This window comes from Melanerpes formicivorus, unplaced genomic scaffold (genome assembly GCF_026170545.1).
Source record: "Melanerpes formicivorus ecotype bairdi unplaced genomic scaffold, bMelFor1.0.p_v2 SCAF_161, whole genome shotgun sequence".
Taxonomy (NCBI): Eukaryota; Metazoa; Chordata; class Aves; order Piciformes; family Picidae; genus Melanerpes; species Melanerpes formicivorus.
Window position 1 is genome coordinate 296,649 of NW_027142513.1, and position 140,935 is coordinate 437,583.

The 140,935-nt window shown below is 39.1% G+C and overlaps 1 protein-coding gene across 2 annotated transcripts; it reads right to left on the bottom strand.

The window, feature by feature from the left end:
* Positions 1 to 23,804: 23,804 nt before the first annotated feature.
* On the bottom strand, positions 23,805 to 105,248 carry PRDM6 (PR/SET domain 6). Of its 2 annotated transcripts, XR_010991216.1 has the most exons (9): positions 105,031 to 105,248; positions 103,838 to 104,356; positions 94,411 to 94,718; positions 50,686 to 50,813; positions 46,857 to 46,981; positions 43,430 to 43,772; positions 34,670 to 34,846; positions 26,019 to 27,606; positions 23,805 to 25,391 (listed from the first exon to the last, which is right to left on the bottom strand). XR_010991216.1 is itself a non-coding variant. In XM_068168954.1 (8 exons), exons 2-8 carry the CDS (start codon positions 104,346 to 104,348, stop codon positions 27,492 to 27,494), a joined length of 1,707 nt encoding a protein of 568 aa, XP_068025055.1. In that variant the 5' UTR covers positions 104,349 to 104,356; positions 105,031 to 105,248; the 3' UTR covers positions 23,805 to 27,491. The 2 variants fall into 2 exon arrangements, 1 of the variants encoding a protein (XP_068025055.1); XM_068168954.1 differs by having other exon boundaries at positions 23,805 to 27,606.
* Positions 105,249 to 140,935: the final 35,687 nt, after the last annotated feature.

Below are 140,935 nucleotides of genomic sequence, written 5' to 3' on the forward strand. Positions count from 1 at the left end.
AAGGGTCAAATCTTGATGCAGCCAGCAAGAGGCAGAAAATCTTTGTAAACCCATTTGCAAATAATTTTTTCTATGCACTTCCATAAACCTTCTGGGCTCTGTAATTTACCATTGGCTTTGAGCTCCAGCCTTTTACTGGGGATGTGTCTTGGCTTGGTCTCATGCTTCCAACACTGGAAGCCAAGTTTTGAAAATTAAACTGTTGGGTTGACTATGGATTAGATACACTCTTGATCCAACTACAACAGTTCTTGAATCTGTTTGTTCTGATTCACAGTGAAAACAGTCTTTTTGCAGTCTTTTTGCAGTTTTTCCTCTTTTCCTATCAGAAAAAGAAATAAAATCAGTTACTTCAAGCAGCTTTGCTTTATCATGAATTTTGGAGCCCTTATGGACATATGTGGCTCTGACTTTTTTAACACTGATATTTCCAGAGCTTTGAGTTTATTCTCCTCCCTCATCCCCAGTCAGTCTCATGGCAAATGCGTATTCAGGTGAACAGAGTAAAAGGTGATGGATAAAATCGAGACTGCACAATGGTCATAAAGAAATAGGAATGCACGCAACAAAAGTAATAGATACATATTTTAGGTTTTTCTTAAAAGAGATAATGATGGAAAGAGTGAGAAGCAATGACTGCCTTCTGTATTTGTAGGAAGTTATCCCTCCTAATCAAGGCAGCAAAAAGCGTGACACAGATTATTTTTATTTAAAATGTGTGATTTATTTGTCATCAGCAAGAGAATCCAGTGAGATGGTGTTTTAGTTTAGGTTATTTTTGGTTTGATTCACAGAAATATTCACACAATTTTGTTGTACTTTATCTGGACCTCATGAGACACCTCCTTGTGTTCTGTCATTGTCATACAACGACACGTGTTTTTCATTTCTTCTTTCTCTCAGCTGATAGGCCTCTATTTTGTTCAGCCCTCAAGGCTGATGAGTGTACTGGTACCAAATTCAGCAAATCGGACTTCCTGTGCCCCTAAAATAAAATGTAGACAACAGTCAAATAATGAAATATTTGCCACCTGTGTCATGGGGTAAGAGTATTTTTAGTCAAATAAAAGATATATGTATGTACAAAAAATGTATATGAATTTCTAGTTTTTTTACTGGCTTGTGTTACTCCTTTCATTTTTGCCTGTCTAATAATACAACAGTGTTAGTTTAAAGCTAACTTAGGAAAATATGTAACATCAGGGACTCATAACTTTTTATACTTCTGGGAACTTGCTGGGGCATTCAAAGTGTTCCCACAGTTAGGTGGACAAAGTGTCTGCTGGTGAGACATCACATGGCAACTTTGAGATGCCTATCACTCATCATGGTGGTTTTCTATTTTTTCCTAACAATTCATTATATCTCTTGGGAAAGTTACCATACCTTAGAAAGCTGTTGGGGTGGTGGAATGAGGTTGTTTGGTCTGGTAAAAGGAAACTTAAAAATTTGACCACTGTCTCCACTTAAAACACCAAAGACATTCTGCACAGGTTTCCATAGTCAATCATCCTCATCAGTCAGACAGGTGCTGCTCTGGTTTGCCCTCATTTAAATCAGGATGTGTTTGCAATTCTCAGCTTCCATTGGAAAGTGTCTGTGTAGAATCAATGGAAGTCAGTAGGTAAACTTAAATATTTGCAGAGGCTACATCTATTGAGTCATTCAGGCAGCTTTTGATGGTAGGTGTCACAATGACAGGAATGCATCTCTGGAAAAAAATGGATGAAAGTATGTTCATAAACATACGCACCCTCCTCATACAATCCTTCTCCATTCTGGTTATAGAATCATAGAACTGTCATAGTTGGAAGGGATGTCAAAGATCATCTAATTCCAACCCCTCTGCCATTGGCAGGGACACCTCACACTAAATCAGATTGCTCAGAGCCACATCCAGCCTGGCCTTAAAAACCTTCAGGGATGAGGCTTCTACCACCTCCCTGGGCAACCTGTTCCAGCATCTCACCACCCCCATGCTGAAGAATTTCTTCCTAACATCAAATCTGAATCTAACCATTTCTAGTTTTGCTCCATTCCCCCTAGTCCTATCATTACCTGACACCTTAAAAAGTCCCTCACCAGCTTTCTTGTAGGCCCTATTACAATATTGGAAGGCCACAATTAGGTCTCCTCAGAGCCTTCTCTTCTCCAGACTGAATAGCCACAACTCTCTCAGTCTGTCTCCATAGGAGAAGTGCTCCAGCCCTCTACTCACCCTCATAGCCCTTCTCTGGACACGTTCCAGCATGTCCAGCTCCTTTTCATAAAAGAGGCTTCAGAGGGCTGCTGGCTACCCTTCTCCTGGTGCAGCCCAGGATATGATTTGCTTTCTGGGCGGCAAGTGCTGGTTGACAGAAACTCTGCTCCTGCACGAGCATACAAGGACAGAAACTCATGTGCAATGAGAATGACACTGAAGCTAAAACTTAACTTCCTGATATGAATAAAAGTAATGGTACTCTTTCAATACAGTAAAAACATGTAGAGTTACATGCCAGATTGTGCGAGGTCACATTGCAATGTGTCAGCTGTAATGATTTTTAAGGAGCCTGTGTTCTTGAGTAATAGCAGTTGGAGAAATGCACTTATCTGAAGAATGAGACCATTACAGGTTTTTGTAAATTAAACCTTAGCAAAAGAGCAGTTCCTTGATATCTGTTTTCCACTTCACTGTGACTAGGACACACACATGGGGCTAGATCCTGCTCAGCTCACACAAGTAGTCCACTCAAGTCAGTGCTGACATAACTGACACTGTGTAAATGTAGAAGATAGGTTGAGTGGAGTCACTCAACCTGTGCAGGAGAGTGCATAGGTGCAGGAGAGTTTGCTGTTTTCTGCAAACAAATATTGGTAGAGGTGTGCCTGTACACATGTAAGAGGAGAGACAATTTTGGGGATGGATCCTGCCAACCACTTTTTTTTTTTTTTTTTTGCTATATCAGCTCAAACTGTACATGGTTATGTCAAAGTGAGCTGATGGGACATGATGTAAAGCTATCCACAGTGCAGAAAGCAGATACCACCTTTTGGAGTTTTATTACTTCTCCTACACTCACAGAAAACACATACCATTAATGGGCACCCTTGTGGCTCACAGTTGCCTGGGGGTGGTCACCAAAAAGCCTTTCAGGTTGCTTCTGAGATTGCTAGAATTATTTACCCCTTTAACTCCTCACTGCTGGTTGTTGAGACCAGTGAAACAAAGCTTCCATCCAGCAGGGCTTCTTGCTACAGGTGTGCATGAAACCAGCTCAGTTTCTTCAATTTGGGGGAGTACAGGAGCCTGCTGAGCATAGCTACTTTGCAAAACCCCTTTCCATAAGAGCTACAAGAAGAAGAGGTAGGCAGCTTCTGGGAGATAGTGCAGCAGCATCTGACCTAACCTCCTGCAGCCAAGAGGCTGCAGAAGGACCTGGAGATTCCTCAGCAGGGCACCTAACACCCTCACCACAGCATGTGGGGCTGCCTTTAGTGACTACCCAGCTGGCCTGCCCATAGGCTAGCAAACAACATAGGGATCTGTGAAGTGTTTCTTAAAGATTCTATTAAATACTATTATCCACAGGAAGCCTTAGAAAAATCTAACACGGCATTCACTTCTGAGATATAATAAATGTAAGGTCTTTTTTTAAAAATAATTTTAATGCGATCATTTGTTGGGCCTTAGGGTAAAATTACATTTCACAGCTCCCTTGTTCCCATGCTATGTTAAAAAAGAGATTGATGTCTGAAATTTCAACTGTATTTGTCTTACAAATTTGTCCAGCTCCCTGGAGAATAATTGTCTCATATCATTTGAAGGCTGGTAATTCCTTTGAAATGACCTCTGTGTTATAATTACAGCAAGAGTACTAGCATGAAGCTAGGCAAAGTGAAAGTTAATGTTCTTGGTTTCTAGCTTTGTTATTTTTATTAAACTGTCCCCCTTTAAAAGAAATACCTGGAGATATGGACTCCTACTCAAGAAGGCTTTTTGCAGATAACATAAAATGTCTTTTTTCCTGCAGAACACTCACATGCATTAACAATTATCTGAAGGTTACAATGTGTTCTGAAGTCATTGTGCCTTTCTGGAACATATTAGCAGAATTGGAGCTTTTAACATGTAATTTGTCCCAGGATTATTTATTTTATTCCACTTCAAATGTTTTGATTTTTTTCTGAATATATATTCAGTCATGTCTTCTGTAGTTTTTGTCATGATGCTGGTTTGAACTAAGAATAAACTAAATATACGTTCTCCTTAGGAACAAAAAATCCTGTGGAACTGGGAACAAATCTAGAGAAAATAGTGAACAGATCCAAAGGCACGGAAAATTAGATGTGCACTTGCAGAAGTAACGAAACAGGCAATGTAATTTCATGTACCACTTTGTCCTATTTGTGCTAGTCTCTGAGGACCACTGGAAACTGCTTCCCAGACCTCAATGCTGGGGCTGCATGAGGGGGTACAGAAAAAAAACTCTCCTTGCAGCCACGGCTGCACTCTCACTGCCATGCAGGCATGGGGATGTAGAATTACTGTTGCCATTATAACGATTTACATGATCAAATCCTGTCTGCCTCAGCAAAGTAATAAATACCTCAGAATATACATTATAAGGCCTATTCTTTTCTTGATTTACAGGGTCAATTACCTATACTAACCTCTATTAATGTTGGTGGGAATTTATTTTATAAATCTTCAGCACATTCAGAAAGGACATGGGAGTTAATCTGGCATGATTCTTCTCTCTAGGGGCACAACCAGCATCTTACTTTCTTCAGCTCTACTTCTTATGCATATATTTTGGGTGATACTGGCAGGTAAAAACACAGTTTAGTGAATCATATGGGGCTGCATGGTTCATTTAAAATGTAAGCACAGACTCTGCCTAATACATTTACTGCATTAGTTCTAAAATGGGAACATTTATCAATTGCTACAATAGTAGCTGGTATATTATTGGTATTTTTTTAGCCTCTACCCACTATGAAACTGTGATATCTTATGGTGGACATTCCTTATTTATTAGTGGATAGGTTTTAATACACAATACAGTCATAGACCAGCCCAGTTACAAAACTGTCAGCACTCTAAACATTGGAGCTCTAAAACATTAGACTTGCACAGCATTAAATGATGCAACTGTTTAATAAAAGCTAGAAATAAATAATATCCCATTTTTCCTTGGACTTGCTTGAACTATGTACTTCTTCAGTGTCCTTGATCATTTTCTTTTGTCCAACGAGCAAAAATTCAGAATTGAGACTTCTGAAGTTTGGTAATGAATCTTTAGGGTTAGCCCACATGATCTGATGCTTGTAGGCAGCAAGAAAGCCTTGATTGAGGTTTCAGCATCTGAGTTCATATCTTCTTTTTTTTTTTCCCCCTGGATATTTTCTGATGATCCTAGAGGATTATTCTTAGTTTCCAGGATAAAACCATATAAATTTACATTTTGGGGGTGCTTTAAAGCATATGTGGCTTTTTGCAACTTAGGATAGAAGGGGCTCAAACGTGTGTCCTAAATGACTCAGAACATTCAGAAATGCATAGGCACAAAGTCACTAAAAATAAAGCTTCCCAGAGTCCTTTCAGTCAAATGATTGGATATATTTGTAAAGCAGTCTTGCATGGAGGCAGTCTGGTGACAGAATTAGAGGAAAATGAGAAACTTTGTTGAAGCATAATGAGAATTAATGTTTTGGCTGTTGCACTTGATGGATATGTTGGAAAAATAGTTAAAGTGCTTGCTGTGTTAATGTCAGCTGACATAACAATTGTTTCCAGAGGACCAGACTTCTGAATCCTCATATAAAGCACTGGGGAACTTGAACAACACAAAAGAATGTAAGTTTTGGAGGGAAGGGGGGTCAGGGGAAGGAAAGAAAAACATTATATAAGTTTAGCTACTTCCAGCTCATTTTTCCCCATAAATAATGAATGTAAGGGTGTCTCAGCAACAACCCAAGCCAAATCTGAAGAGGGCTTCAAGTCTTGAGTGTAGGAACCATTCTGCACACTATCAAGCCACAGTGAAAGGGTCTTTAATCCATGCCTGTAAGTACTATGTTGAAATGAAAACTGGTTTATAGGATGAAAGGTAATAAAGACCTTGGGGGAAAAAAAAAAAAAAAAAAAAAAAAAAAAAAAAAAGTATCTCTTCACTAGTTGAGGATTACTGCTTTCAGTGAGCTCAGAGGAGCCAAAAACAGTGCAAAGAGGCTGGTGCTGTGCATGCACAGCAGGGAGGAAGAAATGCAGCCCTGACCTTTTTCTGCAGCATGAGCCCACCACTCCATGGAGGACAGAGAAAAGGCAAGTAGTGTCCCTCAGCCGTTGCAGCCTCAGGGACAAACACCCGCTATTTTCAGTCTTCATCTATTCTAGAGTGTGCTTCAGCACCCTAGCATCAGCACCAGCCGTGCCCCAGGGCCCCTGAGGGCTCCCAGAAATCTCACACAGAAATCTTTGTAATCTCCTTTCTGTTAGGAAATATGTCTTTTCTTTCTTCCTTTTTTTTTTTTTTTTTTTTCTCCCTAAGTACATCATATAGTTCAAGATGCTACAGAACAAATTTATTTGGTCTGGATTGACTGGTGTTTGAGCTGGCAACAGCCCACAGAGGTCCTCTGCTATAGTTATCATGTTGCATGCATTCATTAACCTCCCTATATTTAAAAAATGGGCAGAATATGTGTAACCTTACCATTTTTTCACAAGCACAAAGTCCACACATTTTGCTGAAGCCACAAAGGAGCCTTCTGGATCTGTTTGTATACCGTGGTTGTAGGGGGATCTAAAACACAGGTTTTGTGCAAAGAGGAGCTTTGTAGCTCTTGCATCAACTCCAGCATACAGCTCTTGTGATCCAGCACAGCTGAGAAGGGAGTTTTGATGGGATGACCCTTGGTTCCCACCCTCGACTTGGGCTGTGATGTGCAAGATTGTTCTTCCAGTTTATTGCAGTGGCCCCTTGAGGCAGCTGTGAATCACTGTGAAATAGAAAATGTCCTTACTGAATGTTGTTTGAAAGGCCTGACCTAGTGAGGGCAAGTCTTTCATTACAGACTTAAAGTTTATGCTGCAAAGCTTTCCTGGTCTTTAGACATGGGAACTCTGTAGATTGCTACACTCCCAGAGTGCATTTTACATGCATATGATGGCCTTCTATCCATTTTAAAGTAGCCAGATTCATTCCTGAAATTGCCTAAATTGCCACAACCTGTATCTCACAAAATATTGGTTCTGATTAACCCCAACTCCATTGTTTTGATCATGGAAAGTGTTAACCATTCCTAAGCCCCGTTGCAGACTTCAGAGAGGTTCACCTGCCCTGTCTCTCTCATATCCATCTTTCTTCACATGGGAAATGTGAGAAAAACACGAGTCTGTTTCCTTGCATAGGAAACTTCTGGAAGAACAAACTCTAAGGTAGCCTTTCAGTGATTCCAATTACCAAAAGTGGAAGATCATTCCTGTTTGGCAAAGGTCCTGCTGAATGTCATGCTGTTTGCCTGTTTTCTACACTGTTTGGTACAGGTTGAACAAGAAAGGCACAGCCATGCTCCTACCCCATGATCCCTCTTTCAGAAGAATGGCAGTGGCTGTGATGTTGTTAGATTCTGAAGCTGTGAGTTCCCCAGGCTACCATCAGAGACTCTCCTGAGGCAGAAGTTCAGGAACAATTTAGAAATTATAGAACAGATCATAGAGCTATCATAAAGCTTTCATCAGTCAATAAAACAGGCTTTTCGTTTCATAAAAAATTACTCAAACTTTTCTGTCTTATAAAAAGAATATTGATGCTGGAACCCTGAAAACTTTGTCTGAACTTTTATTCTCTCTGCTTCTCTTTTAATTTCCTGTTTTTCTTTTCTTTGTATGTGGTGAATGCTTTCATGATTCGCTTGTGGGTGAGGTGCCTCAAATAACACCTCCATGTTTCGATCTCCAATTTCCACCAGCAGGTCACCAGCAGCTGTGACATCTTAGAAGTGGTAAGAGGGATGTCTTCATTGGGCATATTTCCTCCAAAGGAGAGGGAAAATATGACATTAATTGTGGAGAAAAAATGCACTTCAAACTAATCTAGAAAGTAGTGCTGGAATGAAAATATCCTTTCTGTGAAGTCTTGCACAAGGTGCTTATGTCAGGCTCCAGCCAACATATAGCACAAGTGCCATAATTTCCCATTTCAATTATTTTCTCCTTCCAAAATGGGACCTAGAAGCTGATTGCCACTGTGCCCTGCCTTGTGTTGTGCTACAGCCTGTAGAAGTACTGTTGAGGCTGGAGCACCAGGACCATGCACAGGGTGTATACATTGTGATTCTTTTATTCCATGAAGGCATCATTCAGGAAATATTTAGATATATTTTCCCAATGTCTGTAAAGTCTAGGCTTGTTGTGATTTAAATCTTTTTTTGTAGGTAGAAATCAGTGTTTATATCTGGCAGTTGGGTGTCTGCTATGAATGGCTGACAGTAAAAGATTAATATGAGAAATAATTACAGAAAAGAATTGCAGATATTTTCCTCAGAGTGGTGCTGCACAGCCAAGACAGAGAGCATCTCATGTGATTTGATTACTATTACGCATTTTGCAACAGCTGACACACGGATATTTCATGCACAAATGCTGCTCAAAATTTTGCTCACATAAATATTTTGGGACTAACTATCAAGAAGCTATCTGGAGAAATCAGTATTTGTCCATGAACAAAACAAACCAACCAATCAAACAAATGAACAAACAAACCCCAACAACACAACAACAACCAACAAATTCATCACGTGACTTATTCACAGCTAATAATTTGGCCCACTCCATCTCTATCTTTGCACAGGCAATACTGTGCAGCAGCTGACAGCTGTGGATGTGATGACAGCCAGGAAAACAGCTCTCTGCAGCATTGTCCTCTTCCCATGACTCAAACATTTACGACTTTATAGTAAAGGATTACAAATTATTGCTGGGCAGTTGATTGAAAGTTGCTGTACCTGTTTTCAAAACGTTGTAAGTAAAAATTGATGTGATTTTGAAAATGGAAAACTGTTGTATGAAACTCTTTAGCACCAAGAGAGCTTCCTGGACTATGGCCATAAGCTGCATTTGTTCAAGTCAATTTTGCATTAATCAGTGTGCCTTGAAGATTACGTCCTATGTTTTTTTATTTAGTGGGTCATATATTTTAAAAAATGCCTTTAAGTGTTTTGATGAAACATTAAAAATCCACTGTAATGCCTAGGTGGCTGACAGTGTTAATATATAGCAGGTACATTTGGCTTTGCAGTTTATATAATCTAGTGGAGAAGCTTTATTATTTATTTTTTAATTTTATCACCAAAGATCCATAATATCTGAAAATCAAATTTATGGTACTTGCCTCCCATACCTTCAAAAATATTAATGAATGTTTTCCAGTCACTCAGCCACAAAATCTAACTTCTTAAATAAAGTTTTCAACTAGAAATTATATACATGATCTGCTTTCCTTTTTGCTTCACCAGGAGAGCCTGCAAATTTGCTGAGGCAGTATTTTGTTACCTACATGGCACATAGTAAAAGTGTGCTCTAACATTTAGTGAAAATTAAAAAGTCAGATTGCAACAGATTCCATTTTTCTATGTTTACAGGTCTGATACTTTCTCTGCCCTTTCTAAGCATTTTTGGTCATGAAATACAGGCAGATTTTTTACAACAACAAGATTTTCACCAAACTTTCTAGTTTTTGTGAAGAAATCTTGCTGTTACAGGTAGTCGTGCTGCCAGCATCAGCACATTGCAGTCTCATCTCCACTGACGGGCACACAAGTAAGTACACATGGGAATAAATGTTTCAGGGTTCAATCATCCACTTCAAAGTTAAGCACATGTAGGCAAGGACACATCCTTTTGAATATACAAAACCAAAGCACAAAAGTCAAAGCAATGTTCATTGCCACTTTGGCCAGAAAATATTTCCTGGCACCTCACGTTGGCACCGGCTGGCAATGCATCATAACAACTCTTCTATGCCCTGGCTATGGAAGGAAAAGCTCCTTCCCTCACCCCAATCCAGAAAACAAGTAAATTTTCAGTCCCAGGTAACAAGATACAGGGGTATTAATGGACATCTGGAAAGGGCATTGGAGGTGGCATCTCTCTTAGAATGGCAGAGCTGTGTAAGCAGATGAGAGAGGGAAAAGAAAAGCAGAATTGGAAAAGATGCCTACTTCAATAACCACTTACCAGGAGTCCAGATGGCTGGGGTTTTTTGAGGCTCATTTTAAAAAGTTTTGTTTTAAAACACCAACATTTTCTCAGGCAAAAGACCAGCTCCAGGTCCTACAGTGAGAGCTGCCTTGTTCATGTCCCAGAATTGCCTGTCTCCCGAACTGAGCTCCTGCAGAGAGGAAGCCTTCTCCTGTGGTGAGGCCACTGTGGCAGGAAGAAAGGATGGCTGTAGGAATTCACACATGCCTGAGGTCAGGAAGGAGGGAACCAAGCTGTGAATATGAACATTCTCCAAAGGTATATCCACAGCTCAATGCACAGGACCTGCTTCAACTCAGTCTAGGTTTTAGGCACAATTTTTGTTTCATTGGTAGTCTATCCAAATTAATTTGTCCATTTTTAGTACTTTTGCCCAGTGGGCCTCATCTCACAGCTTTTAGTCTTTATTCAGGCTATATGCCCATTGACCTCAGTAAGAGCTGTGCCAGGATAAAGATTGAATGAGGACTGAAGGATTCAGGCTGAATATCTTGAATATTACTTAGATATGATTTCTTATATAAAAATCTCCATTTTTTAAAAATAAAACTGTAGGGAAGTAGGAAGATGGTAATGGCTTTCCTGACATGATTAAAAATAATCCCTTCTCAAATATACCTCTAAGATATCAGACATGAAATTAACCTTTTGAAAGAAATGCCGTCTACCTAACAAGCTGGGAGTGGTTAATGGGTAAACAAGTTCTGGTGGCAGTGAGGTTATGGGAGTACACAGAAATTATTTAGTACTTTCCTCCAACTATGAGCAGGCCCACACAAACACCGGACTGTTGCAAATGTATATATGAAGGGAATGATGACTCCAATTATTACATTTAGTGGGATTCTGTGTGTTTTGCTGGGCTGCTAACCTACTGCAACAGTATAAAAATGCACTTGGGTGCATTTTTAAATTACAGAGGAAATATGAGAGGAACCTTTTAAAGATTTTGTATATGCAGTCAAGTCCACCCTTAGTTTAAGTCTCCATGTCCATACTTCCACTGAGATTGAGTCATGCCCTGGAACTGGAGCAGACATGTTCACCAGCTATTGTACCATGGAAGTCCTACAGCAGGTTTTAAAAATCTATTCTTTAGCCATATTTGAGTTACTTTAATTTGCATTTTCATACAGTTTCACATCGCTTCCTATGTACAGCAGCTGTTAGAGGCTTTTGTGAGCCCAGTCATCCTTTGTTGAAAGCAGAACCTCTGCAGAGCCTCTGTAGAGCCTCTTCTGGGATGGGACGGGAGAAAAGGAGAGCTGCAGACAGGAGCTTTGAAGATACCCAATGTCAGAGCTGTAGTTCTAATAAGCTTGAGATCCTTTATCTTGGCCAGCTCTGAAGCTGAAACTGGTGGAGTTTTCTTGGCCCTCCATCCAGGTCTGACCTATTCTCTGAGAGTATGTGGATATTCCTGGATTTTTAGAATATACTGCACAGACCACAGATCAGAGAAATTACAGATGGCAAAAACCTTACCACATTTAGTCTGTCTGTCTGTAAAGGATTGTTCCCTGGAGACTGGTTTTGTAGTATTCATAACACAATCTAGAACTATTGAAAAGGGGAAAGTTTGCCCAGAGAAGTCTGCCATTTATGGCAAGTGGTTTGTTTGAGAGCTTTTTAGTTATTGTTGATGTTTATTTTGACTGTGTGAAACAGACAAGAATTTAGACAGCCCGCCAGCACTTCTCTCTATACCTAGGCTTAAGAAAAGATGTCTGTGATAGCCTGTAACAGATCTGAAGCAGCTCTAATCACCATCTAAGAAAATTTTCATATGAGGTGAAAATTAAAAGCTAGTATATGACATGTGAATAATGTAACACAATGGTCACAGAGTGCAAATTTAGTATTGCTACTGCAGTAGCACTTCCTAGATCATCAAAATATGGGCACATGTAAACCATCTCCAAAACAGAACTCGGGCAATCATTTGGCAGCAGCAGTTCAGATAGCATAATGTGAAAAAAAAACATGCTGAAAACACCCTCCAAAGTTTCCACAGCTTTCTTGCTTCTTAATTACTCAGGCACCAAGGAATGCAGTGGCATTTCAGGTTGACTTCCATAGTGCTTGCCCAGAAAAGGTTGCTGTAGGTAGAGGAAATCCCTTAAGGAACCTGGTTGTAGTGGGTGCTGTCTCTCTGATTTTCTCTGCTGTGTGGATTTTGCAGGCTCAGTCCTCTGAATTGTTCCTGCCAAATAGGTGGTTACAAAACACCTTTCCCGTTTTCTAGGTAAAAACTTTTTAAAAAATTAGAAAACTAATGTCTATATTTCTCATAATCATCATTCCAAAGGATAACATAATGTTTTACAGTTTGCATGAGCCTCGTGTTGTAGCTGTTTTTATAACAGGTCTGATTCTGCTTCATTAATTGGCTTCTTCTGACATAATGCTTTCACTCATCAAAGTTACCTGTTCTTAGCTGTCCTGAAAGAAAATCCAAATTGTGAGTAGTACTTAATACTTCTTTCTGCACCACATCTGGCATTGCTTAAGGTTATGCACAGCCTCTTAGCAGAGACATTTTCCTTTCTGCAGCACAAAATGAAACATACTGATCATAATTTGTTTCCACTCCTTTTTATATTTTTTTTTTTTTTAACTCAAAACTTGGAAGAAACTATTCCAAAAATTATTTTCCTCTATTTTTTTATAGTTGCTGGAACAAACAAATATATGCTAGAAGTAACTGTGAGTGAAGGCAAAAGGATATGTTTCATTGTGGTTTAGCCAAAGGCATGCTTTCTTTTATGAAAATCCTCCAGTAATCTCAAAATATTGGATAGAGATATCACAGCTAAGGCACAAAATATAAATCCAAGCACCCCTCAGAGTGGTGCAGCATTATGAACAAATATAATGCTACTATTGGGGTTATCAGATGATTTTCTGGAGCATGCACATAGCTTTCAATAAGGTGAACTAAAGGCCCTAAGTCAGGCAATGTCATGTTACTGACAAATGAGCACAGCTGCATAATGCTGAGAACATAAAAAAGCTCAATGAAGTCTGTGGAAATTATTTGGTTCCCAAAAGTGGGCCTGCAAGGGAAAACTAAGAGATGACAAAAGTTCCTTCTGTCCTATAACTCTTGATAACTGCTGGACTCCTGACTTGCTTTTCAGTTTTCCCCTATTTTCCATAATTTTATTTAAGCTACAATAGATTTAAGGATCTCATTAGATTCTGTGGCAGAGCAGGCATCCAGGTGATTGAAAATAAAATAAAAAGAGTTTAATTATTAAAGTACTGGTCTTATGTTACTTTCCATTTGGAATTTGTTTTTCTTAATATCCTTTGTCCTCTGGCATTGTAGGGTTAAAAATAACAAGACTCTTTCAGTGATAAGCCTCAGCCTACCCTGGGGGACTTGGTAACACTACCCAGTTCCCAGGTCAGGTGTCTGCAGCAGTGACTCATCTGATCCTGAGGTGAGCTGTGGTCCAGGCATTTTGACCCTTTTGTCCCTTCATCCTTCTCCTTTAGGTTTTCCATCTCTGTACTCTCCATCCACATCTCTAGTCCAGATGAAGAAGAGACCTGAAAGTGTGTCATGTGCCATGCAGGGTACCTACCCCTGTCAGAGCCTGAAAAACTGTTTTAATCTCTACAAAGTAAATAAAGGCTTTAAAGTAGGTTTACAATTATTTTCTTCCATCATCTTAGATTAAACAGAATTTCCCTAAGAGTACACCTTTCTCGCTCTTTCCACATATGGAAGAGCTTTCTTCCAGCACACTGCCTACACTTTTCAATTGTGTTCTCAGTTTTTCCCCACTTCTATTTCTTAATCTGTTTCCTATTTCTTATTTTTTCCATTTCTGAAACAATCACTTTTCTTGCATCAGATTCACACCATCACCAGCTTTCTTTCCTCTCTTTGCTGCCTTGTTTAGTTCTGTGAGTGGATACCTAGATGGACTTTGAGATTAGGAAAGAGTGACTGACAGTCTTTCACATTGCAGATGGTGCTTGAATGTTCTTTGTGCTATTGGGGCAGCAAATAAGACTAAGCAAAAGAAACAGCAAAATACTGCAAGAATGGGAATTGTATCTTCTGAATTAATTCCTTTGCTTTGGTCTTCCTTAGTGAATGTGAGCCTTAATAATCTCATTGGGGAGTGGTGCTACTAGAGAACAGCTTTCCCGGGAAGGACAAATAACACTGTTGGGCTAATAGTATTCATTGGCCTCATGGCTGGTGATTTTCCGTTTCTAAAAACATCCAAGACTTGAACACTTTGATTGCCGGTTGGGTCCAGTAAAGGAAATGGCAAACATTTCTACTGTGATTTTCATGGAGAGTAATTTCTTAATGTTTTTAAGTGGAGATGAAAAAGAAATATAAACAGAGAATAAGACCCACATATCTTTACAAACTACCCTCAAGAAATGACAGGTAGCAGCATCTGATACAGAGGGTGTGTGCTTTCCTTTCCACAGAAAAACTGCATTTCCTCAACATACTTTTCATGGACATAAGACATTTAAGCACCATCAGCATAACCGTGTGGTTCATTGTATTTGTAGTACCATGGGATGATGTATTTGGAAATATCTGCAGGGAACCAAGAATTGTCAAGAGGATTTCATGGAGGAAAATGAGTTATTTAAAGGAGCAGCTGAAATGTATTTCTGTTCTGAATGTTCCTTAGAGTTAGTGGGGACATTCAGCCCATAAATACGGACAAAACTCTATTTTCATAATTGATTTGTAGTTTATCTTTATGTGTTAAGGAGGCCAGGTAGTTCAGTGGAGACTGCAGCTTGATTCCTGTACAGTAAACAGTTCTGTGCCTGATACACTCAGGCAAGTTATAGCACGGACAGTTGAGGCTGATAGGAATCTGTGTTATAATTCTCACTCCAATATTTTCAAACATCAGTGACTTACAGGCCCTGATCTTAGTTCTGAATTTGCCTTTCTTTTCATTGATTTTGTGGTATATCTCATGCCCATTGCAATAAATTACTGAGATCATAAATGATGACTCATGAAGCCAAGACTGAAGCCAATGCCACTGGGGTGAAAGAAATTAATGGATGATGTTGGACAAGCTTTCTGCTTTTCTGTATCCGTTGTTTGAACCTTCCACTGTACTTGGGCCTCAGGAAATCTAGGGATATGACTGCAAAATATATCTCTATGGTTTAGAGTTCTCTTGCACTTCAGTAATTGTGCAAGGGCTTCAAGAAAGGACAGATAACTGAGATTTTAATATTTTTTAATAATGCAATGTAAATAATTTATTTAATAAATTAATACTTTTTAACTATTTTAATAATTTTTAAACTGCATTTCCCTGTTTTGAGATAGCATTATATTTAGAATATTTAGAATGTTTCCTGTTTGTCTTTGAGGGGAAGAAGGAATCATTACTGTCATCGTATTTATTGACAATACTGCTGAAGGATTCTTTATATTGCCTGAGTGCCTAGTATTATCCTTCCTTAGGAGGCTCACACTAAACAATAGTGGACCCTTTGAGAAATACTTTCCATATTGCATAATGCAGAACTTGGGTAAAAATGCTCCGCTAACTTCAACCACAACATGTTTTTGTTTTTAAGGAGGAAACTGTAATGCAGCTGGGGGTAAAGAAACTTCCATGGACTTACTGCAATAAAGAACATTTTTAATTAAACCATATTTTGACCATCTGAAGATTCCATGTTACCACAGTCACACAGAACAACATCATTAGTTATATGATGTACAGCAATACAGACTGCAGTTGGTGACTGCAAAGTAATTATCAGTGTTTGGGTGGCTGAATGCTACACTGACAAAGACTGACTACTGGTATCAGGGTTTGCCAGTGTGAATGTGAAATAAGACTTCCATAAGCCTCATCACATTAAGAGACCTTACCAAAAACTATGCCCAGTTGCCTTCTGCCAATAATAATGTATCTGCTCGAATTGAATACTGAGGGTTTTAAGTATTGCAAGGTCAGCCACAACACCTTTAGCTGTGGCAGTACACAGCAGGGGCAACAGAGGACAGTAAGGACAAAAAGATCTAGAAGAGAAAAACTGTTTCTACTAAGCAGGAGCAGTATCTGAAAGAAGCAGATTAAGAATTTAAATTACACCATTCTTTCCTCCTTGCAGTATTCTGATGTTACCATCATTGCAATGGTCAACAGTGAAAACTACCTAAATGGAAAAGTGCTTGGTCACCTAGGAACCCTCTGATTATATACAATGTAAAGTGCAGTTCCTGGAATTTCCAACATTTGTAAGACATATAGAAGCATCGTTACATAAAACTTACCAAATCTAGAAAGCTTTTTTAATTCTCAAATAAGAAGCCTAAGAAATTTATGACTGTGTTGCTAGATGTGGTGGCCAAGTAAACTCACAATGTTGATCTTAGTTGTGTTTCAACTTGCCCTGCCTTCTGGCACTGTGAGAAGTAGTGGAAAGAAATAATTTACTCCTAGCAGCATTAATATTTGGAAATATGAGGGCACCATGGAAGACCATTATGAATATAAATTATGTTCACAAAAGTGGCCCCAGAACTGGTGGTGGGCACATTTCCTCTCAAACGCTGCAGATCTGTAGTGATATGTACAGGCACAGAAACCAAAGAGTCTCTGAACAAAATATAGAGCCAGCCCCTAGATTACTGCTTTTGTGCTTCAGGCTGCATTCTTTTAAACATTATTGCAAGCAAACAAATAAACAGAATTTTGACCTTCTAAACCTTGATGAAAACATGATTGTCTTTGTTACATGGCTGATATTTAAAAGTATTTTTTGTTTATCTACATATACAAGTTCATTTTATATGTGATTAAGTTTGGGAAGAAATCGCTTCCTTGCTTTTATTTGCTCTGCAAGCTTCACATTTAGGAAAGAATCTAGCCAGCTTGGCACCCTGTTAGGAATCAGAGCTTACTGAGCATCTCTTTCAGAGCCTCCAGTGTAGGGCAGCAAAGCAGTGAGGGTGCAATCACCCTTTCTGGGGAAGCATGTGCTAGATGTGACCTCTCAGGGCAGAGCAGAAATTATCTGTCTCCCACAGAAAGGTTTTGGTTAAAAGATGTATATTTTTAATTCCTTTACAGAACATTTATTTTTTAAACACAGGATAAAGACTGTCAAAAAGCCCCAAATACTACTGAGTGTAAGAACAGCAGAAAGATTATCTATTGTGTGGAAAATTACCTTGATTTAATGCATGGCAAAATGCAAGTGAAACACTAATCTGAAAAGTAATTTTAACAAGAGAAAAAAAAGTGTGATATGTTCATGTTCTTCTGGTGAAGCTTCTTAAAGTTAGGGTAGGATTGCATAGAAAGTTTCCTTCTTGTTTTTATGAATGCTCAACTTTATCACTTTCTTCCCCTTCAGTTTACATTTTCTCTTCACTTCAGAAAAGTTTGTATCTTTTGAAGGAGAGAGGGAATTAGGCTGAATGCCTATATCTATACCTGTACATACACAGAAAAGAGCTTGTGCTTGCCATCCATAAGTTACATAGATCAACAAGACCGTATGCCACAGGAAACACTTATTAAGAAAAATGTGTAAGACAAAAGTAGTTTAAAAATCATCATAGGTTTTGACTGCTTGAATCTGGCTTAGATCTTTAGTAAAGTGTGATTAATTCACTTGTGCTTCAAAGCTGTCTCCTAAAATCATTATAAATCATACTACATTTCCAAGAATTACAGTAGTGAAAACTTTTATTTTCATACAATCAGGATTTTTTTCCCTGTTACCTTTTTTCTTTCTTTCATTTATTTTCTCTTTTATGCCACACAAAAGAGGATATTTTAGCTTGAAAAGGCGTGTTTATCTTTCCTTCTTACAAACTCTTGTTCTACTACTATGCACAGGATCACAGTAACAGAATCTTACAGAAGAAAAATGTTCCTTATTCTCTGACCAAAATTTCATGTGATTCTCTCCAGAAAAGACTCATTGCTGAAGTTTTCTTTTTTAATGAAATGGTATTAGTGCTTTGCTTTGTTTTAATACAGTATGCTAAAACTCTTAAGTATCATGGATAGTCACTATTAGTTTATACCGTGTCTGAGAATTGGTTTATTAAAATACATTATTAAGGTTAGGCAAAGTCACAAATACATTTTATGATACTGAGATTGAACAGTCTTTCTAAAAGTACTTTGCTTTATACTCTGAGCAAAAACATGATGTCTGCAAAAATAAGCCAGTGAGGGGAAAAAAGGGCTTGGTGAGGCTGTGTTTATTGTTCAATAAATCACAGTCACTATAAGTGACCTACTGACTTTAAGTTCCATAGGTCAAGGAACCCTTTGCTATTCTGCAACTTCACCTCTTTGCTGAGCCTCTTAATCAAAAGTGTAAAGCCAGAAAGAACATCAAACAATCAAGAGCTGGATGATTGGATTGGTTATTTTAAATGACTACAGCTATGGTTGTGACAGATTTGGGGATAGATTGCATCATCTCAGCCTCACTAAGTAGGTTGAGCATTTTGTGAAAAACAGCCTTCCCATTCCCCCCCTTCCCCACCTCCCTCTCTCTCCCTTAAAAAAAAAAAAAAAAAAAAAAAAAAAAGGAAAAAAAAGGCAAGCCATTACTCCAAGGTACAATTAATTTAGTAGTTATGTAAATGTTGCAGTGATTAAAAAATAATAATAATAATAAAAGCCCAGTACAGTAACACCTCTGCTTTGGTCTAACATAAGTTAGTTATAATTTTAAACATTTTTACTATATTAACAAATATTTAATGTATTATTTTATTAAGGCTTTTACCCTACTTCAGCCTTGTAATTTGTATTGTAGCTGTGTGCATGTTTGTTAATGACACACTCAAATGTGAGAGGCATGCAAACCAAACTGCAGCACCAAGAAGTGAAAATTAATGACAGTGATACAGTGATAGACAGTGATACAGATTCCCTTTCTCCTGCAATTTCTGAAATGTGTGATTTTGATGATGATAAAAATCGCAATGAAAAACAAATATTAGGCAGATTAAACCAAAACAACATCTGAGTCATTACCACAGGGTTGCTAAATTTTGGTTTTAGTTAATGAGCTAAGAATAAAAAGGAGACTATTCTGTCTACTGGGGTAGAAGCAGATCTAGGATTTTTTTGTGTCTGAAAGCAACCTAGAAGCATATTGACATAGCTCTGAGATTGTACTGGGATTTTGTGGGCAAAGAGCTCTCAGCCTTTTGGAAGAAAGGGAGCTCACAAGCAACTTTATTTAACACAGGAAAATCTTACAACTGAAAGGTACCAGCAAAGCAAAGAGAGGGCAGATAAAAGCTATACACAGCTTAGAATTCTTCCACAATCTACAGTAGGACTTGTTAATACAAATTATAAAGTGTACAATGCAGTACTTTCATTACAACTTAACTTGGAGTGAATTAAGAATATGTGAACATGTAGGTCTGAAAGAAATAAATTATCTTTGCAGCCACAGCAAAAAATAAAACAATTAATTTAAAAATCAGCACTGTTACTAAGAACATTGACAGAAGTACCAACCATTAGACACTACAGGGAGGCATGACTTGTAGTATACAGTCATAATTTTTTGCTCTAGTAATTCAATCTGGACAAGAAACATCTTCAAATAAGCCCTTTACTTTTCTAGAGAGTACATTCTGGAAGGGAAAACCGAAAAACAATCTTATTGAAAATGTGCACTTGGATGACAATCTTTATCAGGGATCTCTGCTCTTAGCACAGAACAAAAGATGACTAGTCAGATGGAAGGCAGGTACAATATGCTTCTTAATTTCATTCAGAGCTTAAATTTATCAGATCTGGTTATCTCTCATTATGTGCAGCCTTTTTCAATCATCAGCTCATTAAGTAAAAATGAGGTAAACAACACAAAGATAATGAATCAGATACTGTTTTCAGTTGTATCTGCCTCTACTTATGGAGCATACATCTTCATCATATAAGCAATTTCAGAAACTGAGATGGGAGTTACATGGTGTTCTTATCACTGACTGATCAGACAATACTGCAGCATTTCATTATGCAGAACTATGGTGCAGTCTTACAGCAATGTATTATCCTCATTCTTGAAGATCTTATGTGTAAACAGAAGAAATCATCTTCTAATGTTTCAAAGAAAAAAGACAAAGTGAAGACCAAGACAAATATACAGGCATTACAAGTATGACTTGGTGTATGCATTCAATTGTGTTTGGGTTTTTTTTTTACTTTTTTTATGCGTTTAACTTATTTTCTCTATTAAAATTTTAATTTACTGTATCTCTAATTACCTTTTATGCTATGGGGAACAACAGAGAACCACTGCCCTGATAAATGACTAATGAAAAAAGAATAAAAGTAAATAGCTTCCAAAAGAATATTTGATCACTAGTAGTGTGTGTGCTGTAGTCCAAAATGTTCTTGGCTCCCTAAAAAAAAATAATTCCAGGTTGAAGGATCTGCATGACTATTATAGTTTGACTCACTCTATTGAGGCTGAGATTATAGAAAAAAAAAATTATTTTGGTGACTTACTGTGCCAATATAAACAAATATGAGTTCTTTCCGACTTCTTTCCTTAGTCATTTGCAAGCTTCTTTGGAGAAACTCTGCAGATGAGGAGAGTGATTGAATGCAGTAATGGCAGAGGGGAAGAGAAAAATAAAAGTATAATAAATGGAAATTGTGAGAGCCAAGGTGGGAGGAGAAAAGGCTAAAGTCTGGAAAGGTTTAAATCCATAGGGAAATACTGGTAAAATTCTTCTGTAGTGGTTGGTGGAGACGAAGACATTTGGGAGAAAGCCAGGGTGATCCAACTATGGGTACAAAGAATAGCCTAGCAATCACTGCAGTGGCTTTCCAAGCTGTAGGTGTCTCTGGAGTTACTCTATCTGCAATAAAAATAAATAGAAAGAAGAAAAAAAAAAAAAAAGATTTGACAATGTTGTGTTCCACCATGAGACCTAGTGAGTTGAATGTAAAGATTTTGATCCCTTTTCTGGCAGACTATGTTTTGCTATCCTCTTCATATCTTTGGACTAATTTCAATTATGCTTGTATACCAAGGTCTTTTACAACATTACTTTATTGATGGCTTTAGTTACAAAACCATCTGTGGCTGTGTCCAGTCATCTCTGTCTTCTTACTTGGTTTTATGTCCATGCAAATGATTTAGATTTAGAACGAAGAAGTTACCTATGGCCATCTCTTCACTGGTCAGGGATCCACCTTGCAATGTCATCCAAGATACATGGAGAAGTAAGACAAAGCCCCCATCCAATGCCCTGACTTTTACAAATCTTATTCCTGGCAACATAGTAATTATTGTAAATTAATTTGTGTACATTTCTATTTCACCACACAACTGAGTATGTTAAGCACTCTGCATTATCAGTCTAGTCTAAAAGGCTGCCAAATTCCCTGAAACTGTGGAAGATGACATTGAACAAGTTTGCTGTCAAAATGTTTTGCTGATTGTCCTTTAGCAAGTAAGAAAAGAAGTGACTCTGAGAGAATCAACATTCAATATATGTAGGTTAGAGTACAACTCCAACATCTGTGTGTCATCAGTTCAAGTATAGCTTGGGTTTCTGGTGTTAAGAAGTCATTGGACTTGTTTTAACTGGCAGATGCTCAGCAGTGCAAAGGAAGCTATGTGGTGTATGCATTGCCTTGGATAATGTCTATATAATTGTTAGGGAGCAAGTGTCCATTTAATTTGGATCCAAACAACTAAGCAATTAAATTGACATTGTCTTTCTCTACTTTAATACTTCATTGATTCTTCCCCAGATCTTAGTGAACACATACAGGGAACAAAGAAGTCAGCAGACTCCTAGCTCTTAGCCCAGCTGAAAAAAAGTTCAGTAAATGAATTAAAAGAAAAATATTACCAGACCTGGGCATCACCCCTTCTAAATTATGCACCCAAAGTGTTGCAAGAAGGTGGACCCCAAGACTCTTTTATATTGGAGATTGGGCCATCAGCCAAAAGACTTCTCCACTCGCCACCCCCTTTAGACATTTGTGTCTCATTAACTCATGATAGATTATGTGGGTTTGGCGGTATAACCTCATAGAGCATGACTCAATACAATTTCTTGTTATAAAGAATTTTCCTTGGATGTATAGAAGCTTGCCTTCAATGATTGACTATCCCTGCTACTTGCAAACCAGCAGGCAGTCTGCTGGCCAATTTACCTGAGTATTTTCTCAAGTACAGTAGTTTTGCACAATTACTCTACCGTGGTGGTTCTGGTGCTTATGTAAAAGGTCACACAACATGAAAAATGACATAAATTGGCACATTTTTCTCATACTCATGAGGTTGGTTGGTTTTTTTTCCGAGTGGAACAAGGGGTGACTTAGTGAACTAATCACTGTTCTTTGACATACACAATGGCAGTGAAATAATGCTAAAAAGGCACTGAAGGTCCATTACAGTGGAGAATGGTGGTACTTTTAACTTTGGTATTAGAACAATTTTTTTTTAAATTAGCTCAGATGTCACATCAATTGGAGGTTTGAAATTCTGTCTCAGTCCACTAGATGGTGATCCTTGTGTAAATCAGGATTCAGGCAACTAAACAAGACTCAGGTCATCAGCTACAGAAAAAAACAAACAAACAAAAAACCACTAACAAAACAAACAAAAAAAAGCCCAAACACACACTGTAGTAAGCAGAGCAGAAAACCTTGGTTACAATATAATGTGATTTGCATCATAAGCATATACAAACAAATTGCAAAGTGGGACCGAGAAATTTCTTAAGCATATGCCTGAAATATCCCCTCAGCATTGCATTAATAGGAGTACTGAGACCCAGTCACCAAGAAAACTGAATTTGCTCTCACTCTCTTCTCTCTGCAAATCAGATTGCACCATCATCCAACAGGCAAACCCTGTTTGGAAGCTTGTAATGAAGACTACAGCAAGACACTGTGACTATTTGAGGCTGTGTTCAACGTACATGAATTTAAGCATATGTAGTTTGCTACACAGCAAGCACAAAATTCCATACATAACCTTAAAATAAAACCAAGGCTTAGGGTATGGTAATAGAAATGTTTTATTAATCAAATATATTTACATATCTTCATTTCTTTTTAAATGTGTGACTGTTATTTTCATTTACACAAGGTGTAATCTTTACAGTTGTTATCACAAGAATACAGCTACATGCATGACTAATTGGTCCTTTGCAGTAAAAAAAAAAAATAAAAATGCAGTTTTATGAAGTTTTAAAAATGCAAGCAAGTTGTTTACCTGTTTAATTACAGTGTCATTATTATTTTTATTATAATGGAGGACACTTTCAATGTACTTTAACATCTATTGGGTGAATTTATGCACTTTTTTTGGGGGGGATTGGTTTGGTGATGTCAAAACTTCGAATATCTAGACAAAATATTTTTAAAAGGCTTCATGAAGTCCCAGAATATTTTATTTTCTGGAAGCTGATCTACAGAAAGACTTGTAACTGTAACTAAAAAAAAAAAAAAAAAAAAAAAAAAAAAGAAATTAAAAAAAATTAAAATTATATCAGTTGATGATTCAAAAGCAATGATAACTTACTTTTAGACTTTCAGGTATTTATTCATCTGAAATCACATCATTTTGTCATCTATGAGACAGCATTACATAGTGTAATGGCACCACAAAAATAATAAATAGTAATTAAAAGGAGAGATGATGTTACCAAAAGAAAAGATACACACATATAACTTGTAAGTTTCTAGTATGTAATGTGCTGCATTTATTACATTATCCCCAACTCAGCTTTCTTTCATGGGAAGACCATCAAGTTGTAGTAGAGAAGATCAAATCTGGGATCTGTAACTACAGGTTCATAAAGGACCTAACATCTCTCTGAAAGAAATAACTCTATGAATGTATACAATTTAACTCCACACTGAAATAAAATAAAAAATAGGCACAATTAAAAAATATCACTTCAAACATGTTCAGGTCTGGGGAAAACAAAATAAAACAACACAACGACAAAAAAAAAAAAAAAAAACCAAAAACCAAACAAAACCCAAGCTTTTATTTATTTACCAGAGTACAAAATAGAGACATCAAGAGGATCAGAAATTCTGAAATGGCAGGCACATAATCACTACATTTAAAGATAATTGTACTACACTTACTGTTTTCTGTTTACTGTGTGCAAACACATTCATAATAGACCTAAATGTTCTGCTGACACATGAGCAGAAACTCACTTAGCATCTGGGAAGAGCAGAGAGAAACTTGATTCTGTTTAGTCCAAACCCAGGATAAATTTTAGTTTGTTCCTGTTAGTTTTACATTTGTGATATTTTGACAAAATACCAAATGATACACTCCAGAAAAGCCCACTGATGCATTACAGCTTTCACTTTCGTATGCTGCCAAATCTGTTGTGAAAGTGACATGTATAAAATAATGTAATAACTGAAATTGTGCTTGGGCATCTGGCATGACACAGTCATCTACACAGGCAACTTGGGTTAAAAAATAAAAATGTTAAAAATGTTTTTAAAAAGTCTTGCAGAAGACCTTCTCTGGAGCTTCTTTTTTAAAATCCAATAAAGTATTGAAATAATTGTTCTTTACCTCATGCCCATTCAGGATAATATCTAGACACACGTTTAACTAAAACGTATGAGTAAGCCTAAATATATTAATCAAGGAATTTGTAGTATATGTAAGCACATAGGATTCAAATATAAAACCCTTTCTGCAAGAGGCTCAGTGCCCTGCACTACCACTAACTACATCCCCAAACAGAAGTTTACTGTTAGTGCAGCAGTACAAGCCAGTGATCTAACAGATTTGTTTTTCAGATAATGACATAGCTCTTTTCCCACTTACTCTGGGTTTTTTTTGTGAGTATATGTTTGCTTGCAAAAATGATAGGATAGAATAGAATAGAATTAACCAGGGATCTAGAGCTTCTGTAAACTAAATGTTAACTAAAAGTTGCTGCCCCACCAAGATGATACTTTACATTAGGTCTCCTAAATAAGGGAAGTTGTGAACTACCAGGTATGAGGGTCTGGGTGGTTTGGGATGAGATTTCAGTTTTTTCTGTTTGATTAGCCTCACTAGATACAAAGCAGTGTTCAAGTAGTCACCTTTTAGTTATAATTCTTCTTACCCAGCTTCCCATGCATCTTTGAACCTAAAAAACAAACAAACAAACAAACACACACATTTATAGAACAGCTAAGAATCTTAGAGTTTGGAGGATAAAATCAGGCAAGTGATGACAAAATTGCTCATTCCCCATCTCTGCACTGAGAAACAGAGCTGAAAAACTCAAAAGGCTGAAGCCTCTTTATGAGATAATCGGATACTTGCTAGAAAAATGATTTAACTTTTTTTTTCCACCATGTTTTTCATTTTTAATGGCCAAACAAAAATACAGTAAGTCCTGAAGTAATTCCATGCAAAGCTTTGGAAAGTCCAGATTCTGCTGTGTAGTTTCTGTACTATAATAAATCAACATCCTGAATTCATTTTAGTATTATTTTAATTTTACTGTATGTTCATTTTCTGCTTGAGCTCTTTGCAGAATTCACAAGTGGTCTGAACCTATTACTAAGTTTGTAGCTGATTCTGTCTAGCCCTTTACAGAACTGGGTACTTAATTCTCTACATATTTAAAATCATCCCCATAAATGTTTTTAAAATATTTAATATAATCAACTGAGCCCTTATGAGCAACCCAGCACTTCAGTTTTGGTACAAAACTGAATTAATCTGTTTTAATCCCCATAATCTCCATACATTTATTTTGCAGTTTTACCTTAGGATATAGCATGACCTCAGAACTGTTCAGGTTTTGCTTCTTCTTCTTGTTGGTTTGGAATTTTTTGGTGATTTTTTTTTTCCTTTTTTTTTTTCCTTTTTCCTTTTTTTTCTTTTTACATTTTTATTAAATGACAGGTCTAGCATTGAGACAATCAATATACAATATATAAGCAAACACTGCTGGTCTCTAAAAGTGAAAATCATTCTTTGATTAGACAAAATCATGAAATTTGAAATACATCAACGATAAAAGCTTGAAAAAAGCCCATATGGAAATTGTTAAATTGAACCAATGTAATGACATCTGAGCTTTTTACATTGATGTTAGGAATATTTTGGCTTCCTTTCATTCACGACCATACCAGGCAAGTTTCCATGAAGTGACTTCAACGAAGCTTCCAAGTCATTTACAAAGTATCCGAGTTCAGATTTAGCTTTTGTTTTGAAGCTCAGTCCAAGCATATTGAAAGTTTCATCTAATACAGGAGCATTTTCAATTTGTTCCAAACCAAGAAAGTAGAAATATCAGTGAACTACAGCTTGGATTTCTGATCAGTTTTCCTAGAAATCATCAAGCCTTTAAATCAATCATCCGAACACAAACCATCATCTTGTTTTTTTGTTCCTCATAACACGATTTGCATGTAGACTGGAATCTTAAACATTTAAAATACTTTCTACCACTTCTGTCTTTCATAGCTGTTAGACTGAATTTGAGATCTCTATTAACATAACATTACTTTCCTGCTGGCTTCTTTATGAAATGCCTGCTTGCAGACATACAACATTCATTTTCTCTTTTCCCTTCTTTTTTGTTTTTCCTTTTTTTTTTTTTTCTTTTCCCCCATAATATCTATGTCAATGCAGTGTTTGAATGAAACTACTTTCATGAAAAAGTGCACACAGTGTGAGGCATGAGACTATGGAAATGAAATGCCCTTTGGTCTGAGGAGGCTGACACTGACCCAGATACAGCTCTTGATCACTCACAGCAATTTTTGTTACAGCTTGTCAAGTTCAGCTTAGACCAGCCTAGCCAAATGTACAGATTACATCTGGGTCCTTAAGTCATGCTACAAAAAAAGGTGCAACAATAAACAAGTCCATGTGCATTCTCAGTCATAACTATGAGCAGAAGAACCCTTGAGATTCCTCACTTTGGCATTAAATAACAATTATAAAGGCTTCTAGTATTAAAGCAATACATGGTGGGACTTGAAATGGTAACAGTCCCAAGTAACTTGTCAATTGAAATAAGACTCATCCCTAGTCATAAATAAATAATCTCTTTCCTGGTCTCACTTCCATGCCAGGATCAATATCTCTTAACATCTTACTTATTTTATTACTGCTTTTGGTTTTCTGGGACTGATTGAAAGTTGCTCAGAGGAAATCTTTGGTTTTGCTTAAGTGTCCGTGACATTTAATCATGACTTTCCTTGCAGTTTAATTCCAACCAGTCAATCAGTTAATCCACTTCAATTGATTCTGTGCTCTCTGTTATTGGCTTGCACTCATTGGGCATCCTCTGGTGTCGACTCAGCTGGGTGGCTTGTGTGAAGCTCCTCTCACACCTCTCGCACCTGGTGAAGGCAAGAGAGAAAATTGAGACCAGGGAGCTGCTCTGGGGGAGGGTGATGGGCTTTGTCTCATCCTGCTTAATCAGAACAGACACTCAAAAGTGGCTTCAGATTTTACTGGCTCAAGAGGTTTAATTGGTGGCTACTTCCAAGGCCTTGATGCCTATGATGGGACAAGGCCTGTCTGATTCAGAACAGAGGAATCTGTCAATAGACAGGGGGAAGGTGATTTCTCCAGAGAGGCCTGTCCTGCTGTAGCTCTGATCACTGTCAGTTCAAATAGATAAAGAACAAAAAGAGATTTTTAGGAGTGAGCCATCAAAGAAGCAGCTTGTTTGCAGTTTTCTGCTCTGTAACCCCTAGGAGAAATTGATGACAAATAGAATTTCACCTTCTGCTAATTTAAAATCCACAATTGCCTATTGGAAGAAGAGAAATCACAAAGCAATAATTGTTCAGTGCTAGAACAAGAGAGAAAACTCTTTGTTTATCTGATCTGACTATGAAGTGGGATTCATTTTAAATAGGCACCATAGAGTTAGTTGTTGCTTTACCATCTGAAAATACCCACAGTCCTTGACAAATGTGTGGGTTGATCATGAACTTAATACAGTCATCCCTGTTTGGTTTATTGTCTTTTATGTTTATTGTCTTTTATGCTGTCTCTCTTTCTACCCTGTACTCTATTTAGTGAACCATAATCTACAAAAAAAATAATGTGTGAATGAATGAAGAAAGCCACTGTATTTTGGAGGGGATAGGATGGGAGTTATCATTAGCTTGGAATGAATTCCCTGTCTCTTCTCTGAAAGAGTGTCTATCGTATTTAATCTCCCAAACACTGCCCTCTTAATTTGCATTCTGAACACTAGATAGGGATGTTTGATGACTCACAAATACGGATACGGCTCCTATGGTGCTTGCTCCAAAAGTCAGATTTGATTTAATGGTACTGTGTGATGTTTTATCTTCAAAGAAGATTATCATAAAAACATCACTATTGTAAATTTTTCACCTTCAAAGGAGACGTGGGGAAAACAAAAGGCTCAGCTAATTCATATTCATCTTTCTCTGTTCACTGATGTGAATGATAGAAAGTGCACTGTCACTGATCTAGCTGCTATAAAAAAAAAAAAAAAAGAAGAAGAAGAAGAAATAAAGATATTTTCACATATGCATAAATGTGGAATATTTTTCACATTAGTAGTTTTTTGTAAGCAAGTTCTGCTTCAGGAGCATTTAGCACAGACATTACAGAGTCATTCATTCAAGCTACTGTACCAGTCTAAAACGTCAACACTTCTAAGTTGTGTTTCTTTAATTGTCTTTCATGGAATATTTTTAGCAGCCTGTTCTGCTGTTAAAAACTGCACTGTGATCTTGACAAATGTAAAATGTCAGCTTTAATGTATCAGACCTATCAGCTCAATGAAAATAACTCAGAAGTATTGATCACTTAATGATTTTTGGGGTATTCATTAACGTCTATGTGCAGATCATCCACTCTCCAGAGCTCCTGAAGTGCTGATGACACATTAGTGTACTGCTGATTGTTTATTAGAAAACTGATTAGTTACTGGATTAGTGTGTCAAAATATACTACCTTTCATTGCCTGACAAACTTGCAAATTATTGTATTATTTTTATATACATAAATATATATCTATCACAGAGGCATTAGAATCAATTTTAAGGCTGCAGGGTTAACTTAGTCTGTATGAGATATTGCCATCTACTTGAACTTGATAGTTTTGTTATTTTGATGTCTTCAAAGACAAGTGCTTTCCTTGCTGAGTAGTAGGAGGCTTGGATCCTTGCCTAACCGAGCTTAGGTGGCACAATTGCAAAATAACCTACAAAATCAGGCGTGGCAACACTCGATTTCTAAGTGCCAGACCAAATAAATGAACCATGCTATGTCAGGATGCCTAGGGGCCATATGTGAACCAGAGAAAGAGTATGAGGTAGCTAAATGACAGTTACTCTTTAAAACTACTGGCCATGAAGCTGTGGCAAGCCTCCTTACACTTTCTGGAGCTTGCCTGGGATTCTAAAGCTGGGTGCCACATTCACTCAGCACCTTGCACTACTCCTGAAAGCACAGAGCAAGGCTCACTGTATTTCTTTAAAATGTTAAGTTCCCATCCTTTATCCACAAGCTTCTTCAGCCATGTTAGTGCTCTAACTTCCCAACTACAGGCTGTTCTGGGACACTTTCACGTAGACACAGAAAAGAAGAATGTTAAATAGAAACCAGGAATGAATAAATCTCTAGCTACAAGCATCTGCCCTTTGGAAAGAGGAGACATGAGTGCCAAATGCTGCTGCTGGTTGGGCTGCATTCTTTACTTTATTCAGCCCTTGGGCAAAAGTGAGAATAAAGCCTTTGGCCAGGCACCTAATACCCTTGGCTTTCTCATAGACCTAGGTAAACTTCAAATAGTACCTAAGATGTCTAGTATTTCCTAGGCACATGAAAAGAGTGTGGATGGTGGTTTCAGGACTATAGATTTAGGTATGTAAGTACCTGGCTTACAGGCAGGGACCTGTATTAGGCCCCTGACTCCTCTTTTCAGTGCAATCCAGAGAAGTTATTGCCGGACACAAGCCAAGAGGAAGGGTGAAGGTAATTGTCACAGCAGTGAGTGTAACTATCTCATGATAGGTAGGAATAAGAGGGAAAGGAATAATATTTTTTCTTTTGAATTTAGATGATTCTTTCCCTCTATAAGCCATTCTTTCCCAGCCTGTCATAGCAGAATAATCACTGCAATTACTTGTGCCTTTGAGACTTATGACCATGTGTGTGCATGTTTTTGCTTTGTGTTGGAAGGCAAAACAGAATGGAATAGTCCCATCTCAAGGCACCACTCACAAACTAAACATGGGAACGAGCCCAAGCCCAGGCTTTTAAATATAGATCAAAGTTTTGATTGAGCCTCAAGTGTAGATACAAGTATTGGCAATAATGAGAAACCACTTAATTTCCACTTCAGCCTTCTTACATCATTTAAGAGTAATTTAAACAGCCCCTGAAATAAATGAAGATATCAAGAAGAAATTCAACAGTCCTCACACAATTAGATGCCATCAGTGAAAAACATTTTTTTTTTTATTTGATTTTTTTTTTACAAAATGCCTGTGCCTTTTTATTGTAAGGAGCAATATTGTACTACAACATCCAACCTCATCAAACACCAGATTCTATGACAAGATTTCCCGGTGCTTTTTCTCAGGTGGAGGTTGTAAACAAAGTGGTTGTTAAATTCACAAACAACATGAACATCAATGGGTTTTTGTTATTTCTAAGGTGCTGGGTTTTCTGCTTTTGGTTAGATAGCCCTCATTGTCACTGATCTTCTTGTTTGCTTCACAGTACTTTCAAAACACTGACACTGAGGATTACAAACAGGATTGGTTTAATTCCTAAGTCTATGTCATCCTCTGTGAAAGGCTTTGGCTGCAGAAAATGTTGAGAGTCTATCTTAGGAAATAATGTCTTCATTTGCTATCTTCTAAGCAAACATTTTGAGATTTCACTCAGGAACTACTCTTACATCATGTTTTACACTCATTAGAAAGTGTTAATATACTAAACAAAACAAATAAAATCCAGGACAAAGCTGAGATGTTACTGCAGGCACACCATCTACATTCAACCTGGAATGAACATTTACTTGTATTTTAGTAACAACACTGAAAAACACCTGGGTTATCCCTATCCAAAGTAATCTTTCCTCTGATTCTCTTGATTGACTTCTGAACTTTAGAAGTTTGCATAACCCTGATTCTGCAAAGTCCCTTAACTACTCTCAAATTTTACTGAAAAGGAAGAGACTGGGAGAGAAGAATTTAAGAAAATGGGGATGGCCAATGATTTTCCCTTTTCTCCTACCTTTTAATTTACTTAAGAGGTTTGTTCCCAGACTAGCAGCCATAGTGGAGACTTGAGCAAGATAAGAATACACAAAAACTTTACAGTGGTGAGGCCAGCTTGATAGCTTGTGATGACATGAAAAGAAATCCCTTCTAACTGGACCTGCAGTCCAGGCAATACAGTTAAAGCTTTGACTACAGATAACCTCACTTAGCATTGTTATCTGTAATGAAAAGCAAATAGAAAAGTCTTCAGCCATACATCCATAGTTACCTAAGACTTACAAAGAAAGTGTCTTCCCACAGAAAAAGCTTTTTAACTAATCACAGACTTCATAAATAACAGTGAAAAATGCTGTCATCTCACGTTCACCATTGTTGAAAACACCTGAAAAAAATAGGTGTACAAACATAGACTTAGTGTTTCCTATTGCCTACTTAATCTATGCATGCTGTAATGTGTTCAAATACTGCCTACAAAACTGCCTTACTGCATTAGAAATAGTGAGATTGCATTGACAGTAGAGGTAAGCTAACTATTCAGCTAACTACATATTTTCACATATGAAATCCAGCACAGTAATACCTTTACTATTATGCCTTTAATTTAACAAATAATTTAGCTAGAATTTAAGTACTGCTAATAGTAAAAATATTGTTTGACAGAAGAATGCATATTATCACACATATAGAATTTTTTGATATACAGAAACCCTATTTCAATGGTCTTTTCTGGGTCTGCACTCTTCTTTTTCCTTTTTTTCCTTTCTTTTTTCTCTTTTCTTTTTTTTTCCTTTTTTTTTTCTTTTTCTTGTTCTCTTTTTTTTACCTCTTTTTTTTTTTTTTTTTTTTTTTTTTTTTTTTGGTAAGTGAATACTCAGAATCCCATTGTAAAAAAATATTTTAAATCTAAATTGCATAATCAAGAGCGAGAAGTCTTGGTTTTTTTTCCCGCTTTATCATTCTTGTTTACTAGAATTTGTTAAGGTTTTTCCCTAAGTTTACTTAATACCAGGTCTTTGACCCCTCCTTTTCAAATGAGGATCTAAATGGTGATGAGACATCAAGATGAGCTGCAGCTATCTCTTGTTCCTCCAGCAGAGACAGCGTATCGACTTCTGGATAAGTTTCCTGCCCCTCCTCTCTCTTAAATGCAAGCAGTCCTGCATGGGAGGCAAATCTGTCACTTTTGAATAGCTTGCAGGATCAGAGCGTATGTGTCCTCTTATCTGACTAGTAGGGATGGGAAGATCAGCAGTTCCAGTTTTAGCTTCATGTGAAATTACTGGTCAACTTACTGCAAATATGTCAACAAGTCTTCCAGAGAGAAACCGGTACTACTGCTCCTTGAGTTTAGGGAAGAGACTCATAAAAACCTTACAAGAATGAAATTAGGCCATCACAAATAAACAGCACAAAGCAGCCACATTTTTTGTTGCTCTTCCCTACAGCTTTAAGACTATTTGAACAGTTCAGCATAAGTAGGGCAAAATGAACAAACAAATCCCAAACCATTTGTTGACTACAGTACACACATTAAGCCCTTCACAAATGAAGTTGTGCTGTAGTCAAGACCACTTTGGAAAAGGGGAAAAAAATTACTAAACCAAAGGGGAAAAATAATGACTCTAAATGGGGTAAAATAGCAGATCTATTGGAAACATGACAAAAACAGGATGTTAAGGAAAAAAATTAAGTGGAGTCAACAAGGTTACACATAAGTAACACCTTAACATTAAAAGAAATCTATTTTCCATTTTGACCCGGAAACCTCTTCCATTAATTACTAAAATCTATTTACACAGCAACTAGATAAAATCAATCTGATTGCTCACACTATTTTTGGCTCACTTTCCATGAGCTCTGAGCATTCAACATACTGGCTTTAGAGGAGCAGAAGTTTAGATGTTCTGAGTTTCTGAGTTTTGCCACCAACAGCACTATCCTAGCCATGATTCCTGGTATGCAAGCTCTTCTGTACTAGGTATGCAGTATTTGGTTCCTGGCTCTGTCCGCTTGCCCCCAGCAGAGACATGTATGAAGGCCAGGGTTCCTTTCAACCATATATGGAGGCAAAGCATCTCTACTGGTATCTCTACTGAGCTTGTTATGAGGGGTTCTGACAGGCCTCATGGCTGAGCTCTCTTACATTAACCAGATTGAGAGCACAGTACAGTAAAAGTAGAAAAGAAAAACAAATGGAGAAGTGCAGATGGAGGATGAGCATTTCTTGGAGGGAAACACACACCTTCTTCTACATTAATTCCCATTCTTCGTAGGAACATTGGGTTGCTTCCAAAAGAAGTGGTATCAATATATAATACATTGATATCAGTACCTTATTTTGTTTTCCAGACTGGTATTACGCCAAGTCTGATATCGGTAAAATCTGTGCCTGTTGGCTCAGCAAAGGCACAGACACAAATATGGAAAACATGTATTCTGTTTTGGAGAACACCTTCTGTCAGGTATGCAGAGTCTTGTGCAATAGAAGGCAAAATCCATCTGGATCAGTTATGCTATGGCTGGAGGTGAGCACAGAAGGAAAAATTCTGAGACTCAGGTGTGTGTTTGGCTGTAATTTCAGTAAACATAAACTGCAGAAATAAGCAGTCTTTTTAACTAAAAACAATCCTGACTAGGCAATTTTATTTTTTTCCCTTGTCATTTGGACAGCTGAACACTGTCAATTCATTATTGTGCTCATACCAAACATAAACCACAAGCCAAGGTTACTTTTCTATTCAGTAATTCTGAGACAAAAAAAAAAAAAAAAAAGGTGCATTTCTCCCCTCTATTTAACCAGTTCCAAATTAGCTTTTATGTGAAGCTCTATCTATCTCAGTATATGAGCAACAAAGAATCATTTTAATGCTTTTACAGCACAGTCTGTCTCAGTCTTCAGTGTATTTTCAGCTATGGTTCTCCAGTAGCAGCTTGTCATTTAATTAAAACAATCAAGTTCTCTTTAGAGGACAGAAAATCATTGAAGGCTTGCAAGGCACCCAAAATCAAGCCTGGTTTAATTCTGATTTCAGCCACACCACAACAGTTTTATGTGGTGGTCTGACCTTGGCTTTCAAGGGAACCTCTACATGTGCTGGTGTGGAGCAGTGATACCAGTGAACAGAAGTAACGCATTTCACTCTCTAATCTCAGCAGGCAAGGGATGCTGGCTTCAAGTACTTACTTGAAGGGCTTTTCCCCAGTATGTGTCCGGATGTGATTGTTGAGTGTTGTGGCACCAGCAAAGGCACGACCGCAGTAGCCACACTTGAAAGGCCTGTCACTGGAGTGTGTAACTACGTGATTCCTCAGCTCTGAAGGTTGGGAGAAAGACTGTGAGCAGTGACCACACTGGTAGGGCCTGCAATAGGAAAGAGAAAAAACATGCCATCAATGCTTTCTATTGATGTGAGCAAGAAACCATACAGGCAGTAGCATCTGGTCTCCCCTTAATTTCCAGGAAGAACTGCAGGTGTACTTCTCTGGTGCTTTCTTGGGAGATACATATGCAAAGCTTCATTACCTCCTTACCTAATGCAAAATGATTGTGCAGGAATTGACTGAGAGTCCATGGACATAATGCCCCTCAAAACATAATTCAGCAAAGTAGTGAGCCTGCACTACACATCACATGCCTGCCTTATATCTCCCAAACTCAATAGGGTGCTCCTCAGGCATAAAAATTTCTTCACGCATTGGAAGCAAGACACTAATGAAATCTTCCATTGGTGCAAGCTACAGTTTCACCTACAAACATGTATCTGGCTGCTATACCTATAGTCTAGGTGGATTCTTCATATTGCTTTGGAGGACTTTATTTTTTTTTTGAGATCACACTTTTCATTAGAGACACTGGGAAAAAACTAACCATTGTGTTATGATTGCCTTCCTATTTTCTTACTGAAATATCTGGATTTAATGAACACATTTCTCCCACTCAGCCTGTAAAAGCCTTTTTTGTGATCTTGAAATAAAATCCAGAACTTAGGTCTTCAACAACATATTTTGTTAAAACAAATACAGCAAACAAATAAAACTGACTGATATGTTACAAATTTAGAATCAGAACAGACTATAAACAGAGAAAGAAAAGGATACAAAACATCAAGTTTACACAGGACTGCTGAAATCCAAATATCGCTGCTAGGTAAAATAAAGTGTAAAGACCATATCTGTATATTTCTGATCGGTAAAAGTCATTTAATATCAATATCCTGTTCACACTTGGTTTAGGTCAGTGGCATGCTCATCAAACTTTTGGCTGACAAAATTAAGCATTTTTCTAGGGGGATATTAATGATTTCCACCCTGTACACCATTTTAAGGCACAGCTCTTGATATCTGCATTTCTAGAGCCAGTGGCCAATAGGAACTTAATTGTACTCTCTTTAATAAATGTATATGTTTAAATTGCTAGAAACCAAAATTAAAGGGAACGAGACAATGGTGGCCAAGCATGTACAATTCAATTAAGTGCAAAATAATGTGAACTATCTCATTTGTCAAGTGAACTGCTTAATTGTGGCTACTTGCATGACTGAACACAAATACTATTATTTTGCAGTGCTTCAAAGCACTGAACCCTGATTGTAGAATTTTTTAGCTTGATTAATAGCTCAGTATTGGTCAATAACTCAATAGCTTACAATTTTAATTACTTACACTTGAAAATCTAACTCCTCTCCAACAAGTTTCAAAGAAATGTCTAAAAGCTGTGGAAAGCTTTCTTAATCAAGATGATGTGGCACTCAAAAAAAAAAAAAAAGCTATTTTTTTTTTTAAAGTACTGGATATCTGTTTCTCTTATTATGTGCACAGCAAATATTTGTTAAACTTGACATGAAAGTGCACATACTGGCAAACAAAGATGATTTGTGAATACAGATTTATTTGTTTGCATATTTTGAATTCAAACACTTTTAAGCCAAAAGAGCACACTAAGATATTCTGCACCCATGAAACATTGATTTTCTAATAGTGAAAGGGACCATTAACAACTATTAGCCTCTGGTTATCTATTTTTAATGGCTACCACAATAAATGATACAACAGTACATAAAGCAAATTAATCTGTTAAATTTTTAACAGTTAGTGTGATTAATTTCATAAGTGAAAAGTTACTCTGTAACATGGCTGTAAATAGTCAAAATTCCAAAACAGTTATAATTAAACATTGTCATGCCAAGTAAAATGTTTTTGCCTCCTACATTGACTCAAAACAAGTTTCATGTTTGCAAAGGATATTAACCAATGTACTCAGTACACTCTTCAGTGGCTGATGCTCAAGAAAAACCTCCATAAAAAAATCACCTATCGTTAGACCACTTTGGTTATTTTTTTCCCCCCTTCATCCATGTCTAGGGAAAACAATAACTAAGGATGTCACCTTCCTTTTAACAAGGAAGGCATTTCTTCAGTTTATACACAAGTGATTCTGGTTCACCACAAAAATGGGCAATGTAAACAAATTTTACAAGCTAGATACATGGGACACATTAAACAAAGCTCATTTTAAAAATAAATCCTACAAATGCATTGAAACACTATAAAAAATGCAAAAAATACTGCATCTGTTTTGCACAACAGCAAGTTCAAATATGCCAAAACTTTTGGATACTACTATTTTTTTCAAAGAGAAAAAGCAAATAACTAAGTAAGTGTAAAAGTTATCATTTTGCTCCCTGATAACCTTTTTACTGTGTTCAGAAATATTTCTTGGCAGAAAATAAAACCAACATGTTGTTTTAAAAGAAAATTAAAATGGTGCAGAAGGATTAAACATGAGCAATGCTCAGTTCAGTGAGCGCATTGGCATGGGTGGAGCAGGCCTCTCTTTGATGTAGCTGTTATGTCTTCTGCCATCACTGCAGTCTGCAGTGAGACGATGAATTAAGACAGTTACCTCTTTATAGCAGAGCTTTACAGACAGAAGGAGCAGGGACACAGTGACAAAACCAGTAATCTTTATAGGCTGCATTCTCAAAGACATGCTGCTAGACTGAATGCAGCCCCAGCCCCGAAAACTAACTTCCACTAGAATAACCAAGAACATATTGTGTTTTTTTCAGCTTCACTGCACCCACGTGAATGTACATGTAGCTGTGTCACAGCCCAGGTGTTTGTTGATGCTCCAGAATATTAATGTTCAAAAAATTGAAAAATTTAAAATTTAATTTAATTGAACACCTAACTACATGCCTTCATGTCCAAGCTAAAGGAAAGGGAACCTTCTTACCTAAAAGCAAAGTCTCCTGTCAGAAAAATTATACTGTTGTTATTAACACTGTGTATCACCAAGCAGCTATCTAAGTTTGTGAACACGTAGAGTACACCAGGTTTTCCTAGAGACCCTATCATGCAGGCAATTATTGACTACATGATAGGGTCCTTAGAAAAACCTGACTACATATATCAGATCACGATAGGAACACAAGGCATTCAAATTGAAATTCAGAAAACAGTAACTATACTGTAATAGTTTCCAGGTTTTATAGTTATTTAAATCTTGAAGTTACATTTTCTTACCATTTTCTCACTTCTCTCACATTTGTAGCTGACCTTTTTTCTGGGTAAAACTACATCATGTGTAAAAGCAGTACAAAACCCATGCTAGCCTGTAAGGTTTATTAAACTTCACCGAAGTTCATTCTTTGTGTGTATCATGAGGAAAACAGAAAAAAATCCATACTTTGAATTTGGAATAGGTGCTGACAGACAACTCTGTATTTAAACTGATTCTTTCTGGATTTTCATTTAGCAGAAGTGACACAGCTTTTAGTTATTTATCTTCTAATATTTATCTGATAGTACAATACATTTCCCAGTTCCTGAATTCTAGATGCAACCAACCAATATAAGCATATTAAAAACTGTAAATAATTCATACTTTGAATTATTAGAATCTTGAAAAATCTTGCTGTTATTTTCCACTGAATTCTCAAACTTTGTTTTAAGTTCTTTCCTCATAAAGAAGTTGCCAGTGAAGCCTCCTAAACAGTGAATTTGCTGTTTTCAAGGAGCATGTGGAATCTCACTGCAATCCTTACAAGAGAAATTTCATATAATGGTGAGTTCCTGAATACCTGCAACTCTATCAATGAAACTCTGTCAAATCAGGGACACAAATTAGCATATTGCTGTATTTTTTTCACCTTAGAGAAGCTAGAAAGAACTAACTGAAGGCAGAGGGAATGGCATGCAGTTAAATGTGTTTTTTCTCCTTCTTGAAGGCTAAGAAGAAGTGAAAATAAGAACTTGTGAGGGTCTGAAACTGCAGGACAGCACTCCGTTGAACCCAAAGGACTGATCTATGATTTAAGAGAAAAAGATCTATTAATCTGGCAAATTTGAACTTCAAACTCCTGCTTAAAAAAAACCAAAAACCTCTCAATTTGTTAAATTGAGACGCTACAGAAAGACTTGAGTAAAATGATGTCTAATAATTGCAAGGGCCAGTTAACACCCACTATCTATCACCTTGAGCACACCTGTAGAATGAGTTTTTGCTCAAACTGACATGCCAGTCCCTGAGACTGTATCTCCCACGGATGTATATAATGTATATGAAAATATGTCACAGAGAGCTTTTGGGAACTGCAGCCGTCTGCCTTCCATCAGCACCAATACCCTGAATATGGTGATCATAGTGAGAAAGAAGAAAGCTGTCATTAGAAGAGACTGTATCATATCAGAAAAATGGTTGCTGTTAATTTTTTTTTCTCTCTAAAAATTAATCACTGTGCACAAAGGCTTTTGGTTACCCTTCTCTGGATCTTCCCCGGATACACTTGTGTGGAATTTCTGCAGCAGGGGGAAGCAAAAACCAACAAAACAAAACAAAAAATTGCAAACAAACAAAACCCAACACAAAATAGTTTTCTGTATCCTGCTTCAAGTGATAATTGTTAAAAATGCTTCTGTCTGGGCAAATCTAAAAAAAAAAAAAAAAAATTCCCAAAGGCTCAGAAAGTCTCAGATGCATGAATTTAAATCTTCACCTCTGACAGCCACTCCAGCCCCAGTTATCATGAAGTTTGGAGGGAAGCCCTACAAAATATAACTTTTAAAAAAATATATATCTCTGTGGGAGATGTCAATTGTAAGTAAGCCAGTAAATAATTTTAAATTAATTTTAATTTAAATTAAAATCCTAATCTTGATCAAAAATAGCAAACACAGTAGATGATTTTGTATTAATAATTTTAAAATATACTTTTATTTATCAAATCACCTACCTGTTAAATAGGACCATTTCTTCCTTACTTCTTAACAGAACTAAGTATATCTTGGCTTTTTAAAAATGTCTGCTGTCATTAAGATGTTTTCTGAATCTAAACTACTTCACATTTCTTTCTTATTCTAAACCCTGAAATAGTCTTCTTGTTTCAAATATCAGTCCATGAATTGGAGTCCTGAAGAGATTCAGAGATATTTTCCCTGCACCTCATGCTTGTAGGTAGTCAACATTGTTGAAAAACAAATACCAAGCCAGAACAGATAGTCTAAAGTCATTTCCTAGAGAAGACAGGCCCTACTGACTCAATAACATCAAAGATACAGTGGCTAGTCTGCTCACAAATCGCTGACAATAAATGGAAAACTGTTTATCAGCCAGAGAGGTGCTGCAGGTAGCGTTGAGAAAATACAAATCAGTGAGCTGCCCCCAGTACTTCAGGCTAGCAAGCAAGTATGTTTTCACAGATTATTCCCCATTTTCTTGTCTCTAGGAAATTTTGTACAACACTCCTTCAGAATAATGCAATATACTTAAGAAACCAAAGATATCTTCTTTCCAGCCACTGTGTCAGTAAATCACTGGTATAAAAAGCTTTCTGTGAAGTAAGATCAACCTGTAAAGATTTCTAAACAGGGATATGAGAATCCAGATCCTTTAGCAGTTATAATCTGCAAAACTGTTGTTTTGGTAATTTCAAACACTGAATGAATTGGAGTGAGCTAAACAGGTTCACGTGATTGACATCCCATATAATACTCTAAAGACCTATTGGGAAATGCTGTTAAAGAAGTAATGTTGATGGCATACCTCACAGGAACACAGGTGGCATTACAAAACTGGCCTCCACAAGGAGTCTGCACAATGTGTTTAATGAGAACATAAAGATGTAAGCCATTTTTCAGTACAGTGGGCACATAGATGTCACAGCACGGAGCACTGCAGTATGTAGTATTTATGCAACAGATTGATCCTAAGTGTATATTGGAAGCTCATTTAAGATTTCTGCTCTATATATAACACATGATGCAATGTTTCTTATGAACAGGGTTCACAAAACCCCAACAAGACAAAGAGGAAATAAACTAAACCAGCCAGTGTCAATATTGAGAAAAACATGCTAACATGGTTTGAATCTTCCTGAAAACTTCTGGGATTCAAGACTTCAAGTCAGAATCTTGACTTACCTCCTCTCCACCCCAAACCTCCTCAGATGTGCTGAGTCCTTTCTCTACTCTTTGCTCCTAGGGGAACCAACTTTTCTTCCAATCAAGACAATTTTCTGTTGCTAAGCTGTAGGGTATTCTAAGCTAAAAATGCTCTGCTTTTTCTTGTTGAAGCTGTTCTGCATGGACAAATTGGATAGGCACAGGAGAGAAAAAATGGTAAGATGTCAAGAGTCTGTAATCGTGAATCAGGGTGTTCACTTCTAAGAGGGAAGACTGAAAATCCAGCCTCTGTTTTTGGTAATACTTGATTCAAGATACAAGATACTTAGGAGAAAATTAAAGTAAATAAATAAAATTTAATAAATAAAACTCAAAATTTCTCATTTCCAAGATGACAGACCCTGTTGTAGGATAGACTTATCCACATTTACTCTTTAACTATCCCTCAGAATGCAGAACAGCCCCATGAGAAAAGACAGCAGGACGAGGGAGGAGATCCTCCCCCTCTACTCAGCTCTGGTGAGACCCCACCTGGAGTACTGTGTCCAGTTCTGGAACCCCTATTACAAGAGGGATGTAGAGGTGCTGGAACGTGTCCAGAGAAGGGCCACAGGGATGATCAGAGGGCTGGAGCACCTCTCCTATGAGGACAGACTGAAGGAATTGGGGCTGTTCAGTCTGCAGAAGAGAAGGCTCCGAGGTGACCTAATTGTGGCCTTCCAGTATCTGAAGGGGGCCTACAGGAAGGCTGGGGAAGGATCTCAGGTAGTGATAGGACTAGGGGGAATGGAATGAAGCTGGAGGTGGGGAGATTCAGGCTGGATGTGAGGAGGAGGTTCTTCACCATGAGAGTGGTGAAGCCCTGGAATGGGTTGTCCAGGGAGGTGGTTGAGGCCCCGTCCCTGGGGGTGTTTAAGAGCAGGCTGGACAAGGCTCTGGCCAGCCTGATCTAGTGTGGGGTGTCCCTGCCTATGGCAGGGGGATTGGAACTAGATGATCCTTGTGGTCCCTTCCAACCCTGAATGATACTGTGATACTATGATACTATTCTTGCATTAACTATTTGCAGCTTTGTTCTTAGCTGAAGTGAAGGAATGAATGAAATCTAGGCATCATACCTAGTTAGATAAAACACTGAAAAGGTACATGAAGGAGCCTCAGAACATGTCTGTTCTAGATATCCTGACACAGCATTTGTACTGGAAGTATAGGAGCCCACAACACTTAGGGAAGCAAGCCTTTCAGCACTTCTACATTGTGGCACTTCAATTGGCAGATGTGTCCTACAGCTTCCTTAGTATGCTGATTGCTTATGTTAAGGCCAGCATAAAATTCAGAAAATGTCGTAAGGTCTTGTTTGCATCCATAATATTATCAGCCCTTTAAGTTCTATGAAGATTTACATGGAATCCAGTTTGCCTGTAGCATGCTTCACGTTTCCTCCCGAAAAATGTGATTTATGTTGCAAAATCTCTACATCCACGGAACTGTACAAGTATAGGCGTACACATAGATAACCACATACACAAAGAGACACAGACATGCATACAAACACACATACAGAGGCTGGCTATTTTTGATAGTATTTTGGCTAAATGTAATTCACAATTAAATGCTGCTTTTAGAACAACCTTCCACTAGGGACTCAGCTGCTCTGCTCAAGCCTTCCTCACAGCTGAAGAAGAGACAAAACATGGGCAGTCTTTTTTATTGAATTAATTTGATTTTTGTCTTTTGTCCTGCCAGCTATCAAAGTTGTCAAATAAACCAGCTTTGATTCATAAATAATGTTTCCATTATATTTACTGTGCCACCAGTCAGAGTACCTGAAATTTTAATTCACTTGTTCAGCTAAATTTCATCCTCAGTTCACGGCCATAAAACTCTGTATTGACAAACTTTCAAACCAACTTTGACTCTGAGGTATCTAGTCAACATTTTTCTTCTGTGTGGATATTAGTTTATTGAATAAGTGGCATCTGTTTTCCTCCACATCACTAGTGGAGTAGGTATTTCCTTTTGACAGCTTTGCACGATTTATGGGTTTGCATGCTCTGAAGAAAAATAGTACTAAGCAAAAAATTCCAATTCATTACCTCTTAGTACTTAATTAAGTTCATACACATTGCACACTATAGGTGAACCCTGAAATGACTGTGACAGCCACTGAGCAGCAAGTTAGATTATCTTTGGAAGACAGAGAGACTTTTAATTATCTTGACCTCATTTTTCCATCTATGATATTAATAAACTTTCCTTCTATTTTGTTGCCTCCATCAGATGTACCCAACCATTCTGAAAACAAGATTATATCCTTAGCTATTTCCTTTTATCTGCACATTTAGGCACCAAATGTTTTTACAAATAGTGAAGTCAAGCAATAGTTTTTATCGGCTTACTTCACACAGCTGTGGATGAATTATGTTGTACAGGCTTCTTCTAATAATGGTTTGGGTTTGGAAATGATAACAGTTTGATAAAAGAAGAAAGCAGTGGATCTGGCTATCAGTAGATACAGAAATAAAGAGAGCCTGGGCTTTACCTGTCAGGGTTCTGCGTACACACATGCATCTGTAAGAGGATCCGCTGGGTGAAAGTCTTAAAGCATTGCCCACATTTCCAAAGATGCCAGTCACTGAACTCAGAATTTAGTTGGCTTGTTGATGTTGGGCTTGCAAGAACTCGCTGGTTTTTGACACTGATCTGGTTAAATCCTGACTCGATGGACCCAGACTTATCCAGGAGAGAAAAATTCCTGCTACACGGAGTCTGTGGAAATACTATGGATCGCTGTGGAGTGGCAGGGGAGAGTTTGCTACTTTTATTAAATGGCTGTAGGGTGTCTTGTCTGGACATGGCCTCCATTACAGTCGAAGGGACATTCACTGGGAGAAAACAAGAAAAGTAAATAAGATCCTTTTTATGCTTTTTTAAAAACTAATACAGTGTTGGGAGACAAAAAAAATATTAAAACAAACAAACAAAAAAACCCCAACAACATCCATTTCCTTGACACTAGAATTAAACAATTTTATTTTAACAATGCACAAAAAAAAATATGAGCTTGAATGAGACAATGTTCTGAATGCATGATCCGTATTCTGTGACACTGAAAAATCATGCAAAGGGGTGTCTGAGACTGAAAGGACCCAGAGAAACCTGACTGTGCTATACATTGATTGCACAACAGGATTGCCATCTGAAAGAAAATGCTGCTGCACTCTTGATACCCTGACTCTGCATGTTGCAGTCAGCATGCTCAATTGCTATATGACAGACAAGCATGAATTTTGAGAGCATGGGGAAAAAGAATCCTTGCCTGGACATTCCTTGCAATACAGCAGGTCTGTACTGCATCAGTAGCTCCCTTATCCTTTTAAAAGGCAGCCATTAAAGATATTTTACTATTACACCTCACAAATAGTCACACAGCCAAAGCCAGTGATTTCATCATTGGCTCATATGATTAAGGCTAATAGCAGTCAGACAACCACAAGACCATGCAAAGTATAGGCAGAGATACCTTTGTGCATCAATTTCTCACCTACAAAATAGGAACCAAAACTGTTTCAAGTTCATCAAAGTCTTATGACCCCCATTTAACTATGGCTTATGAAACACTCAGGTATTTCAGCAACAAGTGCAATACAATGTTCTTACAAAGAAGTGATTTAGTGTTGAATTTGGATCTTGCATGTTAAGGAAGACAGGAGGTCAAACATACAGAAGTTGAACGGCTGCCTCACTCTTTGACTACCACCTAGATTGTGCACTGAATGAAGCAGGAATCATACAGAAAAGAAAAAAAAAAACAAAACCAACCAAAACCCAAACCAAAACAAAACAAAAAGAGTCAGCTAATGAAAGATGGTACGGAAAATTAAAGAAAAAAAAAAAAAAATCCCAGTACTGTTTTTGTGATTTCTAATCTTGGCATGCTTAATCTCATAAAATAATACTTTAACGTGGATTTAAAAATTAAATATGCTGCAATTTCATGTGTGTGCCTACATATGTCCCTACATTCAGTTCCTGTCACAATGAGTTTATATGCATACACAAACACATAGGTATATAGCACCTTCTAAACAGAAGATTAGAAACTTCAGGTCTGTTTAGGTAAGTCATGATGGCACATTTGTAAGAGAAAATACAATAACTAAATTTCAGCTGCAAGCTGAACTCATCCAACATTATTTAATGCACAATAAAAATGTAATACAAACTAAACTTTTGGTAATACTTTAAGTAATCCCGGTTGTATTCTAATATCTTCCATTAATCAAAGTTACTCTTATATTATAATATTGCATGGTACTGAAGTTGAGGTCCTTCCTAGGCTGTTCTTTTCTGGAATATCTGAGGACTTGGTTGCTAAGCAGAGTTACATCTATGGGGCTCTCTGTTACAAGTTTCCAGACATATTACACATAGTCTGTGTCCATTCAGTAAAAGGGGCAATGTGTACGCTTTTATTTTGCCCCAACATTCTCTAATAAAAATCTTTTCTTTAGAAAACTGTATTCATAAAAATTCACTGTAGTAATAACAGCAGAATGCTAAAGGCCTAAGGAATATAGGAAGAGTTTGTACTGGGTGAAAATAATCCAACTGGAGGAGAATGAGCAGAAAGTCTACTTTGAGGGCTTCAGTGTCACATGTCATATACTTGCCAGCAGCAGGTTCCATGCTCAGACATTAATTTCATCTACTTAGTCAGTCTCTCTGTGGATAAAAGTATGGTTTCTCTCACAGCAGTGACACTATTTAGAGATTTCAGCCATAATGCTTTGCTTTTAAAATAAATGTTTTGTAAGCTTCAGCTCATGAAAGAAAAAATAATATTTCTACATTGTACACTGCAGAGCATGAGTTTTATCAGCAAACATTACTGCTGGTAATTAGGTTTCTTTTAAGCTTTTCTCAAGCCCAACAGATTTGAAAACTCAAGATGAAAAAGGATATTTATTTTTGACAGTTTAATCCCTGCTCTCTTGCTAGTTTATTGCTGCATGGTTCAGTATTTAAGTTGCTATGAGATACAAGTTCATACTAGCATTGTTGCTTAAGAATCCAAGTGCTTGACCTGAAAGATATATTTCATATGCAATAGAGTAAGTGTGGATAGCCACAAGGTGACTTGATCAAAGTCGGTCAGGCATCCATTATTGCTTTTTTCCACCACATAGATACACATAGTTGTCAAAATGGAAGGGTGGTCTTTGATGCAAGCTCTAATCAAGTTCCACACACAAACAGTGAAACTAAAGGGCGTGCTTGGATGACCCACAGCCATTACAGACACAGATATCAAGCACTGGATTGTGCTGGGTCTATGTTACAAGCTACAACTTTGTGACAATTTTCAGCAAACTGAAACCAAAATGCTGAGAAAGTGTAGAATAGGTATAAACTGGGATGGTCATGATGGAATGGAGGTTCATTGTCATTTCAGGTTACTTACACTGTGCTTTTTTATGAAGAAGCTGGCTTTTACCTTTTAACCACAAGGATCTCATGTCAACAGTCAGACAAAGCTTTCCTTGACATATCCAGTGGTAACAGAATGAAAAATCATTAACATAGGCCTCATGGACCTGCAATGCATTGCTGTTTTGGCAAGACAATGTCTTGTGAGGGATCTAACAGTAGATAGGGTCAAGAAAATTGGTTAAGAATAGACAAGGAATGAATCATTTGTAAGGGAGAGTGTTTCTTCACGCTACCAAGCTATGTGGGTTTGATATGATGGAAAATTTGCTAGTTAATTGCACTTACCTGCACACTTCCAAACACCTCCATTTATTTAGGTAAGCATACTGTGCTTTTGCACAGCTTAAGTGTACCAGTGTCAGGGTTTTATTTTGTGCACGTCAAGTTTACCTTAAATATACAACCACTTTCATTTGTCTTAAAGTACTTCAGGGTATAGCTGGCTTACACATGCAGAGATGCAAGGAAATACTTACAGTTTTCATCTTGTGCAATGCACTGGAGAGGGATGCCAAAGAAAGATGTGTAGCTGTCATTGTACCACACCAACAGTTCAGTGCCTCTTGGGATGTCTATACAAGCCCGGTAGAAAATATTTGACCTAATCAAAAGAAAAAGAAAAATACCTAATTTAGGAAGAAAATATTCTCCTCTTCTCATACACAACATTACAACACAAATCTTTTTATTTCTCTTTTTTTTTTTTTTAAAAGCATTTTTGCAATTAAGTAAATGATAACTTTCTGATTATTTTGAAACTAAATCTATCATTAGGGAAGAAATTTGTTTCTGTAGCACAGGGTAATAAAGGACTTACAGGTGCTTTTTACCTAAACTATTTTAAACACTAAGATTTTACAAACACCAAGATTTTACTAAAAGGCAGGTATCTTCTTGCAATGTCCCTCTTCAAGTGACTTTAGAAATTTCACATTTTGCCCATACAGTACAAGCATCAGAATGATGCATTCAGTTCAGTCAACAGCTTCGTATTTGCTATCTAAGATAAAGTTAGCACAATTTGTGGGTAAATACACAACAGTTCTTTCATTTGAATAAGTTCATTTAACAAGATCTTTGAAGTAGCATGACGTGGCCTTTCATTACAGCAATACACCACCAAAAGAGATCATGGGGTGTTGAGTAAAACAGACTTTGGTTTAGGGAAAATTAGAAAGGGGTTTAATCTGAATACACAACCATAAAAATCTTAGTCTGTATGGAACATGAGGGTAATGTCAACAATCCTTCAGTAAGTACAAATTAATGCTACCATAAATTGATATCTCATCACATCACTCTGTGGGAAAAGACTACGGATATTCCTAGACTACTGAATTGAAAGTTGATTGTGGGGGGAATCCTGGAGACTCTAGCATAAGAACAAGAGCCTTGTCCTGATCTTGCACGGATGTAAATAGCTTCAGAGTGATACTCCTACAGTCGACAGATATACGTGGGGGCAAAAACTGCGTAAGATTAGAATTGGGCATAAGATAAAATAAAAATGTTATCAGTTCGTAGTGACTTTTCCCTTAGGCTTCACATGTAACAGTAAGACATACTCCTGTGAGATGGATAGAAATTCAATATATACAAGAACACTCTACTCTCGCTGAAGGATTACATACCAAAATGATACAGTCAAAGTACCAAGAAATGACCATTTTTTACAAGAGCTTATGTAAGGCAGAAAAGCATCTATAGACCAAAAAAAAAAAAAATGTTAGGCCTCAACTGGTTTTCTGAGTGAAGAATTGCTACAAACGTTAGCCTGAAGTTCAAGATAAAAGTGTTTAGGGTTGGTATGTCTTAAATTTAGACTTTCTATAAAGAATTGGCTGTAGCAATGCAATTTGTTCCTTGTATAACACTGCAGACATAAGGAGAATCTTTTACCACATTTTTCATGGCAGTGAGATATGCACTTGTCAACATATTTTGTCACCGCAAAGTGGCTCTTGGCAACAGGATCATAAAGATCAATAAAAAAGTGCAGATTCTCAATATTTTACTAGCAGCTGCAAAAATTTCATTTATCTTGTTATTTTCCTCGCTTGCTGCCACCCTGTCTCAGGAGGGCACTGCTAGCTAAGCAGAATGGTTTTCCTACCCTTCTATGAATATCTGACAAAAACTCTCCCCTTTGTGTCTCCCCCTCTCCTTCCCTGCTCCTCCTCTTGTCTTCCCCATCTCTTTCTTCCCAGAGCTGCACATTTTGTTAATTCTTTCCACTGTTACATAAAAATGAAAATTGGAGCCACGCTATAAATTACTAGCATCTCCTAACTTGAGAAAAATTGAGTCTACTTTGTACTTCACCCTTGTAACATTTCATCTCTCAGTTTGGCTTCCCTCAATATAAACACAGCAGCCCAGCAAATGAATGTGCTAAAACCAAATGACACACTTTGCCGCTGAAAGAGCAGAACTGTTTTTGAGCAATGGGTGGTCTGTGAGGCTTGGAGTAGGCAGAGAAAAAAAAAGTGTAAGTGTACACCGTCCCTTACAAGCGTACAGAGCTTCCAAAACTCGCAGAAATCTCTGCATGCTGAAGTACATCAAAGGGATTTTTCCCTTTTTGGATAATATTTCCTTTGCTGACATGTATTTAGTATTGTGGTTGGATGACTCATAAAGATAGCTTCATGGCGTCCCAACACAGTTGAAGCAGAACACATGCCAACAAACATTATTGTCAGCCTCAAAATAAAAACAAAACGTTCAGCTAAGGGTCAATCAATCAAGAGCACTTTGAAGAAAATTCCATTTAGATATTACAAATCATAACAGAACGAATTTAAACCAGCTGACTTTCTGTGAGGAGGACATCCATGTACAATAAAAATTAGACCAGTTTTTCAGTGTCCAACTTTTCTATTTTCTTACACTTGGATGCAGTCACTGGTGATGGATGCCAGTTTTTTAAATTGTGTTTTTGTAGTTCATTTTATAAAGATCTGAAGTAATCGAAAACAGATCAACAGAGGGAACTCTAAGTAAAAACTCCATCATGAAAGGAGAGTTGTAAAATCCACTTAATACTGACAGATGTGTAATGACTTTCTCATGCTCACTTTTCATTTAGCTTTGCCATATATATATATATATGCATGTATGTGTTGGGACTTTTTCGGTGTGTGTATATATGTATATACACACATATATATACACACCATGAATGCATATGTGTATATATATATATGTACATGCACACACCACCACACTGATAAATAGTTCACAAAATACCTACAAAAATACTCTTTCATCATAGCAATATTTATTGACCATCCCATGTGTTTATTTAAATTCCAGTGGGATTTTAGCTATAGATATCAGATATTTAAGGGTATAATAAAAGATTTGTAAAGTATAAATAGGATTGTTATTTTTTTAACAGGGCATTATTTAGTCAACTGGCCAAAGAATAAAAAAGCTGAAAATACAATTGAACAATTTTACCACTGTTAAATTGAAACCCTATGGTGTAATCAAACTTTATATATATTTCATTTTAGCTTTCTTTTGTACATTTTATTTTTAATTTTAAAGGTATTTTAAATAAATTTAAGATTCTTCTTCAAGAGAAGAAACTCTACGCTCTAAAGCAACCAGCAAAACCCAGGATTGCTCACTGCAACTGGCAAGCCTCGGGCATTCTTTGATGTGCTTCCTACCACATTGAATAAGGCCAAGCAGTTGCTTCTGATTCTGAGGCAAAATGTTTGTTTATAGCTGAGATCATGTATTTATGTAATGGGTTGTCTGGGTTTTCTGGGTATGTTTGCAAGTACAAAGTAAAATGCACCACAACTTCTTTACATTTTTTCTTAACATTTTGACCTTCTCTGTGCAGTGACATTGGCTAGCAGGTGCACTCAATGCATAAGCTTTAGATGTGTATATGTCTCATGACTGACTCTCACGAGGCCTTTGGGTTTAAAACTCCTGCCGTTTTTCTGCCTCATCTTGCACTTAAATCTTTAAGGGTGGAAGATTGCTTATGTCGGCTTGCTTACGACCAGACCATTTGAAAACTTGCAGGGGCTCTGTGCAGTGTGGTGGTAACATGGGTGACAGGAGGTTGTACTTGTTCTTGGGTCTAGCATGCCTACTACGTGGCCTCAGCTCAGGACAAATAAAGTGAAACCCATCTTTACTATACAGTGCAACTTTTGCATTACCCAGATTGAGCAATGTCCTGATACTGTCACTGCAATCAAAGGCAATAGTGCTGGTGACAGTCTAATTTTCACCAAAAGCATTTTTATTTTGTTGCATTGAGTAAATCAAAAGGTACTTTACCTGTACTGAACCACTGTTAAGTTCTGTTCCCCACAATGCCTTGCACATCGGATATACCTCATCCAGCTTGACTTACTGGGTTCTCCACCATCAATAAAGTGCTGCAGTGTCCCATCTTGGTCATATATCTGAAGGAGATGTCACAAGGTCAAGTAGTTAGAACAAATCATCAACAATCATTTTCACTGCTATTCTGGTGTCTCTCTGTGCCTTTTCCAGGAATTTACAGCCATGAGATTTGTAATTATGTAGTGATGGTCTCAGAAACCTACACTGAATAGCAAAAAAGTATTTTGGGGGATGCAAGTTAATCATGTTTCTTCTATCAAGCCAATCTTCTTGTATCAAACATATTTGTGGCGTCTCAAAGATGTGACCATGTTTCCCAAAGAATATTTAACCTATTTTGACAGGCTGGCCTTAAATAATGAACTGCCAGATAAACAAGAAAATCTGGATGCAAAGCCTGCATCAAAATGGCTGGAACATCTGAGCAAGGGGCAGTAACAATCCCTAAACAAGTATCCTTTCTTTCACATCTCAATTGCAGAAACAGCATGTACTTCAGCAACCTCATATGATAAATTAGGGAGTTGTAAGATTCATAATACCAAAACAAATGAGACTAGAAGGAAAAAAGAGATGAAGATGTCTTTAGAAGCTCCCTTGAGACATATAATTTTTGAAGTAGTAAATGAGAAATCAGTCCTAAGAGAATCATGGTTTTCCTAAACATGACATCGCTGCTAAGGACATGAAAGTCAGTTATGGTAATTTTAAAAAACACTATGTCTCCATTCAGAACTTGGTGCTGCCTCTGAAGTCAAAGAATAAAATTGCTCTGGAGGCTCTGAAATAAAAAGATACATATTCCATGCACACCTCTCCTGAATGCTTGGAAATTGTTAACTAAGCTGTGATGATCCTAGTGAGAGCACACAGCAGTCTCACAAGATTTTTCCTTTTTAGTGAGACCCCACCTGGAGTACTGCGTCCAGTTCTGGTGCCCCTATGACAAGAGGGATATGGATGTGCTGGAATGTGTCCAGAGGAGGGCCACGAGGATGATCAGAGGGCTGGAGCACCTCTCCTATGAGGACAGACTGAAGGAGTTGGGGCTGTTCAGTCTGCAGAAGAGAAGGCTCCAAGGTGACCTCATTGTGGCCTTCCAGTATCTGAAGAGGGCCTACAGGAAGGCTGGGGAAGGACTCCTCAGGATCTCAGGTAGTGATAGGACTAGGGGGAGTGGAATGAAGCTGGAGGGGGGGAGATTCAGGCTGGATGTGAGGAGGAGGGTGAAGCCCTGGAATGGGTTGTCCAGGGAGGTGGTTGAGGCCCCGTCCCTGGAGGTGTTTAAGAGCAGGCTGGATGAGGCTCTGGCCAGCCTGATCTAGTGTGGGGTATCCCTGCCTATGGCAGGGGGGTTGGAACTAGATGATCCTTGTGGTCCCTTCCAACCCTGACTGATACTATGATACTATGATACTTTGGTAAACTCCAGAAATGCCTCTGGTAGGTGCTTCTCTCAATCAAATCTGGTCTTTGTGTCTTTTGTCCCTCCACAGATGCTGTACACATTAATAATTCTACCCCAATAATGTAATCCCTTTTTAAATTGTATGAGCTTACATTGATGTCTTCTTGAAAGCATTAATTCTGCTTGTTGAAGAGCAAGCACATATATTGCACTGAATTGAACATTTCTGAAGCAAGGAAATTAACAATCTTGCATTTCTATCTCAATATCAGGAAAATAATCTTAGAAATGGTGTGGTAATATTAAATATTTCTGATTTATTAAAAGAGCGTTTCCTACAAGGCACACAAAACATATACAGTTCTTTACTCCGCTACATAAAAATCTCAAATTCAGAAGCTTTTGCTTTTAACTGTGAAGGACTGGGAGTAATCAGGAGCAATATAGCCATTGTTAGAGCATGAGTAGCAGGGAAATCAAGCATATGCAGAGATCCTTGTAATTTGTTCTTGCGTGACTGTGACAAGAACCAAATGGAACCCACTTGGTTGTTCCTGGGTTGGAGAAGCAAGGTGATACCCCCAACATGTGCTGAGTGGAGGAACAAAGAAAACTCAGAAGGAATCCTCAGAGGCAAACAAAATTCCAGTACTAGGGAATTTATCTGGTTTTTATATATGGTACCTTGTTGGTTATCAGTAAGAACCTGTTCTTATGCATACTTGTTAATGTATGTCGAATATGTCAGCAAAATATGCTAAACAATAAAAATTTGTAGTGGAAATGGAAGGGGGGGTTGTTGTTTTTGTTATTTTTACAGGAAATCAGCCTAGGAAAAGGACAATAATTAAAAATTAATGACTAATAGCACTTAGCTGGAACCATTTTGCCGGTATCTATCCAAACAGGTTCAGTACTATGTTTATTATCTGTTCTTTTACATGGGGCTTACTAACACAAAAACGTGTGGCTTAACATGAGGCAAAACCAATTCCCACACATAAAATGCTGGTAGCTTCTTAATCCCCAAATGATATGAAACAGGAAAGACAAAGACTGCTATAGTCAGTACTGACAGCCGTATCTGGACACATGGGAGCTTTACTCAGAACTTTCTGTGTATGGAAGCCATGAGCTGAGATATTAAGCTAAATCTTGTCATGAAAATGAAGGACTGGACCTCTTTCAGGCCTTGATCTGAAGTAGAAAGGACTGCTCTACAAGCAGGATTAAATATTTTCAAATAGTTTATTATTGCAAGTACTAATGTATTGGTGACATTATGCTTTCCTTTCCTAGAGCAATATTACTGATACTGTAAATAAAGTTGCACAGTCAGAATCCATCCCATGGCACTCTTCCCCCTGTTCTCACAGGAATGAAAACCCAGCTGTAAGGAAGTAGAAACCCTAGTCTTAGAAGAGAAATAGCAAATCTGTTTACTTGTCACTTTGCAAGGTACAGACTAAAATCTGGGGGGAAAAAATAACTGATATGGTTATTATTATTCATATTACCCTTGTGTACAAGTTCATAGTCATTCTAAAATGGCTTTCGACTAGCAACCACTATATAATTGCCTGAGGAAACCACATTAAAGGAGCAAACCATGGTCATAACAGAGGAAATACAAACCTGTAGCAGAAGTTGTTAACCCAGGTATTACAGCAAAAAATAGGGATGTACATATTCACCTGCCTCTGTATTACACATGCATGCATACTTACACACTCATATATCTATTACAAAAATTACTGCAGAATCCTGTGATAAATTGATGTTACTGAAAATCTTTGATTGTATCTCTGGATCACTGCACATATCTAGACTGGCATAATTTTAAACATATATCAACAGCCCCGTAACAAAGTAAAATACCATTTCTCCAAGTCCTTATGGAGAATGCATGGTTTGTTTTCCTCCTATCTCACAAGATTAATTGATCTAAGCAGTAGAGACAAAATCAGTTATTTCATTTCTCTACTTTGATTATACTTGGAAACATTACCTAAACTGCTTACTGGATCATGTCCCTCTTCTTACCCAGAGTACTTGTTAACTGTTGTTTTTGCTGACTTCTAAGAGTTTGTAGTGAAGTGGTTTTTGTTGTTGTTGTTAGGTTGATTGGAGTTTTTTGCTTTTGCTTTAAATGTTTTAAAGCTTTACAGTTTCTCTGTGTTCTGTTCCAATATTAAGGAATGCACCAGGCTACTGGAAGAAACTGAAGTCATATTCTCATTTACACACCTTCAGTTTCTCCTTAGCAGTTCCTGTATAATTCATTAACTTCTTAATAGGTTCTTGATTATGTCAGGGTAATTTACTGGTGTGTTACATATCAGGAGACTAAGAATGTGAAGCATATTATTATTATGCTATTATTCCCATCCTTTAAATCCAGAATACACAGAAACAGCTTCATTTTTCAACCAAGTCCAAAGTGTAAACAGTTCACTTTATGTCTTCCCTTTTCCATTATTTATTCACTTCCTTACAAACACCAGTTTACTCAATTATCAAAATGCATAAAGGTATAAGGTATATGATGAAATTTCTTACAGCATACCACTGATATTCTTTGTGACTTATGCATGCATTCCAACTGGGAAAACGGGAATAAGCAGGTAGGATCCCAATGTACTGCCATGGTTCATCATGCAGTAGTGTGCAAATATAAAAGGAACATGAAAGACTGGATGCATTTTTCGTGGGATTGGGTATTAATAATCACTTGGAGGCTGTAGATACTGAAACTTATAATCACAATGCTAATAACACCACATAATCTCAACAATAATATAACTTCTCAAGCATACAGCAGCTCATAAGTGAAGCTCTAAAGTCAATGAAGGACCATAACTATTGTTTGTAAAATAAACAGCAGCTGCTGGAACATCTGTCACTCTGGCAACATACTAAGTCTAGGTAGGACCATGTAAGATTTAAGTAGTACTAACAGATAAGGCAGAGTGCTAAAGTACCTTCTGAGAACTCTCAATTACTTCAGTACCACTTGGGTAGATGGGGGCAAATGTAATTCTAACACAAAACACTGTTCCAGTATCTGGCATAAATGCCACAGAATTTTAGAATAAAGGAGCTCTCTGTACAGCTGCAGAGAAAGCCAAGCTGCAAAACAATTTCACAGAGAAAACACAGAGAGCAAAAATGGTTAGTTTGTTGGAGTTCTTTCCTCTCTGTCTCTTGCTTTCCTTTGTTCTGTTCCATGGACTGATAAAGAATTTTGTCCCTAAAAATTTGGGCTGCATTTGAATTTTTCCTGTAGTTAAATAAAAAAGGTATTAGCATACGATTTAATTGACCTCTCATTTTCCTTGCAGGCAGAAGAAGAAAAGACATGGAATTTTTTTCTTTGCATGCACATTTTTAATGTAAAAGTGATTATCAGAATAATTTTCTATGTTGCAAGACATCAAAAGACCTATGAAGAAAACCAAAACATTAAATAATTAATTCTTACCATTATTAGAGAACCTTTCTTTCTGTTGTTTGCTGGTATTCTATTGATATCACATGCATAAGATCATAGGACTTTCAAACCACTTGGTACCAGCCTTTTCTTCCAACAAGAAGGTCTACCATTGTCTTGAGTGGGAAGAGTCAAGACAGCAAGGAGTACTTTTGATGAGTTCATAGAATAGAATAGAAGTAACCAGGTTGGAAAAGACCTTTGAGATCATCAAGTCCAACCTATCACCCAACACCATCTAATCAACTAAATCATGGCACTAAGTGCCTCATCCAGTCCCCTCTTAAACACCTCCAGTGATGGCCACTCTACCACCTTCCTGGGCAGTCCATTCCACTGGCAAATCACTCTTTCTGTGAAGAACTTCTTCCTAACATCCAGCCTAATCCCCCGCCCTCCCCCCCCCCAGCACAGCTTGAGACTGTGTCCTCTTGTTCTGGTGCTGGTTGCCTGGGAGAAGAGACCAACCACCACCTGGCTTCAACCTCCCTTCAGGTAGATGATCAGCTCTGCATTTAAAAACCATGGATGTATTCTGAACTACTGGACATGCATAGGAAAAGCTTATAGCACTCTAATGAAACGGACTGACAGGTATAATGTCATACATAGAAGTTATGTTCTTTCTATCCCAATATATGAACCTACAAGCCAAAGCAATAAAGAAAGCTTCTTCCTTTTCTGGCTTGGATGTCAGAACTGAATAATCTCTACATTAGGCAAAATGCCATTACCATGAGACCTTCCTTTTGGCAATATCACCTCCAGGTGACTGTATCCTAAACAAAAGTTGAAAACAATGCCAAAAAGAGCAGCGTTTACAAGCCTGGGTATTTGCCTGGCAGTCTGTAAAAGACATTCAATTACAGAAGATTACAGCCTGCTTGATGCTAAAGAGATCAGTCCTGGTGCTTCTTTATCAAAGCCAGAGAGACCCATTGGCTGATACAATCCTTTGGATACATCCCAAACCTTGGAGATCAGTTTCCTCTCTAAGGCCCACAACACTTCAGCCACTCAGACCATGCTTCTTTGCTCATTTGGACAAGAAAGCCACAGGAGAAGAAAGTTACAGGAAAAAAAAGCCCCAGATTTTTGTGTCTGCTATGGTCTTTCAGGGCTAGTTCCACTATTTAATTATTTCTTTTATGGAAATTGCCATATTTTTAATCTGTTTTTTGTTTGTTAGGGTTTTGGTTTTTTTTTAGTTACTTGTTTTGCAACATTATATTCATCTCCTGGAATAAACTAATACTGTAAATAGAGTTGAATACGCTTAACCCTTGATAGATTGGTGGAGAATATTCAGAGGCATTACTGGTGGAACAGAGCTCTACAACCCTCTTAATAAATGACAAGGAAGGTTAGCTCTTCCATAAAGCATTTTTCTGAGAAAGTCAACACAGGAAAGTGACCAGTAAAATTAGTGATTTGGCTTGCCTAAAGCAGTGATTGTTAAGCAAAATGTCAATGAGCTCTAGTGTTTATTATAAAACATGTAAATTATTTCTTTTATATGGTTTTGAATTATGTTCGATTGAAACCAAGCAGGATTGTATCCCTAACTTAGCAATTTACTAATTTAGATTGGGTTCACTATAGTACATTGTTGCCTAGATCCATTTCAGCTCGACACATTGTCACAGGACTTCTTTATCTAGAATGTTTGAAGTATTCCTAAGATGTTGTAGAAGCTGAAAGAAAGAGAGTAGATTACATTTAAGGAATATAGTTTAGGTTTAAAAATCAAACTACAGCAGGGTACATGTTCAATGAAAAAATAAAAGTCTTTAATATTAGGAGCTGGTCTCCTAATTTAGAGGAGGGGAAATTATTATTCTCTACAACTACCTGAAAGGAGTTTGTGGTGAGATGGGTGGTGTTCTCTTCTCCCAAGAAACTAGCTATAGAATGAAAGCAAATGGGTTGAAGTTGTGCCAGCAGAGGTTTAGATTGAACATTAGGAAAAAAATTCTTTACTGAGTCAAGCATTGGAACATGCTGCCAAGAGAGATGGTAGAGGTACCATCCCTGGAGGTGTTCAAGAAGCATGTAGATGTGGTCACAGTAGTTGGGTTACTGTTGTACTTGATCTTAAAAGTCTTTTCCAACCTTAGTGATTCTATGATTCTGAATATATGTCTTCTCCCTGTTACACAACAAATAAGAAAGCTGCATAGAAACAATCACGCCTTTAGCCATCATATCTTTCTCCTTTCATTCACTAGCTTGATGAACAAAGCAGGCTGTTCAGCTAACATTTCAGGAAAGTCTCTTAGTCTGTCTATATAAAAGAAAGTATTAAATATAGTGAAAATCAGCAGCAAACTGCAACATACAGAAAAGTCTCCAAATGTAGCTTAATAAAAAGAAACACTGGTGTTGATAGATAATAGAAACATAATCACATCCTTTACAAAGAATATATCTCAAACATTGAAATTCTTTGTAAATGACATATTTTTACATTACCTACACAGTAAACAGGCAAATTACATTACTCTTATCCAGTACAAAGAAATATCTATTTATGACATTATGATAACTCTAACTTGGTTGCCTAATAAATATTACTGAATTTGTAATAACCAACTACACACATAAAACCAGTAGGAAGAAAAATGCAGTATGCGTGTCAGCAATGTCATTCTACTGTAAGTGGAAACATTTGGACAGGTTCAATATTAATCTGTATGGAGACTATTTCAGGAAGGCATTAGTTATAAATGCCTCATATACACTCAAACTGCTGCTTCAATTGTCTGACTGTTTTGTTTCATGACTTAAAATATGCCTTCATATTCCTTATGGACAGATATCAGAATGGAAGATATAAAGATGCTACAGAACATCTAAGCTTATTGACTCATGAAAAAAATAAGAATCATAGAGTCATAAGATCATAGAATCACAGAATGTTATGTGTTGGGGGGGGACTTCTAGATATCATCTAGTCCAACTCTCCTGCCAAAGCAGGATCACCCAGGGAAGACCACACTAAATGCATCCTGGAGAGTTTTGAATGTCTCCAGAAGACACTTCACAATCTTTCTGGGCATCTTATTCCAGTGCTCCATCACACTCACAGTAAAGAAATTTCTCCTCATGTTGAGGTGAAGCCTCCTGTGTTCTAGCATGTGCCTGTTGTTCCTTGACCTATCACTGGAAACCACCAAAAAGAGGCTATTGCCCTCATCTTCACACTCACCCCTCGGGCATTTATAAACATTAATAAGATCGTCTCTCAGTCTTTCCTTCTCAAGACTAAACAACCACAGGTCTCTCAGTCTTTCTTCATAGGAAAGATGTGCAAGTCCTGCAAACATCCTCTTAGTTCTCTGTCGGACTTTCTCCAGCAGATCCCCATCTCTCTTGCATCAGGGAGCCCTAAACTGGACACAGTATTCCAGGTGTGGTCTCACCAGGGCAGAGTAGAGGGGGCGGAGAATCTCCCTAGACCTGCTGGGAACACTTTTCTTGATGTATCCCAGGATACCATCAGCCCTCTCAGGCACAAGGGCATATTGCTGTGCTGTGGATAAGGTACTATCCACTATGACTCCAAGCTCCTTCTCCATGGAGCTGCTTTCTAGGGCAAGTCTGTATTGGTGTCTGCTGTTATTCCTCCTCAGATACAGGACACTTGTCCCTATCAAACTTCATGATGTTCACCTTCACCCAGCTCTCCATCCTGCCTAGATCTCACTGAATGGCAGCACAGCCTTCCTGTGTATCATACGCTCCTCCCAATTTTGAATCATCAGTGAATTTCATTCAGGTTGTTGATGATGTTGAACAAAAATGCACCCAGTACTGATTCCTGGGGAATACCTCTGACCACAGGCCACCAAGTGGTCTCTGTGTCATTGATCACAACCCTCTGAACCATGTTGTTAAGCCAGTTTCCAATCCACCTCAAAGTCCAATGATCTAACCCACTTTTCTTGAGATTACCTCCCAGGATGTTGTGGGAGACAATATCAAAACCCTTGCTGAAGTCAAGGTAGATGGTATCCACTGCTCTCCCTTCATCTAGCCTTCACAGAAGGCGATCAGATTAGTCAAGCAAGATTTCCCCTTAGTGAATTCATGCTGGGTACTCCTGATAACCTTTTTTTTTCCCATGTGGTTAGAGACAGCCTCCAAAATCAGCTGCTCCATCACCTTCCCAGAGATGGAGGTGAGGCCAACTGGTCTGTAGCTGTCTCGGTCTTCCTTCTTGCCCTTTTTGAAGACTGGAGTGACACTGGCTTTTTTCCAGTCCTCAGGCACCTCTGCTATTGTCTGGTTTTTTTATTATGCAGATAATGAAGGCTGATTCCTACAGTCTTTGCATGTATGTGAAAGGAATCCACATCAATAACTATAAGTGCTTCTATATTTTACATAATTGGATAATGTTTTATTACCATGCAGAAAACACAATAGTTCATTTAGAGAATGATTATTTTTATTTGCAGTCTTTGTATTACATGAAAAATGGTGTAAATTTCTTTGCACTTTGTATCAGCATGAATGTTTTCAAATGTTTTTAACTGTTCTGTAGCATTTTGAACTGTTACAAACTCTTAACGGAATATAAATCAGAAATAAGTGAGCAATGAGGAAACATCAGGAGGCCTTTTTGGTTAAAAACAGACTAAAATGTTCTCCAACATTTGTTGGCAATAACCTTCCTGCAACACAACAGCTCTGTGAAAATACACAGAAATATATCCTGACAGCCAATGGTCTTTAACTGTTCACATTATTCAAAGCAATTTTCTACAATTAGCCATATCTGATATGGAGTGAACATCTTGCAGTATCTGCTTAATGTTTCTTCTCTTTAATCTACCAGGCATCTAGCAGATTTTTATTATAAAAAAAAAAAAAAACCCAAAACACCAACTTGCCAAATAATATTAAAAGCTATTTAGTTTTAATGTTTCTCAAAGGATTATAGCATATGAAACTATAAACATTGTTTTGAACTGTCTGTGCTAGGTGAAAGTCTTCATCTCTCACTTAGACCCCAGTCCAGCAAACACTTACGCACATGTTGTAGCCCCATTGATCTCAATGGGACTACTCGTGTGTGAAATCAAGCATCTGTGTAAGCGGCTGGAGGATTGAGGCCTTATTCCAAAATCTGTCACAAGAGCAATGCCCTGCTGATTATGTAGGCTTCATTAAATTATTTTTTCTAAGTCAAGCTGCAGTGGTTTGTTTTGACACTAGCTTATAGAGGTTCTGGAATAGGGAAAAATTATACATAACATAAACTAGTGTTATGCAACAACAGGACAAAAAAAAGGAAGACAAGAGAAAACACACACAAATTTGGAAACTTGTACACTTGCATCAAATATGTAAAGGGCTGGTGCTCCTGCAGTAGCCACTGATGTAACATGGTGTCCTCAGTGTGTGCTCTTGCATTCTCCTGATAGATTCAGTGACAGGACCAAAAAAGCAGTAGCACTTCAGCTGTGAATCATTCTGCAATGGATATATTTTTGATTGGCATTACCCCACTCACTACATTACACTCCTGTGCAGCCCTGGTAGCAAAAGACCATGAAGACTGAAGTTGTCCTCTGCAGTCTCGTTTATCTGGGATATGGAGCATGAAGAGAAAAACTGCTGCCAATCTAGGTTCAGTATCTAGAGATCAGATAAAAAGCAGACTAAAAAGAAAAAGACAGTTAGAAGCAGGGAGGCAAATGATCAAAGCAGAGATAACCCAAACAGAAGACTCTCACATCAGTTGGATGGTAGGTGTATATTCCAGTATTCATATCAGGGAAGAAGTTTCAAGGAGCTTGTAAGGGTCTGATGCTGAAAACCCTCACTCATCTGGAAAGCCTCAGTGAATTTTCTGAGTAATAAACCTCCTAGGATGATACTCTTGAGCCAGAGAATCAAGACAATTATGGTGATCTTTGTTACCCTTGTACCTCTGAAAACATTACTGGTTTCTCTGCAAGGTAATGACAGAGCTTTGGCCATTTTTTTGCAGCTTCTCAAAACCTTCTTTTACAAACAAACAAATACTGCAGAAGGGTCTTCTGACATGCTGAGATGTTCTTTCAGTCAATTTCCATATACTCAACATACCCATCCAGATGGACAATTAATTAAAAGCTAACCATGAACGTAATGTGACAGAAGACAGAACTCAAAAGCAGCATGTGCAAAACCAAGTTTTGGCAGATTTCATCACTCAACATCAAGCTGGGCAGTGTAGCTGACACAAGTCAGTGGTTATGTAGCTTGTAAGGTGACTTAGTGATAACTCAGTGACCTTAGAGAAAACACTCAGGACAAAAAGATATTTATAAATAGAAATAATTCTAAACTGCCCTGGTTCTAATATGGGAGGTGGAAGGAAGCTCCAGAGAGAGCACTGAAGGTCTATTTTTCCAACGTGACTGTCTTGGGGCTTACTTTACTGCTTACCAGGAGGATCCTGATGGCACAAAAAGAAAACCATTTTTTGATCCCTCAATCTTGTAATTTCTCTTGAGAGAATCAAAACATGGCTAAAAACTGTGTTTTCATATCTTTGTGCATGACACTGTCAATCCACACAGTGAATTAGCACTTCCAAGGAGGCAGCAATATCTAGTGATACCTACCAACTTCAATACCCAGTGGCACTTTCAGGCACGTTATGGTACAACACATAGAATACATGACACAGCTATCATTCTGTTAATGAAGCTTGTTAGACCAGGGATTTTGTTTGATTTCACCTTGAGTCATTAAAGGCTTCTCATCTTTTTATTTAATTTTAGGACTTCTTAAATTTCCAGTACCACATCCCACTAAGATTTAAGGAATGGTTTACCAAGGTACTTATCTTCTTAAGCACATTTCTCCTAGAGACATTCTCAATCCCTTAATAAAGCAGGCAAAAATCATTTAGCAAGTTAGACTTAAAACTGTCACTGAAGCCAATGAGGGTCAAGTTCCTATTAACCTGGGCACTTTGAAATCCTACATGCTGTCTGATTTTTAGTCAGGTAAGGGCAGGCATAATTTGTTCTAACTTACTAAGCAAGGTTTGTTGTCTTGGGACAGGAAATTTTTCTGTTTCTTCTGCAAGTCCCATGAGAGGGTATGGTCTCATTTGAAGCCAGGGACACTTGAGGGAATTATGGAATTACTGATCTTGGAAGAGATCTCTGGAGATCATCTTGTCAGCTCACAAGACAGTGATGACCTCCACCAACTTCACTTTGAAATTCCCGACTAATATTTCATGATCATTGTAAGAGGAAAAAAAGGAACTGAAACAAGCCTGACCCCAATTCAGAGATGAGTTACATGATTTAAAAAAGACAAAACAGAACAAACAAGTAAACAAACAAAAAAAATGAAAGGAAACCCTATCTACAAGTGACCTCACTTTCAAGCAATGTCAAGAATACTGGCAAAAGCATAGCTACCTAGTGTCATGGTTGTGACCAACTGATAAGAGTTTGGTGCTGGACTAGAGTGCAAAGAATAATCACAGAATCACAGAATGTTATGGGTAGGATCTGACCTCTAGACATCACTGAGTCCAACACCCTGTCAAAGCAAGATCACCCAGGGCAGGCTGCACAGGAGTGCATCTAGGTTGCTTTGAAAGTCTCCAGAGAAGTGGACTCCACAACCTCTCTGGGAAGCCTGTTCCAATGCTCCAGCCCCCTGTAAAGTGTCTCCCTATGCTGAGGTGGAACCTCCTGTGTTCTAGCTTGTACTCACTCACTTCTCCTTGTCCTATCACTGGGCACCACTGAAAAGAGCCTTCTCCTCTTAAGATTAAACAGCTCAAATCCTTTCAGTCTTTCTTCACAGGAGGGTTGTTCAAGCCCTGCAATCATCCTTGGACTCCATCAGGCTCTCTCCAACAGATCCCTGTCTCTCTTGAACTGGGAATGATAATCCAGTGTATGAGTGTAAATTTCCTCTACTGTTTCTGATGGCCCTGAGTATCCCGCTGAGTATCAGGTGACTGCTCTAGACAGCAGGCAGATCTCCCCAATTTCTGCCTTACCTGTCAGCCTGCTCTGTATGTCTTAGATACTTTCCAAGACTTAACATGGCACTAAGCACCTCTGTCCAGACACTTTAATTGCTCTGCAGATGGCTGGGTTCAGCTCTTGCTCTGCAAAAATGTTTTGTAACATGACTTAACAGCAAGTACTGATTTGTGTCTTGATCCCATGACTACAGAAAACCAGGATTTTGATACCTTTTTTTTTTTTTTTTAAGTGCACCATTTGTTTATCTTCACTCTGAGTTTGTAAGTAAATATGTGTAGGAACTCTTTCCAATGTGCAGAACATCTATCTCAACAAAATACCCATTTACTGCCGTAATCTGAACTCCACAGATAATTCTTTCAATTCTTTTTTTAAACATCTCTTTAAGGCTCACCATAAATGAGGAATTTCAGTAAAAATGGCATATTTTAAAAAGTATACTTAATTCCTTTGTGAGTTTTAAATAATGAGGCACACTGATATTTTTAGTTTGAAATATTTTGGAATGTCTGGAATGCTAAATTCCCCAGATGATGATTAAAAGGTCAAGTAATAAAGTATATGATAAACTGTGCCTGAGATTCCTCATAAAACAAATGAGTAATGGCTGTACAAACTGCGTTGCCATGTTTTTATATTGAAAATATGCCTGTGCTGTATTATTTCTTCAAATTTGTAAGATTATAGGATTGTCAGAAAACTAGCATGATAATAGTTTGCATCTGCTTCGGGGCTGAAGTCAGAGTCAAGAAGCAGATGAAAGAGTTCATTAAGGAGTGGTGCAGGTCTTGCTAGTGGATGCATAATGGAGAATGTGAAATAGGTTTTTCTCTTGCCAGAGTTCAGGCCTGGTATTGGTAAGTATCATGTTAAGTTTCTTTGGAAGAGAGTTTGTTTCTGTGAGGATTATAACATTAGCTCAGAACATTGCTTGAGTCACAATCACAGCAGCTCTCCAGAGCTGTTAAGCATTTGGCATATCTCACTTATCTCTAAGGTTGGCAGGGGCCATCAATACAAAGTGGACCATCAATCAATCTGGGGTCTTCTTCAGAGGTTGCCTGTCAGCTGATCAGAGGAAGACTTTAGGGAATCAGCTTTCCATTATCAGGATTTGGTCTGTGATCAGAACGAGCCACTGAACCTTTTACTTTTCACTTGGCAAAAACATACACACTGGAAAAAAGTCCTGACAGTTCATTCATTTTGCTCCATCACTGGAGCCAGATGATGTTTGACTGGAGAGACCCACCCTCTTTGATGTTGTGCTCTTTTGAGAGTGCCCTGCTGTGAAAAAAATTTTCTCCTTCCAAATTAAAGAGAAATATTTCTGCGTCCAGCTGTTAAATGTGACGTTTGCCATTTTTCAGTGCGTTGGCTTGGTGCCATCTCACAGGCTGTGTTTCAAGCCTATCTTTTTCCTTTCTCCTTCTCAGCAGCAATATCCACAATGTGTTAGTGTCTCCAACTTCTACATAACATCAACACTAAAAGGGAAAATACAAGTAATACTGCATTGTTCTGAACTACAGCAGCAATATTTATACACATTTCTTCTGTTGTGGGTTTTTGGTGTTGGTTGGTTGGGTTTTTTTAATAAAGCCAGCAATCATTCATTTTATTACATGAAACAAAGAATAAAATCTTTAAATACAATCTACCTATAAAAAGTCAACTTCGTTTTCATTCTGATTTCAGTAGGCAAACTCTGCTGAAGCAAAGCCTCTGTAGAATACATTTACCAGTTAAGTGAGTGTGGATGTTATTAAAACTTGTTTCATGTGTACTGAGCCCACATCAAAAAAATGGCATCCGTTCAGCAGCCCTAGCTCTGTTTAAATTAAGACAAACTTCTCATGAAAGCTTGAATAAACATTTAGGTTTAAGTAATCAGGAAAATCTGTATCTTTTCATATTTATTAAGTGTAATTTTTAGTTATAAAAAACACTGTCATGAATTGTGTATACTGTAAATAGAGGGTGGACTCATCATTGCAGTGTTTTGCTTATCTATTGGAGTGTTTTGCTTATCTATTGGAGTACATGAAACGCAACAGGTTCCAACTGCTCTTCAGCTCTAGCTTTCCTTTTTCCTTTTCATTTCCATATTTGCTGACATGGAAAAGGATCAATGTTTGATAGATTTTGGCTACATCACTGCTGCAGATCTATGCTTGGTAATTAACATCAAACTATGATCAGCAAATCTGTGTAACTGCTCATGCACTCGTCACATCTTCATACTGCGAAAATTAAAACCTGACTGAAAGCCTCAATGGATGAGAATGGAAATACTTATTTTGGAAAATTACACACATGATAACAAAAGTCAAACATTTCCCCTTTAGTTATCCACATTCTAGATTCATGCCAAGAGATACTGCACTCCAGAGAGATTTCATCCAGAAATAAGTAGTAATGATGTAGCCTGTTCTTCATTTGCACTAGATCTAACTCATTAACTCAGTTTTTAAAATTCTGAAATTATATGGATTTACAAATAAATATAAATTAGCCTCTCTTCAAGAGGTGAGCACAGAGCCACAAGGTTTCAGTCTGTTTTCAAAAGCTATCTGGTACCCTACAAAAGTAATACTGGGACTGGAGATACCCAAGCAGCACGGAGATGCTGGCAATAAGAGTGTTGGCAATCCAAAATGTGTCTTTATTTCTGAAGTGAACCCAACACTACCACACATAAAAGCACATAAAACACACATACATGCTTCACAAATGGTTACCTTTGGATCTATGTATTGTGCTGTTCCACAGATGTATAGCACCTTGTTACAAGAATATCACTTATTCTATTCATGGCTTTTCTCTGTCCTTATTTCTAAATATATTAGGATTGGGGGTTTGGGGGTTTTTTTACTATTAATTTCAACTTTCACTTCAATATCTAACTGATTCTAGTCAAAATCTCCTTTACTTCTCTCTACTCTCCCATCAGCCACTATGTTTACATGCTCCTTTATTCTGTCTCTTATTTTATCAAACACCCGAGTGTCTCATGAGAATGAAAACCAAGAAGTTACTGCAAAGGTTTGTATTTGTCTTTTTCTATATTCCACGCTACATTTTTTCTGTTTCAACTTTAACACTATGCAGCTTACCTTTATCCTTACAGTCTTTCTCAACTCAGCTTTCTGTGCCAAAATAGTTTTAGGTAAAAGGGCATTATTTTTGTTCAAAACAATTTTAAGTGAAAATATTTAGCCATCTTATGTATGCTAACACAGACAGAGCAGGTATATTTTAGAAATAGGAGAGTAGCTTGGTCAGCAAGTGTACTGGCCTTAAATGTAAACTTTGTTACACAGTAACTCAAAGTCAGTTAATTAATTAATTAGAAACCATTAGAACCAGAACTAAAATCCATGCCAAAAAAAATCTAATAGTAAAGTGATTCGTTTAAAATGGGGTTTATTTTTTCCCAAGTCTGAATTCTAAAGCCAAAGCAAAATAAACCAGTTATTTTGATTACTTTCCCACCATTCTCACAGTTTAACACAAAGGGGAAATTAATCAATGCTTAGCAGAGCTGCATGCAAAATTATTTTACTGGGTATAGCCAAAATCTCACATTGTTTGTAAAGCAATAGCAAAATGTTTTGAACCAAGTTGTTTTGTTTTGTTTTTAAAATGTCAATTAGATTATTTCAAGATTTTATAAACCACAATAAAATGTTCCATTATAAGTGTACTGAACTTTAAAACTGAAAGTGGTTCTGAACTGGGAAATTAACTTTCTGTTTAAAAAATGTAGGAAAAACATGTTTAGAAGATTTGGAACCATTTTCCCCAAAGTTTTATTCACCAGTAGTTTCCTTGAAACTGACACCTTTATGAAAACAGTTTTAGTTTCTCAGCATTCTCTGGAAAGAAAGAGGGGGGAGGGGTAGGAAGTAAAAAATGTTGGAAAATGACAACAATTTGTAACTAGTTATGTTGTATGCCAGTGATGGGTTAAAGTCATACGTACAATCGCTTATGACACCTTAGAGCTTGCAATCTAAAATACACAGATGAGGTTAAATGAGTCTGGAGACCCAGAAAACTTGGCAAAAGGGTAAGCTTTCCCCATGCCTTTCCTGCCTCTTTCTCCTTCATGCATATTCACAAAAATTCTCTGCTGAAATACAGAGGTCTTAATAGGGAATGAGACTTCACAGTTTTCATGAGCTAAGCAGGAACTGCTACGTTTCTCTGCTATAATAGAAAAGCCCTGGTATTTCAAGTAGGATACAGAGTTCTACCAGCCCCCTTCCATTCACAGAGAAGATAAATCCTGAATCTACATGCAGCCACGTTGAAATCTAAACCCTTTTTTGTTCTGCTAGTATCCCCTGGCTGCCAGTTCATAGGGAAGGTAGAAAATTTTAAGTCATATATATTAGCCCATACATTTGAGCAGAAAGGAGAGGCATGCCAAAGAAAGGGTGGGAGAAGCTAAGCAATGTGTGAAATAAAAGAGTATATTTGTATATTTAATATGAGGTTCTGTGGCATAGGGCAAATTAAAACCTTCCTGGTAATAACAAGAAAAGGAGCCCTTGTTCAGCTTCTTTCTTATGCTTCACAGACCATATACTTACTGTATGGTGATGACTTTCCTGACTGGTTTGACCACTATAAGTGTAAGATAAGAGAATATTAAAAATAACTGTGTGCAGGCTCTAAGTCATACACTCAGTTTGACTATTTTCAAAGAATCTGATGAAATTGCAATAAAAAATCAATTTAGTTATAGAAAGAAGCACCTTTTGTTCTCGAAGGGCAGTTTTATGATTTCATGCAAACATGAATGTCCTAGAGCTCACCCTTTTTAATAAGGAGTCTTTTAAAAGACATAAAATATTTGTCCTAATGAAGTAATGGTTTCCTAAGGTTTTGCTTCTTTTCTGTACTGCCTACAGTTTTATGTCTTTGTTGAAATGTGTCACTTCTTAAATTATGATGTTTTCCTAAGTCTACTATATTCTTTTTCTAACCCACACTATGAAAGCACAATTGTCAGACACTATGTTTTGAGGGTGAACTGACCTCCAGCATATTGTGAATAGCATAAATTTCATATTTTATAGTTATTTTGAAAACATTCCTAAACTCAATCTCCTTGGTTGCTTAGTATCTTGAACTCACTCCACCTAACAACAGTAAACTAAAGAGGCCAATGTTTTCAGCCAAAAATCAAAGTAAAAGGTGAGAGAAGAAGATGAAAAAGTACTTTGGCATTAGGGAGTCACTGCTATTAGAGTCACGACCAACTTTAGATAAGATACTATACTGAGACAACTTCAACAGCTGCTGCAGTCCCAAGACTGCCGTTTCAGCCTGCTCAAATTAATCTAAAAACTCTCCAAGAAACTGGGAGTATGGGAAGAGTAAGATGGGAGAGGTTAATGCACTATGATTCTAGCCTCTGCTGACTCACTCTGTCAAAAAATACCAAGGATCATCCAACAGAATATGATAGTATGTCACCATGGAAGATTTTGCTTCTTTTTCACAAAGACTCTTCATTCTCCAGTAGAGAGCTGAGAAGGATGTGAGTTACTCCAGGCTTCAAAGCAAAGACATTTATTTTGTCCAGATAAGTAAATTGTCTAGTAATCCCATGTGGCATCTGGATAGGAAATATATTATACTTACTAGAAAATTGAGCAAATCCTTGGAATCAAGGGTGAATAAACAAACTGACTAAGAGGAAAAGACACTTACCAGAGGCTCAATAATGAGGTACATTCAATAGCATTCCATAATTTAAAGGTTAGTTGCTCAGTGGGCAGGACTAATGAAGCCTGGGTTTAGTATTCATGTATGTCCTTGTCCCCAGAACACTCACTGCTGTAGTAATCTCCACTTCTACACCAGTTCTGATGTATAACACTGATATCCAAATATTTTTCAGTTAATACACACTTAGGCACTGTCATTGATGTCAGTGAAGGTTTAGTGCAGACAAAAGCAAAATATATAGTGGAATCTCTCCCTGCAGATACAAGAGGAACAGCATTTTGGGATATTTGGCTTTGTGATGTGTAAGTAGTGAAGAGGTACGGTAGAGATAATAAAATGCTCACCCAAAAATCCAGTGACTTTTGCATGACAGTGAGATATAGATTGGGTCAGTGACCTTTGCAGATCTCTATTAATAGCCTCCTGCATCTTTGATAATCTTCCTGACAGCATCCCAAAAGCATATGACTACTTTTAGAAGTCATGTCATGAAATGTGAATTAACATGAAGGTGAAATCTCAAACTGTGCTGGACAGAAAATCACAGTGTACAGTTTGCACATGAACAACAAATTTAGGACAATTGGATAGGCAATAGATCCTGATGCAGTTGCTTTTCTACAAAATCTCTGGAAATTTAATCTGCTACATGTGTAGAAAAACACAATTGCCATGACAGTGTAGAAAAGAGTGTGCCCTATATGCTGTCATGTTTGACTTCACTACATATACAGGGTATCCTGCATTATACAGAATGCCTGGCAGTCCTGAAAGAAGAAGATGGCACTTCCTGTTGTCATTTATTTTTTTGCTACTTTTCCCACATTTCAGGAGCTTTAACTTATACAGCTATTACATCAAATTTAGCTAAAATGAAGGAGGGATCACTGTCTTCTTGGACTACAGCTTAAAATAGTTCCAAACACTAAAGATATATAATTAGAAATAACATCATTTAGTTGTAGATACATTTCATAGTCATCAAAATTAAATGTCATATTTGGCAACATATTTTCTCAATTTAAAAATTGATTTCTCTAAAATTGGTCAAAATCAGTAAAACCCTCTGAGTCTAGTAATGTATTTAATGTTGTAAACAGGTTCTGAATCAGCCTGAAAATAATACTGACAAGAGCAACTCAACACAGAAAATTCCACACAAGGACTACAAATAGAGTTAAAAGACATCATGCTCCACAATGCAGGCCATCTATGCTCCAGTTTCTTAATTACAATGGATGTCCTTCTAAAATTCAGTACCAGCAGGCATGCAGGCAGCTGGCATATTTATAAATTATTATGGTGATGTGAAAGAAAGAGCAGAAAGACCTTGCCTCACTCATAACAAATAACTGTAACATAGTTTACCTGTAATGTTACAAAAGATATGTGCCCATTGTACACCTAAGGTAAACCATGCCCTTAACATTGCAACTCTCTGAAAAGAAAAGAAAAGAAAAGAAAAGAGAAGAGAAGAGAAGAGAAGAGAAGAGAAGAGAAGAGAAGAGAAGAGAAGAGAAGAGAAGAGAAGAGAAGAGAAGAGAAGAGAAGAGAAGAGAAGAGAAGAGAAGAAAAGAAAAGAAAAGAAAAGAAAAGAAAAGAAAAGAAAAGAAAAGAAAAGAAAAGAAAAGAAAAGAAGAAAAGAAAAGAAAAGAAAAGAAAAGAAAAGAAAAGAAAAGAAAAGAAAAGAAAAGAAAAGAAAAGAAAAGAAAAGAAAAGAAAAGAAAAGAAAAGAAAAGAAAAGAAAAGAAAAGAAAAGAAAAGAAAAGAAAAGAAAAGAAAAGAAAAGAAAAGAGAAGAAAAGAGAAGAAAAGAGAAGAAAAGAGAAGAAAAGAAAAGAAAAGAAAAGAAAGAGAAGAGAAGAGAAGAGAAGAGAAGAGAAGAGAAGAGAAGAGAAGAGAAGAGAAGAGAAGAGAAGAAAAGAAAAGAAAAGAAAAGAAAAGAAAAGAAAAGAAAAGAAAAGAAAAGAAAAGAAAAGAAAAGAAAAGAAAAGAAAAGAAAAGAAAAGAAAAGAAAAGAAAAGAAAAGAAAAGAAAAAAGAAAAGAAAAGAAAAGAAAAGAAAAGAAAAGAAAAGAAAAGAAAAGAAAAGAAAAGAAAAGAAAAGAAAAGAAAAGAAAAGAAAAGAAAAGAAAAGAAAAGAAAAGAAAAGAAAAGAAAAGAAAAGAAAAGAAAAGAAAAGAAAAGAAAAGAAAAGAAAAGAAAAGAAAAGAAAAGAAAAGAAAAGAAAAGAAAAGAAAAGAAAGAAGAGAAGAGAAGAGAAGAGAAAAGAAAAGAAAAGAAAAGAAAAGAAAAGAAAAGAAAAGAAAAGAAAAGAAAAGAAAAGAAAAGAAAAGAAAAGAAAAGAAAAGAAAAGAAAAGAAAAGAAAAGAAAAGAAAAGAAAAGAAAAGAAAAGAAAAGAAAAGAAAAGAAAAGAAAAGAAAAGAAAAGAAAAGAAAAGAAAAGAAAAGAAAAGAAAAGAAAAGAAAAGAAAAGAAAAGAAAAGAAAAGAAAAGAAAAGAAAAGAAAAGAAAAGAAAAGAAAAGAATTAACCAGGTTGGAGAAGACCTTTGAGATCATCAAGTCCAACCTATCACCCAGCACTGTCTTATCAACTAAACCATGGGACCAAGTGCCTCATCCAGTCTCCTCTTAAACACTTCCAGTGATGGTGACTCTAACATCTGCTTGGGCAGCACATTCCAATGACCAATCACTCTTTCCGTGAAGAACTTCTTCCTAATATCCACCCTAAACCTCCCCTGGTGCAGCTTGAGACTATGTCCTCTTGTTCTGGCACTGGTTGCCTGGGAGAAGAGACCAACCCCCATCTGGCTACATCCTCCCTTCAGGTAGTTGGAGACAGCAAGAAGGTCTCCTCTGAGCCTCTTCTTCTCCAGGCAAAACAACCCCAGCTCACTCAGCCTCTCCTCATAGGGCTTGTGCTCCAAACCCCTCACCAGCTTTGTTGCCCTTCTCTCGACATGTTCCAGCAACTCAACATCTTTCCTAAACTGAGGGGCCCAGAACTGGACACAGGACTCAAGGTATGTCCTAACCAGTGCTGAGTACAGGGGCACAATGACTTCTCTGCTCCTGCTGGCCACACTATTCCTGACAGAGGCCAGGGTGCCATTGGCCTTCTTGGCTGCCTGGGCACACTGCTGTCTCATGTTCAGCCAGCTGTCAACCAGCACGCCCAGGTCCCTTTCTGCCTCCAGGCAGCCTGCCCCCAGCCTGTAGCACTGCATGGGGTTCTTGTGGCCAGTGTGTAGAACCCGGCACTTAGATGTGTTAATCTCATGCCGTTGGACTCTGCCCATCTGTCCAGCCTGTCAAGGTTCTGCTGCAGAGCTCTCCTACCCTCTAACAGATCAACACCTGCCCTCAGCTTGGTGTCATCTGCAAATTTACTGATGATGGACTCAATGCCCTCCTCCAGATCTTTAATGGCACATCTACATATATTGTGCACATAAATGAGAAAAAAATCTGACGCTCATCACAAACATCATTCACAGATTGCATACAGTCAGTCATGAAATTTGTATTGATTTCATATCTTTGAGAGTAGAAATGAATAGGGCTCAAAAGATCCATCATGATGCAATTATACAAAGTTTTTATTTTAAAATGCATCTATGTTCGGTCTCTGCCAAAATAATTTGAACTGCAAATTTGCAAATATCTCAATTATAAAACTGCACAGATCTGAACTACAATAGTCAAAGCTCAACTGTTTTATAAATACATTTTAAATATGTCATTAATATGAAAACCCTATATCATACAACCAAAACAATTTAACATAATTTGTTATGGCAATAACCAGATCATTTTTCCAAACAAATAAACTCCATAATGTCATTCTGAACTTCTGACCTTCTGATGGTTACAATTGGGAACAAATGTTATCCAAGAAAATATTTGTGGCTCTGCAATTGCATAACAGAGAATGCTTAAATTAAGCAGCCTTTGCTTTTAGACATATCAAATCCGTTGCATAGGAAAAGATATCCACCCTGTTTTGCTTTCATATGTATCAGTTATATTCACAGATTGAAAATCTTATTGATTTAAAGCATGTCTACACTGCAATCTAAGTGACTGCAACTGATGCAGACCAACCTGCTCTTTAGGTGTAAATCAGCTAAGTCACCACAGCAGGGCAATCACAGCAGTACTGGATGTACTTAAGGCTATTTACCATGCTTTACTATGAGTCTTGCATCCCATGGTAAGCTCAGTATTGCTAGATTTACATTTCCTCAGTTAAAACTAGGTGTCGTGTCTGCCCAGAGGTGCAGCCAAAGTTTGACTACAATGTAACATGCCCATAGTGAATTTACAATATGAGAAACTGATAATAAATGTCGGGGCACTGTTGATTATTTCCTTTGTTCACATACAGTGTAAAAGGAGGTTTGTTTGTGTCTTAAAGGTAGGATTCATTTCACATAACATTAAGGAACTAAGGCTAAGCATATAACCTACCCCTATTGTCCAATGCCATTGTAGGGACAGCAGAGAGAAGTGGGCTGCATCAGAGGGCAACACATCATAAGCAAGGTTGACTGACTTAAGACCGGATACTTAGCTTACTGATATTAAATGTTTGTGACTGAGTGTGCAAATATCATTCTATAAATTGCCACATCCTGGGTGGAGTTCACTCTGAGACTAGTGGTTGAAAAACTGAAGTAATCTTTTTTAATTGTTTTTATTCTTCTTTTTAAGAAAAATGATAACAACCCATACAAAAAATTTTTATCATCTTAGCACTTGAGTGTGACTACCATAGCGCATTTATGACTAGCAAAACCAGAATAGTGTCTTTGCATAAATACATATATAATGACTGGACTACAAAATCATGCTGTCAACCAGTCAGGAGAAATGATGCAAGGAATATAATTAATTTTTCCTTTTTCTTAATTTAAGATATCTTTCAATTTTTATTTTTTTTTAATTTTTTTCTTTTTGTACAGTGAACAGGAGCCACAGCTTTTAGAGCTGCCCCTGTAATGCTGCTGAAAGCTGTTTCCCTAAAATGACCTTTCCTACCCAGTAAATTATTGCAGCAGAGCAATTCAAAAGGAAAAAACAAAACAAACAAACAAAAAAAAAAAGCATCATCTTCTGTCACATTACTTACAGAACTACTATGTTGGGAAAGATTTTCAGATACATGCTTAGAAGTAAAGGGGGGGAGGGGGGAAGCAGAAAGGGAAAAAAAAAGCATGCCTCTTCCACTCAGTATTAATTTCAAGACTTCACTAGCTGAGATGCCTCAAGTCATTCTCTGGAAGCTCTGAGATAACATGCAAGTGGCAAAAACATAAACATGTCTGGAACCTGACAATAGCTGCACACCGCTGCTTGCATTGCAGCAAAGTCTTAATGCTGCAAATGACAGCACAAAAATATAGACCCTGGTGAGCCTAACTATTTCAGCCTTGTTCAGTGGAGAAGACAAAAAAGGCTTTATTTCAGATTATAGGCTCTTACCCCAAGAGAAAGTACAAGGGAAAGTATAGTTTCCAGACATGGAAATGACAGTGGCTCCAAATAGCTCATCACTCCCTGGTGGACCCAGGTTGAACTTCAGGGACAGGTGGGCTTCAGTAAAGCAGTTGGAAGTTCCCCTTGCTGACCTACTTTGTCAAAAGGCACTACGTGAGATCACTCATCAGACTACTTTGTCAAAAGGCACTACGTGAGATCACTCATCAGACTCTGCCACTATAATCCTGACCCCTGGTAGATGTATCTCCTGATTTCCTCAAAGTCAGAGGTCTTTACAGATCTTTCTTAACAGGGAATCATGGCAGCCAAAATGGTGTGTTTGGGATGCAAATTATATTCAGTGTTGTCCAAATTGAAATGCCAACTCTGTTCTCCTGCAAAGCTGAGTTAGAAAGATTTAATCAGACGGAAAACTGTCCTGGTGCTTGCACCACTGTAAACATGAACTGCAACACAAGAGACAGTACAGCATATCTTCAAAGACTGAACACAGTCACTAAGAAAAAGCATTGTGTGAAACTATGTAACAGTGTCATCTAGTGACTCTTGCCATAATCTTATTATCCAGCAACAGCTACACAGAAGGCTAGTTTTTACTCACTTGAAATGAGATGTGACCATACTCCATATTGACCCTTGGCCTTCAGCTATGACAAGATTTCACAAGCAAACTGAGTGACTGCATACACAAATATGACACTTGCAAGCAAGTGTCTGATGAGCACATGGACATCCTTAACTGTGTAAGTGGAAATTCTAGTGGAATGCCAACACCAAGCATGGTGCAAGTCCTGTCTTGTGTCAGGGAAATCATCTGTCATGATTGTGCTGAAACACAGATCACAATTATACCACCTAGCGAGACTCCTTTGAACTTAGTCATCCTTGTAATCTGCAGAGCGTTTTGCAAGGTCCTGCAGACCACCAGGGAACCATGGACAACAGCTCAGTAGCCTCTGGTGGAAGAAACAACAGTTAGGAGTAGGCAAATTGGCTGTTTGTTTCATTTTTTTAGCATCTGACCCTAACACCAAGGGTCTATAACCAGTGACTAAGTCCTATACCATATCTCCTTAGTTCTAAGTACACTCACTGAATGGGAACTAATCTGTTCATAGGGCTTATGAGAGACCATTAGAATGACACTAAAAGGAGCATTTCTTTGGCTCTTTCTTGTTTTCATTCTTCTTGCCTGAAAGTCTGTTTCCCACATAAGAAAGCACATAGCAAAGATCATTAATAAAAATGAAAAAGCTTAACTAATATATTGGATTCTTTCCTTTTTAGAGTTATGAAGTTCTCCACAAAGTGTAATACTTGCCAAAGAATACAGTTAAAGCATGAGCATTTTTGGTTTATTTCCATTATAATTAATTAAACTGTCAGAAACATTGTCCAAAGAGCATTCAGTCTGACAAACTTGGAAAATCTGGAAAATGTAATGTGAGTGTGACACTTATCTCTAATTCATGTACCAGTTTACAGGGTTATAAACCTCACTCTAACCCTTATGAGCTGTTTACAAAAAAAAATAAAAAAGGAAAAAAAAAAGAAAAAAATTTTAAGATAATTGGATTTTTTTGTTTATTTCATTTTGTTTGGGTTTGTTTGTTTTGGTGGGTTGTGGGGTTTTGTTGTGGGGGTTTTTTTGGGGGGGTGGTTGTGAGGTTTTGTTGTTTTGTTTATTTATATTTTGGAAGGGGAGGGGTTGTGGTTGTGAGGTTTTGGGTTTTTCTTTTTGCATACATCTCTGGTTTCAAATCACATTCAAGTGATAGTGCCCCTGTACTGGCTGCATCTTGAACACCGTGTTCAGTTTTGGGTCCCTCCTACAAGACATTGAGGTGCTGGAACATGTGCAAAGAAGCTGTTGAAGGGTCTGGAGCACAAGTCTTATGAGCAGCAGCTAAGGGAGCCTGGAGAAATGAAAGCTGAGATGAGACCTTGTCACTCACTACAACTACCTGAAAGGAGGCTGTCAATGGGTGGGTACTGGACAAAAGGAAATGGCCTCAAATTGTACCAACTGAGGTCTAGATGGGATAATAGGAAAAATTTCTTTACAGAATGTGTTATTGAGCATTGAAACAGTCTGACCAAGGGACTGAACAAATCACCATTCCTGGAGGTGTTTAAAAGATGTGTAGATGAGGTGCTTAGTGACATGGTTTAGTAGTGGAATTGGTAATGCTAAGCTAAGGATTGAACTCGATGGTCTGCAAATTTTTTTCCAACCTAAACAATTCCATGTTACACAGAGAAACTTAATGTAAGCTTCCAGAAAGGTAACTACAAGTTTTGCCATCTGTTTGATGATAATTTTTTTGCTGATTCTGCTGTGAGTTTAACACTCAAAATTAGGCTTTAAAACCAAAGGAAAAAAAAAAAAAAAAAAAAAAAAAAAAAAAAAAAAAAACCACCAAAAAAAAAAAAACATCAGCACCACTATCCAGTTTCAGATTTTCAAATTTGAAGTTTGTGTATACCATATGTCTGAAAGATCTATGGAACCTAATTAGAAACCATACTAATAAACAGCTCTGTGCAACAGGCAAGTTTGGACACTTTGCTTTTCCTTCCTAGGACACTAACATCTTGTCTTCAGTCTAACCACTGAGTTTTGCTCAGATCGTTGATTGCTCATGTGGGTGGCTTCAGGAACAGAATCTCAACCTTCACTAACAATACGTTACTATGCAGCCCAAAGTGTCACACCTGGACACATGGCAATGATGCATCAGACCTTACAGTATTGAAAACTCAGCTACATGGTGCTATCCAGATGCAGTACCTTGTTCAGAAGTAACTCAGCCTAGCATCTCATTGTAGACGGTAGGTAGATACTTTTTGACCAAAGCATCTTGGTTGGGCAGGCACTAGAGTAGGTTGTTCAGTGAGGTAGGGAAGTCACCATCCTTAGAGGTAGGTATTCAAGAAATGTGGACAAGGCACTTCAGGACATGGTTTAATGGTCACAATGGTGTTACATTGACAGTTGGAATTGATGATCTTAGAGATCTTTTCCAACCAAAGCAATGCCCTGATTCTATGATCTCATGAACATGCTTTTGCTTTTTAAGGTGTCAGCTCAGCTCTATCTGGGAAAGTATCTGCAGACTGCAATCTCACAACTAGTTCTAACTGCTTCAATATTGGCAATCGCTACAGAAAAGTCAAGGGGGAAAGAGTGAAAAAGGAAAAAAATGTCTGAAGTAATGCTTCTGGAACAAGGTTATGGCAAGTTATGGAATAAAGAGGAAGAGAGAAATTCCCAGATATATGAAGGAGGGTTTTGGCTTTCATTTTGAAACAAGTTACAAGCACTTTTACTTTGCCAGAACAGTCTTAAAAATACATAACAAAAGAAGACAAAAAAAAAAAGCTAGCAGTATTTCAGCTCAGAAAAGGCCTGAATCTCCTTTCTGTAATAAGAATAAAAGAAGAGGAGGCTCTGATTCCTTTGCCAGACCTGATCAAGAGACTCCAGGACCCAGGAACAAGCTTTCACCAGACTTGAACCAGCACAGCCTGTTCCATTTCTGAGGAGGGAACCCAAAGATTGCAAAAGCTGTTCTCAGGTCCCTCTCCTCAAAGGGACATGAGGGCAAACACTACCACTTCTTCAGCACAATGTATCAGGACAGCTCATGTCCAGAAGTCACCCTGTGATCCTCACACATGATAATTCTGATCCCTCTTCTCCTGCAGTGCCTATTCTTCCTTTCCCCATGTAACCACTCACTCTTTCCTTTTCACTTTCACACACTCTTGTTGTCTCTCAGGCTTTTCACCTCAGCTCCACTCTGAGTTCCAAATGTATCTGTTCCTTCCTAAACCAGCCAAGGATTTGGATATCTCAACATTATGACAATGCATGTATAACAAATTTATTCCTTTGAAACTCTGTCCTTATCTGCACTCTTCTGTGATTTATTTTATGACACTGACAGGACCATGTGCTAGCTTTATGTTGGGACAGGAATTATTTATTTCGGTGGCACATGCCTCCAAGTTATGGAAAAAACAAGCAACACACGTGAGATAGAAAGAGATTCTTATGCAATAAGTTGTCTTAGCATTTAGCTCCCTTTATAAGAATATGATCTAATAACAATGCAGTGAAGTTGGGAGAAGGTGCTGGAATTCTTCAGCATATGAATCTGAGGTCAAATTTTTCACAGGTAATATACTTGATACAGACACATTTAGATTTACAAGGCATATCTGTAAGGACAACTATATTGAAATGACTGAATTTCAGACAGCATTTTTTCTACGTAACTGCAAGGAAAAATCAAACATAGGAACAGTGTTCAAACACATTACTAAATCAGATTAGCTTTATGAGAGTATCAGATGCAAGATTTTGTATGTGCTTTATAGCCTCATTTGTTAAAAGAAAAAAAATTAATAAGTGACAAGCCCAAGTGAAAAGTTTTATATGGCACTGGATAAACCACCCAAGGAGTTAAATCAATTCCTTTCTGTTTAATTTTGCTATTTGTTTTTCTATCTAGCTGCCAATTTTCTAACATATTAGAGAAGAAGTAGGAAAGTCTTTTTGATTGATAACAAGCTCAGATTTTTGTGTCAGATCAGTAGAGATTTTTTTTCAAAGTAAGAATTCTGTATGTTGCTTTTTCATTCTTAGGCAATTATTCTACAAAAATTGTTTAAATGCTCTTTTTTTAGCTGCTTTGACAAGAACACCAAAACAGTTCACATCACCCTTGACCTGCAGGATGTACATCATCTTGTCAACATATAAACAAACACATGATGGGCTGTATTTTAATAGATTCTGTAAATATCAAGATCCAATTCATCAAAAGGTTTGCCAAAGTGACAGCTGTGGGGGTTGTGGTATACGGTTGCATGTCCATCCAGTGTTGTTGCAGTAGGATCATTGCAAGAAAATTCAGAACTACTGTTTCTCTTTATTCCATATTATTATTTCTCTACAGCTCTGGGTTAAACTGCAGTCTGTATGCACCACTTCATGTATAAGGGAAATATGCAGACTTCTATGCACACATGGCTGGCTTTTATAATAATCCCTCTCCTCTCTTTCCTTCTTTATCAGACAATTCCTCTGATGTGCTGCACTCTGTCAGAAAAGGAGGCTAAGAGGAATTTATAAGCACAGAAACTCTTTCTTGGGAGAATGAACAGAGCTCAGTTTTGATAAGGTTTACACAGACACAGTAACTTCTCTTGTTAGTTCCATGGATTTTAAAGCCAGAAGAGACTGTTCAATCATCTGCTGCAGAGCATAGTTCATAGGCCATTAGCTTCCATCCAGGAAAAGGCACAGAAAAATGGGAGAGGACCAGTGTGCCATGAATACATATTGACTTCATAATGACAGAAAATTTCTATGGTAAGAAGTGCCCAGATGAATCAGGAAGCTGCAGAAATCATGACAAAACTGTAATGTCAATGCCAGGCAGCACAAAGCATCAATCAGCACAAAGCATCTCGTTTCTCGTTGTGAAACGAGAGACTAACACCTGAAAACACTAGCCCTGGCCCAGTCCCTGAGGCAATTCTCTAGCCCCACAATAAAGCAAGAGAAAGTAGAATCTACTTGGACAGCTGAGGGAAGAAGTTCCCAGGAAGTGCACCAACAAAGATGAGCCCCTTATGTAGAGTGCTACAAGGAAGATGCAGACAGTCTTTGTCTCTTCATGTATGGCCCAGGATGTAAAGCAAAGCATTTAGAGGTTCACAGATCATGAAGACAGAGGCTTAGATAATTTATACAAAGCCTTAATATGCCTAATGATTATTTAAAGAATCAAAATAAGGTACCTGATACTTTTAGTAAGGTATTCCCATGTTTAATGCTGCAAAACAGAATTATTCCATTTTGAGATGCACTTTGTCTCTAACTTAAGCTTCTAGCTATGGTATTTTGTGTATCCCAACTCATTTTCTGAATAGAAAAGCCCGCCTGCCTGACTTGGGTCTTTTCCATAGGTAAGTGCCCATACAAAAAACTGAAATTAATTTTAAGCTCTCTATAATGATGACAAATATATTAAGTGCCATGAAGAATTCAATTAAAAGACTTTTTTTCAGAAGTTGATCACTTCCACAGCCACATTGTACTCTCTTTTCCCTCAGTTCTTTGGTTGTGATCTTTAGACACAAGGCAACTCTTGAAAGCTATTTTAGTCACATGACATTATTCAATTTATACAACTTAACCCTTCTGCTGGAGAGTTAAATGCTATAATGTTAAATGCTATAATGCATATAGGTGGCTCAAACAAAAATTATCATACTCATGCACAAAGGCAAGGTTTCTCTCTTCATTCTCTGGTGCCTTTCCAACAGATTCCACCAATATGGAAAGTTTAAGAGACTAATGCATGCCCTCTTTGAAATTCTTGATATTTTTATTTGGGTGGAATGTTGGAGTCCTTGTATTTGCTTGCAAATACATTCACCATGAAACAGAAAATTAGAAGACTTAAAAAATCATGCATTCTGACACTGCAACAAATCTCAGGAGTCCTGATTTTACAAGCTGCTCCATGTTTTCTGAAAGCTCCTCAACACCAACAACTCACAGCAAGGTTGAAGAAAGTAAATGAAAGGTCAGAAATGTGCAATGGCATCGCAGTATGAGTTTACCATACCCAAGCCTCCATTTATACTATTTGTAGCTCTCATACATGGAAGAGAATAGTCTTACACAACTGATCAATTAGGCACAGCAACTGATTTTTTGTTTAAACAGAGACGTTTACAAGACTTTAAGTAATAAATATTAAACTATTCAACTTTCAACTACATGATTTGTGAGCAGTTTTAGAAAATGTAAGCACTGGCTTGGCTTGTGTGTCTGTGCAAACCTGCCCTGTTATAAAGCACATGATTCTCTGGTATTTGAAGCTGCACTCTATGCTCATTGGTTGACTTGGAGCCACTGAGAAGCACTGCCAGTATTACTGCTAGGACAAATCACCTGCAGCTAAAGTGGATGCCTGTAAGTTTTCAGAAAATCTAGTGAAATGTTGCTCAAATAGTCACAAAAATTAGCCCCAGAAGGCACAGAGGTCCACCTCACTCTAATCATAACAGACACTGTCTGAGCGCAGTAGTTTCAGCCCACAAGACAATTAACCTTGCTAGGACTTCTTCCCATGGCTTCCAGAATGCAGCAGGCTTCTATCTGTTCAGCACAGACCACAGCCAGCCAGCTTGCGCCCTGTTGTGCCTGCTCTTGGTCCATCCTTGGCATGATACTGTGTTTCCTAGTCAAATGCTAAAGACGCTAAAAGATCTCTCAAAAATGCTTTGCATGCTCAAGAGTATTCACAAAGCTACCTTTTATAGCACTTCCAAGTTTTTTAATCCTTAAATGAGATAAAATATTTAAATTACTTGAGAGAGAATGGGGAAAATCCAGAGCAGAAAACCATGAGAACATGAGGAATAAAATTATTAATTCCAAACTTTCTCAATATCTTGCCTGTGATTTTCTGCGGGATACCCACAACTCATCATCAGACAGTGTCAGCTCAAAAACTGAGTAATAAGTAGATTTGTAACTGTAATGTTGAGACAAGTCTAGCCCGGTTTGTGAGAGCATGGAAAAATTATCTATAATCTTTAAGAACAAAGAGAGAGAATGGCAGTAGTCTTGTACAAGTCATAGCCTAAGAAGGCCCTAGTTTTTTCTCCAAACTATATTGCTATTCTCTATCTTCTTCAAGCATGCTGTTTCAGCTGCCTGCATCTGTCTATTGCCCCAATGTCCTCTATGATCTAAAGGCGTACTTTTTCAGCCTCCAAAGATACACAAATTTGCTAACTTTATAATTCAGGCAGACTTTCAGCCTGAGGCAATTTGGATTCTGTATTACAAAGTCTTTCTTACACCAAAATTCCTCAACATCTATTCTTTTAGAGACTTATCATAGAAGACAATATAAAGCTGCAGTGACTGACTGTAGCATTATTAAAATAATGGAATTAACTATCAAAATCTTAATATACATTCAGTCCAGCTTTGTCTGTGAAAGAGAAAACTTCCACAGTTAATGCAAGATGACTAGAACTACAAATGGATGCTCTCAACAGCAAACTTACTCTTATTTCTCCAAATTAATTAAATCACCTTCCTCACTGAAAGGGAATGCAAGATTGTTTTCTCTTTTAATAGAAAGCACTGAGACAAACATGCATCTTTTCAGAAATCACAAAAATAATTTTTAATGTAAGATTGTTAAGAGTAATAAATAAAAAAATAAACAAAAATTTTATTTTAAAGGCTAAAAAAAATTAAAATGAGAAAAGATAAATAGTAAAACACCATGGTGGTCCATACCTTCACCAGGTTGGCTCTAATCATAAATTATTGCCAAGACATGGAATTGCCTTGGCTTAACTATCACTGTAGCCGGCTGTTTTCTCCATGGATGCAGCAACAAGTTTAAATTCTTGATATCTTCCATCCCTTAAAATAGATGACCTGAAAGTCAAATGTGACAGAGAAAAAGTATTTTTCCTGAATGACCCACCAACCAGTGGCTGGATGCAATATAGCAGCAGTGTGCTGGTCAGCTTCAGAGAGGGAGGGCCTTGTGCAGGCTTCTTCAGTGGCTGTTGCTGTTACTTAAAATTGTGATTGATAGGGTCCTGAGAGAGATTGCCTGCTATTTCTGATCATAAATACAGGCACCATGACACACAGAGCATAGAATGGGAATGAACAGCCTATAGTGTTCAGACCTGTGAGATTTCAGAAAAGGAAAGTAATAATGTAGAAAAAATATAAATGAATGAAGGATTAAGCAGATTAAGATCCTACAAAGTCCTTAAGGCAATCCAACATGACAGTTGCCATATCTTTAAAAAAAGAAGCCATCTAATTTAGCTTGGCAGCAATCACTGAAAATGTACACATATTAGCCCTTCAAAAGTAAAGGAAAGGTCTATTTCAAGCAACAAAGTAAAACTTCAGCAATATTATTGCCTTTGGGACGTGTCACTTCTGGGTAATTAGGGCATAAAAATTAACATTTTATTAAATAAACAAAAACCTACAAAGGTTAAGAAAAGAGACAGACAAATGTATCTTTTGAGGAAAGGGAGGTTGCAGACTTCATTCTGACCCTCAGACATCTTTTGTTGGGAATGGCAGACCCCAAGGTCAAATAGCTACTCAGACAGAGTCACTGTCTGAGCCCACCCAGGCTCAGATATTTAGCCTGCTTTAATGTATGTTCCACCATACGGTGGGCTACAGAAACCCCCTGAACCAGCCCATGCAGTTTTTGCTGGAAAACTCTCACTGCTGGAAATTCACAATATCCCTAGACTAAAGATACAATAGGTAGCATCCTGGACAAACGAGGAAGCTAGTAAATGTTCCTAAAGTCCACTTTATATTTCAAGTAACTTGAATGTGATCCTGGTTTGATGAGAAAAGAAAATAAATTCAGGTAAGATAACACTGACACAAAAATCTGGACATCAATATGGTACCCATTTTTTTCTTAAACATCTTCAAAACTAGCGTATGGTGTAAGGAAATATCAATGTCCACCTTCACCTTGGCCATCTTTGTGATAAAACTGCAACAGAAATTGAGCTTGCTATACTCCTTACCTGATTGCCCAACATGCTAAAATATTTACAGAAAATTAAGCTCCACTGTGTTTGGTCATAAGCAACAGAAGAGATTTAGCTAGGTGAAAAGTTTGGTGGCAACACGGAAACAAGACCTCAAATTTCTCACCAGCAAAATGCTAGAATCAGAGTATTTGCAGGTTTAGGATGATGAAAAAGAGAATATTGCAGAAAACACAGCTGAGGTACTGGCTTGATAAATCTCACCAACTACCCCAATGGGTTACAGCAGCTTTAAGTGAAATCTGTAAGGCATTGTAACTTTCTGTGCATTTTTATTAGAGCTGGTGAAAAAATTATCTGCAGCCTCCGCTTTTCTCCATGAAAAATACTGTTTAAAAAAAATCAACCTCTTTTTTTTCCCCCCCTTCTTTACAGGAATCTATCCATTTTACTAAAGTATTCATGTTGTATTTTTACATTACTTACAGAGACATTTATTTTGAAGAAATGTTAGTGTTTCTTCCAGAACTTTCCAAATGCCTTCAATCTAGAGGCACCTAACCGACCTCTACACCAGTTTTTCTGCTGTGAAATGAGGAAGATCCCCATGTCACAGATGAGATTCAAATTATTTTAAGTTACGTTTGTTTCCCATCAAATGTCAAATCCTTCTCAGAATGTTTGCCTTTAAAGACAACTAATTTTTTTAGAGGTGGACAAATGTCACTTTGCTACCACAACTGACCCTGAAATCTTGATGGTTGTAATCAAATTAATTAACAGAAAGCCAGGGAAATATCTGTAGCCCAGCAAAGCTTCACATCTCCCATTGGAACATAAGATGTGCTTTACTACAACTGATCTTACAAATAAAAAAATATATACCCAAGTCCTCCTCACTGTGCATCTCTACCTCCTTTTTCTGCAGCAACAGAGATGGGAACAGAATTCAAGACGACTGAAAATAGAAATAGCATATAGAAAATAGAACATTTTTTAATTATTAATATTACCTCAATGGTAAGCTTTCTTTTTTCTTTTTTTTAATGGTGGTCTAAAAATAGAATCAACCACCAACTGGTACTGCTATAGAAGTTCTTTTGAAAGACTGATGAAAACTACTACACTGCTTTCCATAGTGAATGGTGATATGGCATCAGGCAAAATGTACATATAAACTATTTTTTAAAAAATACTCTCCTTTGCACATCTGGTTGATTAGCCTAGGCAAAAATCATGAACCCTAGATCTGCTAGCTTTATTTGTTTTAAAGCTTACAGTTTACTTAATGTAGGACACTTTTTCCCCAGTTTAGGACTGTAACAAATATTGATCATAGCTCTATTTCCAGATCTGGAGCTCTGTTACTGGTGAAAATAATAAGAACAGAGCTTTCACATGGCCTCTATTTCAGTATGAAGTTCCTGTACTCATGAGATATCCACTTTTCTCTACTTTATAGTTCCACAGATTAAATCAAAACATCCTTATAAATGCCCTGGGGTCAATAAATTTGCTTGCTTGCACATCACTGGGTCCCTACGTAGAAAGTACCAGGTTGAATTACTGATAAAATAGGGAATTGTTTACATACATCTTGCTAAACCCATGCAGCAGATGTACGGTATAGTACAAACAATAAATTTATGAGTCAGAGATTTTTTTACAAGACACCAAAACATTGTTTTTCTTTGGTGTTAACTAAATACTATGCTCCACTACATAGTCACTGGCAATACAGTCCTCCCTTTCTTCACAGTGAAATACTATCTATAGGTGAAATGAATGGATTTATACAAGGGTACCTTATGCAGGGGAGTTAGACTAGATGACCCTTCCAACCCATGTGATTCTATGATTCTGTGTTAACTGTGCGTTACTGTTGTCATGTAGACAGTGGCAGACAACACTCAGGTGGCTCTGCAGATCTGAAAGAACAGTTGGCCCATCTTGGAAAAAAAGTCATTTAAGATTTGTGATTAAAGTGATACTGTGTTATTCAGTCATGCCTGAAGACCTCCTTAAATCAAAGCTCCTAGTGACATCAATGGCAGGCTTGTCTGAGCAAGGACTGTCTAGCAACTGCATAGTATTAGTCCTGGAGGCTCATGATCTTCATGAGGCCTGATACAAATTAGCTTGCTGCTAGCTATGACTGGACCTCATTTACAGTTTGCAAAAAGATTCTTATGCAGTCCTCTACATTTTAAGGTTTAGCATTTACATGTTTTTAGTGTGCATATTGTACATACAGCAGAAAGACCTGTGGTTTTGTGGTTGGTGGCTAGCCTATTGAGGCTTTATTGTATGATTTAATATAAGAAAACTTCTAGAGTGTATGTGCTCTGCGACATAATGTCTTTATTATGTCTTGCAGAAATAATTGACCCAAATCAAGTTATTATACGCTATATCTATTGGCTAATTAGAACTTTAAGATGCAACAAATAAAACACAGTATTGACTTTTAAATCCTCAGTCAAATAAATATTTACAGCTGCAATTTGCCAGAATTATTTACCTTTCAATAACAGATCAAAAAAGAATATGCACTACAGACTCAACTGAATGACTTGGTCGTCAGCAAACAAATTACAAACAGAAGAAAAAAAGTGTTCCGACCATCATTATGGTCTGTAAATAGCTGATGTGGTTCTCCTTTAAAAGATACGTGCTCTTCTACATTAGTAGACTTTTTCAATGCACAATTGACCTTGAGATGGAGAATAATCTCGTAATAGAGTGGCTTTTCTTTTAGGGAACAATGAGAATAGATATTAGAGGATGTGCTGTTGTCAGTGATCATTGCTGAAATCTGCCTATACCACACTAGGACAATCAATTTTGTAAATGATTGCAATAATCAAGGAAATTGCCTAATTTATAAATCTTGGCATACAGAATTTTAATGGATTCCCATGTTTTAATGCTGATGCTTTCAAAGCCAAATGAATTGTTGTCCAAGCTGTCACTACACAAAATGACAAAAACATTCAGTCTTGTGGGTAACTACATCTCATGGATATTCAGACCATCAGGTACATAATCACTCATTAGTGAATTCTGTGATAGTTTCCAGTTACAAGTCAACAGCAAAAAGCCACAACTTCCCTATGAAAAGCATTCTGTGAAGTCAATGACTAAAGATAATTGAGTATTACTAAATTGATATGTTAAAAAATTTCCTAGCTTTCTTTGTCCAGGCAAGATAGCGCACTCATTTACCTTTTTTCTTTATTTTTCCCTTGTATAAAATAAAGAAATCTTATTTCTGTAACTAATAGGCAGGTCCAACATCTTTTTGACCATAATTGTATCAGTGCAGGCACTATTTGTATAGAAGGAGAACAAATGCAAGGTTTGGTGCCATGGCTGTTATTGGTGGGTAATTCTACCTAATTCATTCACCAACTTGCTCTTCACACTTAAGTCAGTTCTGCAGATGTATTTATACATGGATTGCTACTCTGAGTTAAACCTTAAGCAATTGATTTCAGCCAATAGTGGGCTGCCAGTACTTTACTTACTGCTCAATCTCACTAACCTGACATTTATGGTGTACTGATTGGCCTCTGTCAGTGGTGGTGGTTGTAAATTCACTTTGAAAAGCTTTGTGTTAACAGCCTTCAACCAGGCTCTGAGATGAGTAGGAGCAGGGAAGCTGACAATTGCTCGACCTCCTGCCCTTATTACAGTGAGTAAATCAGGCTTTGAGCCATTAGGCTGGAGCCCGAGGCCTACACAAAAAGGATTGACATGACTAAAGGTCAACCTCTGTCACACATGTGTAACAATTTGGATAATGGAATTCTATAACTTATCTGGAAAAGGTGCCAAAGCCATGGAAGGAAATTGTACCTTGGGCTGAATTTTCCAGTTTTTATAGTAAGCAGGTACTTAAAAGTTTGCGTTTTAAAGTCCATGCATATTTGATTCAATGAAAACTGGGGACCAAACCACATAATGCAGATACTGAGACAATTCAGCAAAATATTGAATATCACTACCAAAAGCAAATGCTGCAGTTTCAGCTTATCAAATCTATAACCAATATATTATTGGCATCAGGTAAGCAACACATTTTGATTATCCATATATCTCATTAAAATACTGCCTTTATTCACCCACTCTGAATCAAAAGTCAATAGAAATAATTCACTGTTAATGGTATCATAAATTAAGAGTACTTTCAGGACTTACAAACTAGATTTCATCCAACACCGGAAATTGATTCCACTAACTAAAAAAAAAGAGTCAAGTGTAATATTGGAACTAAAAAAAAAAAATAGTCAAGTGTAATATTGGTGATTGAATCACTTCTCAGCAATATGGAAAGGTAGTGGTCAAATACGAACAGAAATCAGCTTTTTTTTTATTTATTTGTGCTCCATTTCAGTACTTTTGCATATTATATAATGAAATCTCCAAGGTGAGATTACATGCCATGGGAAAACAGACAGTGCCTGCATGATCTAGCAATTTAGAATTTACCGGTTTTTTGTGGGAAAAGCATGTGCCTGTGTGCGTAAACATTCTATGCATTCCACAAAACTATTGTTTTCAGTAACACTGTTTAGATTCTGGGGCTATATCCTACTCCCCGTGACAGTTTATTCCATACTTCACTTTGTTAAATAGGAAAAGAATTGGCTCCCATGCCAAATTAGATAGATTCTGTTGCTTGTGTTCTTAGGCTAATTTATCTGTTCGGATGCACAATAAATACCAAAGACACAGAGAAACATGAAGGAAAGGTGTGAAAAATCTTATAACAGGGTTTCCAAAACAAAAATCAAGGTTCATTTTAGCTTTTCTAAGAACCAGCAAATACAAAGTAGTATTTCTATTTGGGATCAAACTAACTTTTTATTGACATTAAGTAAGGAAACGGTAACATGCAAAAGTTATTTGGAAAAATGTGATAATAAGTGATCTAGAAATGCTAGTGTTAGCAAGCTGGTTTATAGTGGCTTAGCTGAATTTTCTTCTAAATTACATAAATTAAAGAAGTTGTGGCACTGAATGTTCTCACTACTGAGCACAACATTAAAGCTATTTCGAGTAGGCAGTATGTAATATTAAAATTCATGTAAAAGTAAAAATTATTGTGGTTGGGTTTTTTAATAGAAAATAAATGCAAAGGTGGTACACTACACAAAACCTTCAGAAAAGGCAAAACCACAAGAATGGCACCAGCTGTTACTTTCCATAATTTAAGACATAGTAGTAATATAATAGCATAATAGTAATACAACTAAGGGTTCTTTTCGAGACAAAATTATTTGAACTTAATGAACATGACATACTTGAAACACAAGCAGCCTAGAATACCAGATGATGGCGTGCTGACAAACATAATTTTCATTATGTCATGCAAAAAATTTTATCCCCCAGTGCTTTGCTATGAATTTAGTCCAGAAGAATAGCCAAGACAATCTGAATACATCTCTATTACCATAACTGGAATGAGTGCTTTGTTTTAAAGATAAGGATTCTCTCTGCATATTAATTTGTATAGAAACGTGTAGTACCGCTGCATGGCCTCAGGCCAGCCTGTGTCCCAGCAAAATGCCTGTTCGTGGTCCAGAGGAAATCATGAAATCAAAGGTACTGTTTTCTTTGACTTCAGATGAGGCATAAAAAATCCAACAAGTGGTACTTTATCAAAATGGCATGCACACTTTCTAGAAGTGCCAGTTAATCCTACCCATTTAAGGAAAAAATCAGTAACACAGGTTTAGCATTTTGTAATTATTAATGAATGCCCTGCTATATGTAAATGAAGAGAGACAGCAAACTTTTTATCAGAAAAATGAAGAAAAGAAACTTTTAGTTTCTGTCTTTGATATGTCTATCAGTAAGGCTTTTTTCAGCCAACCTGAATTTGCATGGTAAAAGTCCATTTACAACTTAGCTGTTTCCAGGACTCACAGTTTAGTTTGGAGCCTGAAAAACTTCTAATACTATAATGTACAAGCCTTTAAAACCTCTGTCTTTTATTGTAACAGAATCTAAGTGTATATCGCATACATTCCTGAAGTCTACTCTTATTAAATTTTGATGTTAAACAGAAAGGGGAAAACATGTGCAACCAGATTAATTTATCTCCAGGGAGCAAGGACACATTAATAATTGAGATAATGTTTTCATATATGTTGGAATCGAGTGTGCCTTTTCACTTCTTTATTAGAAAACACATTAGGGTAAAATTATCTCATTCTCATCAGTGAGACTTAATTGCTGAGAATGTCTCTGTTTTCTTTGCAATAACAAAAGTATTGTTCTCATTGCTTAAAAAAAATATAAAACAGAAGAAGATTTTTAAAAAATCAGGAATATTATCAAGCAGCACTGGAGTAACTGCTTGTATTACCAAAGAGGGTATTTGCTTAATACATCCAGTCCTGCTTTTGTTTTAGGAAAAAAAAATAATCAGAGTTTATTGTATTTTTATAAAATATGAGCAAGCTCTGGATTGAAGTGGGCCAAAGGGGAAAATAAAGAACTACAACTAAGAACTGCTAATATTTTTAGCTTTCTGAAGGGCTGATATTTCTTCAAGTTATAAAAAGTTATCCTGGTTGACTGCAAGAGAACTCTATCATTTCCCATGAACACCCATAGGTGTCAAGGCCTGTTGTGAGGTAATGGACTGGTATGTAATTTACTCTGAATTGCTGTACATTCTGCTGTACGGATTACATACAAAGCAAACATTGAGTGCATGGCAGGAACATTTGTGCAGACAGACTGAAGCATATTTCCATAGCATTGAACTATACATCAAATGCAATACTTCTGATGTTTCCCACAACAAAGAGAATTTTAAAAGCCACCAAATCAGTAACTATGCATCAAAGCCTTTGTAACAGCCCTTCTATTTATCTGCTGTACACTGAAAACAAAGAACTGTAAATGAAAACAAATATCTATCAACTTTACTTTGCAGAGCTGAGAGAAAAAATATCTGAATACTATCTACAGAACTAAGAAAAGGAAGTTCTCTCTGCAAGGTCCACCAAGACCTAACATTGAGTAACTGTTCTGTGGGTATACATGTATTTGCAGCTGTCTGACAGACTGATGGAAGACAATTGACTAAAGCAAAGGGACAATGATGAGATAGTCCTTTAATGTTTACAAGTATTTAATCCACACTCCTATGCCATACAGACCAAAAGAATACAGACTGTTCAGATGCATACTTTCAGTTTCTTTTGTTTTCAGAGATCAACTTTATAAAATCACATGCACTTTATATTATTCTTTAACTGTACGTTTTTCTTTATTAAACATCAGTTCTCTATTAGATAAAACATACTAACTTGAAATACAAAAGAAACTGTAAATGCCCAAAACTTCTATGTAAGGCTGAAAGCATGCAATTTTTCACTAACAATTCTTGCCACCAATTTTTGCCAGTAGTAGAAATAATCCAAAACCATGAGCTGATTACAATACTTCCCCAACACCCCCTGAATTATTTTAAAGATAATTACTTTAAAATACGCAAACTCATTTTTTTAGCCAACAGGAAATCTGTGTTAAGCACAGAAGAGCAAACCCACACAAAAACTCAGCAGACAGCCATCGATGACCTGAGTCTGGCACACATCGGTATTTTTATTTTTACTCAATATCTTTTTCTTCTTTGCTTTTGGCTTTCCCCCCAGAAACCTTCTTTTTTTTCATTGCTTTCCAACATTTTTTTTAAGTTTACCTGAAATTAAGCTAAAATAATTTGCTTGTTTCAAAAAAGTATTACCAATATCTGCAAATTTAACTTGTCAAAAAAATAGTGAAAAAAAAAAATATAATGTAAATATTTAAGAGTAATGTAGAACTCTCTAATTCCTTCTTTTTCAAAGATAAATTTCAATGGTTTATGGAGCTTGATGATCTGGCAAGCTCATTGTATTATTTTATGTTCTGTTAATTAGCATAGTCTAAATCCTAAAAACCCTTTTATCAATAAAAATTAAGCCCCCAGTGTCATGATTCCATTAAAAAGTATAAAATAATATATTAATAACCTCCCTGGGTTCTGGTGAGCACAGATTTAAGTCCAATTTATGAATATCTGGTACACAAGAGAGATTTCATCCCCACTGAAAGCAACAACAAAACTCCCCAATGATTGCAAGTCATTCCGTTTACTGAGTACATTTAGGTGTGCTCTGAGAGTCTTTAATGTGAAAATCTCCCTCTTGCCATAATCATCCTTTTGAGTAAATTATTTGAAACAAAGACCCTGATGTGTTATTTACTATTTATTTGCATACAGGAAATGCATAGAAGCTCTTACAGAAGGTAGTCACATGTATTGGATAGTATGCAAAAATATAACATGATTATTAGAAAAGGTAATAATCAGTCCTAAAGTTCTGATAATCTAAATATTCACAAGTTTTCTGTGAACAAGTTCTATACACAGGATCCTGGCTCCACAACACCAAATATCTTTTAAAAGTCCTTTCAATTTTACTGTATACCCAATGAAAAGAGCAAAATGACTCTTTGCATATTCATCTTTCACTGAAATTGTTGTCAAGTCTTGGAACAGCCTGCCCAGGGAAATGGCTGGATTACTATCCCTGGAGGTGTTTAAAAGACTCATAGATATGGCACTAAGATTTCGCAGCAGACTTGGTAGAGTTAGATAACGGTTGGACTCAGTGACCTTAAAGGCCTTTCCCAGACCAAACAATTCTATGATTCTATGGGATCCTTGTCAGATCTCTGAACAGCAAACACATCCCCCTTATATTCTGATGATTCAAATTTAATCTAAATGAATAAATATCACCTGCAGAACTACAGGCACATTTCTATTGACTCTCTGTAGCAGTTAGTCTTGAGGTGAGCTGAAGCTGCGTCTACAAAGGACTAAGCAGAACTAAGAAACTATGCTTTCCAGTATAAAGCAAAGAAGAAATTAATGGGAAAAGATGAGGTAGACAGTAGCTGATACATACAGTTGTTAGATATGTTCCTTAATTATTTTTAGATCTGTTTGTAAAATCAGAATATGCTGTCTTTTCTTTCTAAATTAACTTACCATAAGATGCTGTTGCTGTCATCTGTGCACAAACTATACCAAAGCACAAAACTCCAGTGTTTCACTGGTGAAAATGTACATGGTAACAAACAGTGACAGCCATGAATGTCCCTATACAGCCAAAGGAATACAGTGACAGGTTTGTGATCTGTTCTGGCATACCACAGTCAGTGTCTATCACAAAATAAACCAAACTATCATGGCCTGAATATTTTCGTATTAATTAGCACTGCTACCTTCTCTAAGATGGTGAAAAATGCATCAGAGAACATCAGAGGACTGAAAGAAGCTTTCACACAGAAGCACTGAAAGAATCATTATGACAATGTACAGTTGGTGTGAGACCAGAGCTGAACTAAATTGTGTACAACCACTATGGGCAAACAGCAGAGCTGTAGGACACTGCATTTGATTCAGAAGCTTTCTTGGTTTGTCTGCAGGCTGCAGCAATGATACAATATGCCACATGTGTTACACAGACTAAAATGATACATCTGGAACTGTGAGCTGAGAGCTCCATCAGCGTGCTTATAACTCAGAGCAGTATGTTGTAACTTTAAGCCATCTCTGGCCACATCTTTCTATTCTGCATTACAGTACCTGCAACAATCTGCTTCTGCTCTTCCTATGCAAACCAATTTGAATTCTTAGTTTTCTGTTGTTTTTCTGGCTACCTCTAGTGCAGCCAGGATTTGGCTTGCACTGGTTACATTTTCTGATCTTCAAGGTTAGCATAATTAAATTGTGTTGGGTTTTTTTTTCACAGCTAGTGGCCAGTACTGATGCTACATACAGTTATGCTCAGTGCCTACTTTGAAACAATGAAGTTTTACCAGGAAGGAAAAATGATGACTTACTTCCCACAGATGCTGAGTGTTCCTGATGGCTCCCATTTGAACCTTCTCTGGCAAGAGCAGGACTCCCTGAAAGGGCCCAATCCATGTACCTTGCTGGATCCGCTGTGCCGCACAAATGCCGTAGGCCAGGCCAGGCACTGTGCTGGTGCACAGACACACTTCCCGGGGCAGGTCCCGGAGCCACTCTGGGATCTCAGGTGGAGGGGCAGCTGCAGCAGCACTACTGGTGCCCACCAGACGGCGCAGGGAGTGGAGGGGCCCATGCATGGGGCACTCACCATTGCGGTTATCAGCACACATATCGCATCCTAAGGGACACAGAGGAAAAAAACACCCTCAGTATGGTGCTACTGGCCAGGATCACTGCCATGGACAAGGTCATGCATATCCCTCTACTTTTCCTATCATTTCATAGCAGCTCAGCTTTCATAGACAACATGCCCTTTTGTATGCCACTTGGGATGGTTTTCCTAATCTCACCAAAGCCCTTAATAAGAAGCCCCAAAGGCTGAGAAGAAACCCTGTAGACAATCTGCAAACCAAGTGTGTTCACACACCTACCAAGACATTTATTTTAGCATGGTTTTTAAAGATGCCTTTTTTGACAATATAAATAACCCATTTAAAACATCACAGTGCATTGTGGTGGGACATTCTAATGCATACTCATAATGCCTTACAGACACACTTATTTGCCTTACCACATTTCAGCCCAAAGATTTAACTTCAACAGAATTTAATGTTACCCTTATTTAAAATTAACTTTTGCTGTACTATTTTTTTTACATGAACATGCATGTGCATGACTGTCTGTTTAGAAAATTAAATAAGTAGAGCCTTATAAATGACAGAGTGTACATGGACATTTGCTTTCTTATAGCTGAATCTAACCTTTAAATTGAAATTACGTAGCAAATATTATTGATTTCTACCTCAGATTTGAAAATTTTCATTGAATGTGAATGCATGTTTTCAGTTTGTTACATACAGCTGAGGCTAAGGGGGTAGAGGGGGGAACAACAAACAAACAAAAACACAAACACAACAGGATGTCTAGTTTTGTGAGCAGCTCCCAATAAAAAGGCCAGTTTGTAAAAATGGTAATTTCCCTAGCTGCTCTTAATAATGGATAATATTCCTCTGTTTTGGGAGATCCTACTGTGATTCTTTTCTGAGCAAAGAAAATACTGGTTAAATGTTTCCACTGTCTGCCATGAATACACAACTTCCTGGAAAATGTTTCATACTCAGGATAGCCATTTCTCTGGAAGTATGTAGAGTTAACATAACAATAAATCTATCTAAATAGGTTACCATCTTCTGTATAGTCTGGATTTTTAGCACAGTAAAGGTTTTCATATACATTTATTCCAGAAATACAAAGGAAAAACAATAACTATACCACAGTACTCCTGTAGGAAGTCCTAGATCTTTCCCCTAATACTTTCTACAGCCTATATGCATTCTTATAAAAATAAAGCACAGTATTCACCACAGAAACTGGAACTTCTTGGTCTAAGACACATATTTAGGCTTGCTAGGTTGCCTGTAACCAGTTTCAATTCTCAGGGGGACTGACTAAGCTGTTCTTCAGAGGTGGATATACTATGCATTATGTAGTCTTCTTTCCTACAGAGCCTTCATCTTCTGCATCTTCAAAACATAGCCGCTATTTTTGTACTCCAAGTTTAGATACACTTTCTAAGCACTATGTCCAGTCATCCTCTTTTAATTTGTGCCATAAAAACAGATGCATTCTGCAACAAGACAGTATTTGAAAGTTACATGTGGAAGATAATTTCCCTCAAAACTGTTACACCTTCCAGTCCTGCAGGAAATGTATGTGTCCTTACTCAGTGGTTATTTGTCCAAGTTCTCTCCCCATAACATTATTCACAGGTCTTAGAAAGCAAGGAAGCAAGCCCTGAGTTGTGCATTATCCTGATGGTGCCCCTACAGAAGAAGGCCTGTGTGTGGAACTCACCCCATGCCATCCACAAAATGCTGCACAGAGGAGACAGAGCCCTTGCTGGTATGACAGCATGCCCCAGCAGCCGCAGGACAAGCCCCTTGGTGGGGACCATGCTTGTACTGGCCAAAAATGTGCTTTTGGCTGGACAGTTACAGCCTTTCCTTAACAATATAATCCCTGTCACAGAATGACTCTTTTGTTGGGTTAAGCCGCAACTGCAGAGGGGTTTTGCTCATTCAGCCACGTCAATTAGAGGTGGCTGGAGGATGAAATTTGCAGGACTCCAGGGAAAAGGTTTCTGGTTAGCTCTGAGAGAATATTATTATGTGGCAGATATTCCTGCAACCATTCCCAAACATGATGAATAAAAAGAAGCAAGTACATGTCAGGGTTTTTTTGTTTGTTTGTTTGCTTGCTTTTTTTTTTTTGTTTTGTAATTGTTGTTATTTCCACAGTTAGTTTGGAAAGTGAGGTATCACCACAACATCTTTTATCTTTTTTTTTTTTTTTTCCTTGGAAACCAGGCATCGAGAAAACCTGTGGTTTTGGCATATCCAGAGATCTCAGCAGCTGGCTACACTGGAGTTTAGCATTGATCTTATAGGAAAGGATCTCTCATAGGAAAAAAAGGGGGGGAACACAACCCCAAACAGATTGGTATGTGATACACTTTAAATAAATCTGATATCTTACCATGCAAGTTAGAAAAAAAGAAAATATCCAACAGGAAAACAGGGCTTAGAGAGAATGTCTAACCATGATGACAATTAGAAGGCAGAGCAGGACCATGAACCCATCCTGTTTACACTGTATGACCATCTTCTAGACGTGTAATGCTCCTCCCAGCTACCCAATTATTAATTACTTTCTTGGAGACACCCTGTCTCTGTAGCAACTTACATGAAATGTACTATAGCATCTTCCTGACTCACTGAGGCAATTTCAGGGTCATCTTCCTGCATTCTGCCACCACACATGCATAATTTTTCACTCACTCAGCTTTCATTATCTTCTGAGAACAAGGATTTCTTCACTTCGTCCTGGCAATATGTGTGCATGAGTGTGGATAAAGCATTTTATTTCTACCTTTTTAAGGAAGAGAAATTAAGACATTGATGAAGAGCATAAATGAACCTTGTGTCACTGTCCTTTACCCTTACAGAAATTAAGTCAAACACGGTGATATTTATTTTCTGCTATCCAAAAACACTGGTACTGTCTTTAAGCTTGGCAGCAGCAGTATCTGATCTCCTGCTGTGTTCCTTTCCCTTTGTCCTGCCAAAGGTGAAAATTTGGAAAAGTGGACATCTTCTGAAAATGTTTTGGCTTATGGCTTGTTAATAAGAGGGAAAGGATCTGTCTTTAATACTAAGCAGTAATTAGATTTGTCTTGCTTGAATACTTTATACATCTAATTTCAGTTTTTATGAAATTGTACAAGTAAAACTTTGAAAATGTTACAAGGAGTGGAAGCCCTGCTAGATATATTTCACCATGCCTTGAATAAAAAGTTACTACTATCTTTTTCTCTTTCATGACTAAAAGTTTTGTGTAATGATATATGAAAGACTTTGACCCAAGCACACTTTCACCAATGTTATGTCACCCATTTAAAGACTGTCACTATAAGTAGTGGGTTAGTCTGCCTCAAAGGACAGGGGAATGAAATCTTTAGTATCAGACAACGGAAAAAAGGGAGCGTTTCAAGACTTGCACGCTATTCCCTCTGAAATAAAACATCAATAATATCATCTTCTTGGATACTTCCAGGTATAATCAACTTGCTTAATTGTACATAGAAGAGTAGAGTTTGAGTAGAAGAGTGCTATGGTCCGCTGACTTCACTAGGGTCTCCAAACTGGCTGTCAACCATCAAGACCCACACAGGTGTAGGGAATTCAGGTAACAAGGATGTGGTGAGATAAGAATGAGCTTTCCAGAGGACTACCACACAGGGCAATAAGGAGGGATGTACTGTGCCCTTCCTTCTATTTCAGCCTCAGAGTAGCCTGTGTGAATACAGGCCTTCAATCACTGCTAAAATTAATATTTCCACTTGTTGTAATAACATCAGTTGAGCTCCAAGTCAAGACAAGAAGCAAGAAATGTGGGGAAACTGATGGATTTGCTGAAAATGGAGAAAGCAAGAAGGACTGCAGCCAGAGCAGAATGTCTCCTACTAAGATCAGGAGATGCAGAAAGTAAGGTCATTGTGACTGTTCCACTGCAGGCCTAGACACATCCAGACTCTTTGGAAAGAGGTCATTTTCTCACGTTATGTCTTCATGCTCTATAGATGGGAGCATTAAAGCAAGGAAAAAGCAAGAAAAAAAAATCCTAGTGGAGCTGTTTCGTGTGGCTCTTTTGGGAGAGTACACTATGTTATCATTTATTTGCCTCCATAAAAGTGAACACAGTGTAATGCCAGCACTGTAACACCACATGAGTACGCTTACAAGTACTAAACCTAAGCAAAAGGGATAAGACATATCATTGCTCCCAAAATATAATTCTAAGCACTGTCTGACCTAAGTAACACTTATACTGCATATTTTAAAGGAAATCTCAGAGGAGAAAGCTTGTGTCAGCTAAAGGTAGGGTTCAACATAGTGTTTTAACCAGCAAACCAGCTGTAACAATAAATGAAAGAAATACATTTTTGTCCTGGCAATAATATGCTTCAAAGGTGCAGTTACAGTGGATACCTGCAGCTTGCTGGTATTAAAGAAGGTGGCCTCTTGACCCTCTGCTTCATAATTCACAGGAAGCATGCAGGTATCCAGTGTAAGTGGCCATCATTTCACATGGTATTAGTCATTTGCAAATATAAATCACTGCAGCTAGCCCTTCATTCCTGCCTGAGCCCAAGTACCTAGCTAAAACGGAGGGCAGGCTGAGCGAGGCAGTATCCTTTCCTTTCCTGAGGGCCAGAGCCTGCTTAAGGATCACGGGCTCTTCATGCCTCAGTTTCCTCATCGACGAGCTGGCACCGCTTTCTTTCCACTAAATAAATCACAGGATTTCTCAAACTACCTGATTTAAGGGCAAGCTTTCGAGTGAACAAAACACGGATGCACTTTCCCCTTGGGTTCCTTTAATGGTTTTTTCGGGGTGTGGGTTGGTTTTATTTTTTTTCATCCTAAACATTTGCTGCGGAGATCGAGGCCGCTGCCCCAGGGGGCGCATCTAGGCGCAGGGGTGCAGAGCCACGGCCAGTTCCGCGATCCGGCCGTTCCGGCCCTACTCTGCCCGCCGTTCCCGGGTCCCGGACCGACTCCTCCCCGGGCTTTCACTGCCCCGCCCCACCCCGGCCGGAGTGGAGCCGCCACCGCGGAGAGATGGAGACGAACCGTGGGCCCTGCTGCTCTACCCCAGGCAGCGTTTCCGCGCCGGGGCAAGAACTGCTGCAGGGTCCATGCCCTCCGGTAGGGAGGTCAGTTAGAAAGGACCCCGCGCCCCCCGGTCGAGAGGTCAGGCACAGCCTCGTAAGCTCCCCCGAGGATGACAGTGCGTGACATCCTGGACCGTGGAACGGAGGTTCTGGGGCACCGTCCCGCTCGCCGTGCGGCTTTCGGGTTATTTTCGCGAGGCGGGTGAGGGGCGGATTGAAGGAGGTGAGTTTGATTTTCCCTGCCTTCGACTGAAGGTATGAATGAATTAAATTTCTGTGTCAGGTATTAAAAGGGAAGGAGAATATTGTGTGTAGATAAACCTTGCCACCCCCTGCCCCTGAGAGACCCCCATATACCGTGTAGAGATGATGAATAGGCTCAGGGAGAGGAGATCGAAGTTCAGTCCGCACCAGCTCCACTCTCTCCTACAAAACTATAGGGCAATTAATTGTGGCTTGTCCCCTCATCCTTCATCTCCTGGTGGCACATATCGATGGAGATTACTGCTGATGGACCATTTTATCACCCTAAATAAACAGTCACCACCTTCTCTAACCTCAATCTAATGTATGGCTATCTGCTATGTTTAAGGGTGCTGGGTAACTAATGATGTAAAATAGCTAAATCATACAGGTTACCAGCAGTCTAAAGAAAAAAAAGTCCAAATATTCCCCACACCTTTCCACCTCACGACATGTTATATATACACTGTCTCACCGTAAATTGAATGGGAAGAGGCGTGCAAACTGCTTGCTTGCATGACAGTTTTGTTTTACACAGCGTATTTATTACAAGTGGCAGGTTGGCGCTTTCTGGCGAAGGTAAAGCAGACGCAGATTTCCCGTGGCAAAAGCCTCTCTTCAGCACCCAGGGGAGAGAGAAAATCTACACGGGAGGAAGCTCGCCTCGCACCCCCTGAATTCACCCTAGGAGATCTTCTGGCGTCGCAAGCGCCCCTCCTCCGGTGCCCAGAAGCACCCTCAGGCTTCCAGCTTCAGACCTGGGGAGAGAACGGTCCCCAGCTGGCTGACGCATTATCAGGGGTTTAACATAATCCCCTTTACTACCCTGGGGGCAAAGGCTGCAGGGCCCTAATTAGGGGTTTGTTTCTTGGTTGTTTTGTTGGGGTTTTTTTTTCCCCTCTTTCAGTTTAAAACAATTACATACAGACACTTAACCCACAGCTCCTTGGCGGCCCTCGTCGTCCCCTCCCTCGCCTAAGATAGTGCCATAGTCAAAGATATATGACGATCAAGGCGTGTATAGGGAAACCGCCGCCCATCCGTCTTCCCACGGCGGCCTCCCGGCGCCAGGCCGGGCCGGGCGCTGGGGAACCGAGCCGGGACCTGAGGAGCCGGGTCGGGCATTGGGAAATCGGGCTGGACGCTGCGGAGCTGGGCTGAGAGCCGGACAGCTGGTCCAGGCACTGGGAAACCCAGCGGGCAGGGTGCGAACAGTCGGTAGCCCCGGTGCCTCCCGAGCTCTACGGGAACGAAGGCCGTTCCGCCACAGTTTCAGCGAAAGCCGCCTGCCTGCCAGGCTCCCTCTGCCCCTCGACGCCGGGGTGGGCGCCTGGGGAGCGGTCGAAGACACCAACGAAATTTACGGGCGCCTCTCCCGAGAGCGTAAACACGACGGGCTTATACTGCCGCGAAAGTGAGTGGGTTATGTGATCGGCCCCAGAGAAGAAGGAGAGGCTTGGGGGAGAGGGGAAGCACTAGGGAAAGAAAAAGGAACGGGGAGCTTGCTCGGTTCGCGCAGAAGGTACGTTTAAAACTAATAGCCGCGAAACAGCCGGCAGCCAGGGGCCTGACGGCAATCACAAATCGGCGGATGCAACCGCGCGAGGCCGAGGCGGAGGCATCGTACCCTGCGCGGTGGGTCTCTGTGCCAGGCTGCGAACCCTGTTTGTTCGGAGTTTCCATGGGACTGCCTGGACAGCAAGCAAGTATAACTCAAACTCGCTCTCTTCTCTCAACACCAACCTATTTTCCCGCCAAAGGCCACCTCCTCGGGTACAAAACGAGGTGTGAAGGACGGAGTCACAGCAGCTGAAAGTCCTGCTCCTTGTGTCACGCCCGAGGCGCTCGGGCAGGGGTGGCCAGGCCGCTCCCTGCATCTTGCTCTGCTGCGCCTCGCACGGTGCGTGTGGGCAGAGTAGGTGGCACGGCACAGACCGCAGCTCCCGCGCCCCTTCCTCACAGTTATCTTTTTTTTTCTTTTGTGCGTTAAGAAGGAGTGAACACAGAAGACTGAACAGTCAGCTTAAAAAGTTTTGCTGGAGCAAAACTTGCCTTGCAAACTGGTTCAATTAACAGACTATTCAGATCTCGTTGCATTAGAAACGGGAGAGATCATTGTGGCAACACGCTGCCCCGACCTTCAGAGGGTGAGCCCTGCCCTGTCCCAGCCGGACGCGGCCCACGCGCGGCCTCCCCGCGATCGACCGTTTGCTTCACGAGTCCACCTTCAACATCACGGTGGAGAAGAAACCCTGCAGGTTTCACCTGGGACTCTGCAGCGTGCTATTATTCCACTCACTCCTTAAAAACTTTCCCATACCAAATAGCTTTTTTTTATCTTTCCTTCTCGTTTTAAAACCTTTATCTTGCTGATGTACAGAGCTGCGCCGAGAAGTAAAACATGTATTGTCTGAACGGTTTGCTTGGTCATTAAAAGTTGATTTCAGATTCCATCAAGGGGAATTAAGTGAAATTAGGCTTTCTGCACCCAAAAATGGAAAATATCCTAACACGTTTCACAACGGTGTAAAACTAAGCATAAGGAGGTCTCTCAGAACAAAGTTGGTATCCAATATTTGCATTGTTTGAAAGAGGGGTTGGGGAGGAGGAATCCCCATCAAACTTAGAATCAACTTTCCTTCTGCTTTTTAAGACATAGGCACAATAATTAAGACTATGATAGTATTCATGCAGTTTAATTAATACACAACAGAGTTTTATGGAAACTTTCAAAACAAACTCCACATCTGAAATTAAATGATTCTTCATTTTGTTTGGACATATGGTTATGAATTGCTATTTTGGGGTATCAGTTGTCTGTTCAATAGCCTTCCTTAAACAGACATTTGGGGGGGTGGCAAGAGGGGAGAGGAGAAGTACCATATAGAAGTTTGAGAAACATTAAGGAAAAAGTGCACGTGCTGAAGTCTTGTTCCAATGTTCATCCTGTGTGATCTGAATATTAGCAATGAATCTGATTAAATAATAGAGTTCATCTACTTATTTTCACCTGTAAAGTTCCTTGGTCATGTAGCATTGCCAGATACAGGAACAAAAGACAGGAAGAACCCAATTCTAAAATCACAAACCTCTAGCTGATACAGATGATTAATAATAGGGATGTACCTCTACCCTCAAAACGCTGTAACTGGTAACAGCATTAAACATACAATAAATGTATTAAACATTTTCTAACCACCAAGACCTATATGAATTCTGAGCACTCATCTGGAGGACCTCTTTTATATAGAAAATCGTCTTCTCTTATTAAATGACCATGTCATACTTTCTTGTAGGGGTGAAAACTAGGAACAGCGAGGTGTTAACGAGGTCTGAAAGGAAAACCGAGATAAGAGAGAGGAAAACTGCTCTATTCCATCTGATGAAAACTGCAATTGTTCCCCTACCCAGCTCGGAGGACTAATTGAGTTCTGGATACTCAGCGAAGCCCGGGCTTTCCAGGCATTAACCCAGCGAGACAAGCAAGGCAAGAAAGCAACAGCAAGTTTCTCTGAACCATTTCTGAAACAATTTTCCTAAGCATCCTTCCAACAGAAATTTGCCCCCAGAGCATCCTTCCCCAGGAAGTGTGCCTTCAGGGAAGGAACTGGGTTTCAGGCAAGGAAGGCTGATACCACGGGGTTACCTCCTGAAAGCACTGGGAACCACGCAAAATCAGCTCAAGGGAGGGAAGGGCAGATCGGAGGATGCCCCTGATGGAGAGAGGGATACAGGCACTGACTGCGGTCCCTAGGCTGACACGGTACAGGGAGAGGTGAAGGCTGGAGGTCGGGGAGTGCATGAAGGGACACGATACGTACTGTTGTTGGGGTCACTGGTGTGCTGATTCAAAGGGATGATCTCCATGCGCTGCTGCCCATACAGGTAGTAGTCCAGCTCCTCGGCCGTGCACCGGAACCGAGCGGCAGCGCGCTCGCTGCATTTACTGCCGCCGCTGCCGGCCCCGCACAAGTCCTTGCCCTGCAGGGGAGCGGGCGCTCCCCCGGCCGGGGGCTCTGAGCTCTGAAGTGGTCCAAAGACCGGGAGCTGGGTCACCGGCAGGGAGGTCAGGCCGGCCAGCGAAGCTGCGGCGACGCAAGAGGACGTGGAAGAGGAAGACGGAGTAGATGAGGAAGAGGAGGAGGAAAGGGAGGCCGGGCGCTGGCGGAGACTATCAGCCGAAGGTTCGGCTCTTTCGGGAGGCTGGAGCTGGGCGAGGGCCCCGCTGCTCTTGAGCTGACTGCTCTGCGGGAAAAGCTGCTGCCAGTGCTGCAGATAGGCGGGATCCACCTTGAGGAACGCGGATCCGCCGGGGTCACCGGGCTTCAGCATCGCGCTGCCTGCGGAGCGGAGAGGAAGGGGACAGCAGACGTGAGACCCCCGCCCCGCCCCAGCCGGGCCGCCTCGACCCCGCAGCGCTCCCAGCGCTCCGACACGCTGGCCCTAGACTTCCCGTGCCGGCTGCCCGGGGTGGGCAGCGAGACCGTAACCCCTCCACTTCCTTTCCCCTGTCAGGCGTGGCAAATGAGAACCTGAGCCCGAAAAGCCCCACGGCGGACACGAGAGAAGTGTGCTGCCCGGGGAGACGACGAGGCTTTCCCCTCTTCCTCTCCTGCAGCACGGACAGGGCGAAGCGGCGGCGGGCCCCTCGCACCCGCGGCTGCAGAGCCCACTGTCCCCAAGGAGCGCAGCTCGCCCTGTCCCCGGAGCAAGCTGTGTCTCTCCCTTTGATTCCCTTCCTTCTCCCGCGTGAGCAAACGCCTCTCAAAGATGACAGCGGGAAGGAGGAGGAGGAGAGGAAAACTTCAGCCCCACGCACACTGGTGCGATTCTTTTCTCTCCAGACTCTTCTGATTTCCACACAAGCGTTTGCAGGAAGAGGAGAAGATCCGGCAGTACTCTGCCCCCGGGCAAACGTACCCACTGCGTCGCCGGCCGGGCTGACTGTGCCGGGAGAGGCAGGGGGGCCGGGATCATGCGCCTCGCCGGTCGACCGGTCCCGCAGCTGCCTTACCTGAGAGGCGTGCGCCTTGAAGGTCTGTGGCGCGGTCGGCGTGCGGAGGTGCAGGCAGTCCCGGGGAGCCTCCAAGCCGGAGGAAGGTTGAGAGGAATGACTTTCCTGGCCTTTGTCCACAGGAAAGTGGGCTGATTAACTGCCAGGTGCCGGCGACCGGCTAGCTCCGAGTCTCCGGGCTCCCTCTGCCGTGGCTGCGCATCGCAGTCGCGCCCGGGCTCTTCGCTCGGCTCTGGCAGACTCCGGGCTGGACACGTGGGTTTTACGACAGCGCAAAATACAAGTCTGTGTGTGTGGTGTGCACGAGAGGGAGGGGAGGGAAGGGAGCGAGAAGTTACCAGCGAGCCTGAACACAGAGCCTTTTTTTTTTTTTTTTTTTTTTTTTTTTTTTTTGGCTACTTCCCCCACTTTGTTCCTTGCTCAACTTTTAAAGGTGTCCCTTTCTTTTCTTCTCTTCTCTTTCCCTCCTCCCTCCCTCCCTCCCCCCCCCCCCCCCCCCTTTGCTTCACCTTTCCTTTCTCTTTTCCCCCTCCTCAGCCCCAGGTGCACTGTGCCCCAGGAGGAGCAGGGGTTTCATCCTGGCGGAAGGGGAGCGATAACCTAGAGCGGCTCCGAGAGACATCCGCTTTGCTGCGTGGTCCCCAGCGCCAGACTGTGTATCAGTGGCGGTAGCCTAAACCAGGGATCGCCTCGCACCCTGCCGGGTCCCAGGGAGGAATGGCCTTAAGTCACTTGCCTTTGCTCCTCGGGGGCTAAGGTGGTTTTTAGAGACCTCACCGATCCATTTTGTTGTCCTGATACTGTCGAGACTGCTTTACTTGTCTCCTGTGATGCCTGGTCTTTCGCTCGCCTTGGCTACCTGAGGCATGCCCAGAAGGTCCCAAACACAGATGAGGCAACTCACCTCCCTAGAATTTCTCTCTCCAGAGACCTTTTCCCCTCGTCCACCAGCGCGTCTCTCTCGTGCTCTCTATACTCGGGCACAACACAGGGCAAGAAGTACGCAGAGGAAGATACAACCTGTGGCGAGACAATTCTCATCTCTGGAGACTTTTTCTCTCCATTTGGCTTAAAACCTGGGTTTTCCTCCCTCCCTACTCAGTTGTTGAGCTCACATACCAGTGAGCATTTTACGTTTTGTTTTGTTTTCAGTTTCTTTCCTACACCGTTTGAAAAAGTAGACGAGAACTACAATCTCTTAGGTATATGCATGTACATAGTATCCCATGCATTTAAGAGCAAATAATTGACACTAAGTGTTTATGTCACCAAAATACCTCTCCAGCATCAGAAAACCCCCACTGTAAGGTGTCATGCTACCACTAAGCGCACACTTGCTTACAAACATAGCCTGCGCCTATAAACTGTTCTTGCCATTTCTCTTATCCTGTTTCTAGTTTATTTCTTTCTCACCATTTTCTCAAAACCTGGGAAAACTGCTGCTGTTTAGACTTTGTCTGTGTCTAAAGCAGGACATTTTAACACAAATTTGAGCAGGGCTAAGGGAAAAAATTGTTTTGACTGGCGTCATTTTGACAAGGTCATCCGTCATCTGCTGTATAGATTGATAACACCTAAGTTAAAGGCAAACATAGTAGGAAAAAAACCCCGATTTTTTGGGGTTATAAAGTTGGCTATAAAGACCTTCTTTATGTCTTTGATCAATTCCATTATGCAACATATAATGTGTTCTCAGGTCTCTCGCTGTATTAATCCACTTTCTGAAGCTCTGAATCAGTGCCGTTCACATGAGGGATGTAGGTGCGGGTTGGGAGTCTGTCTACACAGTCGTCAGAGACTTACTGGGCTCACTCGCTTGCAGATGGGCGCGGGTTTTTTGCTCTGTTTCCCCTCCGTTGAGTGCCTCGTCTTTGGCCAGCTCTCTCCTGGTCACAATTTCATTCCGCTTTTTTTTCGACTTTTTTCATTTTTTAAACTGCTACTCCTGCGTTATTGCAATTTTCCTTACACGACTTAATTTTAAACTACCGAGTTAATTTTAGTGGCAGTAGTCTCTAAAAATTCGTTTCATGCTGGAAAAACTTGATGAAGTTGGGGAAAGCTCGTAGTTAATGGGCTTAAGTACATTGTCGATATCTGCACTTGCCCTGAGTTGTTAACAGAAATATTAAAGAAAAGCTGCGCTTCGAGCGATCAAGGTAGTAGAACAAAATGTGTAGACTCCGCGGCACGTTGAGACCCAGTCTAGTAGGGAGGAAACAGGCAGAAAGAAGTCCAAGGCTCGCCGCCTTCGGCAGTCCTCAGGGCCGGGTGGGCAGCGGGCAGCGAGTGCCGGAGGGCAAGAGGCAGCCAGCGGGCAGGTTAGCCCGGTCTCCGCGGGCAGCTCGGCACCGCGCCACTGGCTGTGCTCACAGTCGGGGACGCTGCGACCGGACAGAACCAGCCGGCGCTCCCTGTCCTTCGGGGGAGGGCGTCGGAGGCCGGCGAACCACATGAGCTTCGTCGTTTGAACGGCAAGCACCCCCTCTGCCCCGGATTCACTCGATCCACTCTGGGAAGCAGGAAAGCAGCGGCGGGGAAGCTCCGTGAGCAGAGGGGCAGGGGCAGGGGCAGTGTCAGCGCCGAGGGGAGAGCGGGGAGAGCGCTGACAAGGAAAGGAGTGACATGTCTTGTTGGGACAGAAAACAGCTCCGGTCTCAGCCTTCCAAAACACCTCTGCTCCCGGCCCCTCTGCCCCTTTCAGAATAAGGCAGATCTGGGAGCAGGGCTGAACCTGCCCCTCCCTGGGACGGCTTTAGCCAGCCCTGACCTCTGGTCTCGCTTCCTCAGGCAGAGCGGTTGGTGTGCGACCCTTTTGTCTACCCCGACTTTACCTAGGGGCTATTTGTTTTGGTTGTGGTTTGTTGGGTTTGTTTGTTCGTTCGTTTGTTTTAGTTTAAATTTTTCCTCCTTGTTGTGACTTCTGTGTGTAAAGATACAGACAAGAGTTCTTAACTACCGCTTCCTCCATCCCCTTGTCTCAGGCATTTTCATTATTTAGAAGACGAGCACTGAAACAAATCACATTGACCTCTTAGAAAGCGATCAAACCTTTATAAAAATCCATCGCCTACAAATCGATTGGTGAATATTTGCTAGGAATTTGTTCAAAAGAAATAAATAAGGAAGGTAAACGTATTAAATGCAAAGGGGGAACACGGTAGTGTTTTTCTTCATTGATTAATGACCTCTAAAATAAAACAAGCGGGAAGAGGAGCCAAGATCGATAAATTAACTACCCAAATTCATCATTTTCTCTGAGATTTTGTGTGTGTGTGTGTGTTTGTTGTTTTGTAAATAACACTTAGGAAGGATGTTCGCCTCTTTGGAAACTCGAAGGTTTTATTTTAGACATGGGGGTAGAAAAGGGAGCTAAACCCTTCTAAAGAAAGGATTGAATAGGGGACACCCTATCTGATTTCGTTTGACACACAATTAAAAAGTTTGCCTTTCATATTAATTAATTCTCCTGATCTGGGGAAGACAAATGGTCGGTTACCTCTGACAGGAGTCCGATAAGGGATTCAGCATCTTTCCTTCTTGCCCTAGGCGTCTCCTCAATTCAGTTTTAAGGTCATGAGCGGCTGAGTTAATAATTCATTAATATAGACATTTATTCAGATGGGATTCACGGGGATCCTCGCTTTCTTACATCTCACCCTTTGGATTCAATTTCCCTCTATGAGAAGTTAGAGGGGGAGGGGAAGGGATGTGGAGGAAAGCTCTACACGATGCACGGACCTATTTCTACACACGTGATTAGAACGTGGTACCCTCAGCAAGAGCCCTCCCGGGGCGGGTCAGTGTACCTGTCGGAGCTCCGCAAGGCCGAGCGGCGCCGGCGCTGCTGTCGGCCCCGCCGCTGTGCTGCCGCCGCTGCGGAGCGGGGCCGCGCCCCTGGCCTCTGCAGACAGTGGCGAGCGGAGGGGTGGCTTGGCGGTCCTCGCCACTTCTCGAGCGTTCTCTGAACTGAAGCCAGGCTCTTCCCCTTCTTCGAAATTGGAAAGCGATCAAAGCGTGGCGAGAGTGGTCAAACCCTAAAAAAAGCCGTTTCCCCACGCCCGCCCCTCACTGACAGCACGCCCTCAGGGCCAGGCAAAGGCTGTGGAGCAGAAAGGACTGTTTGGGGCGGACGGTGGCAAACACCGTTTATCGGGACAAGGTCGAGGCAGAAGGTCCTGCTCCCGAAAGCCCAGACTCGCGGATGGCAGTGCGTTGCACTCGCTCCTCGCTACAGGCACCAGGCGCGTTCCCGGCGCCCGCGGGCTCGCCCCGCGGCCAGAGCTGTCACAGGTGAAGGAGCGCACCCTGCAGCCACCCCTCGGCACGGCTGGCGCTCCGGACGGTGTCCCCCGTGGGGAAGAATCGGCGGGAGGAGGGTGAGAACTCTGGAGGAGGTGCCGTGCGGCCGGTGACAGAGCTGCCCAGGAGGTGCCCGGCTGCCCCCGTGCGAAAGCCCGGCCGCGCCGGCCCACGGGCCATGCAGCGTCAGGGAGGGGCCCCAGAGGGCGCCCACGCTCCCGGCGTCGGGGCGAGGCCGGGACGGAGGCGCCGCAGGGCTTGGGGGCGGCTCCTGGAGGGATACCACCACACATGCGCCCCCATCCCGCCCGGAGGATGGCAAAGAGAGCAGTTGCCCCGCGGTTGAGGCAGCTCCTGTAACCTTCTGTTTGGGGGTGTTGATGTGAGACAGGCCTTGGGAAGGACTTGGTCCCTGCTGAGCGCGCTGGGGTGTCTGGGGAACGGAGTCCCTCCAAAACAGAGATCGGGATCATTCTTTGGCAGCAGGTAGCAAGAAACTGGCCGAGGAGGTCTACTTTGAGGGGAACAGAAAGCACCTGGCCACGTGGAATCGGAGCAACATTATTAAATGATTTGGCAATGGCACCGAGCAGATGCCAGGCAGATGCATAATGACTTTCTGCCACTATTGACCTGATAACGGATGTGAACTAGTGACCCTTGAGGTGAAATGCTCTGTAGCCTGTTGCCAGTTGCCTCACAAACAGAATCAAATATTTATGTCCCTGAACAAAACAAACTGCTCCAAACTGCACACTGTGGATAGGCTGAGAGAAAGAATTACTCAGCTGTAAAGACCAAGTGAAAAACATATCAGGTTGGGGTACAAATAAAGTTAACTTAAACATGATAAATCTCAGTACATTTATTTGCTGCTTTCATGCACAGCCCATCCCAAAGTCTTCTCAGTTATTTCAGAATTAAATTTACCATTCAGATATGGGATTTGTCTTTCAGCTTGCTTTTTTATTTTTTTTTTTTAAACCAAAGACCTAGTTTAATGCAGTGTGTTAGGATGGTTTTATGGATAGGATTATACAATTTAAAATCTGTTCTCTGGGTTATACCAGATAACAAGATTGAATATGCATCTGACATCTTTAAGCACAGCCTTTGTGATTTTTTTCGATTCCTGCATGGCTTGCAAGTATTTAATTCACCATAGTTTCAGAAATACTGTGAGGAAGCACCCTGAATGGCAGACCGCTTTTACAATCCCCGATGTCAAACTTTCCAAAACTAAGTGATTCAAAGTTTGAATGCTCAAGTAACAGAAAAACACAGTCTAGAGAGTTTTCCTGTACTTTATCTAAAAATAGCTCTCAAAAATATGGAATCTATTAAATATGATTGTTTGCATGTGACATGAAAATGATAAGGTCTGGACAAAACTCAAGAATAGTAGCATTTCAACAGTTAGTATTGCCATGAGAAGGCTATGGTTTTACCATAATGTTTGCAGAAATAAATGGAAATTATGGGGTTCTTTTTCAGTTCTGGCTTAGTGTCATAATAATGGCTCAATGTTTTTTAACAGAAAAACCTCACACTTTATGTTTCCCCCTTAACTGCCTTTTCACAATGTATACTCCGGTAATCAATTCTTTTCTTTCTTTCTTTCTTTTCTTTCTTTTCTTTTCTTTTCTTTTTCTTTTCTTTTCTTTCTTTCTTTCTTTCTTTCTTTCTTTCTTTCTTTCTTTTCTTTCTTTCTTTCTTTCTTTCTTTCTTTCTTTCTTTCTTTCTTTTCTTTCTTTCTTTCTTTCTTTCTTTCTTTCTTTCTTTTCTTTCTTTCTTTCTTTCTTTCTTTCTTTCTTTCTTTCTTTCTTTCTTTCTTTCTTTCTTTCTTTCTTTCTTTCTTTCTTTCTTTCTTTCTTTCTTTCTTTCTTTCTTTCTTTCTTTTCTTTCTTTCTTTCTTTCTTTTCTTTCTTTCTTTCTTTCTTTCTTTCTTTCTTTCTTTCTTTCTTTCTTTCTTTCTTTCTTTCTTTCTTTCTTTCTCTTTCTTTCTTTCTTTCTTTCTTTCTTTCTTTCTTTCTTTCTTTCTTTCTTTCTTTCTTTCTTTCTTTCTTTCTTTCTTTCTTTCTTTCTTTCTTTCTTTCTTTCTTTCTTTCTTTTCTTTCTTTCTTTCTTTCTTTCTTTCTTTCTTTCTTTCTTTCTTTCTTTCTTTCTTTCTTTCTTTCTTTCTTTCTTTCTTTCTTTCTTTCTTTCTTTCTTTCTTTCTTTCTTTCTTTCTTTCTTTCTTTCTCTCTTTCTTTCTTTCTCTCTTTCTTTCTTTCTCTCTTTCTTTCTTTCTTTCTTTCTCTCTTCCTTCCTGCCTTCCTTCCTGCCTTCCTTCCTCCTGCTTGCCTTTCTGCCTGCCTTCCTTCCTCCTGCTTGCCTTTCTGCCTGCCTTCCTTCCTCCTGCCTGCCTGCCTTTCTGCCTGCCCTGCCTTCCTTTCTTGCCTTTCTTCCTGCATTTCTTCCCCCCTACTATTACCAATAATAGTAGAGTTCTTGTCAATTCACAACACTTTATTTATTCAGGAGGAGACTTGGTAGGGTGCTTGGCTGCATGGTTTAGTTGATTAGGTGGGTTGGATTAGTTGATAGGTTGGACGCGATGATCTTGAAAGTCTCTTCCAACCTGGTCTATTCTATTCTATTCTATTCTATTCTATTCTATTCTATTCTATTCTATTCTATTCTATTCTATTCTATTCTATTCTATTCTATTCTTAAAATTTCTGATGCTTTAACAAAACAAATATTTGTTTCAGCTCTGTGCAGTTAGGTACTTCTCATAATGTACATAGAACTATGGGTTCATGGCAACTGAAGTACATAACTAAGTCTAGAAATACAGCTGCTCAAAGAATAAATGACATAGATAAAAACTGGCTTTTCAATATAGAGCAATCATACTGCAGTTGGCAATTTTCTGCAGCAAGTCTTACTCTCTGACATCTTCCAGAGTAAATTATTCATGGCAAGGGAAGCCAAAACCAGAACAGCTGATGTGTGGAAATATATGGATTAACCAGACACCTTAGGCTAGAAACCTGCCTAAGCACCCCATTGTGAAATCCTGAATTCTTCCTTTCCTTTCTGACTAACAAGAAGCAGTTTTTCTAGTTTCCTGCTTGCCTTCTGACAACCAGACGGCCTTTATTATTTCACCTTGTTTGTCTGTGCTAAACCTATACTGGGAGATAACTCTCTTGTTTGGAGAAAACAAGCAGGCTCTCTGTATCTTGTCACAGGTACTTAGCCTCTACCCAGTTGAACAGACATTGAAAAAAAGACAACCCTGAACCCCAAAGCTCTTACTGATACATGATTTTGTGAGCTACTCTGCATTTTGGCTGAAACAGTTAGGTCTTCTGCTACACTGGCAATGCAAATACTAATTCTGAGGTTTAGAAAGAAGACATAGACAGGAAAGAAATACTTTGGGCACCAAGTTCAGATTGCTACCATTATAGCAAAGCATTAAAAAACATTCCAAAAAGTTGTAAGAGACCTACTCTTTTCTGCTCCCCCTCAAAATAACACATAGCAAACTTGAGATTTCTAGTATAAAAGACCAAAACAAAAAAAAAACCCAGAATGCAATATACCATAGGTAAAGACAGGGAAAGATGGGAGATGCCAAGGGCCTCTACTCTGGGAAAGGAACTGGTTAAGTGAAAATTCACAGGGGACCTTAGAAAGTCCCACACAGAACAAAGGAAGTGAAAATGTCCTCAGCAGTTACTGGTAACCACAGGAAAAGGTTTCACTAGGCCAAAACATATGAGTCAGTTTTATCTCATAAACAAAGAAAATCTTGACCAGAAGAAACTGAGAACTCTCCAAGATAATAAGCACATTAGTATGCTTGTAGCAGTTTCCAGTGCTTGAACGAAAGACAAATGCAGATAATTTACCAGAACACAATTTTGCATCAAGAAAAAGTAGAAAAAAACGAGGCCAACTACCCCATTACAGTGAATATGTAGATAATGGAAGTCCAGATGAAGTGCCAGTCAGGCTATAGCAGCTGGGATCAGGTAATAGCTGTACTGGCAGTCTGGAATAACCATTGAAGAAAACAAAGGGTTAAAAATCAAACAACAAGCTATAAAACTCCATCAAGCTATAAAACTCCATCTGACTTCTTGACAACAAACTGTGCAGAGTAACAGCAGAGACATAAGCAGTTGCTATCCATGTCCCTGCTGTGCAAAGTGCCTATGAACGCTCCTGGCTACGAAAGGCAGAAGGAACTTGATCAAAATCATAGAATCATAGAATCAACAAGGTTGGAAAAGACCTCAAAGATCATGAAGTCCAACCTGATGTTGGACTTCATGTGAGGGTTCCATGTGGATGACTGAGTAAAATTGCCAGAACAAGAGTTTTAGTTTCTGCCTCATAGCCACTGTAGACAAGTCTCACATATTAGAACAACTGTAAAAAGCCTTTTCACTCTCAAGAGTGTCAAATCCACACACATGATTCATCCCTTGCAGCCACTATTGTAATCACAAGACTTTGATTCCTTCCCAAAGCTGAGAGGAAACCTTGGAACGCTCATTCTCTCTCACCACTACTGGTACACAAACACTTCATCTAGCAATGTCCTTTCACCAAATCTGGAAAGGACTACTATTACTGCTTTTGTTCTAGTGAGAAAAGCCCACTACAGAGACCTCAAGACACAGTGTTCATGACTTCACAACAGCGTAGACCAAAGGTCCTGGAGTATTCAAACTATGGAATTTGTTTTTCTGTTGGTTATTTAATTTACACTGTGAGAAAGCACATTTCAAAACAGGTTCAACAGTCCATACAGGGCATCTGTAGGCCAACATGTAAGTAGTAAGGTACAGGTGTTTTTTCTATTTTGATAACCTAACCATAGATTACACTTCTGCTTCAGAATTTGTACTCAGAGCATAAACTATTGTCCTAAAATAACTAATAAATTATTTTTTGAAGATATCCTCTGTTTTCACACATAAGTAGGAGAAGGAATCACATCCTTATTCAGCTGGTATCAGGCACATTAATGTAAAATATTCTCAGAGGCAGGTTAACCCCTAACCTGAACCCTAACCCTAAGCCTAAGCCTAGTCTTGTGCTGAATGGAAGGGACCTTCTGCATGATTAGTTGTGCTGGCTGAACATGCTGTAATTTTTAGCTGTCAGATGATAAAAATAAACCATAGCTGGCAATTTCTTCACACATACACCTACATCAAGAAGAAATTCTCTGTGTATGCTCTTTGTGTGACATTGAAGAAGATGGGTCACTTATAGAATATGGGTCCAGGAGGAAAACTGACCTCTATCACTCTACCAGAAAGGCTTGTGGGATTATTTTTAAGATTTCTTTCTCTAACAAAAGATCCATTAAACAGAATGTGCTTGGTATGAAACTTGAAAATTTGCTTATTGCTACCCCATTATAGGCTAATTAGTAATATAAATGCATTTATTCTTTTACTGTGAAGCTCTTGATAAGGACTATTATTTCCACTAGAGACTTCATGATTTTTTAATTTTCCAGAAGTCAGTATTTTCAACCTATTACATTTATATTTCCAGGGAAAATATAAGAAATTTGAAGTCGGGCTGTCCATATGATGTATGATTAGGAACTTAAATGGCAAGTAGTATATGCAGTTCAGTTGAGTTTTTTTCAAAACTGAGATTAATCATTACTCATATTGCTTCTTTTCAGACATACACAACCAAATTACAGAGATGAATTACAGTGCTATTCACCTGAACCAGATTCATAACATTTTGGATTGGTAACACTACTTTTGATATAAAATCACCCATTCTCTGTTAGAACAGACTTTTAATGTGTACCAGACAAGTCAATTAACCTGGTGTCTTCTGATATTGAAAAATCTACATTTCGAATATTTTCCTGTCTATTCTGTATCTACATAGCTTATTAAAACATGCCACACACTTCAATACAATGGCACCATTTAAGGTGAAATGCCCTAAACCCAACTGATTGTGTCAAAACATTAACAGCATTTTAGCTTATACTTTTTACTCACTTAGGTGACAAACAAGCTTCTTTACAGAAGTGAAACAAATAGACAACACAAATCCAACTTATCTAAACCCTGGCCTGTCCTAGCCATCTAAATTAAACCTGTAGCATTTTTAAAGTTAAGGCTGATTCTAGCAAAAAATAAGCTTACCTGCTCTGTTGCCCAGTTGCTGTCCTTTCTGTTCCTAACCAATGGATTTTAGTTACATCTCAAGAAGGCAAAGCAAATACACTCTTCCTCTTACTCTTCTGCTCTGTTAAACTTCCCTTTCTCTGAGTAACCTTGACATGTACCTTTCAAAATGCATTCATCCTGCCATATTGACTAAATTTGGCTGCCCACCATTCAGTCTTGCTCTTCATTAAACTTCCCAAGAGTTCTTCAAATTTGTGAAAAAATTATGGAAGAGGCAGAAGAGCTGAGCAGATAGCAAGTGGGCTTCTAATTATTGCTTTCAGAAATAAGCATAAAAAATGTAAAGGCACAGAAGCAGTGTATAAGGGGTGTAGGAAAAAAGAATAGATGATGCTTTTCTGAGCACCTCTTAGTTCTTTCATATTGTAAAGCCTCAAAACAAAGCCTTTAAAGATTTAACACAGAACTATAACGTGATACTTCCTTCTGTACATGCACAACAATTTAAGTAGTACAAACCATAAAAATGTTATATTGAAGTATTTATTTTTTGCTTATATAAATAGTTTGGAGGCAAAAATAATTGGGCTGGAAGTAAGTAAGTATGTTAAGCAAAGACAGAGTGTGAATTTTGAGAAGTGAAGCCAGAGACAATAGAATCAAGCAATCAGCGCATTCCAAGTCCTCCTGATTTTAGTAGGACAAGTGCTATAATAAAAACCCTATTGAACACTCAGAGGTCAAAGCTTCCATTCTTAAATGAAGCACTTGTTGTCCTTCTTACCATTGCTGGAAAATACTGACATTTTACATTCTTTGATCACATCAGACAAAATCAGTAAGAATAATTTATTGTAGATTTATGCCATGGTTCAGCACTACAGTAATTCCCTTGAACACTAATTTAGAGGGAAAATGATTTCTTAGCTGAAGACACATGACTTGATTTCTTAGCTGAAGACACATGACTTGAAGAAATGACAGAATCACTATTACTTCTTTTGACTTTGCCTAATCATCTACAAAGGGCGATAACTTTCACAGATTGAATTCAGGGTAACCTGAGAACCTCTTTCATGTTCATCAGGAGAATTCAGTTTTTCCACAAAGCCTTTTTAGGCTTTGAATGAAACAACATTATAAGACATGATTTGCAGAGTGTATCTTCCATGGAGAGCATTCTATGGCTATTTTCTGTAATATTTTTATATAAGAGAATTTTCTAGATAGGAAAATGGTATACTGATATGTGTGTAGGCAGTATACTGTTCCTTGAATATAGATTGAACTTGATTCGCAAAACGCTTCTCTCCATTAATTTCTGTTAAAATCTGCACATACAGACAGATACAGGATTCTGGAAAATAATCTGATTGTTACGTGATATGTTACCTTTTTATCCTAAGAGCTACGTTGGAAATCCTTAGAGGTTCAGCCAAAAGGAACACAGTCTACATAAACTGGTTTATGGTACTGGATTTATGAGATCTGGTTTAATTTACACTAGATTTTTGGAACATATTCACAAATGACCAACATCAAATACCTGACAAAAAGACTAGCTAGTTAAATATAGTCACCTCCCCTTAGCTTGAATAAACAATTGCAAGATAGAATTTCAAAAAGGTGATTATCTTCAGGCATACTTAACATCAGCTTATTCAGTGGGAAGTTTACACTGTAGTGGAAACAACTCCCAATCCTTTTCCACCGAGACTGGTACAACTGTATTTGCTTAAAATCAAAGTGTGACTGTGGTCAGCAATGTGACTATACAAAAATGGCACCTTCCAACAGCCTGGTCTGTATTGAGTCATAGCTGCTCTTCCTTCTTCTCTTTTCTATATTCTTTACCACTTTTAACTCCTGGTAGTTGCAAGGAATCAGCACAGCTGTGGGAGAATGAGCTGGATACTTTTTCATTTAGGTAAGATAAGCAGATTTATTAGCTAACCTCTGAATCTGTAATCTTTATTATCTGTTATATGGTGTGATCAGAAAAAAACCAGATTTGCTTTTAGAACACAGGTTAGATTTTCAGGACTGGCTGCACTGAAGTCAGGACAAATGCAATATAAAATATCTGAGACAATGAAAAATACAACCCTAAACACACTATAGTTACAGCCAGTTAAAAGCTATATTTTAAGCAGTTTCCCACATGAAATCTGTTTCAAAAGAAATCATTATTATTAGATACCTCAAGTGCTTGATTAATGGACTAATTAAAATTATCCTTTTATTAAATAAACCCATAATATTTCATATATTCTTACAAATCTTGGGAAAAAAATTACCCAAGAAGAATGTAATTAAAATTTCACTTTGTGGTCTTTTAAGATTTCACTTTCTACCTGAGCAAAGTTAGATCACTTACTGAAATATCTCACAAAATTTCAAAACATTCTGGAGAATAGATGCTGACATTAAGTGGACTTAACTGGATAAATCATTCAAAACACTATAACCTACAAAGAGGCATGAACCTGTATTTTGAGAGTCTTTCCAAGAAACACAACACCAGATCAAAAAAAAAGGAAAAGAAAAAAAAAGAAGAAAAGAAGAAAAAAGAAGAAAAGAATAAAAAAAGAAGGAAAAAAAAAGAAGAAAAGAAAAAAAAAAAAGAAGAGAAGAAGAGAATAACATCTGTTAGTTGTCTATAAGATATAAACTGCTAGAAAGGGACATATGATTTAAGAGACAGGAATACCCTGGGCATTGATAAAGAATGCAAACAAGAAATCTAGGGGCAATTTCCTTCTGGAAACAATGACTCATGATTAAGCTTTACATGTCTCTGTTTTACATTTCAGGAGAAGCTGAGCAAAAGACCAGTGCTAGTAGACACTGCACTGTGAAAGGATGTGGTCTAACACCTGAGTACCTAAGCAGACCTGTCAGTCTGTATAGCACTAAATTATATCTAGGCAAACAAATTGACAGCACTGTACACATAAAATAGCTTGGAGACAAACATTTTGCAAATTACATTGAAGGTTTGTACTGTGACAGAGACTAAAAGAAACAGGACCTAAACCAGTTTATACCCTTAAAAGTGTGTGCGAAACTATGTTATGGCTGAAAACCTGTGAGACTTCAGTAATGATAGCCATCAAGATACTATATGCTGATGGCTTGGTTTCCTTTTCCAAACTTCAGTCTGCAACAGTGTCTCTACAGACATACTAGGTCTTAAACACCTTTGTAAACAGCTTTCTGTAAAAACCTTCTGATAAAAATTGTGTACATGCTAGATATAACATCATAACTGAGTTACAGTGAGTAAACTCACACACTGGCCAGGACAGTTGGTTATTAACTGTCAGACCACTTCTGCTTGCCTGCTTTGTGCTAGGGTATGTACAAGATACTTCAGAGTGTGTGTGCCTGTAAATATATGCATGAGAGAGAGGGACGGAAAAAAACCAGAATAACTACGTGCATAATAGATGTCAATGAAAACAAGAGCTAAATCAATCGGGGTTGCCAAGAGACCTGATATTCTATTACAGTCAAAATAATGCCAAAGGAAACAGAGAGGTTAGGTAGCAGCAGCAAAAAAATTCATCTTCAGTCAGGATATGAAGATCAAAAATAAAGTCTTAAGAATATGATTTCACAATGCAGAGGACAGGGTCCAGCCCTAGCGAAAGTCAGGGAACCTTCTTTGAAAGACACTGCCACATTTCCAGTGTGTTACATTCACTGAATATAAAAACACACAAAAAATTTTGAATATTAGAATGGCAACATGCTGAATCTTCTATTGGTAACAGATTTTTTATTTTCTTAAAAACTGGACTGATAATTGCTTTACTTCGTGGCATTGTTAAGAAGTTTTCCACCATCAAAGAAAGATTAACAATGTGAGAATCCAGAGGGATTAAAGAATCAAGAAAAACTATAACTGTTTAGAACAAAGATTTGGCAAAACATAATAGTGCCCTGAGGTGTTGGAGCAGAAAATGCCAAAAGTATTTGTAACTTGAGAATTTTGACAGGCTCAAGATTTGGAATTAGAGAATTGTTAATGTTGGCAGCTTTGTTAGAGTGCAGCTGACTCACCATGATCTTAATTTTGTTCTCAAAGTGGGATGTGAACAGTTCACAAAGTTCTGTTGATGGAGGAAGAGCCAGATTAGTCAGCTTCCCTGCAATAAAAAGTTACAAGAGAGTAGGGCAGTCTGCCCGTTCAGCAATTAAGTTGGAATAATAAGCAGATCTGGCTTCTTTCAAAACATGTCTGTACACATTTATGTGGTCCAAACTTGTAAGTGCAGCACATGCAGTCAAGAAGTCTTCAAACAGCATTCAACTTGCAACCCAGAACATTCAGTTTTGAGTACATCTGCCAAAAAGAATTCTATTGAGGTGATATGCCCTTTAGGACATCATAAGGGTGATTCAGGTATTATGTATTTAAAAGAAAATCTAGAAGCAATCGGTACACCAGGAAGCTTTATTCCCCCCCCCCCCCCCCCCCCCCATTTTGGCAAACAACTATGTTCTGTTAAAAATGAATGGAAAGGTAAGGTATCTCAAACCTTATGTAAGCTTTACTCAGACTCTATTCCATTAAGTTGGGCTTTTTTGTTTGGTTGGTTTGGGGTTTTGTTTGTTTGATTGTTTGTTTTGTGTATTTTTAATTTGGCCAGTTTTTAATTTGGTAGGAACAAGTGAAAAGGAAATAGCAGCAATTAGCAACTCCTTCGCAATTCTTACCTACAAAGCCTCTTACCAGTATCACTAACACAGCAGATGACTATCCTGCAGATGGAGAAGCCACATCAATGGAAGAAACAGGACTTGATCCTAAGTACATTTGGAATGCTTTTAGCTTTCATATATAAAAATGCGATATTTGAAATAAATGGGATAAATTTCATGTGAACACCCAAACATGTGTATAATTTGTTGGGCCTTTGTTATTTGTCTCAGGACATAAATATAAACAGAATTATGATGAAACAGAATTAGAACACTGGAATTACCCCTTCCTACTGCCTCTGTCTTTTACAATCAACAACAAATAGAAGTTGCACTGTCACATTTCATTTCCAGCAGCTAAATAACAGACGACTTTATATAGCACTGTCCACACCTCTGGAACTTTTGAGGTTACACCCTATATCAGAACAGCTTTATTTTATTTCCCTTCAAGTGGTCTGTTGCCAAAATTTCTTAACTGATACTAGCAGAGTGTTAAACTTTAAAGATAAAAAGGATAAGAATTATGAAGTATAAGGGGAAATCAGACATACTGTAAGACTATCTGAAGTAAGCTCAATAAGAGGTATGTGTGGGAACAACAAAAAAGTTAACCTGCTGTACAGAAGACATGAAAAGAATATTCCTGAATCACATGGTAAGCAGGCTAGTCCCAAGACAAGAAATGTGAGCAGGAAAAATGATTAGTGTAATGCCTTAAAACTGTACCACTGATGGTGTAGGACTGAGTCAGACTGACAGTGCAGGAAAAAGAATGTACTTTGTTCTGGGTGGCATCTTCTATGAGGTGTCTGTCCCAAACAGCTTTTGATCTCAGCTGATCTTTCAGGAAGTTCCACAGAGATAGAGTATTTGAATTAGACTACAGAAAGCCTTGGCAGCCTGTTCTGTAGAAGAATTCTGTGCTGTCAGAGGATACTGTATGTACAATCTGTAACTTTAACATTCATGGTGATTTTGATTCTGCGCTTCAGCCATATCCCTACTTCCATTATGCTATTGAAATAAACAGAAAACTTAATCCTGGAAGCCAAATTCAAGCATCATTCCATATACCATCATAAGATGCACCAAAAGTTATTCCAACACATTAACAGTGCCTCTCCATCAAAAGGAGCACAAATCTGGGAGGCAAGATCTAATATTCTTCAGCTATCCCTGCTTGTTGTATGAAGCATGTGGTATATACATGCAATGATAATTCACAATGAATTAGTGTCATTCTTATAGAGAGGATGGAGAATGAAGACCATGACTTCATCTAAAAGCCTTGGAAAAACTATGCAGTGGCCTTGTCCAATTGCAACTGGTAGTAGCCACAACAACATTCATACTGTTTATTTTATGAATTTCGTAGTGGAAAATCATTCAATAAAAGTGGTTCAGAAATTAATTGATTTCCTTTGCCTGTGCCCTTAAATTTGATGAATACAGCCTTTGGAAAAGCTACTGAAAGTCTTATTTGTGGCAGCTAGATCACAGAGTCCAAGGTTGTTCTTGGAGCTAACTCTGAGAAAGAGACTTTTAAGATTTGGAGGTTTAACTACATACTGCAAAGTCTTTACTAAACTGCCTCCACATTCATATAGGTTTTGCCTTGTTTCTCTTATGCTTTTTCCATATTAATTACCAGCAGATAAATCTTCCATTACTTTTGCATGATGAAGAGGACAGTAACGTGTTACTGTTTGTTCTATTTTAGGACACTGAGCAATTTGCTTCATCCTCAATGGCTTCAGTATTTGTTTTTGGAAGATTAAAGACAGAGTGCATATGGCAGTAATTCTTCTTGTGGATGAATCATACAGAACAGTTGGACACATTGGGAAATCCTGTTACTGTGTATTTTATCATCAGAAAGGGTTGCAAGCACTAAGCAATAGAAGTTCAAACACTGGAGGTTAACAGAATCATGGAACATTTGATGTTGGAAGAAACAGTTGGAGGTCTTTTGATTCAACCTCCTGCTCAGAGAAACCTACAGCCAGTTGCACAGGGGCATGGCCAGGCAGCTTTTGAATACCTCTTAGAAGGGAGAATCCATCACCTGTCTGGGCTACCTGTGGCAGTGCTCAGTCACTCTCACAGTGCCGAAGTTTTTCCTGATGTTCAGGAGAAACCTCCTGTATTTCAGTGTGCACCCATTACCTCCAGTCTTGTCAGGGGGCACCAGTGAAATGAGCCTAGCTCACTCCTTTTTTGCACTCTCTTCAGGTATTTATACATTGGTGAGATCCCCCTGAGCCTTCTCTCATCCAGGTTGAACAGTCCCAGATCTTTCAAACTTTCTTCATAGGAGAGATGTTCTAGCCCCTTCACCATCTCTGTTGCCAATTGCTCAACTCTTTCTAGCATGTCTGTGTGACGTGTACTGGGGTGTCCTGAAGTAATGTCCAGTCATCCACTCCAGCATTAAAACTGCATTAAATAAAAACTTATAAAATGAGTATGATGCCAAATAGTAGCTGTTTTTATGATTTGGTATGTTAATTAATAATAGACATTAATAATGTGATTTTCAGTGATGCACAGGGAAAGGTCCAAGAGGGACCTCAACCGACTGGACAGATGGGCAGAATCCAATGGAATGGCATTTTACAAGTCCAAGTGCCGGGTGCTGCACTTTGGCCATGATAATCCCATGCAGAGCTACAGGCTGGGGTCAGAGTGGCTGGAGAGCTCCCAAACAGAGAGGGACCTGGGGGTACTGATCGACAGCTGCCTGAACATGAGCCAGCAGTGTGCCCAAGTGGCCAAGAAGGCCAATGGCATTCTGGCCTGCATTAGGAATAGTGTAGCCAGCAGGAGCAGGGAAGTCATTGTGCCCCTGTACTTTGCATTGGTTAGGCCACACCTTGAGTACTGTGTCCAGTTCTGGGTCCCTCAGTTCAAGAAGGACATTGAGACACTTGAATGTGTCCAGAGAAGGGCAACAAGGCTGGTGAGAGGCCTTGAGCACAAGCCCTATGAGGAGAGGCTGAGGGAGCTGGGATTGTTTAGCCTGGAGAAGAGGAGGCTCAGGGGTGACCTCATTGCCCTCTACAACTACCTGAAAGGTGGTTGTAGCCAGGGAGGGGTTGGTCTCTTCTCCCAGGCAACCAGCACCAGAACAAGGGAACACAGTCTCAAGCTGCACCAGTGGAGGTTTAGACTCGAGGTGAGGAGAAAGTTCTTCACCGAGCGAGTTGATCGTCATTGGAATGTGCTGCCCAGGGAGGTGGTGGAGTCACCGTCCCTGGATGTGTTCAAGAGGAGATTGGACGTGGCACTTGGTGCCATGGTCTAGTCATGAGGTCTGTATTGATAGGTTGGACTTGATGATCCTCGAGGTCTCTTCCAACCTTGGTTATACTGTGATACTGTGAAGAGAATGATAAAGCTGTTAGCAAGACTTGAGCTTATGTGAGTACAACTGCATGCTTTAGCTCAGCTACCTGGACGTTTTGATCAAAACAAGACCAACAGCATAATTATCCACTTAAATATCTTTTAACATTTTTGTCTCAGTCCTTAGTTGTATGAGGAAGAAGAATTTACTCCTATTTGATTGAAAAAGCCTACTGCAGTTAGCCCAATTCTTTGGGCCTACCAAGACATAAGAAGTGGTATAAAAGCAGAAAAAAGGAAGCTTGCAACAGCTCAAGGTGTAATGTGGGCAAGTCATCACCAGAATCTGCTACTAATCCTGAGAGGAATTCTCTTGTTGAATTAGTCAATTGTCTTTGCAAAGCTTTGAAAAAAAACCAACCAACAACTAAGCAACCAAACAAAACCTAAAAGAAACAAACAAACAAAACAAAAAAACCCCAAACAAATCCTACAAAAGCATTTACATACCTCTTGAATGGAAATATACAGAAAGGTCCAATAGAATATGAGATCCTAGAACAGAGTCTGTCCTAGATAGCTACTTGATGGATTTTAGGGTGCATCTACATGTTCTGATTACTCATACATAACAGGAGGCATCAGTCACTAGCCCACTTTTCTACTTTCTGTCTTTCCTTCTCCAATGTAAAATGGCATCTATTAATTTTGAAGCATTAAAGTTAGCTGGTTTGGTTCACTGATAACTAGATAACTAATCTACAAAAATGAAGGGTATGTCCTCTACCAGATTAGCAAGTTTATCTGACTCACTGCATAGCTGTATGACATAAAGGATTTATACCACTCACAAAGCACAGGAAGAGACAGTAAAGAATGGGGATCACCTCTTCATCTCTTTTTAGTAACAGCCCACAATTATTCAGATTACAGAGTCACAGAAATGTACAGGCTGGAAAAGACCCTCGAGATCACAAAGTTCAACCAATAACTCGTAAACCATATCCCCAGGCACCACATCCAAACGACCTTTAAACACATCCAGGCTTGGCGACACAACCTCCTTCGTGGGCAGCCCATAGAAGGAGATCAGGTTAGTCAGGCAGGACCTGCCCTTCATAAACCCATGCTGGCTGGGCCTGATCATCCCATTGTTCTCTTTATGGTGTGTAATAGCATTTGAGATGATCTGCTCCATGACCTTCCATGATACCAAGGTCAGAGTGACAGGTCTATAGGTTCCTGGATCCTCCTTTCTTCCTTTCTTGTAGATAGGTGTTACATTTGCTACCCTCCAGTCCATTGGGACCTCCCCAGTTAGCCAGGAATTCAGGTAAGTAATGGAAAGTGGCTTGGTGAGCACATCTGCCAACTCCCTCAGCATCCTTGGGTGTAGCCCATCCAGCCCCATAGACTTGGGTGCCTCTAAGTGGTGTAGCAGACACTGACCACTTCCTCATTTATTATGATCACTTCATTCTGATTCCCCTCCCTGATTCCCCTACAAGTTCTTCCCTGTTCACAAGAAGCAGGTCCAGGAGGGCACTTTCCCTGGTTGGCTCCCTCCCCAGTTATGTCAGGAAGTTGTCTTCCACACACTCCGGGAACCTCCAGGACTGTTCTGTCTCCTCTGTATTGTATTTCCAGAAAACATCAGGGAAGTTGAAGTTCCACAAGAACAAGGGGTAGTGATTGCGAAAACTCTCTCAACGGCCTATAAAAAATTTCATGTCCCTCTTCATTCTGGTTTGGTGGTCTATAACAGATTCACACCACAATATCACTCTTGCTTACCTTACTCCTGATTCTTAATTTGCATGGTTTCCTTTGACTTCCTAACATAGAGGGCCACTCCTAACATAGAGGGCCATTCCACCACTTCTTCTTCCTTGCCTATCTATCCCTTCTGAAAAGTTGGTACCCATCAATTGCAGCACTGCATTTGTGGGAGTCATCCTACCAGGTTTCTGTGATGGCTGCTATATCATAGTTTCCCTGTAGCACAATGGCCTCCAGCTCCTCCTGTTTGTTGCCCACGCTGCATGCATTGGTGTATAGACATTTCATGGAGGGAATTGAGTACATAGTTTTCAATCTTGAGCAGGCCTAGACCTTCCAGTTATCTAAGATGATGACACACTGTTCTGCAAATGCTGGGCTACTACATCCAGATTTCTCAGTGGCAAGGCCAGCTACATCCCTGTCCACCTTTGGATACAGCACTAATCAACAACCTCACAATGCAATAACTTTTTCCGAATCTGACTTATCCTGTTGCAGCCATAAGGATTCACATCAGTCTTGGGTTTCTATGCCGTATCACAGACTGTGCCTCTCCACAGTCAGAATTCTTGCTGATAGCATCTCATTGCCTGTGTGTCAGGCCGCGTATCTTCTTTGGTTCTTACACACACAGAAGTTTCCCTTTTCAGTGACTGGGGAAAAGGCCTTGAAGAAATGGAGATTAACTAGTGCAGACTATGAAGCAGTGAAAAAAAAAACCACCTAGCTCCACTTACAGAGAAAGAATATAACCTTCTCATCAGTGTTTCTCATTGCCTAATGCTCAGAAACTTATAGTAACATGCAGAAGCATAACATAAAATGGGGGCTATTAGATACTCAGACTCATTACTTTTTTCTCTCCATTTCTATCTACTGCAAAGATCTTATGTTAAAAAGTTTTCTAAGTAATTATAAGTGAACACAAAAGGCCTTGATCCAATGCCTCTTACCCTGAAATTCAATAGTATGATGACCTTTGCATGTAATGCTATAATGACAGTCTTGTATCTGCAGATATGTAAAAGTTACATGTTGGGCTGATGAAACCATGAAAACACTTTGGAACTTTCATCTTGCTGATGGTTTTTGACCCCCAGACATAACATTCAGGAAGGGAAAAAAGGGTCAGTAAAAGCAGCTGAACTCCGAAATGAGCTCCTTGTCTACAGTATTCATCTCTCAGGCTACTGTTCTACCATGCCAAAAGATAGCTCTGTTATTAGTGTTTATGTGTCTCTTGACTAGCAGCTTCTGAAACTCAGTCCTTCTGAAGCAAGCAAGCAAGCAAGCAAACAAACAAACAAACAAATAAACAAAAGTTGTTTGGTCTCCAAAGAGTATTGCAGTCAAAGTGTTTTCTCCACATTTCTCCATATTTTTCCTCCATGTCCACCATTGCTACTCCTGTTTCTTGAGTGGTTGAACCATGGCAGGAAATTGAATTAAATACAAATGAATATAAAGGAAATATGCAATCTATAACTGCATTCACAAAAAAAGGGCTACCAATAATTCTTGAAAATATAGAAGTGTATTTAATCCTTGAAACGTTTTGAACCTGTTTCTTCCTAAAGCAAAGTACCTCAGTTGTATTCTATCAACTAGAATTTGAGTAAAGACTGCATTTTATGTCATCTTTTCTGATCCTTATCCTTTTCAGAGTCAGTGGTAGTGAGCAGCCACTAAGCACTATATAGTTACTGGGAAAATTTAAGAACACTTTTCTTTGCCTTCAAGAAAAAAGAGGAAAGAGAAGGCTGGATTGACAATGTACATTTCTGGGTGTAATTTGGCCTTATTGGTATTTGGTTCTTACTATTTTCTTCTGTGTGTCTTTTTGTCTGTTTGGTATTTATCGGGGGAATAAAGGCATACAAAATAAACATGAACTACTTATCTTTTCACTGATTCTTTTATTCATAATCATATTCTATTTCCAGCATAAACTACAGAAAGCCTATTCTCCAAGTCCTTTTGAATTTACCACATGGATCAAGGGATGTGGCTAAAAGTGATGTCTAGTCTCTAAACACAAGATTTGATGTAGCTGAACAGAGTCTTTCGTGGTGATGTGATACTAGTTGGAGCTAGGTCACCATACAGTTCTTGATGTCAGACTTTTACTCCTGATTTAAGGCCAATTGAAGTCAGTAGCACCTTCTGAGATTTTACAAGTAGTTTGGTCTGGGTCAGAGATAGCTGTGTGCAAAGCCTCTTTCCCCCATCACAGAGTCCTCTCACACAAATTATACTTATTTCTCCTGCTCCAGGACTATCAGCTGCCAGCAGCTAGGGTCTGCTCTCCTTTAAAATTTGTAGGGATAATGTTCCTAATGAAACAGCAAACAGTTCATGATTTTTAGCTATGTAGAATAATATATGATAATTTCTCCGTTCCCTGAGAAGGGAGATGAGCTGCAGTCATTGGAAAGACAGTGGAGTATCTAAAAGACCTCTTCTTACCTCCTGAAGCCAATTTAAATAAAACAAACATGTCCTTGGGAAGAATTCTGTGAAAAAAAAACCAACAACCCTCTTCTATTATTTTGAACTATGGTGCCTTCCAAGCATATGTATTATTTAGTAAATAAAATAGGTAATCTGCAACTGATTTGGAGACTACAATTTTAGAATCACACTAGTAGTTTAACTCAGCTATTCATTCAGAATCCTGAGCATGTACTTAGTCTTATAGTTATTACCTACATGATATTACCAACAGCACGTGGTATTACTGACAGCAGCTGGGATTACTCATGCTAGAAGCTTGAATTTATTTTTTTTCCCCTCCAAGGCTTCTGTAGCTTAGAATGCTCGGGAAACTATTTGACACTATTATTTTTTTTTTTTTTTAAATGACATTATTGCTACTTAATACATAAAAGGCAACATAAAATAAATACATAAAAGCAACATTAGTGGGTGACAAAAACACAGGTTTATTGAAGGACAACTACTTGTCAGCTTATTTGACTCACTCAGTCAGGATTGGGACACATGGCAATTATGCTAATTCTGGTCATGGCTGAAATTTGACTTGTAGTCATGTAGACCTATTCTAGGTCTGAAGGAGAAATCATAGAATCATTTCTATTGGAAAAGACCTCCAAGACCATTGAGTCCAACTGTCAACTCACCATCCCATTAAACCATGTACCAAAGTCCCATGTCTATACTTATTTTGAACACCTCCAAAGACAGCGACTCCATTGCCTCCCTAACAGCCTATCCCAAGGCTTGACCAGACTTTCAGTAAGGAAAATTTTCCTAACATCCAACCTAAACCTCCCTGGGTGCAACTTAAGGCTATCTCCTTTTGTCCTATCATTAGTTACTTGGGAAAAGACACCAACACCCACCTCACTCCAACCTCCTTTCAGATAATTGTAGAGAGAAATTAGGTCTCCTTTTCTCCAAACTAAACAATCCCATTTTACTCAGCCACTCTTCAGCAGATTTCTCCAGACCCTTCACCAGCTTCATTGCACCTCTCTGGACATGTGCCAGCACCTCAATGTTCCTCTTCTAGGGAGGGGCCCCAAAATAAACACAGTATTTGAGGTGCAGCATCACCAGTGCCAAGCACAGCTGGGCAATCACTGATTCAGGTTTGGGTGATGTTGACCTTCTTGACCACCAGAGCACATCAATCATACCTCTAGCTTTTGATTGTTAAGACCTTCAGACACAACTATGGACAAGCATCATTTAATCGGATCATAGCTGTGCTATGTCTCTTTAACTACTCATACCTTCTGGAACAAAAGATCACATGTGGATACTCCAAGTCTCACTAGAAACATGTCCTTAGCCAAGCTGATCTTTGCAGGGTGCCAAATGTAAAAATCCTATTGAGATAGAAAATGAAATTAATAGGGAAGCATCAAAAACAGAAGGCGGAAGGCCAGCCAGCAGGGACATCCCTGCTGGAAGGCTTCACCAATGTGCTGTTCACATGCTCTTGAATATCTTTCTTCGACAGAGGCAAAGGTCACTTTGTAAGAACTGAATTTATACTGATGCTAAAGAGGCAGGGGAAAAAAAATCCAAGCTCTAATTTACATTTCAAACACTCATTTCTGTTTTACAAATTGTTTAAATCTAATTTCCTAATGACATCATAATTTATGAACCATGGCATCAAAAGACAACATGTTAGTTGTGGATGACATTATTTATTCCCTAGGGCAACATTTGCTGCATTAAATATAATAGACAGAGCCAATGTGTTTATGAAATGAGCACAAGTTTTGTCTTTACATTCAAGATTTACTGGTTCAAATATATAGATTGGTGTCCTAAGTGTGAAAACAGTAGTTTGCACATCATGTGATATATCAATCTGTTTTTATAGCAATGTATGAGCACAACAGTTGTGAATAAACTTTGAATTTACAATAATACTGAGGTCTTCTACAAGGGGTTACCCATAAAGCTGTCACTTCCTTGGCTATGCTGTCTGAAGCTAGGGAATTTTGACACAAAACATTGCTAAATGTAAGAAAGTGTTGGATTTTCTGTCAACTGGGAGAGAGACAGGGCATAGCCCCAAAAAGGAAAAAGCTTTCCTGGAACTGAATTTTAAGCATTCACTGTAATCCCTCTCTTTCAGCAGCAGCCACAACTGGCAATCTTAGGGGTGACTTTTTTCTCACTTGTCAAGTTGAAGGAAGGAAAGATGTGAAGGAAGAGGTCTGCAAAAAGTGAGTTCCCCAGAAGCCTGCAATGCCAATGAAATAATAAGAATGCTAATGTTTAAAGAAGCCGGAACATCTTGGAACAGAGCAGTACATGGACTTTATCAATCTGATGTTTTAATGAGGAAAAAAATGCCACCAGTAGTTTGCCAAGCCAAAATTTTTCTTTTTCTAAGAATACCATTGACACATCCCCAGATAGAATCAGAGAAACATCTGCTCTGTTTCTACTCTGCTGCTGCTTCTGCTAAAATCCAGGGCTATATTTTACGATGTGTAAAACCTGACATAGAAATAAATCAGCTTCCAGGAAGCATTTTTGGGATTTGATTTAAATCCACCAAATTCTATTTTCAGTAGAAAAATCAATGCATGGCTTTTGGGCCTCTAAAGAAGATTATCTAGAATTTAATGTAGTAAATAACATGAAAATATATTCTTTTGCCATAAAAATCATTACTTTGTCAACCAAAGCTCTGTGAGATGTGTCATCCAAAACATTATGTAATTAATTACGCTTCCAGACATAGATAAAATATGGCATCCAGCAAACTATAAGCAAACTAAAGACTGAAGAAATAACAATTTTCAATGGTGTTACAATTACACTAAGCATTTTAGCATCTAAAACACAATGTGAAGTCATATTTATGAAAGCATTTCCCGGTAAAATGATACTAATACGTCTGATCCTTGAGCTATTTATCCCAGGTTCTTTTTATTGTAGTCATAAATCTGATTCCTTTTTTACAATCATAGAATTGGACCAGTGTCCTGCCATGAGCAGGAATATTTTCAACTAGACCAGCTTGCTCAGAGACCTGCTAGTTTATTCAGACCAACTTAAATTTCAAAAGCACTTTCCACTTTTCCCAACATGTGACAGTGCTTCATATGAATGAGGGATAAAACAAAAAGCCAGTAAAACATTTAACAGAGATGCACTAAGAACAAATTCTAGCAGTCTTGCTTATGTAGAACACAAATGGAAAATAGGAAAACGTGTCATGAGCATCAGTTTCCAATGAATTAAATATTGAGAAGTGAAGGCCGTGTGAGCAACTTGTCATTTCAGACAATTGCATTTCCATGCATTATGTACATTCTATGTATTTTGTAAGAAGTTCTTGTTTTAAAATGCTTTGTATAGTCTTCAGGGCTTAGGGGGCTTGCTGACACTTCGTGGTGAAGAGGTTATTAATTTATTAATATGAAATATTAATTATATTAATATTAACTTCATTAGTAAAATTATTCATAACCAACGAATCACTATTTTATACACAGATTGTAGTGCACGATTGTGAAATACATCCCATAAGTGGTTTACTATTTACAATTTGGACCCCGTTAGAATATTTACAGAACTAATTTCTATTAATGGAACACAGGGTGCAATTCCACGTCTTATCCACCAGGCGGCGACGCGACAGGACGTTGGCGGCTGCTTAACTGTATACAAAGAATATTACAATGTGTCAGAGGCTTGAACGGGAAATGTCATGCTGCTAGGGCGGGTGCTTTGAACTGAATGTCAGTGAGTGGAAAGCATGTGGAAGATACACTGTGTCCTTTTGTAGCGAAGTTTGTTGCCAGGCTGTGGTGGAGCCGCTGGCTGGCAACCTTGTCCCTCCTGCTGCAGGGGAGAGGAGAAGGGGCAGAACGTAAGGTAGCCGGCAGGCAGGCTTCCCGAGCAGGACTCAGGCGGTTCCCTCCAGACGGCAAGGAGTGGTCCTGCGGGGTCGGCCTGGCAGAGCCGGTAGGGCTGGTCCGTAGACGGGGTCTGCCCTGCAGCAACGACCTTCAGGGCCGGTGAGGACGGGCCCATGGAAGAGGCGTGGCTGTGCGGAGTGGCAGCTTCCCCTTTGCTTAGCTCGAAGGAGCAGGCGGGAGCCTCTCGGAGTGGTCCCAGCTGTGGAGCACAGGCACGGACGGTGCTCTGGTTTTCCCTGGGGTTCACAGGGTACGGAGCGGCAGAAGTGGCGGCTCCCCTTCTCTCCTGCAATGGTGGGGACACGCAGGCATGCGGCTAGGCACTGGTCCTGCTTTCCGAGCTGACACATAGGGTTGTGCTGCTCGTTAGCCTGCTGCTTAAGGCTGTAGCAGAGGTCTGGACTGCTGGACTTGGCTAGTGCCTTCCCCATCAAGTGGGCAGTCTTACCCCTGGGTGTCCAGTCCTCCTGAAGACACGGCAGGCTCTTCTTCCAACCGGTTGGGCTGGCAATACAACGCTGTGGCTTCTCAGGTTTTCGGCGAGGGTCCGTCCTCTGGAGACTTTCCAGGCTGAGGCGCGACGGGCCTTCCCTGATGCTGGTTTCTCCTCCTCATGCAGAGGCCGCTAGTATGCTTGCATGTGGGAGTGAGAAGATTTATTAGCAATGGCTTAATAACAAAGGCTATGGCATGTAGGATTGGTAGCTCGAGCAAAGAGAAAGAGGACAAAGAGAAAGAGGGCAAATTGTTTACAAGTTGGGGTGATACTTGTAAGTCTCTCGAGGCCAGATTTGACCAACGGGCACTCTCATAAACAACCGGCTTCAGCCTATATAAAGTGTGAAGCTAGAATTATGCTTGGTATTAGCATGAGCACCCCACGCAATGGGTGCATGCAGTTGTTTATGCCACCTGGCTGATGCCTTGGCTTTTGTTCCCCTCAGGAAAGGAGAGGATATGTCCACACATGCTGGGACAAGTTTCAGTATCTGGTGCATAATTCTGGGAATATGGTGCCTTCACCACACACTTCTAAAATAAATTTTTAAAACACTACTCTTTTACACTAGCTTAAAAGAGAATGCATCTCCCAAAAGTGTTTTGAATCCCCAGCTTTTAATGTCAGGCCTCTTAGTTCCTCTAATGATAGTGAGAATTCAATGCTGAGATTCGTCAGGCACCTCTGAACATTTGACTTCTAAATATAAAGGCGTATTGAGTCTGGCTGAGATGGATACGTTTTTATTTTGGTTTGGCTTGTTTATTTTTCTTCCAAGAGACAGAAACCTGGATACTGTGACATAGAAATGCTTAATGAGGAGTACAAGAATACACATAACTGACTGTAACACTGCTCAAACAAAAGATAGTAAGGAGAACCACCAACTAGATATAGTTGCTATGCTGGTTTTGATCCTGGTGAGTTTTTTGGTAGTGGCAGGAGTGGACTACTAGCATGGCTTATGTAAGAAACTTCAAGAAGCTCCCCTGGTTCCAAGCTGGATTCACCTCCAGCCAAGGACAGTTCAATCAGCACCAAGTCAGTCAGCTCCCACAGCTGTAAGTTGGACTTACCTCTGGCCAAGACCAAGTCAGTCAGCACCTCTGTGATAATATATTTAGGAGAGGATAAAAGTGTTCCTTTGTTTCGGGAGCTCTTTTGTTTCGGAGGGGAGTAGGACAAGAGAGAGGCAGCCATGCAGGTTGGAAGAAGGGGAGGAGGCATGCCAGACAGACCAGCCATTCCCCTTTGGCCTGTGGTGTAACAGCAGGCTGAGCCCTTGAAGATCAGTGCAACAGTGGAGCAGAATCCTGTCTGCAGCCCATAGAGGACCCCATGCTGGAGAAGGAGTCTGTGTCCAAAGAAGGTTGGGACTCTGAGGGAAGCTTGCAATGAAGCAGTCTGGTGCTGGGAGAATTGTGGTCTGCGGAAGAGACCCAATCTAATAGAAGAACTTAGTGGAGGATTGTCTCTTATGAGAGGGATGCCACATTGCAGCAGGGGAGAACTGTAAGGAATTTTTCCCCTGAAGAGACACTGGCAGGAACAACATCAAATGGACTGGGACTGACCACAATGCTCATTTCCTGACCCATACACTGCTAGGAGGGAGGAGGTAGAAAAATGAGAGCAGAGTCCAGGAAGGAGGGAGGGGTGGGGGAAGACATATTTGAAATCCAGTTTTATTTATCACTGCCCTACTTTGATTTAATAGGTGAATTGGTGGTGGTTTTACTGTTTGAAGTAAATTGATTTTGTTTCCTTGAGTCTGTCTTCAGCCTATGACCACAATGTGCGAATGAGCTCCTTGCTTCGTCTCAACCCTCAAACCACCTGTATTTTCTCCTTCCCATCCCACTGGAAGGGAGTAGGAGTGAGTGGCTTTTTAGTGCTTTGTTGACAGCTTTGTTGACACTACATACTGCTCATCCTGAAAACAAAATTAGTGTCCTTTCCTAGATCCTTACATAATCCTGGCAGAGCTCCTTTAGGTACTGCATACATTTAATGTACAAAAATTTACAGAAAATTATTTCACATAGAAAAAGGATCATGGTATGTATTTCTCAGAAATTTGATCTCTGATTTGCAACACCTCCAGAAAGAGTAGTGTAGCTCTAATGTAATGTTTTCTCTATTTCAGTGCATATTTTAATGACATGAAACATACAATAGGGTATTATATTTAAGTCAAGCACATGCAGGCAACTCCATATGGGTTAGGAACTTGCTGGAGGGCTGTGCCCAGAGAGTGGTGGTGAATGGTGCCACATCCAGCTGGCGGCCAGTCACTAGTGCTGTCCCCCAGGGATCAATGCTGGGCCCCATCCTGTTCAATATCTTTACTGATGACCTGGATGGGGGGATTGAGTCAGTCATCAGTAAACTTGCAGATGATACCAACCTGGGGGCAGGTGTTGATTTGTTAGAGGGTAGACGGGCTCTCCAGGGGGATCTTGACAAGCTGGACAGATGGGCGGAGTCCAACATGATGGCATTCAGCAAGTCCAAGTGCTGGGTGCTGGACTTTGGTCACAAGAACCCCATGCAACACTACAAGCTGGGATTGGAGTGGCTGGAGAGCAGGCAAGCAGAAAGGGACCTGGGGGTGCTGGTTGACAGCTGGCTGAACAAGAGCCAGCAGTGTGCCCAGGTGGCCAAGAGGACTAATGACATTCTGGCCTGCATCAGAAATAGTGTGGCCACCAGAAGCAGGGAAGTCATTCTGCCCCTGTACTCAGCACTGGTTAGGCCACACCTTGAGTCCTGTGTCCAGTTCTGGGCCTCTCAGTTTAAGAAGGATATTGAGACACTTGAATGTGTCTAAGGAAGGGCAAGGAGGCTGGTGAGAGGCCTCAAGCATAAGCCCTATGAGGAGAGGCTGAGGGGGCTGGGGTTGTTCAGCCTGGAGAAGAGGAGGCTCAGAGGAGACAATGAGGTGTTGGGTGACAGGTTGGACTTGATGATCTCTGAGGTCTTTTCCAACCTTATGATTCTATGATTCTATGAACTATGAAATCCCAAAGTTAGAAGGAAGTGTGAGGGTGAAGAACTGCTTTCTTACATAGAATACTCTGTATGATAGCAAATTAATTAATCTTTTCAGTAACACAGTATCTTACTGATTAGAAACCTTCTAAGTAGATGAGGTCCTTGGTCAGACACTGCTTTTAGCATGATAGTAAAAATGGTGAACTTTAGGGACACTAAAATTATACTTACCTGTGTTCTCTGTATGTTCAGAGCTGTATTTCTTGTACTAATAAAGCCAACTCTTTACTTCTGTCAGCATAGCAGGCTCAAGTGTGAGTTAAAGACAGAAATATTATTTATTCCCACTTTTCACTCGTCTTGAAACAAACCACCACCATTTTTTGTCCATTTAAAATCATCCTTGAAGCAGCCTTCCTTCTGATTAATGGTACTCAGGTCTTTTCTAAAATTAGCATTTTTCATATAAAAGCTCTCCAAACATCTGATTGTATTATGACCTTTAAAGTAAAAACTCTTGTACTTGTTGTCACTTTCTTGAACAGCTACAAATCCTGCTTTTCCTCTTGATTACTACCACTTCCTCTGGTATTTGAAAGGTGGGAACCAGTCCCATTCACATGCCTTCAGAATGCTGAGTACCTTAGTCATCATCCAAGTGCACTCTGAGTTGTTATTTACAACAGCAAGTGTCCTTTCTCTGTTTCACTCTTTCTGCTTCCTTCTTGTCATGCTCAACTACTTCTTCCCCTTGCTCAACTGTCCCCCCAACAATTATGTTAGCAATAATGAAAAATCTCCTATGAAAAGAGCAAAGCTGGATTAATTCTTTACCATAGTCATGTGATGGGATGCTGCTTCAAAACTTTTTCAACTTCTGATTTGTGTTTTCAAGGAAGAAACTCTTTCCTCTTTTCTCTTAAGACCCCAGAGCCACAGGCTCTGTGTGCTGATTTGCATCTTTAAGCATCACAAGCCAAGTTTTGATTACTGGAACTTGAAGTTGTTGACAAAGACATACTCTTCAAACACCAAGTACTTCCCTTTAGGTGTATTTCCATGGAAGAGAGATAACAGCCATAGTTAAGGAATGTGCAAAAGTGTTCGGACAACAATCTTTATTGTAAGTAATAATCACACAAAGAGAGAAACTGAAATAATTTGAAAATGCTGTGAAGTTTTAGCTTTTTTTTTTTTTTTTTTCCTTGAAAACAGAGAAATCTGACTGTATGCTTCCTTCAGCTAGGCTTTACTGCTAATTTTTTTCTCTTCCCCTAAGGCATCTTATGCAACTGCAGATGTTATGAAAACCAGAATTCAAATGACTGACTATGTGCTAAATGCTCACTGCAGTGAGATGTGCAATTACAGATAGCTCTGATATCCTGTAAACAAATGTGCTCAAAGCAAAAATGGTTCTGGTTCCAGCTGCACAATTTTGAAAAACACATTGCTGGTATCACCTAAGTAAATGCTTTGACCATTAAAGTGGAGAGGGTGACACTTCAAATTATGTTTGGATACGAAATTTTAAAAGCTTAAAAACTCTTCACTGAGAGGAAGACACTTATCCGGAACATAGGACACATTTATTTTGCGTAAGTGCACCAGATGACAGGAGAAGTCTAAGCCATTTCACACGTGATTTAATAGAAGAGACAGCAGATATGACACACTCTATCCTTCTGAAGTCACACAAAGGGAAAGACAAAAAAAAAAAAAAAGGCAAACAAAACTCCCCATAAACCTCTTTCTTCATTATTCATCAAGGCCATATACAGTGAATTAGTGACTTACAATTTGTAGACTTTGACTTTTTTTTTTTTTTTCATAAGCTGTGATCTCTTAGAAATATGTGCAGTAACAATGGCCCTGGTATTTTATAACTTTAAAGCATTTTATAATTCAGACAATGTATAAGATGAAGTGGTGTCAATTCTTACTTTTTATTGGATTAAAGTCTGGCTTTAAACATATGACTTTGCCAGTGATACATTAAAAACCCAAGACAAGTAATGTGGCGTCACAGTGAAATGCCATGGACAAGGACCAAGCCTGGAAAAGACGACACATTTTCAGTGATTCAGGTTTGAGAATCAAAATCTCATCTACAAGGATATAAAATAAGAGCTTAGTTACAGCAGCCTTACAGAATGCAGTGTTTACTCCAAGTTTTATCCTGGCAGCTGTCAAACAGTTAACATTGATGAAAGTGCCTGTGCAACCATAAAGCATTATTATTACACATGTCATGCCCAGAATTCCTTTTACCTGTATAAAATGATATACTAGAGTGATTTGGATATGAAATATTTCTATACCACCACAATAAATCATAGCTCACTAAAATACCGTAGTGCTGAAAGGAAGTGCTGGAATTACTGCCAATGCTAGTACTACCAGAAATCAAAATCTGTCACTGCTGTATGCTTCATATATCTTTCTTCCATACACATTTTAAATTGTAAAAAGCCCATCATAAGCAATGAAACACCTCATTACATATACTATTACTTAAACTGAAGACTGTCAAGCAGTAGCAAATTATTCTGTTAAAGCCTGGATCCATAAGACAATAAGTGCCAAAATAACGCACGTCTCCTGGATCTAAAATGCAAAATCTCCTGTTCACCATATTACAAACACAAGATAGTTTGAACAAGTTGTGTTAAAGGGCTATGCAATTTTTGCCACAATAACCTCATGTCACTTGATCAATTAAAAAAAAAAAAAAAAAAGAAAAAAAAAAAAAGGGAAAAAACCCTTATCTGTAACTTCTGCTCACATTTAAGGATAGGGGTAATATTTCAGCTAAAAACTACACAGCCAGATGACGCCTGCTCTAATATTTGACCCATGTGGAAAGATTGAAGGAATTGGAGTTGTTTAGTCTACAGAAAAGAAAATTGAGAGGAGAAATGATAACAGTCTTCACATCAGCTGCACTGAAGAGGTGAACGAATTGCTCATGGTTAGGCAGGATGGAACAGGAAAGAATGGTCTTCTGTTGCAGACCCTCTCCTGATTTTGCACTTTTTTAATACAGAGAAACTGTCCTTGTGTGAAGCCACAGTGAATTCAATGTAGTTTTCAGCAGACTGTGCTCAATTTGTCTGTGTAAAGAGTTTGGAGAGCCTTCAAAAATCTTCCAGATAGTAATGAATAATTAAAGCAGAAAAAAATAAAGAGGTCAGAACAGATTTTACATATTATTACCCAGTTTTATCGTAAAGATTTCTTTCTCTTCACAGTCAACACAAAGCCTAAATTTGTCTGGCTTTTGTACACTTTCAGTTTGAGAGTAATGAAATAAAATTCTTACAAAAAGAACGTGTACTTCTTTCAGCATCAGGAAGAGATTTTCCATGTAAAATTGAATTTTCATTGAACGCATTAAGTTTCTGCCTCTTTTCAAGGTTTCCTCTTAAAATGTTGTTTTATCCTCTTCCAAAAATTATTTAGCAGCATCACCAATATGCATAAACTTTCCAAGATAATATAAACCAGATCCTCTCTCATCTCACTGTTTTTACATCTTTTTGGTGCTACTAACCACTCATTTCATTCTTCCTGTCTCATACCATCGTCTTGTATATGGATGAAACCTATTTACACTTCAATAAACTAGGAAATCATCCTTGCAAACACCAATGTTTTTATTAAGAGAGTGAAATGGAATCCTAGAAGTACTGTGGATGGTACTGTTCAGCATACCTACACTGAACAGGTCCTTCTGCATTGAGAAGTCTTAAATTAAGAAGCCTTCCAGCCAGACCATCTTTTTCTGTCTTCCCAGCTCATTGCTTGTTCCCCTGCACCTCATAATTTGAACAGAGTAGTCAGTGAACTAATCTGACTGAATCTCTTTTAGGAAATAGAGACCCATTAGTCTCTATTTGTCTTCTTTCAGGTTCAAAAACATAGAAATAATTATGGCTTTTCCCCCAATTTTCAACACTCATCTTGTGCCTTGCATGCATCTTGAGTATCAAAACTGTTTTGTTACACATTGGTCTCTTCCCACTTTCTCCAGACCTGCAAATATTGCCATCAGAGTGCTGAAGAACTTTAAAATGCCTTCACAGATGTTCCAAGAGCATCTCTTTTCCATTTTCAGCATATTCCTCTGAGCATCCCAGTCAGTAACAGTTAATGTATAGGGTAAGCACAATGAGTACAACTTCACAGCAGACAAATACTGAATAGGTAGCTACAATAAAGGTAGATCATAGTGATAACAGTAGAGGGAAATGGCTAAGTTTTCACTTTTGGATTTTAACTGTTGAGATTTGTGTTATTAAGTATATATGTGGGATGCAAAAGGTTGAGCATTTATTAAAAATACTAAATTATTTTCTAACATATTTGTACAATTACAGAGTCCTTTTGAAGTTTATACAAAACTACTGCAACAAATCAGTACATCTTTGGACTTTGTCGTATTTCTGCAGTAAATCTTAACTCCAGAGCTAGTCAAACACCATTATTATGTGATGATGCAATATAAGGAAGGCAGCTGAATCATAATTTACTTTCTCAGCACCTTATCAAAACAGTTAGAAAAAAATACATAGTTCACTCTGAGTAAATTCTTGTACTCATATACTCACTGAAAAGTACAGTGATATACTGAAGAATCTAAAAGACTGTAAAATTTTGGGCCTGCTTTCATATCTAAAGAAGAACTTTTGTGTGAAATATAGCAAACACTAACACCAGAATCAACAAAACTCTTTAACCACCTGTAAACACATGAACCAGTTTTGTTTCAGCACTAAGACAAGCAGACCTAATTAGCTACACAGAAACTGGGTAAATGTCTTGAACTGTGCTCCGAAGGCCAATCATCCCCAGTGATGACAGTGAGCCCCCAAAGGCAGGGCTTCTGCACAGCCCTTAGTTTTACAGGGTGCAAGCACATAGGTTAGGTGTCTAAGCTAAGCCCTATATTAGCCCAGGTTGTTTCTTTTGCCGAGGAGCTACAACCACAGATATGTTACCCCTCTTGAGGAAACAGGATCTTTTGGTGTCAGTCATGAACCAAACCAGATGATCACTCAATGTTTCTGTTCATATGCTATGTAATACAGAATCACTAACCACCAATATGCTGTGCCTGGTAAATGATTTTTTACTACAGTTGCCTGATGAAAAATATCATTGCACTCCGATGCACCAATATAGGTAGCATGCAAAGCAGAATGGAAAGCAGCAGCAAAGTGACACCCCCTGTGAAAAACAGTCTATGATCAATCTATACCAAATGATGTGCATTAGGCTTTGTGCACTTTAGGTGCACATAGGTCTGTGCACTTCCCCACCCCTAACACCTCTGCTTATTCTGATTTGATTTTCAATGTTGAGAAGCCTTGCCATACACAAAGGAGATTCCTGTCAGATCAAAATAAAACAGAAGATGTGTTCCAGAAGCATGTCCAGCATTCTTCAATTGATAGTGGGCATTTGGTCAGCTGGAGAGACCACCTGAAAAGCTCATGGCTTGGATGGGCATAATCTTTAATAGACAGAAACCTGGCTGGATGTCTAGGCCCAAAGAGTGGTGGCAAATGGAGTTAAATCTAGGTGGCAGCTGGTCACAAGTGGTATTCTATGGTTTCTCAGTATTGGAGTCTGTTAACATTTTTATCAATGACCTGGATGAGGGAATCAAGCACACCCTCACTAAGTTTGCA

What these genes read in the sequence shown, in the direction of transcription:
- PRDM6 (XM_068168954.1), bottom strand. Translation starts at nt 104,348, where the DNA reads ATGCTGAAGCCCGGTGACCCCGGCGGATCCGCGTTCCTCAAGGTGGAT. An exon ending in ACACTCAGCATCTGTGGGAA is followed by an intron (nt 50,814 to 94,410) that starts GTAAGTCATCAT and finishes CATCTCCTTCAG; the next exon opens with ATATATGACCAAGATGGGAC. An exon ending in TGTACGCAGAACCCTGACAG is followed by an intron (nt 34,847 to 43,429) that starts GTAAAGCCCAGG and finishes TTCCTATTGCAG; the next exon opens with GCCCTACCAGTGTGGTCACT.